The following is a 144,179-nucleotide window of genomic DNA, read 5'->3' as shown; positions in this document are numbered from 1 at the left end:
GAGATACCGAAGCCATGTGCAAGCGGAGAGCGGAAGCTCCCGAGTTTCAAGCGAGTGAAGCCAAAGCCAAGCGCGAAAGGATTGCGACGAGCCCTGAGTCTAAAGCGGGGCCAGTCGAAGCAAAACACCGTTATGAAGAAAGCAATCGAGAGAAGAGGAATGAACCTAAGCGACTACGAAGGAACGCCGCCATAGGTCTCCGAGTGCTCGAAGTTTTTCAGTGCCGTCAGCGACGTTGAGAGAGCGTTTCATCGACATAAAACCACTCCTCCAATAGACCTGCTAGCTTTGAGAAGTTCTACGAAGCTTAGCCTTGCGATTAGGGAACGCCAGGCAGCTTCACTGTTAAGATCAGCGTTTGCGACGTTAAATCAGTGAAGCTGGGTTAACTTTTTTGGCCACCTTTCTTTTAGCTGTAAAGCATCGGGCATATGCTTCTTTTAAGAAATGAGGAAAAAGGGCTGAGCTTTGGAATGTTTTGGGTTTATTATCAAAGGCTCCGGCAAGCGGCTTCGTCACTGTTTTCGCACTCGCTGTGCTACCATATTAATTTTTAAGAATGGCAGCCACGCGTAACTTCTTCTACGTTGTTCCCGATTGAAGGAGTAGATGGTTTCCGGGACGTATCGCGAAAGTTCTTCGCCTGTTCTGAATTCAACGCGACCAAAAGCAGTGGTGATTCTGTTCTTCAAAGACCGCCGAGAACGCTTGTTGCTATAGCCAGAGCGGACTTGTGCAATTTTTTGTGGGCGCAGGTCAGCCCAGTAACGAGCTCGGTTGTGTGCCACGTTCAGTTGCTTCTCTATTATTCCACAGCGTTGTCACCACCATGTGACAACATACGTTTTGTCGTTCAGTTAGAATCCATGCTGACGCCACCTGCTCCCTTTCGAACAATCTTCAGAATAGCTTGGCTTCGTAATTAGTATAATCAATTAGTAATGTTTTGCCGTTAAGCCGTCATTATGTAATCTGAAGCAGTAACTAAACGCTATCCTATCTTTAGCGGGCCCCACAGGGCCATAGTTACAAGCTGCGTGCAGCAATGGCTGAACGGGTGAAATATCTAGTAGAGTACATTTTCGCTCAGATTCACTATTTATCGCTTCCTTCAACGTTCGATTAGTAATATTCTGAGAATATCAGCGGGCAGTTGAGAGGCCCATGGTCTTACGATTGTGGTTGTTGTAAGGAACTGTAATGACCATGCAGTTCCTGTAGTCAGTGTAGTGGTAGTAGGCAGTAAACCGTTGAGTTTGGTCTGAAAAAGAAAGAAGAAAAGAAATTTACCAGATTAGGTAAAACTAAAGCGACAGGGAAAGTATTTCATAATAATCATAATAATAATTGGTTTTTGGGGAAAGTAAATGGCGCAGTATCTGTCTCATATATCGTTGGACACCTGAACCACGCCATAAGGGAAGGTATAAAGGAGGGAGTGAAAGAAGAAAGAAAGAAAGAGGTGCCGTAGTGGAGGGGTCCGGAATTATTTAGACCACCTGGGGATCTTTAACGTGCACTGACATCGCGCAACACATCTGCTCTTAATTACAGATGCTTGAAGAAATGCGGAACAGTTTCGAGATAATTCTTTGTTATTAACTGAAACACCTTGCCCTTTATCTATGAGCGCTTTGTGTAATTAGAGCTGCACTGGCGGCAGTGGTTTGTGAAAGTATTTAAGCATCTATAATGAAGAACAGAGTAAAGTTATTACGCAAGCAAAATAAACCACAGAAAGTGGTAGCCTGTTCGCCTCATACGTGCACGCAGACGTCGAAAAGAAATTTAATATCAAGTACTGCAGCAAATTAATGTGGCGCTATGTTCGCTTATGCTGAGTAATTATCAGGCGCCTTTAAATTGCAAGTAAGGCAAGATAGCAGCAATAAATGCCGAATCTGATTATCATGAACGCGAGTACAGACATCTCACAAATGCGTCTCGTTTACGCTCCTAGCTTTTAATGACAATACGCGACTGGTATGTCCACGGATGGCTTTAGTGTACTGCAATATATTATGGCAGTGCCTAAATTATGACAGTAGTTCTTCTTGCAGGATCGCAGTTTGATTCAGAATGATATAGAATGCTCCCTACACATCGTTAAGATCATCATCATAATGTATACTTGTCTTTAGGTATTCCGTCTAAAAATTAGTGAAATTAGCAAATCCCGAAAATATATTATAACATACCGTTGTCGACGAAGTAGGTGACCTGGTCAGGAATGTCACTTCCCTCGATGTCGAAGGTGACGTTTCTCCTGGAAAAAAAAATCGGACGGACTATTTAGCGTGCTTAGGCCAGTAGCTATCACTCCGGGTTTCGTTTCGTGATTCGATTGTTAAGGTCAAGCTAACTTCAGACAAATATCGGCGAAATAGGCCACGTTTCGACGGACGCTAGCCGGAAAAGGCACCCGTGTGCTGCGCGATGTCAGTGCACGCTGAATATCCCCAGGTGGTCGAAATTATTCCGGGGTACATCCACTACGGCACCTCTTTCTTCCTTTCTTCTTTCACTCCCTTCTTTATCCCTTCCCTTGCGGCGACGTTATGGTGTTCACCGAAATGAGAGACATATACTGCGCCATTTTCTTTCTTCAAAAATCGATTTTTCAATTTCAAACAGGTGAGATGACGGGGACTTAAGTGACTTGAGGAAATACTTAAGTTGTGCCTTAAGGGTATGACGCGATACTAGTAACGCCTGAAGGGTATGCCCATTTATGCGGAATTGGTCATTCTCTTACTTATACTTGTAGATCGCTAATACTACCGTTGCGTAATGATAGGCCACACCTTCGTCGCCCTCAGTTGCTACTTTTTGTTGATTCCACAGCTCTTATTTCGAACAGAAGTCGTTGCCCACCGCCAAGGCTTAGTCTTTTGCTAATGTGGTCTTGAAAACTTCGGGCAATAAGGCTCGTCTAGATGACACTAAAGGGGGTTACACAGTCTGAATATGCTCATAGATTATCTTCAGATGAAAACATTGTGTCATTTTTTCACAAAAAAAATCTTAGAAGCAAGAACACTGCGCAAAAACAAAGTACACGTGGCGTCCCATCAAGTAATTTGTAGGAGATTCGTAAAACCGTGGCTTGCAACGTATTTCTGTACTTTTTTTGAAGAACGCTATTTCGTCGTCGAAATTACAACAGAAATAAAAAGAAAGCAGCACGGCAAGCCTTGTTAAGAATGCGAAAAGTCTCACGATTAAAACAGCTAACAAAAGACGAGCGAAAGAAAGGATAGATGCAGAAAAGAGCGGTGAATATTTCCCCACACATTCAGTGCACTGCGGCTGCGTGTGCCCGTTGTACGCACCAAGTTCAGAACAGCAAGCTCTCAACACCATTCAAGATGTGTTGTGCACGGTCGTCAAGCGAAGCGATGTCGTTTTCACTTCACCCGACTAATCAGCTACTTTGTGCACGCTGCGGGTGTCCTGAAATTTTAGTGTCTTATCATTTTTTAACGCAAAAGAGTTGCTAGTCACATTACATGAAATTCCGTCGGCAACTTTCGTTGAGGCCGAGAGATGGTCCCAAAAAGATGGCGTCGCAACCGCCATCGTCTAGTCGCCAAAATGGCGATTGCGACGACGACATGCACAACAGATACCAGGAGAAGCCATCTTCCCTCCCCCTCGCCTCCCACTATCGCTTGCGACGAGCCATTTGCTTTTAGGGAATAAGAGGTGCACACTCCATGTAGCGTCATTCATGTCGTGACATTTGTAATTAATAATAATTATTGGTTTTGCGGGAAAGGAAATGGCGCAGTATCTGAGTCATATATCGTTGGACACCTGAACCGCGCCGTAAGGGAAGGGATAAAGGAGGGAGTGAAAGAAAGGAAGAAGAGGTGCCGTAGTGGAGGGCTCCGGAATAATTTCGACCACCTGGGGAACGTTAACGTGCACTGACATCGCACAGCACACGGGCTCCTTAGCGTTTTTCCTCCATAAAAACGCAGCCGCCGCGGTCGGGTTCGAACCCGGGAACTCCGGATCAGTAGTAGAGCGCCATAACCACTGAGACACCGCGGCGGGGCTCACTCGTACCAAAATTGCGAATTCGTTTTTGAGGAAAAGAAATGACTCAGTAACTTCCTCACATATCTCGGTGGACACCCGAACCGCGCCGTGAGGAAGAGATAAAGGAGGGAGTGTAATTAGAAAGGAAGAAAGAGGTGCCGTAGTGTAGGGCTCCGGAATAATTTTGACGACCTGGAGATCTTTAACGTGCACTGATATTGCGCAGCACACGGGCGCCTTTTGTGTTTCGCCTCAATCGAAACGCAGCCTCCGCGGCCGGGTTCGATCCCAGGAACTCCGGCTCAATAGCCGTTTGCCTTAACCACAGAGCTACCGCGGCGCGTACCAAACTCATGACACAAACCGTTTTTCGTACAGCTTTCCAGGTGGTGTCATACAATTTCTCGTTGGTGGGTAATCAGATATTAGGCTAGCTCCCGAGGCATGATCCATATGGCTTCCTTCGTTTGATATTTCTGTTTAGTGTCTGTTTCAGAGCTTCTTATAAATGGAGCCCAAAAAAAACGCCTGGGCTGTTTTCAGTGCGTACTTTTTCTGGGCGGGGGAGGGGGGACATGTTCCTATTATTCAGTATTATTTTTTGCACATCGGTTCTATTTAAATAAGACCTGCGGTTCAAGTAGGAAAGGGCAACAGCTTGCGATTAATAGTCCAGCGTTGAAAGCTGTCTTATTGGTGCTTTCAAAATGAAGACTTCTTGCGCTGCTGCCAAAGATGAGTGATAATTACAGTGAGAATGGGTTTCTATTTGCGCTCTTTAAATCAACACACGGTGCGTTATAAGTCAAAATTCAAGGTTATTCCATTCTTCAAATGCGACTCAAGTGTGCATTCTACGTACAAAGACCGTGCTTAGCTTGCAAAGGCTACTGCTGCCTGTAACGCCTAATGACGTTTTATTTCCACTTTTTAAGGAGTGAGTCCTTGAATTCTTGGCGTGGAACAGCAAAAATTGCAACGCTCAAAGTTACTTTGCCGCTATGAAAGCGCCGCGGTTAACATGGTAGATTCTTATGGAAGAAATTCAAAATTTTGTTACAATTTACCATTGCTTCGTCGGCTCCAGGTGCCATTTGGCGACTGCTCTCCAAGCCGCCCGTGAATCGAAGCACTGTACACATTTGAGAATGCACGCGAGATGCCCACTAAGACTAAGCTATAGAATAAGAGCGCCGGAGCAACACTTACGCCGGCTTGTCACCACGCGCCTTCAGGTGCCAAACGTAGGTCGCCTTTTTCTCAAGTGGGTTGTAACGGGTCAGAGTAGCTGTCATACACTTGAATGACGTGTCGTTGGTTGAAGAGGAGATGGCGACCATACGGCGGAATGCGTTAAACATCTGCGGAAAAAAAAACAAAAGAGGTGACTGCTGAATGAAGGACGCGAAGTTGTGTAAAAGAACAGAAGACGCGTGAATTCACAAGGATTCAAATATGCCGTGCATTCTCACTGGCCGTCGTAAAACCAGGCGTCCACTATGGTGCACATTTTGCACCTTTAGGCGAAGGGATGACGGTTGCATGTCGCCCTGCGGCTGTTTCTGTTTGCCACCTCGTTGTTCCTTCCTACATGGCACCCCTCTTTACCAATTTTGTTTTTCAAAATATTTAATTCATGTGATAAATAACATCGTTCTAAACTATGTCTGCCCTGGAGTCTACTTTTCCGGCCACAGCATAGCTCTGACGACGACCATTCAGTGGGGCAGCACAATACCCGTGGCCATTCATTCTATTCAAGGCGAAAATCTTATATGGCTCATCAGTTCATATCCGATGCTGACCGGCGCTCAACGAAAAACGGCGAGAAATTCCACAAAACCTCATGATGTCATCGAGAGTGCCTAGATTATCACGAATTAAAAAAAAATTATCCAAAGTGGGTTTCGGACCGAGACCATGACATTGCATGTGACGTCACTATAGTGACGGTGCCGGAAGTGACGTCATCAGACCGCAAGTGTTAGCGTATCCTGAAGTGACGTGGTGGCTCAGCTAAATCGCCGCTTTATATGGAAGTGTATGCCATGTGGTGCTTACTAAAGGCCTTCACCCTAAGGTATTTGGCCTATACGCCTTCACTTTCTTTGGCCTATAGGCCTATAGGCCTTCTTTGGCCTATAGGCTTATAGGCCTTGCCGACATTAGTACTACTTACTAACTAGTACCAGCTAATAAAAAATATAATCAAGCAGTAGGCCAGGATGACACAGAAAAGCTTTAGCATTCACAGCACGCAGGTAGTCTTAAGTTCACTGTTATTCTTCCGTCCTATCAGAAGACTACCGCTACAGCTATTCAGAAAGGGAGCCCAACACACATCTCGCGTTTGCAGTCAAAGGAAAATAGAAAAATGTGTCATTGATTTTTGCGGCTCAGTGTATTAATTATGATACCAAAAAACTATATACAAAAATTGGAAAAAACAACTTCTTGTCAGTTCTACGATACCTTCGGTTTGAAACAGAAGCGCTGGGCTCTTACTCTTTCTGCACCTCAGCTTTTCTTTGCGAAGCATAATAGGGGCACTACTTAGCTCAACCATAGCCCAGCCTGGCGCGGCCGCGACCACCAAGGCTAACTCCCTCTCCTCCCGCTAGGGGCGCTGCAGCCGAGCACGTGGTCTGACGTCACGCCCGCTGAGGAGAGACGGGGCTCAACTCGCGCGGTCGCCGCGCAGCCGCGACCACCAAGGCTAACTCCCGCTCCTCCCGCTAAGGGCGCCGCAGCCGAGCACGTGGTCTGACGTCACGCCAACTGTGGAGAAACGGGGCTCAACTCGCGCGGTCGCCGCGCGGCCGCGACCACCAAGGCTAACTCCCGCTCCTCCAGGAGATTGCTAAACAATGAAGAGACTAGCCTGACTGGCAGGCGATACCGAATCCCTTTCACAAATCTATTATGCTTCGCATCCTAGGCTTAACCTTAGCTAAGCCAGGCCATTTTTTTTTTTAGTTTCGCACCGTGGTGGCTGAGTGGTTAACGCACTCGGCTGCTGAGACCTAAATCGTCGGTTTGATCCCGGCCGCGGCGACCGCATTTTGATGGAAGCCAAACGCAAGGCGTCCGTCGACTGTGCGGCGTCAGTGCAGGCATGTTAAAGACCGTCCGGTTGTGGAAATTCTTGCACAGCCGGCGTTGCTACGGCGTTCCTAGTAGTCACCTAGGGACGTGAAAATGTATTTAATATACTGCACCATATTTATTTAATACTTCCACGGTCAAAAACTGGTAGTGGTTGAGCGCTTCTAAACTCCTGAATTCAAATTGCGATTCTCGTAATGCCGAATTCCAATTAAGCGCTTGCTTAGCGTTGCTATCGGCCTGAAGTCAATGGCTACAAACCTTAGTATAATGTTGGGCAGAAATAAACGTGTAGGGAAGTGTGAGACAAAAATAGTGGCTAAATTAAAATAAACGCCTCAGGAGTCAACCATCAAGCCGTATTAAATGTACAAACTTGGGTGGAATCTTACCGTTGACGCTAGTAGTATTCGAGGAGAGATGTTGTCACGAGATTACCACCAGGAGGCAATAATCGACAAGCTACATCGTAAGACGTCAGCATTTTGGAGTAATTTTTTTTTCTCTTGCAACTATGGTTGCTTATTTTGTCAAAAACTGCGTTTCAAAGTGTTACGAATGAGGTTACTACTTAGATTTGCATAATACCTGCGCTTCAAATTCATTTATTGGACATGGCACAAAAGAATTCTAAATAAAATCTGTATAGAATGTTAGATGCCAAAGTACAGCTTTGAAGTAGTGAGACCAACAATTTGTTGAGCTGGGATCGGCCACTGCCACCGAACTCCCAGTTGATCATGATTTTCAACAAAGTTGAAGGTATTCATCCTCACTCTGGTATATATCACGCGACGTTGGGGCACGAAAGCCCTGGCAATTTACTAGAATTTGCCTCCACACAAGGCATGTATATTGTAGACTGTGCAATGCCAAGGCCCATCGCGTCATTTCTGTACAAGAGCCGCGTCCTCTAACGTGGATAACATGGCTGTGTAATGTTCACACATGGACACACAACGTTTTTCACTGAGTTCAGTCTGTGCGGTTCGGATTGCCGGAATTTCGACAAGACAAAGCTGCTTCCTTCTTTTCAATTACCGCTACCAGAATATTAAAGAACTCGTGCCCATGGCTCAAACCCTCGAAAAAAGGTGCGCCGACGAATGTTGTGCCGGAAATTCTGCAGCAAACCTTTGCAGTGCGACCTTATTATTTAGTTACTTAGAGCACTGTACTTCCTTCTCTAAGCTGCTCCCATTCACTACATATTCGTTGCTCTTCACGGGCTACCTTTGTTTTGAGCAACTTTTACTTTTGTGTACCACGCAAATGTGTTGGCAACTGCCGGAGAAAATATGCTGATATTTTTGCGCGACCGACAACTCTATAAAACGTTCTACGCCTTTATGGCGGAAATGAAAATATCCTTCCTCAGATCTACATGGTGTAGGATTACAATACCAATGAAACGATGAATAACAGCTTTATTCGGAACTGCAAATTGCAAAAAAAGAAACTGAAGCGGGCTTCTACGCTGGAACTTTGGTATTACAGTTGTCTCAACATGTGCCCGCATCTCAATAAAATATGCCGTCTTTCGTCATTGTTTGTTATAATTTACACGCTCTTGAATGCGTCCGCTCTTCGCCGATGGTCTACTTATAATGCTTGTACAATTTTTAGGGGAATCATTCAGAGGCGGAAGACATTTGTCATAAGCGAGTAATTATTAATTGGTTTAGTTTATGAGGTTTAAGCCGCAATCCGACTCAGGCTATAAGGAACGCCGTAGTGGAGGCCTTCGGGTAATGTCGGGTTGTTTAACGTGCCCTGACCTCGCACAGCTCACGGGTATCTAACATATCGTCTGCGTCGAAATAGCACTATCGCGGCCGGCATCAAAGCCGCGTCTATCGGGTCAGAATCTGAGAATCATAATGAAAGAGCCACCGCGACGGGGCCTAATTATTCGTTAGCAGCCGCCCATACGCTAAAAAGGAAAGCTATATTCAGTGAACATAAACCTCGTAGTTGAAGAGAAATTTTTCTTGTCCTGGGATGCTTCTAATCCTCGATGCTTTGATACATTACCGCGGTATTTTGCATTTGTTTGCCGAAAAGGTAGCTATGGCCCAGTAAAAATGCCAGTGACGAGGCGTCTGGCTTCGTAAAAGTGCATGGTTCGTCACTGTAGCCGGTAGGTTATCGCTATCGTACACGCCTATTTTCGTTTTCAGCATTGGTATTAAAAAACAAGCGGATCGAATGGTACTACAATTTAAAGTAAACATATTTTATTACGCGTTTGAGACGAGACGTATATGCCTCATATCTGGCACGGTCTTCGTTGGGGCACAAAAATTGGCTCCCTAAAATTTTACCGTCGGGACGTTTGAAAGCGCGCTTTGAAGAGAGTAAGCATGATGTCATGGAGATCAGGTGCGTTGTTTCAAAACAGACATTCGTTTCCGCTATATATATATATATATATATATATATATATATATATATATATATATATATATATATATATATATATATATATATATATATATATATATATATATATATATATATATGTATATAGCCAAAACGTCAAAATACATGGTTTCAAACATTGGTCTCTGTTTAGTCACTATTACAGGACGGTATTACAGGACGTGCTGCGTCCACCGCTATGGGCGAGGGTGGCTGTGCGAACACTCTCAAGGTTCGCTTACACGCAAAAACTTAAATATTCACGAAACCAGGAGATTGGACAGCCGTCGCCGCAGCTCAGTTGGTAGAGCACCGGATGCGATATTCGGAGGTCATGGATTCGGATACCACCAGCGGCATGGTTGTTTTTTCTGCTCCTTTATAAGTAACTTTCTTTAAGCGACAGGTTAATCAAGGTGTTATTCTCCCATTGATTGGCACTACAAATTAAAAAAAAACATTTCCTGGTTTCGGTAACTGTTTGCTTCCTTCACACACACACACACACACACACACACACACACACACACACACACACACACACACACACACACACACACACACATATATATATATATATATATATATATATATATATATATATATATATATATATATATATATATATATATATATATATGGGGGGGGGATGTTGCTGAAGGCGTGTTCACAAATGAGACCATGGTCATGTTGATAATCATATCTGGGCTATGTTCGTTATTCTCGTCACAATTAAAAATCTCGCCCTGTCAGGATCACTCATTGCTGCTTATTTTAGTCTAAAGCCAAATTTTATCGCGTTGTTCTTGTTCTTCGTTCAGATTTAAAGTAATCTTCAAAAATGGAGGCTTGACTGATACATTTACGGAGTGAAATATTGATTGCTTTGTTGATTAACTTTTACCCATCAAAGAAACAGTGTGTAAAATGGCGTACGCCGTAGGAGAGAGCATGAGATTAAAATACGCAACATGATGACTACTTAATGACCCGCCTGCAGAATAGCGGCACTCACCCTAAAACTGTCCGTTGGATCACGGCGACGGTGCCCTGCAATGTGAGCCGTGACTAATCCGGCAAGCAGCATGCACGCTGCGAGATTGAACCAGCCCATCTCGGCTTTGCAGGCTACGCCGGAGGTCTACGTCCTCTTACGGCGCTCGAGTGCTGCAGCTTTTACCGTCGCGTGACCGGGGTCTTGCGTGGCAAAACGAGGCGAGCGCGGCAGTAAACAGGCACCGGGTGGTCGTTGTTGAGCCAAACAGAGGAGGGTAGGGTGCTCCTATCTTTGGACCACGCGCTTTTCCGAAATGGATGTCCTGTTAAGGGGCACCCCTCCCAACCCCTCGTTTATCTTCTCTGGCTCTGAGTAAACGAGTGCCAGGAACATGCTGGTTCAGCCATATTTGCTGTTTTTCGGCGTTTTTGGCATTCGGGGGTCAAGGATGCAACATTCACTGAACTGAGCTCCGCCTAAAAGCGGGCACAGGAGCGCCGCGTTATCTGAACGCGTTATCTGAACGTTTCGGTTTCCGCTGAGCTCTGTGCTTACAATCGCTTATCTTGTGACCGACGTGCTTACTCAAACAGCATGTATGAGCAAACAGACTTTTCTTGCTCACCTGTGCCCTTTCGAGTGCAACCATAAGGAGCAGCCAATGTACACACGAAAACTAGCAAACACTAATGATAGCCTCGTGGAATCGATGCGAAATATCCTCTGGAAATTGAGTCATCTTCCTTCTTCCGTCAGGATGGGGCCCTTGTTACGCTGAGAAAGCGCCTGTGTCCGAATGCCGACCACAGTTGTGTTATCTGCTGACGGTGAAATGCCAATGCTGTGCCGCAGAAATAAGAGAGGCAGTTTTATGTAGACTTCAAATGGTAACCTGGTAGTATATCTGAGAGGATACTCAAGGCGGTCATAATGATGAGTGAAACATATTCATACAACAACGTTGTAGAGGTCCTATTGCTTTAAAGAGTAGTAGCAGGGCTTTTGAAGCACGCTGTATTGACGCAGCGTCACACCGCTGTCTAAATAGAGTTCACAAATTGAGGGTGCCGTACAATATCCAATGAAGCTTTCATTCTTCTGCGGAATGCAGTGAAATTAAGGCAGTGAATTAAGTAATCCAGTTTTTTCGCGCCTTCATTTTGTGCAGTAACTAATCTCCTCTGCATCGAGATGAATCCCGTGGAGGCAAAAACAATCACGCATATTATCTTGATTGACGCGACATGCGAAAAGATGTGAGCTCGGTGCGTTCCGTGCTGTCGTTCTGACGGTCCGAGCAGCACAACAGAGTTCCCTGCAAAGTTCGGCTGAGTAATTCCAACTTATTAAAAAAAAAAATTGGCGGTCGTTTACCTCCTTCTTCATCTTCGTCCCAGTTCACACGGCGCATGCGCACAAGTGTGGCAGCTCGGTTTCGCCGGCGCGCCGCGCCGCCGGCAGCAGCAGCTGCTCCGCACCACGTGGCTGGTCACGTTAACAATCAGGTGACGAACCACGGTGCCACGTTGCCGGTAGCTGCTCCGCACCACGAGACCAACCACGTGACAGCGTGACGGCGCTGCCACGCTGAAAGCTCGAAATGCTACCGTAATGTAGCTGTCGCTACAAAACTACAAGACTCATTTCATCGGTCTGGAAGTAAAGGATAGGAATAACATCAGAAACCCCACCATGCGCAACTCTAGCCGCGCCGGCAGCGTCGTCAATGCCTGTAAATCCGCAGTAAGTAGGGAACTGCTTCTCACAACACTGTGATCTAGTCCAGAGCCTTGAGTGAGTTGGTTGTTTATTTTGGTTACATTAGTAGGGCTTTGCGGCTACCACAAAGCCTGTCGGAAAATTGCTTATGAACATTGTAAAAGGGTGCGTACAACACTAAAACAGAAGCTTTCTATAGCGTGGAATTGAACAGATTTTTGCAGTTTTCGTGCATGGAAAGAGCAGAAGATGAAGGCCACGAGTTAGCCTGACAGAGACCCTGGCCTCTTGCACATGTTCAGCATCGAATGATGTCAAAATACGAAGCGCAAAAACACAGCTCTTAACTTGACACGTCATTTAAAACAAAAGCAGCATGCATACAGAAAATAATAACTATACAACTACTACCGCCCACATACAAGGTTGCAGTACGAAAGTTTCGGCTGAGTCAATTATGAATTCTGCGCCAAAAGTTAAATGCGATAGAAAAGAAACTTTTAAAATTATAATGTGAGTGCACACGAAGCAACAAGACTGTGCATTCGTAATTCCTGTATACAAGATAAAAACATCTTGATATCTGCGGTATACACTCAGTAATAAACCTGACTACGTAGCAACAAACTGTAGACTAATGCAACGCGTGTGGAAGCAAGCCCGTTAGTTGCCCATTTCTAAATTGCCTCTTTACATGCATTAACATCCGCTTTCATTGTTCTTTAATTCTCTATATTCAGTAATTAAATTTTCCATATCTCCAACTTCATTTATTAGCTTTCGTGCAAACAAGCAATTTGTTTCCCGTAATACATTCGCATTATCGCGATATATGAGGCTTTTTGTGTGTGTAAGACAATTCCAGCGCACCTATGTTAGGTAAAGACGTTTGTGCTTTCACCAAAGAGTACATGCGGGAGAAATAACCCCACAGAGCATTGTACGAGGAGCTGCCCGATATATTTAACGTAATGTCTTAATTTTACCACAGGCCAATCACATAGCTAACAAATTTTTCTCTGTTTGACAGACTTCATACGCAAAACGCGCCAGTGTACAGTTCAATGTCAGCGCACGATGGAAAACCCAAGATAGAGGAATTTCCCGCGGCTTCTCCGTTACAGCCTGTTTCACCGGTCATTTGCTGTTTTTGTACGTAATCCCCAACGTGCCGCAGCATAACACATCATACAATCTAATATCGTAGTACAACATACCATACCGTACCATACCTCATCACACCACAACGAACCATAGCATGCCACACCATACTGTTGTGAAGCCGCATGCGCTGCCGACACGTGCGGTGCTTATCTACTCCGGGCTCACCGGATAAGCTACGTTATCGCCCGAGGTATCGGCGACACCCCTAGCCAGGGGGGGTGGGGGGTGGGGGGGGGGGAGGGAGGGCTATAAAATTAACTAACATTTCAAGAAAACCAGCCCATTCTTCGCCAACCTCGTGTCGATTCACTTCAGGGGCGACGAGCGGCCCACCGCCGGGCAACGCCCTGCTTGATGGCGGCCCATGCTGGACCACCGGTTTTCGATGAAGCGGAATACAGTTGGGACGCCTGCCAGGTAAGTACGTACGTCTGGAGTCGTACTTTGATGTCGGCAACAGCCGGCATAATAACGGGGCGTTGCGCTCCGACCAAGATTCAGGAGCTTACCTACGAGAAGCTGGTTCAGCTATTAACGGAGCATTATGCGCAGAAGGGCAATAAAATAGCAGAGTCGTACAAGTTCTTCACCAGATATCAGCGTTCTCACGAAACGACAAAGGACTTTACTGTGGCGATCCAAAAGTTAGCCGGGAGTTGCAACATTGGCGAATCAAGGAACCGGATGTTACGAGACAGACTAGTTTGCGGTCTACGGGACACTGGAGTTCAGCGGAATCTTTTGTCAAGATCGTATCTAACACTAAAATAAGCATAGGATACAGCTTTGGCGGCAGAGATGGCGGCTGCCAACGTGAATCACATGGATAAGACTAGGGATCATGACAACATTCATGCTGTGGGAAGCAAGCTGCGGGGAACAGCGAATCACAAGATTCATCCGCATGCTTCATCCAGAGCAAGCGAGGATGCCGTTTGTCAGTGTTGCGGCAGCACTGCACATAAAGAGCGAAATGCAAGTTTCGCCGGCGGAATGTTTTTGCTGCCGACGTAAAGGGCACTTGGATAAAATGTGCAGCTTCAAACAACCATGAGTAGCACATTGCGAAAACTATTCTTCAGAGAGTGACAGCGAGCTGTGCTTGCTAAATGTGTACGCTGTGTCTACAAACTTGGTCAAGCCCATGGTTCGCACCGTACGCTGGAATGGAGTTCCTCTCAAGATGGAAGTAGACACCGGATCACCAGTCTCTATAATTACGTGGAAGACTTACTGCAAGCATCGTCATGCCTGGCCTGTGGTCCACGAGACGTCTTTGCAATTGTCCTGCTTTTTAGTCAAGCTTCCAGTGAAAGCTCAACTCGAGATTCGTGTCTCGTATGCGGGAAAAACTCTGGAAGCGACGTTAACCGTACTGCAGTGCGCCGGCCCGGACTTGTGCGGACACGATATCATCATCGCATTTAAACGCAACGGGAGGCCTGTCCTAAGCATTGCCGGACAGGCAACTGGAGGTGAGAAAATTTTTTCCCACCCACCTTCGTATAGCGCACTGCTAGAGGTGTTCAGCGATCTGTTTACCTCAGGTCTAGGACGCATTGCTTGCCCCGCAGTCCATTTGTGACTGCATGAAAATGTGACGCCACAATTTTGCAAAGCTCGTTCCGTGCCATACGCAAGAAGGGAGCAAGTGTCTGAAGAAATAGACCGACTTGTCAAATAAGGCATTCTCTTGCCTATCGATAACGTGGATTAGGCTACGCCTCTAGTGTCCGCTATCAAGAAAAACGGCTCCATTCGATTGTGTAGCGTTTTCAAGGTGTCCTCAAACAAGGCGTGTCACGGAGCAGTACCCATTGCCCAAAATAAGATATTTTCGCTGCACTGAGTGGAGGTGAGGTTTTCAGCACCATCGACTTGAAAGATGCTTACAATCAGTTGCCGCTTTTACGACGAAACTAGAAAGCTCTTGGTCGTAAACACGCATAAAGGCTTGTTTTGCTTTAATCGACTGCCTTTTGGTCTCGCCTCTGCTCCTGCTATTTTTCAGAGACCCCTGCCCTTTCAGAACCCCTGCTTCTATGATAGTCTCCTATGAACCACGTTGTTTGTTGCACAACGTCGTGTCATGACCCTTCCCCTCTGCAGGTTCGTGCAGCAGCGGAAAACCATTGCACAAAGAAATATTGGTCAAGAACTATGGTGCGGGCGACAAGTGGAAACCAGGCGTGATAGTCCACAGAAGACTCGCGCATGACAACGCTAAAGGCAGCAGACGGAGGGACACATCGCCGCCACCTCGACCAGCTAAAGATCAAAGAGAGCGAAGTGTGGAAAGAGTTGACGTTAAGCTCGAGGCAACCACGGAAACATCAACAGCAGAAGACGGCGGCAAAGCACAGGCAGAGTCGCAGCCTCAAGTTCACGACAATCGGGACGGAAAGGCTAAAGCTGACACGTGCATTGCACCGGCACCCGACGCGCAAGACGATGGCTGTACGAACGAGGAGCAAGTGACCGACGGCGCAGAGGTGACCTTGCGTAAGTCGAAACGTAAGCCCCGGCCCCCCCGACCACTTCGCTCCTGAAGGGGGAAGGATTGTTGTGAAGCCGCATGCGCTGCCGACACGCGCCGTGCTTATGTACTCCGGGCTCACCGGATAAGCTGCGTTATCGCCTGAGGTATCAGCGACACACCTAGCCGGGGGCTATAAAACCAACTAACATTACAGCAAAACCAGTCCATTCTTCGCCAACCTCGTGTCGATTCACTTCACATATCATACCGCATTGTACCATACCATAAATATTGTCACGAGCCGCCGCGGTGGCTGAGTGGTTATGGTGCTCGGCTGCCGGCCCAAAAGACGCGGGTTCGATCCCAGCCGCGGCGGTCGGATTTCGATGGAGGCGAAATTCTAGAGGCCCGTGTACTGTGCGATGTCAGTGCACGTTAAAGAACCCCAGGTGGTCGAAATTACCGGAGCCCTTCACTACGGCGTCTCTCATAGCCTGAGTTGCTTTGGTACGTTAAACCCCTATAAACCAAACCAATATTGTCACGAAGTGGTCCGTAGAGCAGAAAGGCTGCGAAAATAGTGTCTAAACAAGACTCTTTATTTGGGCTGCCTTGTGCCCACAATGGACTGAATCACTCGGCGGCGGCGTAGCAACAAGCGTCCTCGGCGGTCGTCGAACAGAATGCCCGCCGCTGTCGGCCGTGCTGAATTTAAAGCTGATAGCGAACTTTCGAGACAAAGCGTGCATAGATACTAGAACATTCCGGAACAGCGTAGAATCAGCTCTGCCTGGATGCGATCAATCGAGATAAATCTATAGACGCGTCTTGCGTCGCAAACAAAGTGGCGTGGCGCAAGATTTGAAGAAGGAACAAACGCTGCAAACATTTTCGGCAAAATCATTATCAGAACTACTTTTCTGAGCCTTGGTTTGCGTATACTGAGAAAGATTCAGGTACTGTCGGCACATAATAGGAAATTTTTTAAGTAGGATTCTTGCATGGTGTGAAACACAATGTCAACTTCACTCTGAATACCACATTAACTGTCTAAACTAGGCTAATTGAATAGTGATTTTGCTTTAGCATCTCTGCACACAATTGATGGAACAAAGCTGTATCGTGTTTCTTTTGTTTCACTATCGTGAACGGGAATGCAAAAACCGCACGCCTGGTACACTTTAGAAAAGAAAAAGTCGGAGACGAATAGTCGGGTTAAATACTGCCTTAAGCATGCATATTACTAGGCGGTAGCGTAGTATGAATACCTAGGACCTTGCTTCGCAAATTTTTAGTCCTGGCATCCAAGTAATAGCTTCACAGTTGGCAGGGCTTTGGTGTCTTGGCGTTGTTTACGACATAATGCCCCGGAATACACCGGAATTCGAATATGTTAAAAAATCAATCTCTGTGGTTATACACATCTACGTATCAAAACTTATGCGCTACCTAAAGAGGCAAATTGGCAAAAATGCAATATTTGGTACCAAAATACGAATTTTGTTGATCGATGAGCGAGAAACAATTAGCACTCCAGGATTAGAAGCAATTTTACGCGAAAGCAGCATAGTTTAAAGTCGGCCTCCGTACTGAGGCAAAAAACGTATGAGATCAATGCGGCAACCCGCACTGGAGGAATGCGAGAGCATTGACGCCTCACGACACTCTTTGCCATTCTTTGCCCTTCTAATTCTCTTTGCCTTATCAATCAGTTGTCAGTGGGTTCATTGCCTCTATTGATTGCGAGTTTCGATTTTACGTCATCTATTCCCGAATTGCTCTAATCAATTGCCTTAATTAATCACATTCACTCTGCATATATACTCCTTTCATTTCAATTGCCGACATTTGGTTTTCGAATTTGGTGCCATGGTTCGTTTTGAAATTTGGCACCATGGTTCGTTTCCGCCCACCTACTTGTTTTCGCAACCATTGGCTATGTTCACAACCATTTTCTGCATTGGCGACATTTTTGGTTGTAATTAATTAACTAATCATCCGATTTACATCAATTTTTTTGCGCGTCATCCTCGCATCACCCTCTATTGATTACAACCATTCGCTGAATGCTCTCTTTTCTGAGAACGTCCAACTTCTGCGGACATATTTTGCGGACACGCAACCGCCGACATAGCCTAGAAATTCTTTCGCACTACTAATGCAGCTTTCAGTGTGCGTAGCACGTCAACCATGCTGTGGGAGTTCGCGGGTTTCCCCTCGGCTGGTGATTTTTCGGATGCTTTCTTAATCCTCGACGCAATTAAATTTGTCTGTTTTTTATCTAAATACCTAGTGGGTGTGCGTAATCACCTAAATTAAGCACACCAATGTTCGTTTTAGTATAATGAGGAAGGGAGTCATCTGAAGGCAAAGCGGCACAAAAATAAGTTTATTACAAGCATCACGATGGCTAAACTCAAACGTGGAACCTGCGCTGTCAAGCCACTCGTGCGTTTTCTTCCGGTTCATCGTCGCTGCAGAGTTCATTGTCGAAGGTCGGAACCCTAACCTCGCACACGGCTTCATAGTTCTCGACACAGTCTTGTGGAATCGAGTGCACCACAGATCGTTTCACCCATAAAAGGCAATCTGAAAACAAGCGTTACAACGTCGAACACCACGCATGTTATGTCTACCGGTGGCTTCGTATGACCTCCGCCGCTGTTCACTCAGAACAAGGAGAAGTAAGAACTAGTGGTAGTCAGGTGACTTTTTATATCGGAATCAACCAGCCTTGGAACAACGGGCAGTTAAGGTGCAAACATGCATACATTAAAAGATGAATTCCACGGACCTTCTTGGTTCATTAAAAACGTTCAACTAACTAGATTGCAAGAGAGTACAAATATCATTAAAAATAACAGCCAAAGACTGGCAATTAGATGCATCGTGCACGCAAGGGTTATGACTGGCAGAGCGAGTTGACGGAACAACAGAAACGCGTATCTCAGAACGTCGTGGCTTACCGTGTAACTTCTGAAAGATTCAATATGCCTACAAATTACAAATGTAAATGGAGGCCTAATATTTCATTGAACTTATTTACCAGAGTAACATAAGGTTTCCGGAACTGTACCTTCAAACTTCCAGCAGAAACTATGCAGGGTGTCCCAGCTAACTTGGACCAAGATTTTGAAAAAAACCTAAGCGTTCTTCAGAAAAAAAGTTGCATAGATTTTGTTAAGGCTTATCTAAAGTTACAGTGCCATATTTTTTATCGTCCTACTGAAATAGTTAGTCGAGATATACTAGTTAAATTTTTAAACTTGAAACGTTAAGGCGTCAATACGAAATTTGTGGAGCTCCACAATTATTGTTCAACCCAGACATTTCCAATCAGGTAGACTTAGCGTGGCCGTTTTAATTCTGGAAAAACGAAAGCCCGTGGAGTTTAAAAAATACCACGTGACAGCGCGTTGAGCGCGCCCAAACGGAGCGCGATTACAGCGCTGTCATTCGTGCATTGTAAAAAACATCGCTCGCTTCGCGCCTTTCGTGCTGCACACGACACAGCTTCGCGTTGTGGTTGGTTCCAAGATAAGCGCCTGTGGGTTCGGGCGGCAGTTGAAAGAAAGCCGGCTCCCGTTTCTGCGGCGATAATTGCGCTCTCACGCAAGCAGATTGTAGAACGCGTCGCCAGCCGCCACCGGTAACGTCAGAGCCCAGCAAAGATAGAAGCCCTTTCTCGTAAGCGAAGAGAAAGCGTGGCGCTGGCGACGTTTTTTACAAAACACGAATGAGCGCGCTGTAATCGCGGCGCATTCTGGAGCACGGACCGCGCTGTGACGTGGATTTTTTTGAACTCCGCAGGCATTCGTTTTACCCGAACAAAAATGCCCACGCTAAGGCTATCTCGTTGGAAGTGCTTGGGTTGGGCATTATTTATGGAGCTGCACAACTTTCCTATTGAACCCTTAAGGTTTCAATCTACATTTAAAAAAATTAATTTATCTCGAATAATTATTCAAGTAAAACGAGCAAAACTTTTACTGAAACTTTAGCTAAACCCTAACACCATCCACGCGATTTAAGTTCCGAAGAACACTTTTTTTTTAATATCTTGGTCCAAGTTAGCTGGGACACCCTGTATATATCTGCACAGCCGACCACATGCGTCAAGGATGCAAATGCAAAAAAAAAGGATATCAATTTATATCTCTTCTCTTTAAGCTGCCAGCGACGCAATGCGGAACACAATGCCCATCGCACTGGTGAATGCAAATGATTTCGTGATATAGGCACCAAATTTAACTTTAAAGACAAGTTTTTTTACGAAAAAAATGCTGAAGAAATAACTTCTGCCTCCAGTTCACCGCTTCCCTGTTTAAAACTTCAAATAATATTTCCAGAAACATTTCGCTCCTATACTTGTTCAAGCAGGTTTAGTGTCAGCCTGTCGATTTCGGCCGGTGTCATGATTTATGATATTCGAAACTGGGCTTTTCTACGCCTCATCCATGTTAACTATTCAGTAACTTGTCAACAAAAATTAGACTCCAATTAACATGCTTATAATAATGAGCACTGCAGCAATGCTCACTCAGCAGTATTGTGAAATGAAGGTAGTTGCTTTTTAAACTCTTAAACCATTTCTCCCGAAGATATGACGCAAAATCTTTCCGCCTGCTTGAAGAAAAGAACATTTGACAGCGTGCTACAAAAGACCAGTGGGGCTCAGGTCATCTTACGATCGTGGTTGCGGTATCTGATGGTCATCACCATGCAGTTTCGGTAGTCTGTATAATGATGGTATCCAGTGTGGAGGCGAGTGTTATCTGGAAAGAGGAATCAGTCAAACACTATTAAAAAATATCACGTGACAAAAAATCCAGTTAATATAATATTCCAATTTGAAGATATCCATGGAGCAGGCAGGTTATCAACGTATAACGTCTGGTTTAGCAGATGGGATTACTCGAAATAATTAAGTTCACAAATTGTAGCTATCGGTTAGAAACCATTAAATAATGTGATGGCGGAGGTAAACAAATACGCCGTATGTATCGGTGTTCCATCATTATTCACGCTTTACATACAGGAAATTAGTTCTAGTTATACTCGAAAGCACCGGCGGATTTTCCCAGCATTTGCACAATGTTTCTCCTAATTCTCGAGTGGTAAGCATTAAGGGAGTTCGATCGCCAGAGCGTATGAGAATATTAAATGGGCACGGAGAAAATGATTTCGTAGGCGAATATGCATCTCATGTCGTTCCTAAGTGGTCCAAATATTTTGCAAAAACCGCCTTGTGGCTGCATGTCACGTACCGAATGGTGTTTTATATAGTTCAAGGTAAACTCTGAATGCTCTTGATAAAATTTATTTCAAAATGATCATTACTTTATATATTTGAAAACAAAATCGACCTTTATTATGGTAGCCAAAGGCGAAGTGCGTGATTAACCTCAAACAAATGTCGCGGTACATAGTTTTACTTACCACCATCCACATAATACGTGGTTTGGTCCGTAACATTTCCAGGTGTTATGTCAAAAGTAACATTCCTCCTGTAAAAACAAATGTACAATGAAATTTGCTGTATGCTAACGTCAGACACGCTAGGCTCTACTATAATGTAAATAATTATCCTGTTACATCACTGGCCATCAGCACGTTCGGTAGCCCTAACATAATACGGCGAGCCCTCCAGTGTAATGGGCGGCTCCTGAGTTTCATCCCCGGGTTTGCAGATTAGGCAACCGACAGTTAACGCCCCAGTCCACATTCGAACTCTTCTGGACAGGCTAGATCAGTTCGTCAGCTCAGGCGCCCAGCGGCGCAACATGCAAATGGTCTTGAAACACCTGGAGGTGAGGGTTCACCTCTCTTGGATAAAAAGAAGAAAAAGACGCGCACAGAAATTTTTATGCCTAATAAAACAACTTCATATCAAAGGATGCCTTCCCTTAACCTGGTTCGGCGTGTTTAGCTGCACGGGCTCCAGTTCGAACCCGTAATAAGAACATGTGAACAATCAGTAATAAGTCATTGACTCGTGTAACACGTCACGCTTAACCCGTGTACAAAGGCAAAATGCCCCCTCCTACAACAAGGTAATAAAAACAGGGAAAGGGAGAACAAAGGATTCAAAAGAAGCAAGAAAAGAGCCGGTGGACTAACTGATCAGCAAATGTGTTCACAGTAAGGCGGCATGCTGAGCTGACCAGCAAATCGTCTTTTGTTAGGAATAACGGGCGGATTTACGGGAAAATTTTGATGGGTACGATTTCAAGAAAAAATGGCATCCTAGCAGATGGTATCTTTTAACTTTACTATTCGAAGGCAAGGAGGCAATATGGGCATTAGAACTGAGTAATTCTCTCTAAAGGAAGATAACCGGGGCTCTCTCGTAAGCATTAAACGCGCCAGTGAGGAACACCTGTTTATTTCTTACTCCTGTGAACACTGTTGATTGGTGATGATGTACTTACCAGTTATCTGTCGTCGGAGATGGATGTCATAAGATAATTTATTTGTAACATCAACGCGAAACAGGTCATTTCGCTTGAACGAGACAGCCTTGTACGTAAGATCCATTGCACATAAGACAAGAAGCCGTGCTTAAAGGACAGAGCTCAGTAGACATATCCTGCCTTGGCTTACAAATGAGAAAATAACATCCATCCAGACGTGAAATACAATTTAGTATACTCTGCCTTTTGGTGCCTCTATGACCTTTCAGAGGCCATAAATAGCTGGCAGTCTTCGCTTGCATGTCGAAGCTCGTTCTGATTCCTACCAGACACTTGAAGTCTGAGTCGTTTGTTGAAGTGTAGATAGCGACGACTCGAGGGAATGCAGCCAGCATCTGTGACGCAAATCAAATAGAAGTGATAGCTCGGTACATGAGCGGTCTAACGCTTCCAGTATATTATACAGATGACTGGTGAGAATGGGAAATTAGACGGCTTATTGTTAAATATGTGACTGAGAATATTGATGATGCTGATGAATTTTCTTAGCGCCATCATTGCCACAACACTATGATCGCCGAAGGCTGCCTGCGAGTATTTGAGCTGTAAGTCGCTGATGTGCACCTGTACTAAGTGGCCCGTCCAGCGTAGGCTTGGATAGCCTTTAGCTTGCGGCCAAGGAGTATAAACGTAATCGCTGTCCACGACAAGAATCAAACGTTCGAGACTGGCATAATGCGCCTCCCGTGGATTTGTTTTTTTGCTGAAGCTTATCTTACAGGAGTATAGACGCCTAACTTCTGGGTGAGAGTTTTCCTCTTTGTAATGATGCGTAGGGCATTATTAACATGGATTACCATATAGTACTATTCTACGACCACTAAATAATTTATAGTCGAATTCCTTTCTCGTGCTATTTCGGTTTCGGTTTCAGAAGCCGAACGGTGACTTCGACGACACAACGATGCTATACGGTCACGTCAGACATGAAAAAACTGTAATATAATCGTTGTTTCTACATTGGTTGTCATTCCAGCTCTTGAAGAGGGCTGGATTTAGCGCTGTAGCGAATTAAAACGATGAAGCCGCTATTATATCGCAGTGTTTCTGTGCCTCACGTGACATGTGACTACACTTTGACGTCACAGACATCGCTTGGCTCTTGAAACCGAGGTAGCACGCAGGAGAAATTTGACTATAAGTTATTTAGCAGTCGTAGGCGAATACCACATCGTGATTCATGCAGACTATATTTGTCGACCTCATTGCTGAGAAGAAAACATGGCATCAAAATCAGGTGTCTGTACTACTTTAAGAGCATATTGAGATTTTCCGAGGCCTTTGAAGAGAATTTGGGAGGGAAGTGAATCATTGGTAATGGTTTTCGTACAAGCGTCATAAAAACAATTAGCAGGGAGAACTTACCCTAAAGCTGTCCAATGGCTCCCGACGATGATGCGCTACGGGAGTGGCCACTGCCAACCCGAGTAGGAGCAGCCCTGCACCAGCCTTCATCCAATATAGATGCATGTTACTAGAATGCTTCGCGTTCAGTTTGTTCATTGGAATGAATAGGCGCAGATCCTGCGTTTTTATGTACGCACCCACAAGTACAGATTGGCGTAAAAGGAAAGAGCGCAGAGAGAAAGAGAGAGATCAAAGGTAACAAAGTGCACTCGACTCGGCAACTATAGTTGTGGTTTATACTCCATATAAGTGCATTTTGAGGGCTTCTGCTGCCCTGGTTTCCTATCTCCAGACTTGCGGGGTTAATCGAAGCAGTAGTGTCGGCATATTAAGTGTGCGGTATGGAAAAGGAATGTTACGCCAAGACAGCGACTTTAAAGACAGGTGCAGTGACTTTGCGTTATCTTCTTGACACTTATGCGGACAACAGCCTCTTTGCTCCCGCTCAAAGTGTCTTCTCAGAGCATCTTGCGGGACTGTCAAAGGAGTAGCAGTGATAAATAAGGATTCCATGCATTGCCAACAATGCGTCCCACCAGTGTGTCTGAAGGAATGAACTTGCGATTCCTTTTTTCTTCGCCGTTACTAGCTAAGAGGAGCTTGGGCTGCATGGCGCAAATCGAGCTTTATATTAGAGTCCTTGTACAGCAATATTGTAGAGTTTTAGTTTCGAAAATCTTGTTCTTTAATGATGAGGCACTAACGCAGTGCTTTAATAAACACATTGGGCATTGCAGCCCAGGTCCAGTAGCGACTTCGCTGTTATGGACATGAAAAGTGTGACGCTGAATACTACTAGCGCCTTTAAACCTGCTAGTGAAGGAAATTTACAGCTACCACGTTGCCACTCAGGGAAGCTTGAAGTCACGGTACTTGCTTTAATGCGATTGTCCCCCCCCCCCCCCCCCATTGGGAGGGTTTCTCACATCAAATACGGTGAACACAGCGCGGACAGAGACGCAGTAACGATACGGACGTCACAGAGGTCTCATATAGAAATTTCATTATAGAAAAGTGCGAATTTACGTGTATCAAGGATTAACACACAGCGTACCCTAATGTGAAGCCAACTTACGGCAAGGAGAGCGTGAAAATAAAAAAAAAGCTGCCTGTTCTCTCTTAAAGCGTTTTTAAAACATTATCGCTTTAAGAAATCTGCTTTTCATGGCAAGGCGAAGCAGTCAGATAAATTTCAGCTCCAGTCTAACATAAGGCAAAGCACAAGGACTATGCGGCATTCAGCTACAATTTGTGTTGTTATTACCTTGGGAATGTCCTTCATTGAAAGGTACACGCTAGACATTTTCCTCGCGACGAGATGACCATGTGGACAACTAAGGCACCAGCATTGTTTTCTGAATAACGTTATAACCTTTTGCGTGTGTAGCGTAGTCACTTATTTTATTGTACCAGGTATTTCTGTGAATACTAAAACTGGTTGAAAATGGGCGCTGAAAATAAAAAAAAAAGGAATTAAACAATCCGTGGTGGTAGATGGCAGTCATTCAAAACATAATGATTGATCACCTGAACAACTCAGATGTACTAATAACTTCATAATTAGAAAAGTCTAGTGGTTGGAGCCAATGCCGAGTTCGCAGCCACAAATAACCCAATGCTGTATCGGGGAGGGTAGGGCTCGTTGTGACATAGATTTGAAGGAAGCCCTATTAAGAGATGCGAAGGCATGTAAGCATAGGGAAACATTTTTAAATGTGAAATTAATAGTGGAATCATATGTTTTACCTGAATGATGACTGGCTACGAAATAGACAAGAACACAACCGCATGCCGCCAGTGAGATCGGAAGCCATAACATCTCTATGTCGCGCCCGATGATGCACTATAAAGAGCAATGAGCACGGCTAATCTTTTACTTTCTATAGTATTCGGGTTGCTTGTAAGCTAACCTTGAGATTGTTCACCAACACCACCACGTCCATAGTCGCGGATGTACAACGTCCTGTGTTACCACTAGTGTCACGTGGAATGCAATCGAACGGTGTGGCAGCTGTGCGCAAAGCCGAGGATGGCGCCGGTGACCACTCACCAATTTAGTTCGCACGAGTATGCTCGAAAGTCGTAGATTGGACAACTGCTGTGGCTACGCATTTTGTAGAGGACCGTACTCGACACACGAAGGTCGTGGGTGTAGAACCCGCTCGTGATATGTCGTTGTTTTCCTTCTATTTTCTAAGCAATTATCCTTAAAGGTAAAAGCGAACACTCTGCTCAGTTAGAGTTTACAAACTGCACAAATTATAAGGGAATGTTCCTCCATGCAGCGTTGGGTTTAAAAACTGGCTTCTTGCTTCTTGGGCAGAAGAATCTGCAATCTGTAGAACCTGACGAACAACAAAAATTATCCGCAAACAACTCTTTTTTTCTCAAATATTCCGTCGTATGGACTATATACTAGAAGTTACGGTAAATACTGCATGGCCAGTTTACACGAAGCAGAAGCACCAGGAACAGCGGTGAAGCAATTCCAGGCATATATGCGTGCCCTTTCCGATGCAACTAACTAGAACGACACTTGTTGAAGCAATATCTACATGGTGGCTAGCATTCTTGTTCAACATCCATGCTTGCAGCTTGTAAAAAGCGTGGTAGCGTATTCAGTGCGATAAAAAGTCGCCCACCATTCAGCTCCGGCGATGGTTACGGAGCTTTGGCGGGCTGAGTTGTCACGCGTGCGTTGGTGTGAGAATCTTGGACCAACAAAGTGCTTGGTATACATGCATGAATATCAACGCGACAGCGTTAAGGAGCATGTGTCGCAGAAAATTCGGCGTCGTTGACCGTGAGTGAAAAAATTGACTAAAAATTCCCAGAGAAGAAACATAGGAGGCAGGCGGGCAACCTGGATCATGTGACCTTGCGGCGCAATAACAACCTGCCCTCTGTATGGTGAGCAAACTGAGCAACTTCGAAAGTGGACGTCAAATTAATTATTTGTCGCTCAGGAAGATCAACCTGATAGCACAAAGCCAACCAGTGACAGCACATGTCATCGCAGGGCAGTGGCGCACCGCTTAACCGCTGGGCCATTGCTCCAGGATTGCTATGAGGACCTTCAGGGATCTATGAATTTAGATAATTACCCATTCTGCATATAAAGAAATTGACCCACTACGCTAAACCGTCATACCATTAAGGCTCAGCTAAAGTGTCCCCTGAAACATTTCCACACAAAAGCAGGAAAGCCGCAAGGCGGACTCAAGGCAAGCCACCTGTCGCTCACTTATTTGCCACTCCGGAAACAAGCCACGTTGTTCGCGACGAGAAGCTTTTATGGCAGCTTTTAAGATTTAAAATATACGTTTAAATTTTCGTCTACACGGCCTAGCCGCTCAGCTTAAAGCTTTTAAGTTACCTACAGAGGTTCTTTGTGGGTGGTACAGCACTAACTAGACGACAGATAAAAGCTAGAAGACAAAACAGACGAGTGCTGACTTGGAACAAATTTTTTTATTCAGAAGAATAAACTTTTAGACATGATAATAACATGACACGAGAGAGCATCGAGCACTTCGACGAGCAAAATCAAGAAAGTACTGCTATCGCCCCTCACTTCTTGTGTGATGAAGTCCAATCAAAAGCTACCGCTTCCTCCCTTTCCACTACACCTGATTACCTCAGGCCAAAAAATCGTGAATTATCTATAAATGATACCTCTTTGTCAAAGAACAAGGAAGGCTGCCTGACACACTGTGACTGCTTCTTTCTGATGAAATAAGCTTCCAATATTTCCCTAGTAGTTTTATCCCGGCGGCGAAACAAAATATTCACTTTTGTAACGATGAGGCGGCACTTTTTCTTCCTCTTTTCTTCTTTCCCGCAATCACAGCAATGATATTTTAGGTGAGAATATCTGGAATCTAAGAGTGAATTGCGGTGTCCAGGCAAGCGAGTGTTAATGCATCGAATGATTTGACCTATGTGGACCTTATTGCAAGATAGTGGAAGTTCATAAACTACTGAGCAGGCGCAATTCACCAGCCATTAACTGTGGCAAATCTGGCATTTAAACGGGCTAGCTTCTATCACCTTTTCATGGCGGTTTCTAATGGCACGGAAGAACCCACTAAACTTATTTGGCGCTGAAAAAATGACGTCAACTTCAATCCGTCTCGCCAGATTTTTCAAATTATGCGCTACTTTGTGTTTGTATGGAGCAACCACCATTTTCTTATGTGCATTGCCCTTTTCGTATTCACAAAATTCGTTCTTACCATCCTCTATAGCTTTTGAGAAGTTGTCGAGATAACCGAATCCGGAAAACCTGCGGTTTTTAGCCTGCGCACCTGTAACAGTACACTATGTTGGATACAACGATGACACGAGTTCTGCAGGCTCGAGTGAAGGCAAGACATAGCAATAGCATTTTTTACAGTTTACAGTTTTTGAGTGTACACAAGAATAGTTGTTTTTTTTTAAATTTTGGCGAGTAAAGTGAACACAAGTGGTCGTTCTTGAAAATTAACTTAATGCTCTAAAACTGGAGTGATTCACTCAAAGAAACTTAAAGCGTAAACGACAACCCATTAGCACACGCTCGAAACAACTTGATCTCCATCATTCTCCTGTTGAAGTTGTCCTCTTTAGTCAGCACCAAAAAATCATCCACAAATCTTGAGAGCCTCAAAGCCATTCCATCACTATGCTTGCTAATTTGTCTGTCGATTTGACCCAAGAAAATATTGCTCACTGCAGGCGCCACTGAGTATCTGACCAATACTAGGCGATATGAAAAAACCAAAGCGGGCACACAATGTGGCTTAGGAGTTAAACGCAAGCGGTTGAGAGGAACTGCCGGAGTGGTCTGAAGCCAAGGAAGAAAATTTAGGCAACACTTCAGGCCCGTCTTGAAAGGTATGACGGGATAGCGTTAATGGGTTCCATCACATCCTCAATCCAAATCACTATATGAAAGACCACAAAACACGCATGCAAAGACCCTCTTTAAGCAAGCCGTACGAACACGCCAGCATGGCCTCGGGGTAACGTGTCTTACTCGCTCCGCGAGGGTAAAAGGTTCCATTCTGGACTAATTACCCCAATTTTATTGTAGCGAGAGCTACGTTACCCGCAGTCTCACCGCTTCGCTGTGGCTGTCGGTTGCCAGTTCTGCGCATGCGCGAGGAGCCGTGTGACGTTAGAGCCGCGCCGCTGGTTCGCGGCGCGCCGACCGCAGAACAGACGCCGCTCGCCTCCGGCCAAGGAAACTGCGCATGCGCGAGGAACTGAGTGACGGCCGCCTTCACCACATGTCTCGTCTTTAATGTCTAACACGTAGCCACGACGATAAGCAAAACCACTAGACGTAACCAGGGATATACCGTAGCTCTCGCTACGTATAACATGGCACATTTGAGCTAAGCCACTGCCAAATTTTCAGCCCAAATCGTTTACATTAGTTATCTATATGTCCTAATGATGATTGAGTTATGATGCGACCATCAAGTCATCAGTTTGTTCAATACGATAGCAAGGCGGGCGAGTTGCTGATACATATTTAAAAAATTACAGCGCGGAAAACGGGGACTTCAAGGGTAGAAAACACAGGACAAGCGCAGTTTGTTCAAGTTTTAATCACCCTGCAGATCCGCGTTTAACGTGTGGCGTTGCCACGCTGTCAACCTATCCGGAGTTTCGCGACACAACGCTGACGGACTACGCAATGCTTTCCATTGAACGGGGCCCTTATCGCTGCCGCGTAGACATCTTTGAATATCACCTGAGGCGATGACCTATTCAGTGAAGTGTGTGGCAGCATCAGAAACGAGTAAAGGTCATATTAAAGCTCTCTGTGCAGGCTCTATCGGCACTTGTCCGACTACTCTTAAGTGCGAAAGCACTACTTCACGAGATCAAACCCAACCATGAATCTTTCGGCGTCCCGGCCCTTGAGTGTGCAGAAACAGAGAACTATTGCCGCGATAGGGTTGCGAACTCGCGGTGACGCGAACACATGAGCTTTGCTGGCCACTGCATGAGAGCACTATGCTCTCGCCGAGCCGATCCAAACAGGAGAACAATTCACCAAATTTATCTCAAGCGGCTGATAGATAAAAATAGATGAATGTGGGAAGACAAATAACTAATTTTTAGGGATCATGAGGAAATCAGAATGAAGATCAAAGAAACAAAGAGGTGAGGGTTAAAATGCGACACTCTCTCGTGCTCTGCATTGCACATCGTCGTCTTCATCAACTTTCGTCTTGGGCGCGAACAAATGAGCGTAAACTCGATCATAGTTTAACCAGAGTCTAAATCGTTGCCAGATGTGCCGACGACAAAGCAAAACAAAACCATGAGTGAGGTTTGACGCATGCTTCCGCACGTCTACTCAGCTTATCCGGTTAAACCCTACCACTTTTTGACCCTCACACTTCGCGCTACAATTTTGCGGGATCTTCGTGATTAAATATCACGTTATGTACAACTTTCCCGAATTAGAGGGAGAACATAGTTTATCAGTCAATAAATTATTACTTCGTAATTATGTCTGATCAGCGCACTTTTCTTGTTCTAATAACATTTCCTCTTCAACTGTAATATTCAAAAGCCATAATTATCTTTGACAGAAAAATAACCTTCGCCTCTTGTGAAAAATTCTTGAAAAGGGTAGAGTTAATTACAAGAATATCATAGGAACATTTGCCCTGCAGTAAACTTTGTTAGTCTTATGATGATGACGAATCAGTATGACCAGGGTAAATATTGCCCTCCGTGTGTGTGTTCTTACAGAGATAATGGCGGCTAAATATATAATAGATGGGACATTTGATGAGCACTCATATGCCTGATGAGAACGCCTCTCTTAGATTAGCAATGCGGTCGGAAAAGTTAAACTGCTGATTTAAACATATTAGAGCAATATTAGTACACTTCGAGTCATTTCGAAACAGCCAAATTTTGGTGAAATACTGATCATTATTTATGAAAGATTGCAATGTGTTGGGCCAGGAACACAATATTTCTATGTATGAGCCCTTCTGAACAGCATAAATTGCTGTTTAGACTGTTTAACCAATATGCCCAACTTAGATACATTTCTAAGCAAGATATTTCGCTTGCGGGATACTATATATGCTATGATCAGAAAATGTTACTCTTGTCAAGAGCGTATTAACGACTACTAACGAGAGTATGAATAGGCGCGTCATTGAAAAATGCGCAGACATACAGGTTTAGTCGCACAACTTGAGCGAATGGTTTTAAAAAAGCGGCAAGTGGCAGCTGGGTGAAACCAACCATTTTTTGTCTGTCGTCGTGCAGGGCTCCTCACAGAATTTCTTTATATTCAACTATATTAGTTGATTACTGAATGAGTCGTGCACAATTTTTTAATTCTCTCATGAGGGGTGCGTTTTGGTAAGATTTAGAGAGGGTTCGGAAAGCAGTGATAAAACTTTTTGCGTCAACATGCCTCCAGCGTGGTCCTTTTTTCTGTCGTAAAGAAAGCCTGCGAAATCTAGAGAAAAAAACACCAAGTGACTTCTCTCATGCGCTCTCCTAATGCAGCGCTCGCCACCACGTTTTGAGCGTATGAAACCCCAGCTATGGAAGTGGGCGGCCGCCCCTCAGTTCGACACACGGATACAACAAAAGATGACACAAATGTACAAATAAAGAAATCGGAGGCTGCCGTGAAGTACGCAACTTCACTGCTTTCACTTCATTTTTCTTTCGTCTATGTGATGAATAAAAAAAGCTCCGTCTAAATTCCCTATCGGTGACCTGCCCATCACTTATTGCAGATTAGGGCGCGCGATTTGCATGTTCCCGATAATGCGCTGGCGCACTTTCAAGACTGCTGATAGCAGCATCGGCTGATCACTGCGAGACGATGAGTGCGCACTCTCCGTTCATTCAAACATTCAAAGCGTGCTTGAGAGTTCTACAACACATCTGCGCATGAGCGTGCTCACGTGGATTGTTTTATATTTCGCGCGGTTTCTTTAAATGCTGGAAAAACGGATCACATAGATTTGCAGACACAAAAACTTGATCCGCTGTTTCCTAACCCGGCCTATGAAACAACGGAAGGCCCTGTACCGAGAACTAAATATTGTAAAATTTTCTTCTTCCAAATGGCATTTAACCAATTAGGCGGAATTTAAAATATTCTGAAGTGCGCAGCATGACGGAGAACCACATTATGCTGTTGACCTCACGAAGCCGCGGTGCGCCGAAAGTTACAAAATTTCTTTTTAAAATAAAGTGAAACTTTCCTCTACATCGGAATAAAAGGGCGACAACCCTGTGATCAGTGCTGTGGCCGTTAATTACTGATACTCAAGGAGTACCGCCTATTTCAGAATGGAGAAATATTGCCTCTGCTTCAATGCGAGCAGAGCCTAGTAACGTATTATCTACCTCACAACAAAGCCTTAAACGTTACTGTTAAACATCTGCCTGTTCTTTGTGTGTAGACTAGTAGACTATAGTTGTTTGTAACTTAGGACAGCGTTCGTCCGCTCTCCTGAAAATGCGCGGATGAATGTGAAGTGTGATGTCCGTTCTGTTGTTCTTCAAGAAGGAAAGCTCCTGTCACCCACTGAAGGCGTGTCCAGTATGCTCACATGAATACCGCATGAAAATGTGTTGCTGTGTAGGAAATCTTGCACGCGCCGTGCGTAACGATGGGTGGTGCAGAACCAAGTAGCCTTCGACGCTGCTCTCCCACTCCCGTGCGAAGCTTCCATTTACAACTGCAAATAATCTGAGCTTGTTCATTCCACACCCTTTGTAGAAGCCACCTTCTTCAAGCGGTGCCAGAATCTTTGCATGCATCTCACTGTCGCTGCTTTGGTTGGTTTTCTTTTCTAGCTTGCTTATTGCTGCCCTTGTCTTCATTTTGCTCCAGACAACTTACAGTGATCATGCAAAATGTTTTACAGAGCCTAGCTATTCGAAAAAATCGCATCTCGTAGTGTACCGTCAACACAAGATTCAAGTCATAATCGATATCCACGTCGACAGCACTCTCACCAAAGTAGTTGAAACCTTCAACGTACCGTGTCTGTACATAAATAACAAGGGCAACAACTAACTCAAGCTCCAGAAATACAACCTTGCGAGCGAGCAAGTAGCCATGATGATAGCACGAATAAGGATCGGGAAAAGAAGGATGCCAGAAAAGGATACTCTCCGATTGGTACAGCCTTACGTCGTCAGCCGCGTCGTCTACTGAGCACCCTACACTCCAAACAGAAAGGAGTAAAAAAGGTGTAAGCCTATTTCCTTTTCACTCCAATATAGGCGTATTCGTGTTTAGAGTGTACAGTACTCACGGATTGAAATAGGACATTCGGAGCGCTAGCCTTGCAGTGCCACGCAGGCATGTGGTAAACCACAGGCCGGCTCATTGGCTACTGGAAGGAACAATTCTGCTTTGTAGATGTTCTCCCTCTCGCGCCATACCACAATGTACCACCTTGGTTCCATGAGCGTCTACGGGCGGCGCTCCATGAAGCGACGGCCACGCGCTCCGAATGTCCTATTTCAATCCGTGAGTACTGTACCTCCACCTTAACAAGTCAGACATCAAGAGCTAAACGTCATAAACAGTACGACCTTGAAAAAGGCCCTGGGCCGCCTCCCTGTTGCGACATCGACGTATCAGCTTTTCCAACTAGACGTCCATGTTACAAGAGGCAAGCTGGTCGTTACAGATCTCATGGCGCCGGCGTTCGGGCTCTCTTAATCCGAGAGGCCGACGAGTTCTCAAAGACTTACACATCAACAGCCCAATACAGCGAGAGAGCAAAAACGACATCCCAGCCTCATGTAGAGGAAACTTCAAGGCAACTCCACTACCGAAGAATAGGAAAGCATATTTTCACCAAGCAACACCACAGGCAAGAGCCGGAGTTATCACAACGCACTTCGGCTGGCGCGAGGACGCGTTCTACGCCGATTGTGTGGGCTCCGTGCAGGAATGGCTGCCATCTGCCTCAATAGTGCACCAAAATCGAACACTGGACGGACTAATATTGGCGAGCCAGGACGCACTGGAAGAAGAAAACGCAAAGGAAGAGGAAAACGAAGACGTTCTTCAAGCTACTGTCGCCTTAGTCAACCTTCAGCCTTTTTTAGTGCTACCTGGTCTCGATTTCATACCCCGCAGATATGTTACGTGCAGTCCCTCCTTGATCGTATATATATTCATTTCACAGATGTCCGCCAAATATATAACAACTCCTCATCTGTCCACATTGAATTCGATGACATTTTCCCATCGAATGCTAAGCTGCAGCCCTTTCCGCTTCTTCAGGGTCTATTGCAGGACCACCTAAGGTCCTTTCCCTCTCATGTTCTTATTGCTACCGATGCCTCGCAGGATCGCGAAATGGCAGGTGAGGAAATTTTTTCGCCTTCACTGGATTGGTCTTTTTTCTCCGTCTTCCTGACTTCACTCCAATTTTTCTGGCTGAATTATTAGCAGTAATCTTAGCCTTACGAAAATTAGAATCTACCGTTTCTCGGGTCGTGGTTATGACAGACTCTGTGTCCATTTGCTCTTCCTTATCCTCACCCACTGACTCTCGGCCATTACGCCTCTTTAAGTTCCTGATTCCGCTCCATCTAAATTTGGTAAGGTTGCTTTGGGTACCAGGTCACATGGGCTTTCACTTAAATGAGGTTGCAGATTCCTTAGCAAGAGCCTCTCTCCGCGGCCCAATTGTTGCTGTCCTGCCATCGTGTGCATATACAGCTGCGGTGAGGTTTTGCAGCTACACAATATTTCAGGAATTTGATGCCTCGGCTCTTACATCATCTCCCGAATATCAGCATCTTCTGCATCCTTGGAGTAGCAAAGACTGGCGCTCACGCAGACTAGAGGTCTCTTTCACGTGCTGGCGTTGCCGGGTTCCCCTTCTAAATTTCTACCTTCACAGATCTGGCCTGGCAGCTTCCCCACTGTGCCCTTCTTGTGCCGAACCTGAGACAATACATCACTTCCTGCTGTTCTGCCGCCGCTTTTCTCATTTGAGGAAGCGTCTTTTGCAAATTTCATTTCATCAACTGGGCTTGCCTGTGTCTTCCGCGGTTGTTCTTTCCATTGGCGCTTCTTTGCTTGGACGAAGCGACAGGAGTGTGCGCTCTGCTGTGCAAAATTTTCTTCAAGAAACGCAGCGACTCCCATTCTAATTTCTTTTCTCGCTCTCAGTCAGTACGACATTGCAACATTACAGGCATTGTGTACTATTATGCACATTAAGCCATTGTCCCGTCTTCTATCTCCAAGTTAACAGGACCCCTGTCCTTCCCTCTTCCAATCTATTAGACTACATGCTATTGCCACTCCTTTTCCCGTCAAAACTTTCCTGTATCCAGTAATTAACCGCCTGTGTCTTGGCCACTCCCCCGTAGTGGGTATGTGCCAGCAACGTCTGAGGCCTTCCTTCCTTCCTTCCTTCGCCTCAGCTCTGTTTCTTTACCTAATGTTGCCTAAATTACATAGTTTTATTTGAGTATTCGAGGACGGCAGCATCTTGAAGACGGTACTGCCCCTATGGGGAAGAGCACGGCTGCTCCGGCGCCGGCAAGCCTAAAGGAACCACGCCAAACTAAGGAGGCTGGCTCGAAAGAGGCGGCCATGGCTTCCCAGGTCGTGGAGCGACCGGAACATGGCGATGACCATCCGTCCAGCGAGACCTCATCGTTCAGTGGGGATGAGTCAACGACCGTGGACGGTGACGAGTCAGTGGCCGATATGGCTGACGTCGACAACGAGGGCTTCAAGTTGCAAGTTGGTGATTCATCGCAAGCAACGAACGGTCGGGACTCCGGTAGTGGTTGAGCCCACAGAGAAAGGGGCTGATTTAAGAGAGAGGAATCCCATCTTACTTTTCGAGGCCACTCAATCACTGCTGGCATCAGCTCCGATTTGTAGTCGGTTCACCATGCACGAGGCTCTTCAGCTAGATGTCTCTACGGAAGAACAGGTTGACAAGCTCCTGCAGTGCTCTCAAAATGGTGACATCAAAATTAACATGCGGTTGCCCCGTTTCTACATAAAGAACACCTGTGTTATTATGGGTGTACCAAAGTGGTATTCAGAACGCGACCTACTTGATTATCTGAAACCACAAGGTGTACTGCACGTGAAACGACTTGTGCGTCGTGTGGAGTCTCCAGAAAAAGAATGGGCTGCGAAACCTACCAACTCTATCGTGTTGACATTCGCTCCCAACTCAGAGCGCCCCGAAAAAATGGATCTGAGATTCAAAAAACATGCAGTTGCCGATTTCACTGAAGCTCCTCCGTGGTGGTCTAGATGCCAACGGTTTGGGCACGTAACCAAAGTTTGCACAAAGGATCGACGCTCTAAGCGGAGCGGAGGCGACCACGACTTTAAAACCTGCAAGGCTGATTTTGCTTGTGCCAATTGCGGTGGTGGTCATCTAGCGTATTTCGGAGGCTGCCCCTTCCGTGTGAGTGGTCTGCACCATCGAATATCTTTTATTGCTAGTCCCAGAGCCCAACCGACCGAGACGCCTGTCTCAGGATTCGACGAGTTCCCAGTGTTGGAGTCTGATGTTGTTGCGTTACCCCACAACGTCCCTAAGAGACCTGAGTCCAGCAAGACGCCAAGTTCTGTTGCGTGCGAGTCGGTTGTTCGACCTCCAGCAAAAGGGTCCATGTTCCTAAGCGACCGGATCACAGCCAGAATTGACGGCAAGAGGAACTCTCATATGCACAAGTGGCAAAAAACCAGCTGCTGTGGCCAAGAGTGTGTCCCCAACGGCATCTTTTGTCGATGTTGTGAGTGCGTTGTGCGAAATAAGGAGCTCAAAAATCAAGGTGTGTCTGACCTTCTTCATGTTTTGTTTGAGGCCCTGCGTTCACATGTTCCAGCGATGGCGCCTGGTAACCTGAAGAACTTCCTACAGCTGGTGCTTTCTTTCGAGTCCCTAATTTCCACCTTCGCAGCAAACTTCCTTGCGAACTAAAATGAATGGGGCTAAACCTCGTGGATCTAATATTCACCGAAAAGTGCCGCTTATATTGAATGGAACTGCGTTGGAATTTCTGAGTCGGTTAGCATAACAAAAACTATTCTTGAAAGAAACTTGTGTTCCAGTATTGGCCCTGTCAAAAGCTGGCCTGCCAGTCGGGAGATGTTTGACTGGATATGTCACCAATAAAAACTGCAGCGTAAAGTTATTTCTTGCAGGAAGTGCCGCGCTTTACATAAGAGAAATTCCACATTTTTCTCTAAGCGTTGCCGATCTTTGCAGAGGTGACATTGAGGTAGCCGCTGTGAGAATACAGCTCGGCTCTCGAACCCTTTTCATTGCATCCGTGTACGTGTCCCCAAGGAAGAAGGTAGCCTTCTATTTGTTTCTACAGCAGCTCTGCGACCGCTGCACAGCTCCTCGAATCATCTGCGCTGATTTCAACGCCCATCATGCCATCTGGGGTGATAGGAACACGGATTCCCGTGGACGCAAACTAGCTAGAGACTAGCTTTCAGAATCAAGCCCAGAGACCTGCACGCACACCCCTTATTCTAGTTTATTTTTATAGTCGTCCTGGCTCCGCATCTCCCAATCTGGGATGGGTTCGTTTTCTACGTTCTACCAACTCGGGTATCCCTATTCTAATTGGTGGTGACTTCAACGGCGCACACACTGTGTGGGGTTACCCATCGGATTCCTCAAGGGGTTCACACATCCAAGGGAGCTTTTCGGATCATTCCTTTCAACTTTTAAACCACCCGAATACTTCTACCCGCCCACGAGGTGGCCCGTATTCACCTGATTTGACTTGGTGGTTAGGCCCCGGTAACCCTCGTTGGGCTGTTGATTCTGATACTTGGGGTAGCGATCACAGCCCTATTTTTATCTCCCTCACGCCTACGCGTCTACGGAAAATACGCCGCACTGTACGAATAACATCATGGGATTCTGTACGCGCAGACAATCATTTATCTACATTCAACCCCTCTTCAGCATTGTCAACTCTATCTGCTGTTCTCGCTACTCACGCTATTACCACTACTGTAAATGAAGACGACCCAAACCCGGACATACATCTCTTGAATCTGTGGGCTCTTAGTCGCCAGGCGGATCTTTACGCTACTCGTCACCCCGATGACCCTTCGGCTCTTCCTGCTCTTCACCGCGCTACCGCACGGGCGCGGCGCTATGCAAAGCGGCTAGGCAGGCAACGCTGGGCTGCATGGTGTGCCCGCCTGTCCTCTACGCACGGCAATCGACATCTTTGGAGAGTGTTTCACGCCAATAAGTGCCATTCTGAGGTTGCAGATTACACAGAGAGCATTCGCCTCGCGCTAAATGTGGATGAGGACACATTTGCACAACAAGCGGCCCGTCAATTTTTTCCAAACCATGACTGCACCGCTTCGTGTCCACCTGACTTATCGGTAACAGAGCCCCCCGATGGGATTACTTCTGTCCTCACCATGGCAGAGCTGCTAGCCTCCATTGGCCGTTTAAATACTACTACTACTCCCGGGCACGACGGCATACCTAACTCCTTATTCCGTAACTTGGAAGGGAGGGCTTTGGAAACCCTATTTGATACTTTTAACGAAGTGTGGCTTTCTGGCGTCATGCCGGGAGACTGGAAGCATTCTATTGTGGTTCCAATACCCAAGTCAGGTCAGCCTCTAGTATCTCTCTCGGCTCTCCGTCCAATTTCCCTTACCCCTACCATCTGCAAGCTTTATGAAAACATTCTAGCCGCACGCTTATCATGGTGGCTGGAATCCCATGATTGTTACCCAGATTCCCAAATTGGTTTCCGCCCACAAATTGGAACGGAGGACGGCCTTGCTACTTTGGCTGCTGACGTGCTTGACCACTCTCCACAGAGTCACCTTTTACGAACCGTAATCGCTACAGACATAACAAAGGCATATGATAACATCCTTCACTCTGCCATTCTTGCCTCCCTTCAAACTCTTTGTCTCCCTCACCGGTTCCTCCTCTCCATTTACGCCTTTTTAGCAAATCGAACCTTCAGCGTGCGTGTCCACGGAAAGCCCTTTGGTAATTTCACTTCCAATAGAGGAGTGCCGCAGGGCTCCGTTCTCGCCCCCACATTATTTAATGTGGCTTTAATTCCTCTTGTTCGAGCCCTAGAGACCATCCCTTCTATCCGCGTGCTTGCATATGTCGATGATTTCACCTTGTGGTGCTGTTATCCAGATGCGTCTATTCATCAGTCTGCCCTTCAACACGCGCTGGATGTATTGACATCTCGCCTCCCACCTCTGGGTCTAACACTCTCTCCTACTAAATCATGTTTCATTCGAATTGGAATTAAAGCCGCCTTACGGAAAGCTCCCCCTTTAAATTTTACGGTACGTAATTCTCTGATTCCTCAGGTAGAAACTGTTCGTATTCTTGGTCTTCTCCTCCATACATCTGGGACTGGCACCCCGTGGCTGACAGCCACCCGTAAATCGGCTCACGCTATACTCTAGGTCTGATTCGTCGCATAGCTATGCGCTCTGGTGGCGCACGTGCTCATACGGCCCGCCAGCTTGTGCGCTCTATCCTTCAGCCACGGATAGTATATCAGGCTCAATTTCAACGTCTCACCCGCAGACAGTGGGACTCCCTTGAAGCTATCAATCGTGAGGCTATGCGCGTCATAACATATCTGCCTCGTTTAACACCCATACCTGTGCTACAGGAGTTCGCCCAAGTTAATACACTCAGTAAAATCATCGACCAACGGGTGGCAAATACAGCTCGAAAACAGTCTCCCAAACTTCATCGTTTAAAGACACTTCCACCGTGGTCCTATTGCCAGCTCACTGACAATCGCCCCACTGTTTCCCCGTCGGTATCAGCAGCGTATCTGCCTGAAAGGTGCATATTATACACGGATGCATCTCATTCTGCAGAGAGGGGAGTTACTGCTGTGTATAGTCCATCTCATCCGCATCTCAACTCTCGCGCGACGTATACTGCGGATACGTGCACTCCCCTAGCATTGGAACTCCAAGCCATTTACAATGCCATTGCTTCCCTTCCGCTCGTTCCAACAATCAATACAGTTCACATTTACACCGACTCCCGCGCCGCCCTTAAACAGCTTAAGGCTGTTCGACGAACGTTCCAGATTTCACAATCTATTCATGTGCTCTGCGCAAAGTATCCATGTCCTGTGCGCATACACTGGATTCGCGGCCATGCCCAGGATCCACATAACATTCAAGCGGATTCTATGACTCATCTTCATACATTAGACTATCCGCCACCTTCCCCTCTTCCCCCAGATCCGTTCCTGTCCCACGTTTCCGATTCCGAAGTTCTGTGCCAGCGAACACGCGCTCTAATTCCTCCGTGTTCGCACCCTCTCCCCCGTAGTCTTACTCGGCAGGAGGAGGTATCCGTGCGCTGGATTCGGGCAGGGGCGGCTCTGCCACCATCTGTCCGTCATCGGTGGCGTGCCAAAGATCTGCCACTACCTGACAGGTGCCCTCACTGTAGCGCTGCACCGGACATATGTGATGTGCGGCACTTGTTGTGGACGTGCCCAGCGACGGCTGCTATCAGAAAACGGCTCCTCAGGGAGGTGGGCCTGCGGTGGAACCGCGAAAGTGACTTCGTGAAGTGAAAAATGGACAACCGTTTCATTAACAACCTCTGCGACTACCTCAGCGCAACGGTTCTTCACTCCTTCTTTTAACTTTCAATCCCGTGCATTCCTTCCCCCCCTTTCCTTTTTCAACTTATGCCTCATGGCACACTTCTCGAATTAAAAAAAAAAAGCCCAGAGAATTCTTCATTCCGGAAACCCGGCATTTACTCTCCCCTCAATAGTCGAGGAAATGCCAAATGTCACGCAAAGAAACAAGCGCACTAATAAATAGCCCTGCTAGGAAAATGAAAGATTCCTGTCTGTGTCAACATTATTGTGTTGCATTGCATTACAAGCGCACTTCGTCGAATGAGAGACATCGGAAGAAAAAAATTCACCGTCATACCCTACATTCACCAGGTTTTCCACAATTTAAAAAGAACTAGGAAAGGGCAAGAGTTGATGTCTTTTCCGCTCCTCAGTGCCTGTCCAGACTGTGTGGACGCGTCAACAAACCAGTAGAACGAAGGAAAGAATGCACAATAAGGCATAAAGAGCCGTAAGTCTTATGAGCCACAGGTGTCGTCTATATTCTATTCCTCTTTCCTTCGGCAAAGAATACGTTCGACAGAGGGGTCGCTGCGTGAACAAGACTCGAGGAGCTTAACTTAACACCAGAGATAAAAAAAATCCAGCAACTTGGCCAACCACTGTCCTGACTGCTCACCCTCCAAGCGCCGCCCTCCAAACTCCGCGCACACCACAATCATGGCAAAAAAAAAACACCTCACTCGGGAAATAGTTAAAGCAGCCATCATTACCAACTTTAGCAGGCTACGTTACCGTACCTTCCATAGTCCTGCTGGAAAAAAATCTCATGCCTGTCTGGTTCGACATGATTGAATTGCATTACAAGCCACCTCCAACCCTTTCCATACGTGTTCCAGTTCTCATTTTCTCACTTTTTGGCGTGTTAGTTGTTCCCTCACGTCAACATTTTAGCCGCTTTAATCGCCTCATTGAAGTTTTGGCTGCGTTGATTGTCGGCCGACATTCCTTTCGTCTCTTTTTACCGCTTCATGAATTTTTTTTATGTTAATTGTTGCCTCATGCATGGCACCCTTTCACATGATCTTATCCCTCATTTTTTAACCCTGTTATCGTGTTTGCTGTGTTCGCCGTTGGAATTTGTTGACACAGCCTTGGCGAATTTTTGTTGCGATTGCTTTTATGCAGGTTTTCTTCTGTCCGTCAGGCTGAAGCACTCGTGTAGGTCTTACCACAAGTGGCTACTACAGATCGCCCCCGTTCATGTCTGTGCTGCAAGTGTGCTTGCGCGTCAATGTTCTGTAAAATATAAGGCGCGGATCAAAACAGGTCAAAAATAAAGTTTCCAATTCAACGCAGTTGCGTGTGTCATCGTTGTGTCCTCGTCTGCAAACGCTGTGGTTTCATAAATGCCAATATATTCCCCACAGTGTTCATCGTTTGGACACCTGGTCATGCCTCCCTTCCCGTCAAAGACAGCGCCCAAGCGCTCGCCCGAGCAGCAGCCTTCCGGGCGCTATCGGCGGAAGTGTGGAGGAGAAAGCAGACACAGAGGGCATCTTCGCGGATCTGCACACTTACATTCACATCGTAGAATAGTACCGCACATAAAGAAGAACAATGCTATCACCGAACCCAGCATTAACCAAGTCCGATCACAGACACTTGTTCGTCCCTACCCTGTAGGCAGACAAATAACCCGAGCTGCTAAGAACACCGACCTCCACTTTGTTATTCCGTTTGTACCTGCACAACACCACCCGGCGGCGTCTCAGTCATAACCGTGCCCATCATTTCCTCTTGGGACGATCACCTATCGAGCACGGAGCCGACCGACCAGCTCCGGCTAATCGAGCATGCCGAGAAGATAGCGGTGGCAAGCGAGACATGAACCCGCATTACCAGCGAAAGCTGCTCTGGTGGGCCTGGGGAATCGCGGCGGAAAATGGAGTCTTCGGCTGAGAACTTTACTCAAGAAGACAAGCACACTAGAGTGTTATAATAAATGTCTTTACCCCTCCTCAACTTGCAAGTAATCTCATTCGCACGCCAGGACTCACCTTCGGGGACATCATGGAATTGATTCGCAGAGCTCCTCCTTACTTGCACGAATTTTCTGGAAATTTTTATTTTCTTTCTCGATACAGGTACTTTTCTCTGGCGATATTGCTTTAATTTGATGATTTATAACTAGCGGAGATGCATTTGGTCCTGGAAAGATCAGGTGGGCATGGAGTCCTCTTCTGTCGGTTCTTCGACCATGATGTCATCAATCGCAGTGACGCCTTGTGAGCCCTTCCCAATCGCAGCCTTGGCAGCAGTTACATTCGCCCTTTGCAGGGCGGCTAGGACATGCAAGAGAAAAACACAGAAATCAGGTTCGGTGCAGAAAATAATTCCTCAGTACAAGCACTCATTTTAGGGCAAAGAACTCTCCCAGCGGTCCACACACTCTCTCCTACGCAAACAGCTCAACTATGCTATTCCTGAAATACTCAAACAACGTCTCCACTTGATGAGATCCTGCAAATACCAGATAAATTCTTTTTATGGCGCCAGTTATGTCTCCTTAGAAAGCATGAATGCTCACATTTAATATTGTCAGGATTTCCTTTTTTGTCAGGATAAGGCAACATTTTCAATGACCCTATGAAGTGGTATCTAGTATGGCACAATTAGTAACCCGTAGCATTATCCGATGGTACTCGTACCGCCCATTTCAGTACCGCCCTTCGCACGTCAGTACCTTTGAGTAGCTCTTTTTTGCCTTTATAATCAAGTGAGTAGAGCCAGAAACGCATTCGTTTCCACTAGCACCGCACCATGCCGCTTACAAATATATATATATATATATATATATATATATATATATATATATATATATATATATATATATATATATATATATATATATATATTACGATCGTAGGTTGCGTTGGCTCCGCAGAATAAAGATTTAAGAGAAGTGGGCACTTCTACAAAGACACTTTTATTTACTACAGTCCTGAAGAAGACCGCACCGCGGTCGAAACGTTGATAAATAAGTGTCTTTGTAGAAGTGCCCACTTCTCTTAAATATATATATATATTTATATATATATATATATATATATATATATATATATATATATATATATATATATATATATATATATATATATTTATATGCACATATAGTATAGAAGGATAAACGTATTTGGTTGCTAGAGGCAAAATTCAAAGTTGACAACCGCTTCATTTAGCCATAGATTTATTTCGAGTCGACGTTTCGGACAGCGCCTGTCCTTTCTCAAGACTCCAGTTACAACGATCTCCTTCCTCTTCTTAAGGAGTTGGCATTGGCGCACATGTACCGTGCACACATGTACGTCTATATGTGTGCCAATGCCAACTCCTTAAGAAGAGGAAGAAGATCGCTGTAACTGCAGTCTTGAGAAAGGACAGGCTCTGTCCGAAACGTCGACTCAAAATAATGGCTAAAAACGTTTAATAACTTTATATATATATATATATATATATATATATATATATATATATATATATATATATATATATATATATATATATATATATATATATATATATATATATATATATATATATATATATATATATATATATATATATATATATATATGGTTACTAGAGGTAAAATGCAAAGTTGAGAAACGCTTCATTTAGACAGAAATTTATTTTGAGTTGCCCCGCCGCGCTCGACTACTGATCCGGAGTTCCCGGGTTCGAACCCGACCGCGACGGCTGCGTTTTTATGGAGGAAAAACGCTAAGGCGCCCGTGTGCTGTGCGATGTTAGCGCACGTTAAAGATCCCCAGGTGGTCGAAATTATTCCGGAGCCCTCCACTACGCCGCCACTTTCTTCCTTTCTTCTTTCACTCCCTCCTTTATCCCTTCCCTTTCGGCGCGGTTCAGGTGTCCAACGATATATGAGACAGATAACTCGCCATTTCCTTTCCCCAAAAACCAATTATTATTATTAATTTTATTATTTTTTTTAAGTCGACATTTCGGACAGAGCCAGTCCTTTCTCAAGACTGAATTCACAGGGATCTTCTTCCCCTTCTTAAGGAGTTGCCTTAAGAAAGGGAAGCAGATCGCTGTAGACAGTTGGAAACAATGAACCGAGAGGTCATGTCAGTTTTCAATGGCCTTCCTCGCTTGACCCCTATTAACACACTACAAGCGGTAGCCCAGCTGAATACCATTGATGAGCTCATGGAGCAGCGCCATAATGCGCGCAGCGCGAAAGTATCAGCAACCCCTGTGGTATCTGCCCTAGCAAATTAGTTTCATCTTACTTATCCGCTTCTTCACGCAACGCTTTTGAAACCCCTTCCTTGGCAGCATCACCAGGTCACCGACAAAAGACCACTACGTGCCATGTGCAACGCTCACCATTCAGTGAGAGAAACAGAGCGTCTTCTCCCAGTAGACTCCATAGGAACACTTCAAGCTTGCGTGAACGCAAGCACAAAAAATTTCAACAAAAGATTTCGGTACTGACGTGCGAAGGGCGGTACTGAAATGGAAGTTGCACACCAGTCTCCTCTGTCCCGTTCTACCTAATGCACACTAGACATATTCCTACATGATCGATGCGCCACTTCCCTCTGTGATAGCAGAGCTCTCTGTTATTCCTTACCACTTGTCCACTTTAAACGATATGTATCCTACCACCGAACCACCTTCTTCTATATACCGACTCAACACAAGTAGCAGGGGCTCTACCGCGCATAGCCTCTCCCCTGGGCATTGTTGTCGATGTGTGCACCATCGTGAAATCGTATCCCAGCGATGTCCGAGTTGTGTGGACTCGACGTAATACACACCATCTTAAGGAAGCGGACAGTGTGTCCCATCCACTGCAAGTGCCATACCCGCTTCCTGTACTAAAATTCTCCACGAAAGACACCGTACTGCCTGAAAAGGAATTTCTCCACCGCTCCACGCGTGCTTTAATTACACCCTGTGGATAGAACCATCCCTGTGATTTAACTCTCCCTAAAGAGGTGCCGTTGAGGAGAATCCGGGTGGATGCTGCGCTGATGCCTTCGGCCAGGGCATCCTGGACATCACATATCCCGCTTCTGAGCGGCGCCTTCTGCCCAGCTTCTGCTACAGAGGCGACATTACCTCACGTTATGCTAACTTATAATAAACTGCACATCTCCAACCAAAAACTAATTTTAACCCAACGTTTCGAAGCCGACTCGGCTCCTTCATCAGGGGTGACTGAGGGCAATAGCTAGCGTCTTTAAGTATGAAGGGGAAGAGGAGGTGAAAGGAACGGAAGCTGTGATGCGAAATCCTAGCACATCCAAACCGCCCCGAACAACATTAACTGCACAAAAGGAAACCTGCCCCCTGTATATGCCCAGGGACTTCGCTCTTCAACTCAAAGAAAAATAGTCGCCATTGACCGCCTCCTAACAGTGCGACAGCGTGACTAACAACTTTAACCCCCCTTCCTCCCCCTCCCCGATGCCTTTCACATAGTTTTCGCTCCTTTGACCCCCTCCTCCTCTACATACTTAAAGACGCTAGCTACTGCCCTCAGTCACCCCTGATGAAGGAGCCGAGTCGGCTTAGAAACGTTCGGTTAAAATTAAAGTTTTTGGTTGAAGATGTGCAGTTTATTATAAGTCTTCAAACCCAACAAGACAGGGAAATCTGTCAAAATGTTTAGTTTTCAGTTTATGCTAACTTGCCCCGGACTTCGGGAAGCACGCAAGCGACACCTCGGCATTCACGATTACCCCAGCAGCCGACCCCCAAACACACGAATCTGGACCCACGGGCCCCAAAACCGGATCTTGTTGGCACTTGTAGCCGGCACCAGCCTGCACATGTACACATAGTGTAGAAGCTTAGGCAAGTTGGTGCGACATTGTTTTTTCAGCAGCGCAGGGGACAAAAAACGAGACAAGTTCACAGACACGGCGCTATCAGCGCCGTGTCTGTGAACTTGTCTCGTCCTTTGTCCCCTGCGCTGCTGAAAAACAATGTACATATAGCCCTCTTATGCCGTAAGGCATCTTTTCGCAATCAAAAAACAACAGCCGTGTTGACGCGCTTCTGCAGATCAACAATGTCCTCCTTCTACCTAGCGAACTTTTCGCTGGTTTGCTTTCCTCGGGCAAAGAGAAGTTGCTTCGCGCAGAGATTTCGCGGTCGAAGACACCCATAAAGCTTCTGTGAAATTCGGAACGTTGTGATGTCGGCTTCATAGTTATGAAATCCTAGGTTGCCAGCGTACTTGAGGCAAAAGATGTCATTGCTGAACTTAACGAAATTCTCCCACGTGTGCTATCTGCTGCTAAGCCCGTAGTAGGTCATACAGTCGTCAACGTCATTGCCGTCGGAGCTACTGAAGAGAGGGTTACGCCGCCCTCATAAACCAGACCGGAGGAGGGTTGGAGAGATCGGTGCTGGTGACTGGCTTTTACAATCTCCTACTGTGGCTTGGCACGGTAACGTGTAGCCTGGATTTCCAGGATGGCAGGCGCCTCCGCCTCTCATGTTGGGATTATCCTGCTGAAGCGCTGAGTGGACGGCCATACCCAGCAATTCTGGACAAAAGCTTTATGAGCGCGAAACCATTTATGCACGCGATTTTTCATATAACGTAAGATTTCACTATAAAAATCAACATATTCGCAGATCACCCGACGGCAGTCTTGCATTTTTTTTCTATTAACGTTTTTGCTGTCGTCAAAAGCGTTCCCCGTTGGTTTTCTATGGACGCGTAACTGTTCGATGCAACCGATGGAAACATTTTAAAAGAAATATTTTGTTACATGTCAGAATAATAGACCATTACCTTCAATATTACCATAAAAGTATCATACAATTTTTCAATGCTCAACATTTTTAAACCAAAATTGCTGGACAAGCTCTGTCGCAATCCCCTGAGTCCTCGCTTGACCTACAACTCGTCTTCGTCTTTTGTGTCATGGCGTGCTATCTGGCGCCTGTCTGCCCCCTTCCTACGAGCAGTATATCTGTGTGTAAGCTGTAGAATGCATACTTCCGCAGGGAACATAAACATGCATATTGGCTGCAAAAAGGCAGCCGGACGAAAAGACGGGCAGGAAGAAACAACACGAAGGAGCGCTGACTCCCAAGTACATTTTTTATTCAGAAAACCACATATTTATAGCAACAATTAACAACCCAACAACCCCCGGGCACATGTGCAGTATACAATCTGTAAAAACCGCATCAGTCCATGGCACAAATATAACAACAAATAACTAACAAAACACCCCAAAAACAGCACATGGTGCATCGTCAAGGAAGGCCACTAAAAGCAAGGATGCTGATTAACCCACTCTTCTTTTGTTTTCTGATTAAAATATGCTTCCGTTAACAATCTTACTAATTTCCATGACAAAACAAAATGCTTGTGAGTGACAAATGGTCTGCACACTCTTGCTTCTACCTCCGCAGTCCTAACATTGCTCCTTCGAGCAGGAAAAATTTGATTCAGAGAGTGACCTAAGGTATTTTCAATTCCGAATATTGATACATCGGCCTGTCGGTCCTAAGTAAGTTTTTTTTTTAGATGATAGAGAGCTCATATATGAAAGGAGCATGTTCAGTGGTCTATGGGCTCCGTCTTTTATATAAAATGGTTTATACGGGACAGATCCGCCGATATTCTGCTGAAGGAAGGCATTAGGTCACTCTCATAAAAAAATTTTACCGCCAGAAAGAGCACTATCGGGATTACAAAGAAAATAAAATGGCTCGCTTTTTATCATAGCAAAGAGCGAAGTAAAGTGGGAAAGCACACTTTTCTTCAGGTGGACACCACAACAGGGTACCTAACATCGCTATAGACGTGGCAATTGATCCAGAGAGCCAGTTGTGCGCCTTTGATTTCTTCAAAATCAACGCAATCTTCAAGGTTGTCAACGCCAACGCCAATTAACCCAATGAACCCCTGCTGCCTATTGCTCCACTGCCGCGTTTCTGGAACAACGGTGTCAGCGCTAATGCATGCAACAACACACTATCTCTTTCCACACCGCCATGTGTCTGAAAGCGCGATTGAGCTATCCAATAACGGAAAAAGCCAGTTATGCGCGTTTCTTTTCCTTTCGTTATTATCTCAGACACTTAACGTCCATCTGTGCATTTGGCGGGAAATGAGGCTAATGGAGGGTGGAAGTTGAAGACGACGACGTGCAATGCAGAACGCGAGTGTGGGAATTAAAAACGAGGGACTCGGTTCAATCAATCAATCAATCAATCAATCAATAATTTTTATTTCTTCCTCACAAAAAGATTAGTGGAGGACGAGGAGGGCTCGAAGAAAAAGTGGAAGTTTCCACTTGACGAGCTTCGAGCCCCTTATTTACAAGGCATATACAGTGGAAGATTAAGAAACATACATCTTTATACATTAGAAAGTTTAAAAGTCAGTACGTATAATATGCAATACAAAAATAATATACTCATTTTTGAGCCACAAATAAAGGTCAGTATGTACAAGGAAGGCAGCCACGGTAGCACACTAATTCTACAAGAGAATTTCTAAAATACATAAAACAATTTCATACACGCTCACTGTCGCGTTACAAAGGACTTAAGCATATTGTTGGTAATGGTGCTTATGTTAATTCCTTGACAATGAAGGTGGTTTAGTAGGGTCGGTAGGGCATGACGGAGCATTTGTTCAGATAGTCTTAAGCGTGAGTAAGGAATTTTCCAAATTAGATTAGTGCGTGTATTGTAGCGTCGTGTTTGAGGGGTCAAGTTAGCAAGTGTACGGAGAATTTCAAGCGAGTCATGCTTATATCACTTTGCAAGGTAGAATGAGTACATATGATGGATGGAAAGAATGTCAAATTTAGTGAAAAGTTCGGATGTATGTTCACGATAATGAACATTTGCTATGCTGTGGATCGCTCTTTTCTGTAGGACATGTATGCGATTAAAATTACGAAGTGTTGTTTTACCCCACACTAAGAGACAGTAGTTAACATGTGAAAGGAAAAGTGAATTGTAAATGTGTAATTTAACGGCCGTCGGTAAGTACGATTTATATTTAGTTATGACCACAGCAGCCTTTGCTATCTGTGTGGTAACGTAGTCAACGTGCGTGTCCCAGGACATATTTTTGTGAAAGTGGACGCCAAGACATTTGACAGAATCTACGATTTCTACATCTGCGTCGCCTAAAGTGAACGTCATCTCTGGAGCGCTGGCTGCTTGTCTGGTAGTGAAAATAATTGCCTTTGTTTTATTAGCATTAATCTGTAAAGAGTTTATTTCGCTCCAGGTGGTCAGTTTTTCCAGAGTGTTGTTTATTTCGGATTGAAGAGAATGATAGGAACGACTGCGAAAAAATATTGTCGTGTCGTCTGCATAAGTTACGTATTCTGCGTTGCTACTAATGCGCGTAATATCATTTATGTACAAGTTAAATAATAGGGGACCAAGTATGCTGCCTTGGGGGACACCTGCTTTTATTGGCTGGCAAGTGGATAGAATTTCCTGTATGGAAACGCACTGCATTCTGTTTTCGAGGTAAGACTTTAAGAGGTCGAGAGGTATTCCACGTATTCCATATACTTCCAGTTTTTTTAACAAAGTAACGTGGTTTATTCTATCGAATGCCTTCGAAAAGTCTATATATACACCTGCAATTACATATTTTTCTTCGATTTCTTTCAAAATTATTTCTTTTTGAGCCAAAAGAGCATATTCTGTGGACATTCCTTTTCTAAAGCCAAACTGAGTGGGATTAATTAAATTATGTTTAGTTGCAAACTTGGTAATTCGTATGTGGATGAGTTTTTCTAGACCTTTCGAGAAGACTGGCAGGATGGAAATTGGCCGATAGTTTGTCAGATTATTTTTGTCCCCTTTTTTAAATATAGCGACTACCTTAGCGATTTGCATCTTCCTGGGGAAAGTGCCTGTTGAGATGCAAATATTGTACAAGTATGTGAGCGGCGACAAAATGAGGTCTAGTGCATATTTTACTGGTTTGACCTGGATATTATCAATATCACAAGCAAAGCTGTTTTTCAGTGAATGGTACACAGCCCAGACCTCAGTCTCGCTTGTAGGGTCAATCTAAAGACTTTGTGGATTTCTAATCATTCCATTTATTGCCTCCGAGGAAGGTGTGCTGGTGACCAAGTTTACAAAAAAGGTATTAAATTCCTCTGCTAGCATCGCTCCCTTAATGACTTTATTGTTTAATATGATTTCATTAATATTTTCCTTTACGGGAACTCTATTTAGCAGCACATTAATTTTTTTCCATATATGTTCAGCTTTTGGGGCATTACCAACTTCAAAGTAGCTGCATAAATAAAGCTGTTTTGCCTTTCGCAGCTTAGCATTAGTTTTGTTTCTATGCCTTTTAAAAATTTTCCAGTCTTTCAGATTGCGACTGTTTAAGAACCTAGTAAATAGCCTTTCTTTTTTTCTTATTAGTTTCAAACAATCGTTATCGATCCAAGGTTTTCGAATTTTTCTTCTTTTTTTGCATGTTTTCATTGGAAATGTACTTGAGTATGCATCAATAAACATATACAATCTCAAAAATAGTAAATAAGCACCATCGGCGCTCGGGGAGCTATACACTGGTTCCCAGTTTACCGCAGAAAGGTTTGTGCGAAATGTGTTCAAAGTTCGTGGCTGCTGCTGCTTCGTCACCACCTGCCTGCTTCGTTTCCTGGTGGCGCCGGGCGTTTCTTTCGGTGTGGCCGTTCCACGTTCGTGGGGGTTTTGCCAGGGTTCAGGGTAGCTTTCCTGACTCGGGTGATGTAAGGTTGTCGGCGCGCTGTGTGTAGGCATGTCTTTCACCTCCCCAGGAGGAGACTCGGCAGCCTGGTTCGCCAGCCTGATGGCCGAAAGCTTCCCTTTGAACACATTTCTAAAACAAAATGGTGTCAATTCAATTTCCGTGGCGCTTGTACCAATTGGAGATGGAATTCTCATAATGAAGAATCCGAAAACAATACAGCACCACCTAAAAAGTCTAACCAGTAACTATCTCGACATCTCTGAAGTGCAACCTTTCGGGAGGTGTGGCATTGTTTGTAAGTCGGCAAACAATGAGTGTGTGTCTGATCTGCTCCGGTGTAATACCTTCACTTCTCTGACGGTTAAAGCCTTCATTCCTGAGCAGCTTGCGTGCACTAAGGGCATTGTACGTGGAGTGGACCCATCATCTTCAATTGAAGAAATTGTGGAGGAGTTCTAGGAACCCGGGGCGGGAATTATTTCTGTATACCGCTGGTCTCGCGAGTTGGCTGGAGTGCGCGTTGCAACGGAGTCAGTTATAACTTTTGCTGGTCCCACATGCCCCTCGGAGTTGAAAATTTGGCCAATTGTCTACCGCGTGGACCCGCTGCATCCTCGACCCCTGCAATGTACCTACTGTTGGAGATTTGGACATAGTGGTATAGCTTATAAATCGGCGACCAGATGCCGGGTGTGTGGCGAAGGTCACTCTTCCGACAGCTGCACTGCTGAACAACCAAGTTGTTCTATATGCAGTAACATTCACAGCGCCGATGATTCCACTTGTGAATGTCGGTCCCAGGAGCAAAGTTTATTAAAATTAATTGAACAGAATCGCTGCTCACGGGCAGACGCTTATGCACTCCTTAACCGCGAAAAACATTCATATGCCAGCCTTGTGCGTTCCTCTACTCCTGACCTCGAGGCAACATTGTCTGCCCCAATAATGTCAACCGTCGAAAAAGCACTCTCAGTTTGTGGGGACCTGCCCTGCAGCCCCCTGAGTTTGCTTTCCCGCGAGGCACCGTGCAGCAGCAGTCTCACCCCGAGAATGAACGCGTTCCCTCGCCAGTTACATTAACTGGCAAGAGAGGGCGCCAGCGTCGCTGCGCGGGGGACTGCTGAAGCCCGCCCGCGGGAGATGGGCTCTCTTCGGCCGGGATAATGAGCCTGAGCGGACGCGTCGCTCGGGGCTCCGCTCTTCGCCGACGGGGCGAAGAAGCGACGGGGAGACAGGCTCCCGTACTCGTCCCGTCCGGCCTGCGGAGTTTATATCCCTTGCCCTAGCGCGGGCGAACATTCGCTCGGAATCTTGCTGGTGAGTCGGACGCCCTCGATTCATTAGCGTACCTTGTTGCTAGCTGGCGTTATTGTTTCTGTAGCAATAAATGCCTGTTTGTGTCAGCCAATGCGTCGTTCCTTTGTTCCCCCAGAGCAAGGCCCGCCGTGGTCGGCGAGCGCTCGGTAGCGTACGCGATCACGGGGTGGGGTGCGGGCGGCTTTGAACCGTGTCAGCCGCGATTGAGTGGGGAGAAAGTACTTATCTCCCCAATTCAACCCCACATCTGGCAGCCCAACGTGGGGCCTGCTCTCTTCGGCCGGGATAATGAGCCTGAGCGGACGCGTCGCTCGGGGCTCCGCTCTTCGCCGACGGGGCGAAGAAGCGACGGGGAGACAGGCTCCCGTACTCGTCCCGTCCGGCCTGCGGAGTTTATATCCCTTGCCCTAGCGCGGGCGAACATTCGCTCGGAACCTTGCTGGTGAGTCGGACGCCCTCGATTCATTAGCGTACCTTGTTGCTAGCTGGCGTTATTGTTTCTGTAGCAATAAATGCCTGTTTGTGTCAGCCAATGTGTCGTTCCTTTGTTCCCCCAGAGCAAGGCCCGCCGTGGTCGGCGAGCGCTCGGTAGCGTACGCGATCACGGGGTGGGGTCCGGGCGGCTTTGAACCGTGTCAGCCGCGATTGAGTGGGGAGAAAGTACTTATCTCCCCATGTCAAACCGGGGCCTGCTCTTGGAACATTGGACGACTGTCGGTTCGGTTCGAGGAACGCTCTTTGTCCGGACTTGACAAGTGCTAGGCCTAGAGTGAATTTTGATCGCTAGGACCTGCGGCATGCTTTCTTGAGTGCGAGGTGTATTGCGCTGCAGCATGTTTGAACTTTTCGACATGATCAGCACATTTTTTTTCCCTGGAGTTTCTTCGTGAGAATGACTTGGTCCGCATCGAGGGAGTTCGAGGCCTAGCGCCCGCGGAGTCGCCGAGCCCGAAGCGAGTGAGTACGGAAGCCGCGTGGGTGGTCCGAGTTTCTGTATATATTTTCTCTACTATCTCTTTTTCGACTCTGGGAGTCGCGGCTCCGGGAGCCGGGTGGCCTGGGGCCACGGGTGCCGCTACGAGCTCGCTGGTATTGCAGCTCGGCACCGGGCGCTCCGACACCGTCCGATACGGTGGGCGCCGACCGCTCAGAAGCTGCTTTGTGCAGTGAGCGGGGTAGGACCACCCCACAAAGCTGATGTCTCCTCGCGGCTGCGCGCACAAAACCCGTTTCGGGTCTTGGTTGTGGTCACGGTCGTTGTCGGAGTGGTCGTTAGGCCTGAGGCTTTTCGGAGCTGCCTGCACCACATTAAAAGAGACATGACCACCGGACCGTGACGTTGAGAGGGGGCGCACTTTGCTGCCCGTCCGTTTTTTTTGTAACCTCGCACGAACTGAGCAGTCTCGTTCAACTCAAGAAAGGGCTTTATTCACTCGAACTTTGCGTTTGCACAGCCGCCGACACGTTTTGTTAGCGAGTTAGGCATTGTGCCACGAGGCCCTTGCGGATGCCGTTTCCCCTCCCGTGACCTACGTTAAAGGCACGCCGAGAGCGTTTCGACAATTTTGCAGATCCGGTGGTGCCACCCAGGCTTGCTGACCGGTGCACATCGTCTCGCTGCCACCTGCTGCGACGGAGCGGCCTGTATCCTGTTCGCCGCATCCATCCGGGGCAGCTGTGGCGAGACCAGTCAGCAGTCACCTCCGGCTGCTGCTGCCCTGGCGACTACTGCAGGATCCTGGCCTGCAGTTTTCCCACCGGCCTTCGATTCGCGGGCCTGCGGACACGGTAGTCCGCGGGCCATACGAGTCGTCCCAGCGGAGACCTTCACGCCGCCTTCGGAATACCGCGGAAGTCTGCGTGGACGCTGTCGGCGTGACCTCAGCTGCAAGACGTGCCTCAAGGACATGAAGACAAGGAGACTCCTCCATAGCATGTACTTTCAGGCGTGTGGGTCTATTTAAGGTTGGGGGGATGTGGGGACCTGCCCTGCAGCCCCCTGAGTTTGCTTTCCCGCGAGGCACCGTGCAGCAGCAGTCTCACCCCGAGGATGAACGCGTTCCCTCGCCAGTTACATTAACTGGCAAGAGAGGGCGCCAGCGTCGCTGCGCGGGGGACTGCTGAAGCCCGCCCGCGGGAGATGGGCTCTCTTCGGCCGGGATAATGAGCCTGAGCGGACGCGTCGCTCGGGGCTCCGCTCTTCGCCGACGGGGCGAAGAAGCGACGGGGAGACAGGCTCCCGTACTCGTCCCGTCCGGCCTGCGGAGTTTATATCCCTTGCCCTAGCGCGGGCGAACATTCGCTCGGAATCTTGCTGGTGAGTCGGACGCCCTCGATTCATTAGCGTACCTTGTTGCTAGCTGGCGTTATTGTTTCTGTAGCAATAAATGCCTGTTTGTGTCAGCCAATGCGTCGTTCCTTTGTTCCCCCAGAGCAAGGCCCGCCGTGGTCGGCGAGCGCTCGGTAGCGTACGCGATCACGGGGTGGGGTCCGGGCGGCATTGAACCGTGTCAGCCGCGATTGAGTGGGGAGAAAGTACTTATCTCCCCAATTCAACCCCACAAGTTGTGGTCGACCGCATGCTCAGCAGCTTCACGCAGGCGTTGTCTGATATTGGTGCAAATCAGGCTATTTCTCAACCCCAGCTTGCAGTTCCTCCAGCATCAACATCACAGCAAGCCTGTGCTCAAAGTTTCGTTGCCACGTCATCACCCAAGGTGCCGTCTCACGTGCCGCCTCTCGACAGCGTCCCTGTAAGTCTTTCTCTCAACACTGTTTGCAGTAATCATGTAGAAATGGCTTGTCCTACGCAGAAGCATCGTGCTTCAACCTCTCCTCCTAATTCCTCCGTTCCCCAGCTCAAGACTAAAAAAAAGGGCCTTCTAGAGTGTCTTCCAAGTAGGATACGCTACAAGAAGCTGTTTCAGCCTCAATTCTCCAATAAGCATCATGGCAGGTGTAAAGGTTCTCCAATGGAATTGCCGCTCTATTGCATCTTTTCTTCCTAATTGAAAACTTGTATCTTCTCATAACCCAGATATTGTGCTCTTGCAAGAAACTTGGCTTCCCCTGTTAAGTCATTTTCCTTAAACAGGTTTCGTGTTTTCCGTGCAGCCACATAAATTGTAGGGGCGGCGGGTTGGTGACCCTGATTTCGTCAAAATTGTTGTCGCCGGGCATTAATAACTAAACAAGTAATGGATTCTGATTACGAGATTCTAGCTATAGATCTCACTTTGCGGCAATGCGCTACTGCCACAGTCGCCAACGTATAATTTCCAAATGGAGTATGCAGAACAGACCACCTAGACAGCTTACTTGCAAACTGTAGCAGGGTAATCATTGCAGGGGACTTCAACTCACGTCACGTCGTCTGGGGTTCCTATACTGATTCACATGGACATATGTTATGGGCATGGATGCCAGCAAATGGTGTGCGGTGTTGCAATTCTCGGGTCATAACCTTCATCCGCCGACATTCGCGCTCAGTTCTAGATTTGTCCTTGGCAGCAAGAGGACTAGGTATAGGGGCATGGTCCACAATTGACTGCGGCACATCTAGTGACCACCTGCCAATTACTTTCACCATATTGGTGAGCCCCCTCCGAGATCATGGTTCTGCCCGAAAATTAGTTAATCTTGCAGCCTACAAATCATCTTTGCGCGCCTCCCTTACATCTGATCCTTGTCCATGTAGGACCGACAGGACGCAGCAAGTGTTTTCTTCAATTTTGAAGGCTACCGAGAGCTCCCAGTTTACTGTGCGTTCTGCTGTTTGCAATAAATCACCATCCCCATGGAGGAATGACGCGTGTGAGACAGTTTTCCGTCGTAAGAAAGCAGCGTGGAAGAACCTTTCGCATATTCATAGCCCGGCAAATACAAATTTGTTCGGCCTCGTTTAAACGAACCATAGAAAAGGCAAAAGATGACTACAATCAAAATTTGAACACATATTTGTCACACCCAAAAATAGGAAGGCTTTGTATCGTTTTATGGAACAGAATGTGAACTCCTAAGCCATGCAGTTAACCAACTCGGTGGTGCTCTCTCCACATGAGGCGAAAGATGAGTTCGAGCGAATTGTTCAAGGGAATGCTTCACGTTTTCAGGAGCAGCGTAGAGTCCCTCTGTTCGCCCCCTACCCCTGATCAGACTATGTTGTGGTTGACAAATCAGAGTTAACAGCAGCAGTTTCTCTAATGCAATCCTCAGCTCCGGGTTGGGATGGTGTTACGGTCGGTATGTTGAAAAACTTAGCGCAAGACTTCACTCATTACCTCCTCGATCTGGTCAATACATCATTGGAAACTGCATGGTTGCCGCACTCTTGGAAGGTGGCGAAAAAATGTTGCTCTTAAAAGATACAAAGAAAGGCTTCCATATTGATAACGTTCGCCTGATAGCTCTAACATCCTATTTGGTAAAGCTCATAGAAAGAATTGTGCACAGCCGCCTATCAGCGCATGTTTCAGAAGTCAACGCATTGAGCTCTGCCCAGATTGGCTTTCACCGCGGATGCTCCATTTCGTCTGCCCATGTCAATTTAGAGAGCAGAGTCTGCCTTTCTATGCGCAAGAAAGAAGTATCAGTATTAGTGACGCTTGACATTGCTAAAGCGTATGGTAGAGTTGAATATTCCATCCTTCTCTCTAAATTGGCGCTATTACAACCACCGTATTACATTTATGCATGGATCCGCGAATTTTTAACAGCACGGCAGTTCTTTTGCTCTGACGGTTCCTTCACCTTAGACACGTACGTCCAGACCAGAGGCGTGCCGCAAGGTTCTGTACTTTCGCCACTTCTATTCAATCTGCTGATGTGCGACATTACAGTACACACTCATGTTACAGTATATGTTTGTGCAGACGACATAGCCTTCTTTGCTTCTGCAGCAGACATTCATGCCCTATATCGTTCTCTCCAGGATTACCTCAATGCGCTCGAGGTTTGGCTTTATACATTAAATTTTGTATTAAATGTGCACAAAAGCAGCGTGGTAGTTTTTAAAAACAACATTCCTCTTTATATATATATATATATATATATATATATATATATATATATATATATATATATATATATATATATATATATTGCTACGTAATGGCTCTGACAGCATACCGCAGGTAGAATCGTTGAGGCATCTAGGCGTCATTTATGATGCCAGTATGGATTGGCGGCCCCCCATCAAGACTAACGTTGAAAAGGTGAGCGTGCACTAAGTAGGCTACTACGAATATGTAATAAGAAATTTGGCATGAGCCGGGACACGCTTGTACTTCTGTACAAAGCCTATGTCAGACCCATTTTGGAATTTGGCTGCATACTCTTTACTGGCTCCCCTAAATATAAACTTCATCCCTTCCTGTTAGAAAGGCTCGCACTGCACCTCTGCCTAGATCTCCCTCTATCAGTTTCCGCCGCAGTTCTGTACCTGGAGGCTCGTATTCCCTACCTTAACTCCCGTTTTCACCTTTTAACTGTCAGGAATTTTTTTCGGGCATTTGAGTCGGCTTCTGGTGTGACTACAGCTATTTTCTCCTCGCACCCAGCCCTCTTTCTCACTCCTCATTGGCCAAGGTTCGGCTTCCGTCAAGTTGTCTTTACTCAGAACCTTTTATCCAACATTGGTGTGGATCTAAATTTTGTATGCAGAGTTGGTTGGACAGCGTCGACTGTGATACTGCTTTTGATTATATTTTCCAACTTAATGCGAAGCATCTGCTTGGAAGGCTATTAACTGGACTCCTCCTTGATCACATTGCCCATTACCCGCAACATACTGTGATTGCTACAGATGCATGAGGGGCCGGCCGGAAGGCAGCGGTTGGTATTTTTTCAGTCTCTCTCGTGGAGCTTTTCGATTAGAGTCCCGTATTACACAATCATATTTCTAGGAGAGCTTATGGCTCTTGTTTTGCCTGCTTTGAAAATTCCCACAACTGTTTCTAAGGTAATATTCCTCTCAGATTTCTCTCTGTTTTGTTGGCGCTGGAGTCCACACGAAACGCTTTTGTGAGACGCTCACTAAAGTTTTTTTTTTTTATTACTGGATGGATGAAAGAGGTGCGCTTCGTTTGGATACCACGCCACTGCGGTATTTTACAAAATGAAGCAGCAGAATTTTTGGCAAAACCAGCTCTAAATGCACCTGTCGCCTGCAGCGTGCCTAGTCTTGTTCTTCTCGGTATGACTCGATTTCAGCGTTTTCAGCTTATAACCGCCACGTGCAACGATCCCTTACTGTCTACTGTTGACTACCAACATCTCATGTGCCCATGGAAGGCTCGTGCTTGTAAAACCCGGCAGTGTGAGGTAGCGATGACACTCATGCGGTGCAGGATTCCCCTTTTAAATTTTACTTATGTAGATGCGGCTCACTCCCCCAAACCTTTGTGCGGCTTGTGGTGAAGTCGAGACATTGGAGCATTTCCTGCCCTCTTGTCGGAGGTTTGCACATCAGAGGAGAGCACACCTAGAAATTCCAATTACAAAGTTGGGTCTCACTTTGTCGGTTCCTCTCCTCCTCTATTTCGGTGCGTGCGCCAGAGGTCTTGCATTGCATCAGGTTTGCGAATGCCTCCACAATTATATAACAGCTACCGGCAGATTCCCTTGCAAATTGTTTCCAAAATTTCCGCATTTAAAAGAGCGTTTGGGTATTTTCATATATTTAATTATTTAATTCTCAGATATTCTCTCCCGCTATTTTATTTCTTCCTTCTCTTCTAAATTACTCTGAAATTTCACCCAAGGCACAATCATTAGCTTGACGCCAGTTTACCATATTTTATGGGGTCTCTCCACTGAACCCTGGCCAATCCCCCGTCGTGGGTATGTGCCATGTGACCAAGGCAACAACAACAACAACAAAGACGAGGGGTGATCAGCTGCGGCGATATAGTGCTCTTGTGCAGTGGTCAACGAAGATGATCTGTTTGCGTCACCAAAGGCTCGATGCCCAGCCATGGCAGTATACTATTTTGGCATGTATCAAAGAGTCTTCACGTCCACCTTTGGATTTTGCACGGTAAAAGTTTGGAGCGATAGCTACATTACGGTAGCATTTTGAGCCCTCAGCGTGACGGTCGCACGCGTTGGTGGCGGCGCAGCCACGGTGTGGCGGCGCCGCCACCGCCACGTGGTCATGTGGTTGCGCACTGTGAGGTGCACAAAAGATTCCCGGAGGTTTTGTGAACGCGGTGCGTCCACAGTGGTGCGTCGGACAGCGGAGCGCTGCGCGTGCCAGAACAGCGTTGCGCGTGTGCGCGTGCGAAGGGTGTGTGCGAGGAGATGGCGACAAAGAGCTTAGCGAGCACGAGGAGCGGAGAGCTGTCGTGTCAGAAAATCGAGGTGTGAAGGGAGACAGCGCAGCGGAGGTCGTGTCATTCAAGCGTGGAGGTGGCAGCCGTCGGACGTTGGGTCCGTGCTGCCGTGACCTCCCTTGGATCACCGACGCAAGCCTCCTGCGTGCTTTGCAAGTGTGGAGGTGGCAGCCGATTTATTGAGGGTCCCTACTGCCTAAAGGCACCCTTGGATAGCCTGCTTTGAGCCTCTGGCGTTTCGAGACGCCGTCGACTGGATCTGCCTGATTTTCCTGCTACTGCCAAGTTCTTCGGACTCTTGACGGGAGACCACAGGCGTCTCCCCGTGTTCCTCTCCGCTGCTACTACCACCTGGCTCCATTCCGCCGCTTCCTTCTGCGCTTCGCCAGCGATGCGTCGCACTACATCGACCCGCATTCGCCCTGTCTGCAAGCCATCCCCGCTTCACCTGGGGCGCTCAGTACCTGGTGAACCATTTCCTTTATTCTGTAGTGTTTTACGCGTGTTGAGTGTGTGTTCTTGTTTTCGTGTCGTATCGGCTCTTTTCCTTTAAATTATAAATATGTTTTCGTTTTGCTTTCTTTGATCTCTTTGTTCTCTTGTTCGAACCTGCATGCGATAGCGTTCCCCTTCGGAAAGTCGGGGACGCGCTACCAATTCGCGACAGTCACGTGACCAGCCACATGGTGCGGAGCAGCTGCTGTTGCCGGCGGCGCGGCGCGCCGGCGAAATCGAGCTGCAACAGCTGTGATCATGCGCCGTGTCAAGTTTGACGAAGATGAAGAAGGAACGCCCAGCGAAACAGAGCGCCGAAAGACTGACTTTGCAATTCAACTGAGCGAGTTCCACTCGGCCAGCTGTATCTATCGCGTCACTCCAGGTTTAACCAGAGCTAAACCACAACCAGCAATATATTTCTAACTAAAACAAGAACGTGTGCAGCTGGTTAGTCACCCACAGAAGAATATTATTTTGTCACACAAATAAAGAGCGCAGAACTTAATAGAATGTTATTTTATTCGAAAAAAGTGTTTTAGTGAGCCATCTTTACTTTAGTAAGCAATGTAGTTTTCTTTGATCATAAGTTTTTTTTCGGTGTTGCCAGGGTTCTTTGTGGTAAAGTTTGTGCCGTCGACTGATGACGTGGTTTTTTTTTCAGATTGTACTCTTATCATGTGCGCCGGATTTGTTTGGTCTTGTTGATTGTTGCTATAAATATGTGGTTTATGAATAAAAATTGCAGTTGCGAGTCATCGCTCGTCTGTGTTTCCTTCTGTCTGCCGTTTCGTACGGCGGCGCTGTTCCACCAAGTATGTATCTACGCCAGCTCGTCCAAGTTTGCCTCCTACAACGGTGCGTGAACTTGTACAGAACCACATCGCTCTATTCGGTGGTGCCAGACAGACGCTCAGCGACTCGCCAGCACAACGTTGTGTAAGATTGCAATTGGTCGGAAAAGGTCTTTCCATTTCGGTTAGCCTTCGAAAGTAAATAAGTACGACACCGTATTTCTCGTAACGGAATCTCATGTGTCTTAGTGCCCAGCCTCCTGAGTAGGAAGTGTCATATTAAATGGTGAATCCCGCAGTTTATTCTCTAGCCAGTGGCGGAAGAGCTTCCATGATTCGGAGATAATTCAGAGGTTTCTATTGATTATGTATTGCAAACAATAGAAAGGAAGCGCAGCAATTAATTCCATCTTGTCTATACAAGTTCTTGCAGCGTAATGATGACAAGAACCACCGTTGCATTTTGCGAGGTATTGCAGCAAAATTTTGATGAAGATTAGTGGCGGTATTTAGCGCAAATTCCTTTCCATAGAATATCAGTGGCACCCATTGAGGATTTTTTTAACCTATGCGTAGGATATGATATTTAGGTCTAGGAACGAATTTTCTTGGAGAGTTTCAGAGTCATGATGGTTTATGGGTGTCAGCATCACGTGCAGCTAAGGCCAGTTTTGAAAGAACCCGTTCAAGGTGTGTGCACGGTAGCAACGAAAATTTACAGACGATCGTTCGAGTTCATGCGCCAATGCTGCGACAGCCCCAATTGTCTCTACGCTTCGACCTCTTAACTTTCGAAGTTGGGCGTACTCTTCCCATTTTCTCCATTCGGCGCTGCCTATGTTTAGAGAAGGGTGGTGTTCACTTGACGCTTCCTTCTAAGTTTTGCCTCCGCTTTTCGGTACTCGGCGCTCTATCGGCGTTTTCGCCTTATTTCTTCGACCTCGGCTTTTATAAACTTGACAACGTCTTCCGCCTTTCGCGTCTTTACTTCATCGTCTGCTGTTCGCCCATGTTAAGCAGGATGCCCAACTGACTGCTGACGCTGTTTCCTAGGCCACTAATGTTCGGTCTGCGAGCGCATCGGCGCTGCTATTGTAGTTACCAGTACTTAAATTTCTTACCTTTGTCGCTGACAGATCAGGCGCTGCTTGCTTACACGCCTTCCCGTGCTGTCCCGGAGTTTATTGCGGTCGCTTATCGAGTGGTAGCGGACACATCCGCTCCTGTACAAAGCGAGCGGAGAACTGCGCTCTGGTGCGTGCCGCCCGTGACCAGGCTTAGAGGATGTGACCGAGTGACGGAATGCGGACGAATAATCCCGGCGTGGCGTGTGGCGGCGACGGGCTGTCGACGCGATGACGTCTGGTACCTCTCCACTCCGTGTGAGATTCTTCCTCCATTTCTTTCACCGAAGCTGGCTTCAGTTAGCAGCGCCATGGGGATTTTCGCCCAGTGATACTTTTTTTACAGCTGTTGCAGTAAAACAAGTAAAGGATACTTGTCGACGGTCGCGATTCGACCCCATGCCTTCCACACGGCGAAGAAAATTTTCTGTACCCAGACGTGTGGAAAATCATGGTAGTATTAGAGGTTTCGAATATATTACACTATCGGTAAGGCGCACAGGGGAGAGAGAGGAAACTTTATTGTCAGGAAGATGGTGATCTTCTTGGGTTACTTCAGCCGCTCCAGGTGACCGGCAGTTTAAGACTGTCGGCGACTTCCAGCGCTCTTGCCGTGGCCCGGGACTGAGCGTCCGGGTCCTGGCTGGCGAGAACAGCTTCCCATTTTTCAATAGTGGGAGATGTTACTAGATCTGCCGGAGGCGGACCCTCCGTGCAGTCCCAGATTATGTGGTCTAAGGTGGCAGGCTCACAGCAACTGACAATACAGACTTACCAAATCAGGAAAGAGATTGGAATACGTCCACGGGTTTGTTTGTGACCGCGTTTGCAGCCGCCTCCACGCGGTAGCCTGTTCGCGGCTGAGCGAAGCGTGCGGAGGAGGCAGGCTCGCTCTAAACTCCCTGTAATAATTGGTTACGGCCTGATATGTAATTAGTATCTCGCCCCTGCGGACATCCGGGTCCGATACGCCTTCACCGGCTCGACTGAAAAAACCTCGAGCATACTGGTGAGCGGCCTCGTTCCCTGGAACGCCCGTGTGGGCTGGGACGCCCACCAGGTCTACTTCTTTCCTATCTTTTGGCATCGCAGGAATAGTTGTGTATGCAGTGGCGGAGATACGTTTTGGAATCTCTGAGAATTATGCTGGTGCCTTCCTGAACGATCCCTAGTGCTATTGCCGCCTCTTCGGCCTCTTCCACTCGGTCCGTGACCACCATAGCAGCTGCCCTGCGGGAGATGCTCACTGCGCTCACAGCCAAAGCGTCTTTGCCTGTAATGTTATAACGTGCCGCATCAACATGCATGGCACTATCGTCCCCTCGATACTGTTTGCTTAACATCTTCACCCTGGCCCTTCTCCGGTTTTCGTGACGGTCCGCTTGCGTGTTCTTGGGGACAGGTTTGACCCGAATGCATTCGCGCATCTCTGTCGGTACAGTCACCTGGCCTGAAGGGTTCTCTCCCTGTAGTCCTAAGCTTCGAAAAATGCAGAGCCCCGTATCTGTCTGCCTGAGCCGCCGCTCCTGCGATATCAGTTGTATCTAAATGAGCTCTTCAAAGGTGTTGTGGACCATCAGAGACAGACGTCTCGCGGTGGACGTGTTTCTGAGGAGGCCGAGAGCCGCCTTGTACGCCTGCCGGCAGTTCAGCTTTTCACTCTCTGCTCTCTTGAGATCCAGGTACGGGGCGGCGTACACGAGCGAACTGAGGACAAAAGCCTGAACAAGCCATGTTCGCGCTCTCTCATGCCGTGTCGCCGAGCCGCCACGCGCTTAATGAGCCTTATGGTTTGCTGGACCGCGGTCATCAGCCTGTCCAGCATCACTTTGTTGCATTTGTCTGATTGTATAAGCATTCCAAGATCCCGTATAATGTCTACTTCCGGAATTTCGTTGCTTTGGATTTTCAGTTCCATCCTATTCGGTTCAGTTTTACAGCCCCATCTGTTATTACGAACGACCAGCATTTCTGACTTTTGTGGGTAGCAATCCAGTCCTGCCCACCAGACATGGGCGTCTACGACGTCCGCCGCCTCTTGCAGGGCCGTCTCGATCTGCCCGTCCGATCCGGGATTCATCCAAATCGTGACGTCATAAGCTTATAGGGTATATCAAATACCCTCTATGCTGTCAAGTTTTCTAGGGAGCGTGATCAGCGCAGTGTTGAATAAAAAGTTCGATAAAACTGACCCCTTATTTTCAAGTCGTATGTCTTCTGATTTTAGTTTCGTTATGCTTAGCTGCGCTGTCCTGTTAGACAAAAAATCTCTTATGCACACGTGTGTCGCCCTACGTTTAGTTTTGAGAAGTTGGTGAGCATCGCCTCGTGCGAGACGTTATCAAACGCTTTCTTTAAATCCAACCCTAGGATGGCCCGCCTACTGTGGCTGTTGCCCTGGTCTACGATTTCCCTAAACAGTTGCAGCATTACGTCCGGCGTGGACAAGCGTGGCCTAAATCCGATAATCGTGTGCGGCATGAGGCGATGGATCTCTACGCAGCTCTGCAATGGTGTGAGAAACACGTGCTCCATGAGCTTATCCAGGCACCACGTCAGGTAGATAGGTCGAAGGTTCTCGATTTTCAGCTTTTTGCCGGGTTTCAGTATGAACGTGACTTTTGCATGTTTTCATGCTGGTGGGAGGCTTCCTCCTTTCCAGCACTTGTTCATATTGTTACGGGGATGTTACGGCGGTAAGTCTAAATTGGCGGCTGCTCTGAGATGGCCAGCACTCAGCTCAGAACCGAGCGCCCAGCTACCAACTGTCAACGTCGTCGTCGTTCAGTGCACCGCCACTTCTTCGTTCATGATTCGTCCACTTGTAACACTATCCCCCTCGGCTGAAGGCAACGTCCCGGTGCGTGTTAGGCGTGCGATGTCGATGGTGGGTGATAGGGCTTGAGGCGAGCTACATGAACGACTTCGGACTTTAGTGGTGCGGACTTCGACTTTGGGTGCAGCGGCGTGATTTCATACGTTACGTCGGTCACTGCCCGTAATACACGATAAGGACCTGTGTAGCGCGGCAGAAGTTTTTCACATAACCCCACACGACGGGATGGGAGCCACAGCAAGACGAGAGATCCGGCAGGGTATCGCACATCACGGTGCAGGCCATCGTAGCGGTGTTTTTGAGCCTCTTGGGAGGCGGAGAGCTTGTGTCGAGCAACCTGGCGGGCGGCGTCTCCTCGGGCGATAGCGTCACGCGCATATGTAGTGACAGGGCCAGCTGTGGGCAGCAGAGTGTCGAAGGGCAGTAAGGGGTCTCGTCCAAAGAGAAGATAGAAGGGCGAGTAACCAGCGGTATCATGGCGCGAAGACTTGTAGGCGAAGGTGACAAAAGGCAAGCTTATGTCCCAGTCCCGGTGGTCGTCGGATACGTACATGGCGAGCATGTCTGTCAGCGTGCGGTTGAGACGCTCCGTTAGGCCGTTTGTCTGAGGATGATAAGCAGTGGTGAACTTGTGACGAACGGAGCACGAACGAAGGATTTCGTCAACAACTCGGGAAAGGAAGCAGCGGCCATGGTCGGTAAGGAGTTGACGGGGAGCGCCATGGTGTAATATGACGTCGTGCAGAAGGAAGTCAGCGACGTCAGTGGCGCAGCTGGTTGGAATGGCGCGAGTGATCACGTACCGCGTGGCATAATCGGTGGCGACGGCAATCCACTTGTTCCCCGTGGAGGACTCCGGGAAGGACCCAAGTAAATCTAGCCCAACACGAGAAAACGGGTCGGTCGGGATGGGGATCGGCTGCAGGTGTCCAGACGGCAGGACAGCGGGCTTCTTTCGGCGCTGACAGACGTCGCAAGCGGCGACGTAGCGTTGGACGGAGCGGTACAGACCAGGCCGGAAGAAACGCCGGCGCACGCGGTCGTACGTACGGGAGACACCAAGATGACCAGCCGTAGGTGCGTCATGCAGTTGTTCGAGGATAGTGGACCGTAGGTGGCGGGGAACAACGAGCAAGTGCTCAGCGCCATCAGGTCGCATGTTGCGGCGGTACAGCGTGTTCCCGTCCAGCAAAAACCGGGCCAGAGAAGTGTCGCGGCGGTCGGTGCTGAGGCGGTCGATGAGAGAGGTGAGGGTGGGATCCAAGCGCTGTTCGTCGGCAATGTGGGAGAGGTCGGAGATGGAGAGGACACAGGCATCCGACTCACAGTCTGTAGAAGGAGGATCGACGGGATAGCGGGACAGGCAGTCTGCATCTTGATGGAGGCGACCGGACTTGTGAACCACGGAAAAGGTGTATTCTTGCAATCGCAATGCCCACCGGCCAAGACGGCCAGTAGGGCCCTTGAGAGATGAGAGCCAACACAGGGCGTGGTGGTCGGTTATAACAGTGAATGGGCGGCCGAACAAGTATGTGCAGAATTTTCCAATGGCCCAAACAAGAGCCAGGCACTCGCGTTCTGTGATGGAGTAATTCTTCTCGGCGGAAGAAAGAAGACGGCTGGCGTACGCAATCACGCAGTGCTGGCCGCGTTGTCGCTGAGCAAGGATGGCGCCAATTCCGTGACCACTGGCATCGGTGCGAAGTTCAGTCGGGGCAGACGGGTTGAAATGGGCCAATACAGGAGGGTTGGTGAGGACGGCGATAAGGCTGGAGAATGCAGTAGCCTGCTCGGGGCCCCAGGAAAAAGGAACGCCTTTCTGCAACAGATTGGTGAGAGGGCGAGCGACGGCTGCGAAGTTCGGGACGAACCGGCGAAAGTAGGAACAGAGACCGATGAAGCTGCGGACATCACTGGGCGAGCGGGGACAGGGAAAAGCACTGACGGCACGAACGTTATCAGGGTCAGGTTGTATGCCACTCGCATTTACCAAATGGCCGAGTACTTTGAGTTCGCGGCGGCCGAAAGTACATTATTTTGAGTTGAGTTGAAGACCTGCGCGGCGGAAAAGTGCCAAGATGGACGAAAGGCGAAGCAGGTGGGTTTCAAAAGAGGGCGAGAAAACAATTACATCATCTAAGTAACAAAGGCAGGTCGTCCACTTGAAGCCCCGGAGTAACGAGTCCATCATCCGTTCAAATGTGGCAGGGGCGTTACAAAGGCCGAAGGGCATGACCTTAAAATGGTAAAGGCCATCAGGGGTGACGAAAGCTGTTTTCTCGCGGTCTCTTGCGTCAACAGAGATATGCCAATACCCGCTACGAAGGTCGATGGAAGAAAAGTAGCGGGCGCCATGTAAACAGTCCAGGGCATCATCTGTGCGCGGAAGGGGATAGACGTCTTTCTTCGTGACCTTGTTGAGATGACGATAGTCGACGCAAAACCGCCAAGTTTGGTCTTTCTTTTTCACGAGCACGACAGGAGATGCCCAAGGGCTGTTTGAAGGCTCGATGATATCGTTGGCCAACATCTTGTCCACCTCCCGCTGGATGATCTGGCGCTCTGGTAGCGACACACGATAAGGCCTCCGGTGTATAGGTCTGGCATCGCCGGTGTCAATGCGGTGAGTAACTACCGATGTGTGACCCAGAGGAGCAGAAGCGAAGTCAAAAATGTCGGAGTAGGACACCAAAAGGTTGTGAAAATCCTGTGCATGCTCGGGGCTCAGGTCAGGAGCAATCATCGCAGAAATGGATTGCGGAACGTTGGCCGGGATGTCGGCCGCTTGAGAGACAGTAGAAGGCGGTCCAGGTGAGAGAGCAGTGACGGTACAGTCGGTGAGAGAAGACAAAGTAGCAAGCGATATGCCTGCAGGAAGAACTTGTGGTGACAAGCTGAAGTTGAGGACAGGAAGGGAGGTGCTATTCTTGGTGACGGTCACGATGAGGTGCGGAAGAACAACATTGCGGGAGAGAACGACATCGGCGAGTGGACAGGCAAGATAATCCCCATCAGGAACCGCAGGAAATGGGGACATAGGCAGATAAACGGCAGAGTCGGGGGGCAGGCGAGCGTACTCGGTGGAGCGGAGGCGGGGCGTGGAGCTTGAGGGTGTGTCGGCTGAGCTGAGAGGCAGGTCAAATCGTAGAAGGCCGCTGGAGCAGTCGATAAGGGCAGAGTGAGCGGTTAGAAAGTCTAGACCAAGGATCACATTGTGAGGGCAGTGTTCGAGGACGGTGAACAAAACTGGGATGTGACGATCGGCAAGAGTGACGCGGGCAGTGCACAGGCCAGTGACGGCAGCAGTGCTGCCATCGGCAACGCGAACGGTGGGCGAAGCGGCAGGGGTCTGAACTTTTTTGAGGCGACGGCAAAAGGATGAGTTAAGAACCGAGACTTGGGCACCAGTGTCAATGAGGGCAGAAACAGGAACACCGTCCACAAAAACGTTTGCAGATTACAGGGCGAAGGCTGGGTCAGTAGAGGATTTTCAGGTCGGGGCACCAATGCAGCATCACCTCCGGGAGCTGCACTGGCTAGTTTCCCGCGAAGCGGCCTGCAGAGGACGGTGAGTAACTGCGGTGCGGAAGAGGTGAGTGGGAACGGTGGGCTGTTGGGGAGGGAGAGCGGCTGGTTCTACGAGGAGGCGGTGTGGACTCGGCGCTGGGTGGGTCATTCCGAGGCGTGAAGCGACGGGGTCCATAGTCATAACGGCGGTCGACGTAGGGCAAAGGTCGGGGAGGTGCGGACCAACGGCTGCGGCAGTGGCGGGAGATGTGGCCTACGCGCGAGCACGTAAAGCAGATCGGCCGGTCGTCAGGGGTACGCCACTCATCCGGATTGCGATACCTTGTGTAACGGGGGACGAAGGTGTTGCGGGCCGTAGCAGTAGCGACCACGGGAGAGATGGGGCTCGCACTCCGAGGTTCGACGGGACGATGGCTGGAGGGCATGCCCAAGTTGGCGACCTCCTGGCGGACGACAGCTTGAATAAGGGATATTGTGGCCAGGGTGTTGTCCGACAAGGGCGCGTTGGGCGTAACAGGAGCCAGCGCCTCCAGTTTACGGCGCACGATGCGAGTCACGTTGTCGGGGTTGGAAGGCTGCCTTAGTGTCGGCAGATCCTCGCACGTGGAACTGGCAGCTGTGTTAGGCAGGCGGTCGAAGCGGTGTGCAATGCGCCGGTGCTTGGCCTGCTCGAAGCGTCGACACACCTGCAGAACGGAGTCAACCGTAGAGCAGTCCCGGCATAGAAGAAGGTGGAAGGCATCGTCGGCAATGCCTTTAAGAATGTGGCCGACCTTATCGTCTTCGATCATGTTGGGATCGACCTTTCGGCACAGTGCCAAGACGTCTTGAATGTATGTAATATATGATTCAGTGGTCGTTTGGGCGCGAGCTGCAAGTTCTTTTTTGGCAGCAAGCTGACGGCCAACTGGTTTCCCAAACAGGTCGCGGAGCTTTTGCTTGCAGGCATCCCACGTGGCAATCTCTTCTTCGTGGGTTTCGAACCAGACGCGTGCGGTGCCGGCGAGATAAAATATTACATTGGCCAGCATCAGCGTGGCGTCCCACCTGTTGTGCTGGCTAACACGCTCATAAAGCGAGAGCCTGTCCTCGACGTCCACGCCATCTGTACCGCAGAATGTGCCCGGGTCGCGGGGGTGGGCTACGACGACAGTTGGCGTGGCAGGCGCAGACGGAGGGGCCGGGTCGGTAGACATCTCGCCGGTTCGGCCCGTCGTCTCGTCGGCTCGTCGGGTCGTCGGCATGTCGGCTCGAACCCGCGACCTCCGCCAAAAGATGTTACGGGGATGTTGCGGCGGTAAGTCTAAATTGGCGGCTGCTCTGAGATGGCCAGCACTCAGCTCAGAACCGAGCGCCCAGCTACCAACTGTCAACGTCGTCGTCGTTCAGCGCACCGCCACTTCTTCGTTCATGATTCGTCCACATAGTCTGTCAGCGCCTCAACCGAGTCGTCATCCAGATTTCTGAGGATTTTATTAGTTACTCCGTCCGGCCCCGCGGCTGAGGACGTCCGAAGTCTCCCCATCGCAGCCATCAGTTCTGTGGCAGTGATGTCCGTGTCTAGTGCCACATTCTCCGTCCAAGTATACACCGCGGCTGCGTTCCTACACTGTGTCGTGTTGAGGTACTTATCCTTCAAGTCGTTCAGTACTTCATCGTCCGTGCAATGGTACTGATGTACAACCTATGTCCGTTAAGTTTCGAGACCGAGTCCATAAAAAGATGCGATTAACATTGAAATCATTTGTGCAGCACCCCTTTGAAATAGTCTCCATTGCAGTCTATACATAGCTTCCAGCGCTTCTTGAGGTCTTAGAAACAGTTGAAAAATGCTCCTTTTGGCATTGATGTCAGCTGATTTGTCATGGCGTCTTAAATGGCCTCCACACTCCCCATCCACTGACCTTTTAGGGCTCTCTTCAGATGCGGAAACAGGAAAAAATCGCATGGGAAGAAGTCAGGTGAGTATGGCAAATGGGGAAGCACAGCAATGCTGTGCTTGGCGAGAAAATTTGTCACGCTCTGAGCAGTCTACCGCCTTACGTTATTGTGGAGAAGGCTCCATTGTCCAGATTCCGATAAGTCAGGATGGCATCGCAGTGCATCACACATGTGTCGGAGCACGCGGATATAAAACTCCTGATTCACAGTCTGCCCTTGTGGGACGAAATCGTGGTGTATGAAACCTCTGGCATCGAAAAAAAAACTATGAGCATCGTCTTTGTTTTGGTGTTCTGTCGCCGCACATTTCTCGACGCCGGAGAGCTTGTGGACCACAATTCAGCGCTCTGCCTCTTTTTTGAGGATCGTATTGAAAACACCATGTTTCGTCTTCAGCAAGGATGCTGTCGACGAATGCAGCGTCCTTCTCTGCCTCGGAGAGCAAATCAGCGCTCACTGATGCCCGCGTGTCTTTCTGGTCCTGTGTGAGGAAGTGCGGCAGAATTCCAGCATTCATCTTTCGTTTCACCAAGTTCTCACGCAAAATTTATCCGCATGTTGTCTTACTAATGTGGAGAGCATCTGATAGCATGCGGTCTGCAATGGTGCGGTCTTGCTGTACAATTTCCATGATCCGAGCCGCATTGTTTTCATTCCGTGAGCTTGAAGGGCTCCCCTGCCTTGTGTCGTCTTCCACCGACGTTCTCCCCGAAACGGACCTCTTGTGCCACTGGAAAACTCGCGCCTGCAATAATGTCTCGTTGCTGTAAGAGTCACGAAGGAGCTCATAAGTCTGTGTGGCTGTCTCACCAAGCTTCACACAGAGGTTTATGTTTACACGCTGCTCAAGGTGGACGTCCATCTCTCCACATTCTCTCACAATAGCATGCGCAGACGAGTCAAAACGTGGATGGTTGGAAGGTAGGAGCCTCCCCTTTGAAACGGGGCAGTGGTTGTCGCCACTATGCTCAGTTTTTTTCCTTTATTTTTGTTTACTCTGCTGTAAGTTGTTAATACAATTCGCAATTTCCTTTAAAAAAACGTCTTCCTACACTTTAAAACTTATGTCACCTCTCTGCTTTTGTGCCACCAATCCTCCAATCGCTTTTTGCTAATTTCCACTGCACATTTATTTACATGACTATTGTTGTCTCTAAACCCTAAGGCCTCAGGAAGAGTGACTGTGCCTGCATCGACGTCGGGATGGATACGATCGCATTTTAGGATGAGGTGTTCTATTCGTTCTACAGATTTACCACACACAGCACATGTGTCATCTTCTTCGTTAAATTTTTCTGTAGCTGCGCGTTCTAAGACACCCTGACATAGCTTCAAATAGGAGGGCACTTCCTCTTGAGTTATCATAAAACGTTTCCTTCCTGATCTGCCTTTTCCAGCATTGATATAGTTCTACACTATGCTCCTATTCTATTGAATCTATCCAATTTTTAACGTCGACGTTTTTAACCTGTCGTTTAATGCTCTTTCTTTCTCCTTCCTCGTCTCTGGAAAACTTACTGGCCAGCTTTCTAGTTCGTTTCCGCCACTGTGTGTCAACGCTCTTTCTGTACAGGTATTTAAATGACTTAGCTGCCCACCTGTTATCATCCAATTTCCTCAGGCGTTCTTCGTATAGTACTTTATTCTGAGCTTCCCGTGCTTCGAACGTTGCCCAGCCTATATCCCCCTGTACTGCCTCGTTTGTGGTTTTCCCGTGGGCACCTAGTGCTAATCTTCCGACAGTTCTCTGATTTCCTTCTAATCGCGACTGAACTTAAGCCCTTAAGCATAGAACTGCATTCCCGAAAGTAAGCCCCGGCCCCATTATTCCTTTCCAAATACCCCTGAGGACTTCATACCTGTTGTACCCCCACAATGCCCTATGTTTCATTATCCCGGCACCTCTTCGCCCTTTTGCTATGAGAGACTGTTCGTGCTTTTCCGTGTACATATGCCCGCTGTTTGCCCATACCCCGAGATATTTGTATTCCGTCACTCGGGGTATTTCATGGCCTTGTATTGTAAGCTCCTGATCAGTTGTGCCGTTGAAAACCATCACACCTGACTTAGTTGCGCTAAAACTGAAACCTAGACTGTCTCCTTCGTTTTTTCTCTATATGTAGTGCCGTCTAGCGGCTGCAACTGCAATTAACATAAATAGCTGAGTTTAGCCCGAAAAGATGGTGCTACACATACGCACCAGCGTTTGTTTCGAGGAATCATTTCTAGAGAAGAAAATAAATCAGTCTCGAAACTTTACGGACAGAGGTTGTAATATCTCGTTCAGGCGCGTCCGAGCCGCGGACTTAGTCTGAGTCGGGCCTAGGAGGTGCCGCAGCAGAAGCCACGATTTCCTATTTCCTACTTGTCCGTTTAATCCGTGACATATCTGCCACCACTGTAGCCTGTTGAGCTCAATGACATGATCTTAAATCTCCATTTCCAAGATGAAAATGTGGAGTCTAAGCCTTCTATTATGCTTGCCCGACTTCCACCTGCCCAATAGGGTTGCGTGCGCCTGCCACATATGCATGAGCCTTTTGTCTGCCGCAGGGTGTTCTTCGGTGGTGCCCAACTGTCCGGTGGAGCGCTCTATGTCTCGTTTGAGATCGCTTACCCAGATCGGTGATTCTACCACCTGCCCGCGTCTCTCTGATGGTGCGGAATCTATCCAAATCGGTAATTTTTACCGGGGTCGTTCTGCGTTTGTGTTGCGCCGTGTCGAAGGTAACAGAGACCACATAGTGGTCGCTGCCCTAATGGCACTCTAGTATTGAGCCACTCAGCCCTCTGAACGCTCCTTCCTCGTCAACGTGAGGTCCGGGCTCGTATCTTTAACGCTATTGCCTATACGGGTTGGTTGTTGCGGGTAGTTCAAGATGATTAAGCCCAGGTCTTCAATGATTTCCCAGCTTCGCGCCCTTCAGGTCGCCGTTAAGACATCCCCACGCCGGATGGCGCGCGTTGAAGTCCCTAGAGACGACAAGCTGCGCCCTATCCGCAAGCTTTACCGCACGCCTGAGGAGGCCAGGGACGCCCGAGCTCCTGTCCTTAGAGGAGCTGTATACGTTAAGGATGAAGACATTTGGTTCCGATTTTTTTCTACGAGCCACCTCTACTAGCGTGTAATCCGCTTTGGCGCCTTCTATCTCATGCTGGATCGCTGTGATATTCATGTAACTAGAATGGTGGTGAGTAAATCCCGCTTCTTTGCCACGCCTAATTGATGATGTGCTTTATAATAGGCTAGAGAAACTAGCCCCCTGTTTCCTTGGAGTGCTATAATATCAGGTTTCATCTCGACATTTTGAAAGTGCAGGTGCAGGTGGCCCTTCTTTCCAAACCCCCTGCTGTTCCATTGCTACACCCCAATTTCTTGTGGGCGTTTGTTCTGACAAATGAGCTTATCAAATCTTCCGTTCATGTACACAACTCAGTGCTCCAGTTTAGTCTCCACGGCGGTGATCCTGGATTCTAGCCGATTTTCGAGAGCATTTATTTTACCGCCGTCTTGAGCGTCCATGCGCTCTTTCAGCTGCGTCAAGAGGTCTGAACTAGTCTAGAAAGTGGTCCTGTTCTCCTCCGAGGGAACCTGCCTCCTCTTCGGCTCGTTCTGCTGAACCTCTTGTTTATCGAGAGAGGCCTGCCCTGTGTTCACTGCTTCGGTGTCCATCGCATCGTGGGCGTTGCGTTCTTAGTCGCTTTTGGTGCCTGTACTGGCACGTCTGCCACCGCTTTTGCGCCCGATTTTTGTTTTCGCTTGTTGCGTTCCTTAATCTGGGACTGCAGATCTAGTATGATATTAGACATATCCCGCACTTCTTTACGAAGAGCTGCTATTTCCTCCTCCTGTTTCCACCCGACCGACTTGCGGCCGACAGATGGGGTTCTCTCCCGGCTGGATCTTTTCTTTCTCCGGGTGTTGCGGCCTCTTGACGAGGACCCTCCACGGTCATCTTTCAGAGGCGGGAAGGAGGATGAACGACTCCTGTACCCGTTCTCCGGCTGGTGCTTGTCCCGGGGTCCAGGCCTGCCTCGCTCATCCGCTCGATTATCCGTCCCTTGCTTCACATCGGTGTCAACGCTACTCCAGTACTTGCGCTTGATGAAACGTTACTTGCAGTTTCTGCTACCGGTGGTGTGGCCCCCGGTGCATATGATGCACTTAGCTACGTCCCTTCCGGCGGGAGTAGATGCTCCCCGCCACAACGGTGACACAGGTTCGGGCGAGTAACGGGCACACATCTGTCCGAAACCCCATTTTCCGGCAGTTATAACATTGTAACATATAATAAGGAGTCTAAAATAAAATTATGAAGGAAAGAGGAGTGAAGAAGATGACGTGGATTAACCGGAGAATAAACAAGATGAAGAAGAAGCATTCGGTGAGGGGGAGAGAGATGATTGGTGGAGAAGCATTCGGTGAGGTGGACTGAGATGATTGGTGGAGAAGGAGAAGACGACGACAAGGCTTACGTGGACTAACGCCAAGGCTATAAAAGGGCGAGGGAGAGTGAGGCACGGAGGGAAAGAACAGTGAAGCGGAGGCTCCGGTGGGTGAGGGACGCTAAAGCTGGAAGAGAGCGACGCCGGCTACTGCTCCGGTGAGCTCGCGTTCTACGGCTTCGCATCGTGGACTTCCTGCCATGCCTGAGATCGTTCTGAAGAGTCAGCGGAGGAAGATACCACCTGCTACGCCCAGGGGTGTCTCCAGCGTTGTTGCCACACATCCGGGTGGTGCCCCAACGCCAACAATACCGGTATCACCTCCACGAGAGCTTGGACCGGGAGCTTATATTACGTAGCCACCGACGGCTCCAGCGACGCCAGCCCAAGCACGTCGAACGCCGCCTCGACGCCGGCTACTAGATTCATACAACGCCAAAGCCGCACCGAACCAACCGTGAGCACGAACGCCGACCGATACCAGTTGAACGCTAGTAGTAGACTCTGGTAGCAGTGTGCCCGGGTCGTGTGTATTTATAGTCTGTGTTTTGTGTTAGTTTTTTGTGACGATTTCCCAAGGCAGCAGACGCCAAGGACACCGCAGGCGCCTTCTCAGCGGCACCCAGCTGCACGGGGGAAAGGGAAAAGATAATAAACGCTCCCCCGCTTTTCAAGGAGAGGGGGCAGTCTGACTCCCGCCAGCAACGTGTACTGTCGTTTTACGGGGCGCTCTTCCCCCGCCCTCGTTAGGGAACGTCGGTGACCCGTTGCGGCATTCGCTTCTATGCTCACCCCCTTACAATACTATAACAGTTTTGTTATTTTTGTGTTCCAGTGTGTGTGACACGTATGGTGTATTAAATGTGTGTTTGTGTGGGTACACCTGTCGCCTAGTTCATTCTTTCGGTCCGAATGTTCTCCGGGGAGATACGTGACAAAGATAAGTGGCGAGCCTGTGCCAGGATTCATTTCTCCTTGTTTCTTTTTTGCTTCGTCTCGGATCTTTCCGATCTTTCGACGGCAGAAAGTATGGATTTGGCAAAAACGTTAGAACTGGCGCTCAAGCTAGGGTTAAGCAAGGAAGAGGCGATGCGTCCCTATTACGAGGAGGGAAAGAGGAAGAAAGAGCCAGATAGGCAGAGAGAGGAAAGGGCGCAAGCACGCGCAGACACTCGCGAAGCAGAAGAGCGTTAAGATAAAGAACACGCGAGGCAGGAGAGCGAGAGCCTAGGAGGCCTCGCGAAGCAGAACAGGAAAAAAGAAAGATAGAACGGGAGAAGGAGTTTCTTGTGTGGAAACAGGCGCATTTCGCGGCAGGATATCAGGACATCACGGACAGTGATCAGCGTTCCTTAGCGGGTGGAGAATCTCCTAGACCGGCCAGAATGTGTACAAGGAAGCTGGAAGGGAATGCATATTTAGTTCAGGAAGGCGGGTACCACAGCTGGTTTTATCGAAAGATATACGAGAGACCGTGCTACGCTTAGGACATGACGCCATTATGGCCGGACACCAGGGGATTCAAAAAATGGTGTCTAGGATCACCGAGTTCTTTTGGCCGGGTGTTCAGAGTGACGTTAAGCGCTTTATTCGCTCATGTGACGTGCGCCGGCGCACATTTCCGAAGGGAAGACTTGGTCCCGTACCTTTGGGCAAGATGCCAGCCATCGACCTACCGTTTCAGCGAGTGGCTATTGTCATTGTGGGGCCAGTCTCTCCAGTATTCGCCAAAGGCAATAGATATGTGCTGACTCTGGTTGACTTGGCCACTCGTTATCCTGACGCGATTCCACTGAGAAATATTGACAGTATCCAAGTGGCGGAGCGTCTTGTGGAAATGTCTTCGCGTTATTGGTTCCCGAGGGAAGTTTTGAGTAACTGGGTGTCGAACTTCACATCGGAACTAATGAAGGAGGTTAACCGCCTTTTGTCAGTAAGACAGTTACTGACCACGCCTTACCATCCCATGTGTAATGGGCTTGTAGAGCGGTTCAACGGCACCCTCAAAAACATGATCAAGAAAATGTGCCAGGAGAGACCCACTGATTGGGATAGATATCTCCCAGCTTTTTTGTTCGCATACCGCGAAGTACCGCAAACGAGTCTTGGTTTCTCGCCCTTTGAGATGTTGTATAGGAGAACCGTTAGAGGTCCACTTACAATACTCAAGGAGCTGTGGGCTAATAAGGAGATTGCATCGGATTTCAAGACAACATACACATACGTTCTTGAGTTGCGAGACAAGCTGGAAGAAACATGCAGGCTTGCACATCAAGGCCTGGAAAAGGCGCGTGAACGCCATAAGGGATATTATGAAAAGAAAGCCATTCACAGGAATCTGAATCCGGGCGACAGGGTTCTCGTCCTGCTACCCACGGATCATAATAAGTTACTGATGCAATGGAAGGGCCCGTACCTTGTGACGCGTAAGAAAAAGGACATGGATTATGAGTTATGGATAGTTGACACTAAGAAGGATTTCCATGCAAATATGTTCAAGAACTAAGAAGAAAGGGGTGCCGTACAGTGCGCCCCCAAGGTAGCATGCTCGTTAGTAGCCGAGGAGACATGTTGTCGAGTTGGACACATGCAGTGGGAAGAAAACTGTAGGATAGGATAAGGTGCTAATAAACCCCAGTGTGAATGAAGACCGAAGGTCACAGATAAAGGCCCTACTCCAAAGCAAAGGGGGTGTGTTTTCGGATGTGCCGGGCAAAACGGATGCCATATGTTAGAGACTAGATCTCTCTACAGATAGACCAATCAGCGTGAAGCAATACCCACTACCTTTGGCATTTCAAGAATCAATTGAAAATGAGGAGAGGGATATGTTGGAGCTTGGTGTGATTGAGAGGTCGGGGTCAGCATACAATGCGCCTCTCGTAGTTGTAAAAAACCCGATGGTACTAACCGACTGTGTGTAGATTTTCGTCTGTGGAGCAGTTGGCGCACTCTTTGATACAGTTTGGAAATTTTAAAAAAATCCAGACTTGGACAGCAATCCCAATCTGACATATGAGCGCTGGGGGGGCAACCCTTCATAGCCACAGCCCCCTCTACCAGAAATCGCTGGTTGAGAGGGGCCGCATTATGATGGCGACCAATGGGTTCGGCTACTGAACCCACCCAGTATTTATCTTCTTAACGAATGTTTTTCTTCCTCCGAACGAACGAACGAACGAACGAACGCGCAGCAAGCCGCAAGCTTCGTGGTGAACACGCCTTGGATGCGCGCTGCGTTGTTCGCCGCTCACCACGTGATTCCTGCGTCCCCACACGGCCCCACTGCGCCCGAACGATACGAGCGGGAGGCGCTGCAGTCGCACGCTATCTGTTGGGGCAGTGACGTACATTGCGAGGAGGAGGAGGAGGAGTGGGTTTAGTGGGCGCCGCCTCATGGCGTTACGTGCGCGCCAAGCAAAGAGGAAAAATAGCGGGAACATACTTTCCTGCTGCTTAACTGCGACTTCTGTAATTTCCATGCTCATAAATACTAATATACACCACAGTACATGTCTCTAAAGCAGCCCTTCTAAAACAACACTGTATTCACTGGACGAGTCTTTGTTCATTCCAAAACATCGGGCTGGCGTTGCAGAGAGCAATAAAGAAATAAAAGCTGGCGTGGAAGAGTGGTTAGCGTGCTCGTCTCGCACTCCGCAGGCCCTGGTTCGATACCCCAACTCTACCGATTTCCCACAAGGTTTTTATTTGAAAATTAGTATTTGCTGACGGAAATGGCGCAGTATCTGTCTCATATATCGGCGGACACCTCAACCGCGGCGTAAGGGAAGGGATAAAGGAAGGAGTGAAAGGGTAAAGGAAGAAAGAGGTGCAGTACTGGAAGGCTCCGGAGTAATTTCAACCGCCTGGGGATTTTAAAGTGCACTTCCCAGCACACGGTCGCCTTAGCGTTTCGCCTCCATCGAAACACGGCCGCCGCGGTCGGGGTCGAACCCGGAATCTCCGTATCAGTAGCCGAGGGCCCTTAGCACTGAGCCACCGCGGCGGGTATTATTTATCAATGCTTCTCGAATTTTTCGATCACCGCCAACACCGCCGACGCCCGACGGCGACACCGGCTTTTCTACGACACGGCGTCATAACGCTGTCGTGTTGAAATGAATGTGGATTAGCTCACCTAATCTATTGAAAGCGAAAGCTGTTGGCGTTCATTGTGTGCATTGACGTTGGCGTTGACAACGTACAAGACGCCGATGATTATGAAGAAAGGAAGGGCACATAGAATACCCGCCGCGGTGGATGGATGGATGTAAAAACTTTTAGCAAAAGCATTCTAGGCCCGCAGCCCTCCTGGGTCTCCGCACGACCCCACTCGCAGCCTAAACGTTCATGTGGCGGTGCCTCAGTGGTGAAGGCGCTCGGCTACTGATCGGGAGTACACGGGTGGGAACCCGGCCGCGGCGGCCGCGTTTCGATGGAGGCGAAACGCTAAGGCATCTGACTGTTGTACAATGTCAGAGCGCGTTAGAGATCCCCAGGTGGTCGAAATTATTCCCGAGCCCTCCACTATGGCACCTCTTTCTTCCTTTCACTCCCTCTTTTATTCCTCCCCTTACGGGGCGTGGGGTTTAGGTGTCCGCTGATATGTGAGACAGATACTGCGCAATTTCCTTTCCCCAAAAACCAATTTTAAATTTCAAGGGCTCATAACGCTCCCTGGGTCAATGGACGCCTCAATCGCGCTTTGAGGTACGTGGCGATAGTGCGAAAGAGAGGGGGAGATGTGGGTGGCATGCATTAGCGCTTGCCAACGTTGTGGCCGACACGTGGCGCTGCAGCAATCGGCTGCAGCGTTCATTGGTTGACCAACCTTTCGCGATCAACCATTAACTGCTACCTGCCAGAGTGGCAGAGTGGGCGGGCTGAAAATTTAAAATTGATTTTGAGGAAATGAAATGCCGCAGTAAATGACTCACCTATCGCAGTGGACACACTAACCGCGCCGTAAGGAAAGAATAAGAATGGATAAAGGAGGGAGTGAGAGAACGAAGGCAGGAAGAGCTACCGCAGTAGAGGTCTCAGGAATAATTTCGGCCACCTGGGGATCTTTAACGTGCACTGACGTCACACAGGACACGGACGCCTTTTGCGTTTCGCCTCCATCGAAATGCGGCCGCCGCGGTCGGTTTCGAACCCTGGTACTCCGGATCAGCAGCCCAGCGCTCTAACCAATGAGCCACCGCTGCGGGTACACAAGCCCGAAGCTTCTTAGCGTCTTCAGACCTGAACTCACCTTTCGGCCTTTCCTTGGGACATACGCAGTAGTAAGGCCACCTCCCTGCCCCAAAGGAGCCCTGGCCGACAGGAACGCAGTTGCAGCCACGCTCGATAGCCTCCCTCGGCACACCGCGTCTCAACTCAGGTTTCTTCACTGCCCTGCTCTCTGCGGAACGAAGGGAGCCAAGTTTACTCCAATATGCGCTGCCATTCGGCTAAGCACTGCCCTCAGCACTTTCCAAAGCATTCAACTGTCTTGGTGCTGGATTACAAACTGTGCTACAGTATCTATTCCACGCGCACATGAGCGCAGACGAGCGCGCCAGCATCTATTTAACTGTGCGGCTCCGGCAAGAAGCTTGTGTGCGCATTGGTTAGATGCATAAGAAACATTGGCTTACTGGGAGCAGAATGTTATAAGCAGCGACGTGGCAGAGCGGCCTGGCTGCGACATTTAGGGCAATGACAAAAGAACGAATGCGGCTCACCTTACAGATTACAACCTGGCACACAGCTCACAGATGGACCAGGAATATTTATAAAACGCATACGTTTATTCCTCATCGCCGTGGTGTGTACATGCAGACCGCATTCATTGCTGTCTTTCTCACGCTTTCCGGCAACGTACGTCCTTTCACTTCTATTACATCATCAGTCTTCAAAACTTTATAAGTCGAGCGGGCGCTGGCACGGGCGTGAAACGAAAGAGGAGGAATGTGCATTATGTCAAATAAAAAGCAGTTGAAATGCTTTTCGGACCTTAGCATGTTGTCTTGCATCGTCGTTAATGACATATATTTCTCGGGTCTGAGTGTTATCCTTAAGCCGCACGGAAAAAGCTTGCAGCCTTAAAGATGCCCTGAAAGGGGCTGTCAGTTTAAGGGCTGTATTTCTGGAATGTTAAAGATGCCGATTCACGAATATCCTCCAGCAAAAATTTTTTATTGTGTTTTGTAGGAGATATAATTTGTAGTAATAATATGGAGCTCAGCGTTTACGCGCCGTCAGCTTTCATCTCGTCGCTTTTTGCACGCTCAAAGGTCGTCGCTCATCCGCCGGCCTCACTGCGGGACTTCCCCGATGGGCGGAGCTTCCTGGCCCACCCGAGTGACGCTGCTTACTGGCAACGGTCATGGTAGCTGCGTAACGCCTCAAAGAATCTAACAAATAGCCACGTCTTAATAGAACTGCCCAGGAGCTTGCGACGGAGGAGGGCGCGAGCATGACAAACTCGCTGGAGAGGACAAGAATTGCGCGTGCGATTTTGCGTTCTGTCCTGCGTGTGAAAGTGTATTATTTGGCTCAAGGTTCCTGAGGAGTGAACGTAGTCATTAAAGTTTACGTACTCTCGTCACAAGGTGTTTCAGAGCCTTTTTAGATCTAAGGACCTTTTCCCTGTGGCCTTGCGACGTGCACCCTGCCACCTTAAAAATATGCAGCCTTCTCTAATGGATCTAGTTACCTAATTACACGCCTATGTCATTGTCAATACGTATTAAAATGAAAAATTACCAATAATACTATGCTCATGCGCGCAAAACCAAGAAAATGTTTCGTTCTTTGCAGTAGGATGCTAATTTATACAAAGCACCCAATTAGGTAAGCTGATCAGAGCACCGCTACTGGTACGCAGTCCTTAAAAATTTAATTACGTGGGAGCACACGAGCACTCCGACTCCCAATTTGAATTTAAGCACGTAGGAAGCCACGCCGGGTTTTCAGATGCAACTGCTATATTTAAGCCATTTCCACTTAGTACCGGAGCTATATCTTTTCGGGATTCAGAGGGTGACATGACGCGCTGACGCTGCGATCGTGCATTTGCCACCAATGCATGTGAACCATGCGTGAAAACGATGCCACGAATTCAATGACTGCTGTGAACGCGAACTTAACCCGAGCTCTCAGCGCTGAACTTTTATGTATTTAATATTTATTTATTTTGCGTGAAAGGGACGAAACGCCTCAAACACGATTGCAACCTACGACACGATTGCAACCTACGAAGTGGGTATACTGTCCCACGAGCAAGTGATAACACAATAGCGGAAACTAATTCCGAAGGATCTGTCGTATTTTATTTAGTCACCCAAAAACCTCGCGGAGTTTAACCACCTGAAAATTTTACCGCGGTTACCGTGTAGAATGCGACTGAAAATGCGTTACAAAATGAGCTCTATTGTTTTTATCGGTACTAGCTAGAGTTGGTTTTTGAGGATAGGAAATTTCGCGTTAATTGTCTCATATATGTAGGTGCACACCCGAACCGCGCCTTAAGGGAAGGGAGAAAGAAGGGAGTGAAAGAGAGAAAGAGGTGCCGTAGTGCAGGGCCCCGAGATAATTTCGACCACTTGGGGATCTTTCGCGTGCATTGACATGCACAGCACACAGGCGCCATTTGCGTTTCGCCTCCATAGAAACGCGGCCGCCGCGGTCGGGTTCGGACCCGGGTACTCCGTCTCAGTAGACAAGCGCCTTAACCACTCAGCCACCGCGGCGGGTATCGCGGACTCTGCCTGTGGGAAATCTGAAGCGCGTTTCTGAATTGTGGCATGCAGAAGCAAATTTATGTGATGCGCCACTCACCCAGCGTGCGGAGAAATGCGACAACCGTGACTGAGGCCAAGCACACGCAGATGAAGAAGGCCACCGTCGTAAAGATGGACTTCCGGTCCCAGGGTGTCGGCCTGTAGGCGCCGGCGGCAGGACAAGTAATACAATGATATGTACAGCATGGAAGTTTTTCAAAGTTCTATGTTTTTCGTTCTCGAAGTAATATTTTATAGCCGGAAACTTCACGTTACGCTGACGACTGAATGTGATTCAAATCAGCGATGTCATTAGTGACATGGTCGCCAAATATCATTTCTCGTGGTGTGTCCGGCCATGAACGTCGCGGGCTAATCAATCTCTACGAAGTCTGAAGACGGAAAGGACGCCCTGGCGACGGCTAATGTATCTCCTCGGTGGAAGGTACCAAGAGTCATGGTGTTGGAGGAGTGGTAAGAAGGTTCGCATTAATAAGTGCCCGGCGTCACTCTTTCCCCGCTAAAGATGGTGAAAGAGCTTGGATGGTAATGATACTGGCGCGGCTGAATTCGATTCCGCTGCGTTAGGCTCAGTTCCCAAACATCATATCCACGAAGCGACCGCGGGGTCTACTTTATGTACATATTTCTATTGTCTACTTTATGGAGCGTATTGTGTAGAGCTGTTAATTGATTACATGAATAATGGCCTCACGTACAGTTGTAATGTAAATTTTTCCAACCTGCTATTCTCTTAGTGCGATATAGTAATTTACCACTAAAATGCGGCAAATCTCAATACTTATTTCGTTCACCGCACGTGGTGAGCACACGCGAACGAATGCCTTGTATGAAATTGCAGAACATGGGCGACAAAGAATCCAGCCCAGGCTTTCGCAGCCAAGACAGTGTCTGTGCCGACACTGGGTTCAACCCCACCATGCCACTCCGGCTCCATGGCTGCTACCTGAGCAGCATGGATACCATCGTTTAGGCTTCCTATTCCCTGACCTTTGAGTGCCGTCGCGACAATAACAATTTGATTCTGCCTAAAAAGAACTGTTGACCCAAGTTCCACCGCAGTGCTTATAGAGAACTTAGCCATAATCATTCCTGCGCGGCCTCTGCAGCTGTGCACCGAAGCCTCCCCCACCCTCTCATATCCTGAGCGAATATTTCCCCTCAGATTATAACTGATAAAGAGCCGATATACTTACACTGTTATTATCTCTAGAAAAGTGTGAAAAAGTGAGATTCATTAGGAAGTTTAACACCTTCGAAAGAAATACCTCTAGACGGGTAACAATACGTTACATAGAAATCCTCTTGTGGAAACTGTGACGAAGTGTTTGAGTTTATAACAAGCCTATTTATCGAAGCATTAATCTGTCAACATTCACTTGTAAAAGAGTTCCTAAATCAGGCGAAGCCGTACACTAAACCAGCACAATCGAGAAAGGAGTGTCACTATATGGTGTTTAATATATTAGCAACACGGCCACTTTCAGAAAAGCCTACTTATGCTGAGCAGTACATAGGCAGGCCATCCCCGATGACCAACGAGAAGTCTCCTGAGGCGTTGCAGACACTCACTGCAGTGGCTAAATACTGGTGACGTTCTGTTTCTTGCCTTAACTCTGTGATCATAAGCAGAAGGCCAGCAGCCGCCAGTGCAATTCGAGGCAATCGAATCAAGCAGGAACACGATCCCAATGAGTTAGGCGAAGCCCATGGGCTGCTCAAATAATATTTGGGCTCCTGAAACATTATTATGGGCTGCTGAAACATTTATTTATTGCTGATCACAAAACATGCTTAGCGAGAAACGTTTTCGCATCTCCTCATCCCCCTATCCCCCTCTTTCTGGAGTGATGCTTTCGCCTGTAAAAGAAGTGCGCTTCCGTTATTCTGCTCGTTCGTCGTCCTCCTTCAGATAATCCCACTTGCCTATGTAGGGTCCTTGTTTCTAATGAGTGCCTCTTGTTGATGCCTGAACTCTCACCACCGAGCTGGTTTTCCCAAAATCCAACTTCCACAAATTCCCTAAATTCCCTCTTTCGTCATCCTGGGCCCCCTTCAATTCGACGTTTATCTCTCAATATTGTGTTTCATGCCCATTCCTTAAGCCCCTAGCTTCGTGAACATAGCAACTGGGTCTTGTCAAGCGTATCTTCGCTTCTTTGTTTTGCCCCTTAACTGCCCCGTACTCATTTCCTTTGTACGCAATCCATGCTGGTCACTCCTCGTACCCCTCTCAGTATACTCACCTCAGTCACATTAACCTTTTGTGATTCTTCTAATGCTCGAACAAACAGCTGCCATGGAGAGCCACTGTAGTCGAAGCAAAAGCGAAATTTCGTTTCTAAGTTTCAGGCGCGCGCCTGTCTGAAGCGAATCGTTTTTGTATTGGCTGGCACGGCCCAGTCACGCAGACGAAAGCTAAGTATGGTTTCGAAAGAGCACTGACGCCTCAGCTTCTTGATAAGCTGGGAACTGGCGGCCTAATGAAAGCAATGCGCACCCTGATGAAGCTTTTTCATCCAGTCTGAGAGCGGTGTGTTTAAGCGCTGAAACAAGCACGAAAATCGTTAGCACAGGCTCTCGGCATTCAGTCGGTGAGAACGATTCACCGCCGACCACAGTATGGCAGCCATACAGTCCAGCCAGAATGGAAATTTATAACATGGTGTAGATGGGCGTTTACACATTGTCTACTGAGCCTGCTATAAACGTTAAACCCACTGAAAATAAAATGATTGTACGCACTTCGTCCGTTCTCCTCCGACGAGAGGCTTCCTTGAAACATCGTCATTTTCTTCGCACCCGACCGCTGCTGAATTAGGAACTTCTTCACTTTGTAGTCATCACTGGGGAATAAAAACATAATACATGTACTTCTGGCGGCTCAGTTTTGCTTTATATCTAAAAAACCTATTTTAAAAAGGATACGAAGCCGGAAAGAACGAAAAGCTGTTTTAAGAAGCTCACACGCAATGGCCTATATGTTTAGTCCCGTCATTAGCCGAGCCGATCTTGCCTTTCCGCACAACCTGTTCGTCAAAGAGTGCTGTTTTAACGAGAAGGGACGGACGTTGCCGTAGCCGATAAAGGCTCTCTTCATAAATTAGCATCAGTTGCGGCAGCGACAAAGCCGCCGAGTCCTCGTGTCCGCGTTTCAAGGATAACCACCACACAGCCTCCGCGGGAGGCTAGTATATATTTCCTTGTCTTCGTTTCGGGACACTCTCTCGTGATCCCTTGTCCAGCACCCCCTAGGACCGAATTTGATAGGAAAAGACAACCTTGGGGAGCAGGAGCAAACACGGCTGCTACTGGCCCATTTGCAGTAAATAGGAACATATGCGCTCGTCGATGGCTTGCGGCCGGCTTCAAACCCAATGTTCCTAGAACCTTCTTCTCAGGTAGATGTGTAGTGACACAGAAGGGCGGCTGACTGCGCTAAAACGCCTGTTCCCTTCGGCTGCAAAATTGCGCAGTGACCATGTAAACGCCTAGCGACACTTAGCGATAGTGCTGTAGTGTCGCAGCTGCTCTCTGCCATTCATGATGGGTGAACAGCGCAACAAAGGCGGGACAAAGGCAAGACAAGCACTGTCCCGTCTTTGTTGCGCTGTTCACCCACCACGAATGCTTACCAACTCGCCCAAATTTCAGCTTTGCTCTCTGCCAGTTTACTACTACACTCGTTGTAGTAGTTTATTTTCTGAATTTATTACGTTGTATTCTCTTTCGTGAACTCATTTCAAAGTCCTTGCGTGCAAAGAAGGTAGCGTGTCCTCACCAGCTCTTGGAGGTCGCAGCGGCGGCCATTGTCGAGGTGTCCGCTGCTGTATGGTGCAGGCCTCTCCCAGCTAGTGTGAAGCCTTATCCTGTGATGCCACTCTGTGCAGGAGCCGGTGTTTCGCCTTTGCTGCTGGGCGTTTCTTCCCCTGCAGCCCGCCGGCTTATGCCGACCATTGTGCAAAAAGTTCAGCGGCACAAACGGTACCACTGCTCGACCCCTCCCGCACAAACACACGCACATTCCTACACGTTGCGCTCCTTTCTGCAGCTGTTGTGTGGCTTTTAATCATCGCCAATCCAGGCGTCCGCCTGCTGGCCGTCACACCTCTGTGCGCCGCTCCACAGTGTCTCTTTTTAGTAAACGCAGGAGATAGATGGACGCGCACAGCAGCCTGCCATGGGACCTCCGAGTGACGGCAGTTCATTGTAACCGAACGCAATAGCTGCATGCAACACCTTCACCGTGGCAAACGTGGAATGTCGGGCCAATCGCAGTCGACAACCGCGGTTAAGCGGGCTCATGCGCGTGAAAGAAACCGTTGCCAACGGCTGGGCCAGCCATACGTGACGCAGAACGCGAAGGCTTCGTGACCGCAGTAGCTGCGGCGTCATTCTAAGGTTGCTTGCAAATTCAGGAGGGAGACTTAAGCCCGAGTCGTAGTCCGGACTATCGCCTTTGCAGGGAAAGCTTTTCGGTGAGTTTTGCGCTTCAAGTAAAAGCTTAGCCGTTGCTTTTAGTGCGGTAGCTCTACTAGGCGCATTTTCCGATTTCAGGCATTCTTATACGTACGCACAGCACGCATGTCCCTGAATCCTGCTTTATGGCAAGCGTCCCACCCACCCACTTACCCACCCAATTGCCTATCAACCAGGCTGTGGGCAGCCGGCAAGGTTTGTGTACACCTGGCAGGCCTTCACCTGGGTGAAGGTTTTTCATTCAGGGGTTTACCCAGGTGTTTACCCAAAGCCCTTCTGCGTAAAGCCTCATGGTAGAGGCTTTTACGGGGAATGCCTTTATGACAAATGCCTTCCGGGACCTGCCAGGTATGTACACCTAGTAGGCATGCACCTGCGTGCAGGATTTTACAACCTTATTCAAGTCTTTTCACAGTCTTTTAGGATGCAGCCCTTCATGGCAAATTATTTTCTGTGGAAACCCGTATCGGTAGACTATCTTTAGGCCACAGGCGTTTATGTTAATTGCCTTTAGGTCAAATGCCTTTTGCACGTAAGGCTCTTAAGTGCCAATCGTAACTAGTGCTGCTGCACGATATTCTGTGCTTAGCCATACCAAATAGTCACCTATTTTTCATCGTGCGAGTCTCCTCAGAGTCATCACTGCGCAATCACCTGTGCCGTAAATATCTTATCGATACCTTCATCTGCAACTTATGCACCAGTGACTTACCGGTTGGGCAACTGTTTAAGCTACATTGAGCTATACAGTTCGTGTTACCTCGTGTAAACAAGTGGAGGGTGGGGATTAAGTTATGATTTGTGGGCGCTGCACTCGTCTGTCCGAGAATCAACCAATCACGTTATACCCAGCATCGACGCTTTCAGGAATAGTCGAAAAACCGTAAACTTCTTCAAAATCATTGCATCATATAAGAATGAATGGAGAAATATTGGCAACAAAACGGTTCATACTAGCGTTTATTTGCTAGAAAAATGCAAAAGGGATTTTCCGCCTCAGTTGGAGACTACCGCATAAACTTGTATCGTATGCTCTTCGGATACGTGGAGCGAAGTAGTCCACGTGGTGCGAATGAAGCCGTATTACTCCCGTTAGCCCCTTTCCACGAAGATACTCGTGTCGTTAACTTTCCGCCTTACGTATGTATATTCCCCTTCCGAGTCGATGCCTCTTGGAAGGAAGGGGGCAATGCCACACTGCTGACATTCTGCCGGCGCCACCTGGTAACTGAGCCGGTCTCCCAGCGCGTGGATGAACGTCTTCTTTTGTCTTCAATGAGCGCGGCAGTTCGGCAAGCCTTTCCCCTGTAAACAGCTGTACTTCCCGCGTCCTGCTATGTTTGTCGGTGACAATATATATTCTCTTCTCCGTATTGATGATGCTCTGCAAGGCCTACGAGTAGCGGAACTCCTTTCTCTCGATCCATTTCGGTATTCGTAATGCTCTTGCTACTTTCAACAGCATGATGGACATCATTCTGCGCTGCTTTAAATGAAAGTCGCGCCTCTGTTATCTCGACAACGTATTCTACCACCAGCAGCACCTCGCTACCTGTTGTGAACTGGTGTTCTCTTGCTAGCCTTTTGAACATTATTTTGGTTTCTCGCATGTTAATTTTTAGATCCACCGTAATATTTATATCCACCTAACTCATTGATCATGCTTTCCAGTTCATCTCCTGAGTGACGCAGCAAGGCAATGTCATCAGCGAATCGCAGGTTGTTAAGGTATTCTCTATTAACTCTTATCCCCAACTGTTCTCAACTGAGGCCTCGGAATACCTCTTGTAAACAGGCGGTGAATAGCATTAGCGAGATCGTGTTTTCCTGGCTAACGCCCGTTTACATTGCAATTTTATTGCTGATTTATGGAGGACTATGGCAGCTTTGCAGCTGCTATAGATATCTCAATATTTTCACATGAGACTATTTCGCACCCTGATTCCGCAAAGCCTGCATGACTGCTCAAGTTTCCAATGAGTCAAATGCTTTTTCGTAATCAATGAAGGCTATATATAGCGGTTGGTTATATTCTTAGGATTTCATTATCACTTGATTTATAGTGCGAATAAGAACAATTGTAGAATATCCTTTGTAAAAGCCTGCCTGATCATTTGGTTGATTGAAGACTAAGATTTACCACTCTATTATAGATTACCTTAATAAATACTTTGTAGGCAAATGGACAGTAAGCTGATCGGTCTAATTTTAAAGTCCGTGACTTCTCCTTTCGTATGAATTAAGATAACCTTAGCGTGTTTACAAGATTCTGGTACAGTGGAGTCATAAGGCATTGCGTATGCATGGTGGCTAGTTTTTCTAGCACGATCTTCCCACCATCCTTCAACAGGTCTCTTGGTGCCTGATCCTCTCCAGCTGCTTTTCCCTTTTTCGTTGCTTCTAAGGCTTTATTCACTTCCTCTTTTGCTACTCACGTGATGACGCATTGCTGCGCGCTACTGTCTTTCTCCTTAACGTACTGATTACATGGGCTACTGTATATATGTGTGTCAAACTATTCGGCTACTTTAACTATCTTATCCATATTGCTAATGACATTTCCCTCCTTGTCTCTGAACGCATACATTTGGATTTTACCCATGCCTAGTTTCGTCTTCACCGCTTATAGGCTACCTCCGTTCTTTAGAGCATTCTCGATTATCTCTATATTAAACTTCTTTATGTTGGCTACCCCTTGCGCGTATTTATTAACTTGAACAGCTGCACTAGTTCTATTCTGCCTGTAGAGTTAGACGCCTTCATGCTTTGGTGTTTCTTAATCAGATCTTTCGTCTCCTGAGAGAGCCTGCCGGTATCCTGTCGAATCATCCTACGGCCTACTTCTGCGGCGCGCTCCGTAATGATTGCAGTGAGATTATCGTTCATTGTTTCAACGTCAAGATCGTCTTCCTCAGTTAAAGCCGAATATCTGCTCTGTACCGAAATCCTGAACTAATCTACTTTCCCTCTTACCTCCAACTCGTTAATGACCTTCCGTTTAACCAGATTTTTTTTATTCCCTTTTTAAAGATACACTGATTCGAGGCCTTACCATTCTTTAGTCGCAATAACATTCTGTGGCGGCTCGAATCTCGGTGCCGCGCAGTTCCCCACCGGGTTTATAAAGAAAAAAAAACACTCCGCGTGCTGACTGAATTGCATAACCAGACCATGGGTGCAGCCCGATCTCGGTAACCAGAACCGGCAACGCGCGACCTCACCAGAACTCGATTGGGCTGCCCTGATGTAGTACTTGGCCACAACCTTCTACGAACATTCTTTCCACGCCGACCCGCAATGCGGCCACGTGGGAGTACTCAAGACGCACACTCGCAAATGTCTCCGGTACTACTTCCGCGGCATGTATAACTTCATCCTCAAGTACGCCCGCTCCTGCCCGTCCTGCCAACGCAGTAAGCAACTGCCTCATCCCACTGCTGGAGAGCTGTAGCCGCTATATTTTCCACCTCTCCCCTTCGGTCGTGTTGGCATAGATTTATACAGCCCTCTGCCGGATACCGCTGCTGGCAACCGCTGGGTCATTGTTGCCATTGATCACCTGACCAGATACGCCGAAACCGCCGCGCTCCCGGCTGCTACAGCTCGCAATGTGGCGTCCTTCAATTTGCAGCGATTCCTACTACGCTATGGTGCTTCTCGTAAACTCCTCAGTGACAGAGGACGCGTCTTGTCTGACGTCCTTAAAGCTTACTCCCCGAGTGCGATATAATTAATCGGACTTTTACAGCCTATTACCCGCAAACCAAATGGGCTAACCGACCGATGTAATCGCACTCTGGGCGTCATGCTGGCTATGTACGTTGCGGCCAACCACATGAACTAGGACCTCGTTCTACCGTGTGTTACGTACGCCTACAATAGTGCTACACAATCTACCACCGGCTTCACTCCATTTTTTTTTTGCTTTATGGCTGGCATCGATCCGCTCCCATCGACACAGTTCTCCCATACCGCCCAGCCTCATCTGAGTGCACAACTGTTTCTGAACTGCCTAGTACACATGACTGCCGCCAGAATGTGCGGTCGCTCACGGCAGACACTCAGGGACACTCAGACCAGAGACTGTTTCGCCGCACAAACGCTGACCTAAGCCCCCATTCATCACCGGCATCAGCCTGACTACGCCCACTGCAGGGCAATAGTCTCTTCCATGCCACTCCAATTAGCCCTCTCTTTTGCCAGCTGCGCCCACCGTATGCCCGCAAACTTCTTAATCTCATCCGCCCACCTGACTTTCTGCCGTCCCCTACTACACTTCCCTTCTCTTGGAGGCGCTGGAAGTGGTAAAGGAATACGCCTACTTAGGGCAAGTAGTGACCGCTGATCCGGATCATGAGTGGAAAATACCTAGAAGAATAAGAATGGGGTGGAGCGCGTATGGCACGTTCTCTATGATCATGAATGGCAATTTACCAATATCCCTCAAGAGAAAGGTATACAGCACTTGTATCTTACCGCTACTCACGTATGTGCCAGAAACGTGGAGGCTAACGGAAAGGTTTCAACTAAGGACAATGCAGCGAGCTATGGAAAGAAAAATCGCATATATGACGTTAGAGACCGAAAGCGGGCGGAGTGGGCGGGGGAACATACCTGGGTTGTTGACATCTTAGTCGAAATGAAGAGAAAGAAATGTGCTTGTGCAGAGCATGTATTGCGAAGCCCTCGTTACAACACGATTATTTAAATAGACAGCACAAGAGCGCCATGGTACCAAAAAGATTCGGTAAGCGCGGGTTGTGGCGAACAAGGTGAAACCTGTGCGCTAACGTTCGAGTTATGTGCACTGAAGAGTTTTGTGCAGGTGTCGACAAAAATTTTTAGGAACACTAAACTCTCAGAACAATATAGATTCCTTTGCATTGTGAACACCCGGCTGCAAATTGAAGGATGTAACCCGCAGATCCTTGCGCAGCCTGCACAATGCAAACATCATTGTCAAGCATCCCCACCTAAAAGCGAAGAAATTAAACTTTAAATGCTCATGCTTTCGGAAGACTAAATGGGGCACATAAATACCTTTTTAAGCATATACGGAATTCAAAATGTCCTTGAAGGGGCCAACCATGGGATCGTTTGCTAAAATTTCGTTCAGATCGCATTTAGTCGTCTAGCTAACGAAGATGTTTTGTGGCGGGCTCTCTGCCAGCAACATTTCAGCTTCTTAGTACGCCGCTAAGAAGGATAGATTCATCGTGAAAGGCACTAATGAGGGCTGAAAACTGCCTTTCGGCTTCACGGTATTAAGTGCTCCATAACACTCATTAGACAACCTGGTCTTAAGGGCGCAACCATTCGATTCTATTACATATTGCACAGATATTAAAGAAAAGCACAAAGCGCGAGTATGTACAAGAGAGAGCAGGATAGCTGAGATATCTCTCACCCTTGCTTCTCACGAAAGTCATATAGGGACAATATAAAGATATTGTCGCTCTGTGCACGTGAACATTAAGCCCGCCTTTACTCATCAAGGAGAAAGCACGAGACATCTCTTAAATATAACCGATGTTTTCTGACTCCCGAACGGAACTTGCCTGCTTTGTGTTAATACTGCACGTATGAAATTCGAGGAAAGGTGCTGGGCAAGTACAAGGAGAGTCAGAAGAAGAAGCTCATGGGTTGCTGGCGTTCTCAAGAAGGCTGAAGTGAACACAACTGCCTGAAATGCACGATGATCTAGGCTGACATGTACGCTCCATTTGCTGTCAGCAATGCCAAGCGAGTAGCTCTCCAATAACCGCCACAATTAACTAATTCCCCGCAAAAATGGATATCATAAACGTGTTTTGTTGAGGAATGTTGCCACGAAACTTGTAACGCTTAACATTGCTGTAAAAATGGAATGGTTTTCCACTGAGCTCTCAATCTAAACGCATGGTTAATGGCATAGTTATACGAATAGTTAATGGCAGGCCTCGGCAAAGCCTATCTAGAAAGCGATAAACTTCCATTCAGTAGTGAAGTTAATTGCTTTTTGTACAATTTAACAGGTACCCACAGAAATGGCCTCCTTTCATACGATAAGTAAGTAATTCTATGCTTCATTCAGCAGGGTAGAGAGCAGAAGTCCAAGGACTAAATAAATAAAGAACAAACAAAGTCATGCACACGCTCAATTCATGCCCCAAAGTCGGTTGTGACACAAAAGAGTCAGTGAAAATATCGAGACAGATATACTTAATCGCAAAATACACTCGACACAAGTAAAAAAAGAAAGCTGTATTATGAAATAACCTCATGCGGTTTTATCACACATTTAACAGAGGAGTGACATGCAAGTGTCCTTCATTTTTGCAAATTCATGCATTTGCTCATAGATGTCATTCAATATCAATCAAATTGTATGACAATTGCAAGAGATAATATGACAATTATATGAGATAGCCTGTATCAGGTTATTGTATCATACAGCTTTTTTCAGTAGGGATAGAGGCGTAAGAGCGGCCTTTTGCGGTTAATTTTGTGTCCCTAGCGTTAGTCGCTAACTGGTTTAGAGCAAAACTCTGTTGAAAAAACATTGAGGTCCTTTTGTGAATTTTCTCTTTGATGACTGGTAGCGACGGGCCGTTGGTGTGAGAAATTTTCTGCTTCCCTGGAAGTTGCGAAGTCATTTCTCACCAAGGCCGCGATATATGAGTTCGCAGTTGAACCAGACTCAAAGTCAAGTGCTGCCTAGGCGGAGATGTTCGGGCAGTCCAGAGTAGGGTCGACGACGAGGATCGAGACCGACGCTTCACTGCAAGCCAGTTCCCCCCGTGCGGGCGTGTTCCATTTTGTGAGGGTAACAACAACAACAACAACAACAACAAGAGTTTGTACAGCTGCGACGATAACGTCTGAGCAACGGAACAGCCATCAGTGTATGCGCCGAAGCCCGGCACCCATGGCTGGAAAATTTATTTCTTGATTTATTGTAGGGGTGAGTGTAACCACCCTACATCCAATATTTTAGTGGCAAAGCAGTAATCCAGACGTACCAACCTCTCGCAAGAAAGCTGCCTTGAGCGAAGGAGGGCGTCCCGCCACCTTGGTAACGTAATTTAGTAGCGTCATCACAACCTGTCCAATAGAATGTGAGCAAACAGACCACCTTGGCAGGTGGCAGTTAAATCAATGAGTGCTTGGCAGAGGTTGCTATAGGAATAGCTCAATACCTACCAGTGGCGGTAATAGTCACAGCCGCATGGCAGTGCAGTGGCGTATCGCTTAACCACTGCGCTTGTAATGGCATGAGGACTCGCCGCGATCTGTGAATGTTAAGTAGACAATGGCCAGTTTTGCATATATGGACATTGACCCCCTAAAGCTATCTCGTCATACCGCTTAGGTGGTGCTTAGTGCCCCGTTGAATTTTAGAATGAATAAATGTTTTCGCATGTCTGCTCTGTTTATCTACGGTAAATCTCAACCACTTTTTTGGGCATGTTAATGCCCACTTTCTCAGCAAATACTGCGCATAGCTCTCTGTGTTTAAATTCTGCGTTTTCTTTTATATCGCCATTGAACTGAACTAGATTGATTATTTTACTTGGAAAATTGGCACTTTTGTTTTAGAACCAGTTTTCTTGCTGCTTTCAAAGACTGAAGCTCTTCTAGAACAATGTTTATGATAAATCTAAGTATAGTTCTTGTTAAATAGCTTCACATGTTAATGTAATAAAGCTGGAAGAATAGCAGCATTTTATTTTGTTTATAGCTTTTCTCTGTCTATAAAACGCTTAGAGTCGGTCAATCAATCTTAATCAAGTCAATACCGATTGAAGGGGTACCTAGGTTTAAGGCACTATATATTGCCTTTCAAGTGAATCTCCCCTGGGACGCGTACATGGTTGCCAAAAAGCTTTCTGAAATAATAGTACTTGTTCACTTCCATCGATACGCACTGCCGCAAAAGACCACGATGCTGATTTATAATACCTTATTATATTCTAGAATTAATTAGTGCCATTTAGTTTGGGGATCCACAACCCAAGAAAGCCTTCAAAATATTTTTTTATTAAAAAAGGTTTTTAACAATTGTCAGGAATGTGCCAAATTCCTCCGACATCCATGAACTGTTCCTTAGATAACAAGTAATTCCAGTCGCAAGGCAACAAAACTAGCGTATTTGGTGGACACTGAAACAAGACTGAAATATCGAATATGGTTTTTTGGCATCACTAGCCAATTAGTAGCCCCTTTTCAAGCAAGTCGATATAGGAAACCATAGCGAGCCAACAGCGAACCATGGACAACAAATGATTGAAAACAGACTGTGAAGGTTACCTGACTGGCTTCATAGCCCAAACATTTACCTTAATGCAGTTAGCTACAAAACAACACCCGCTGTTATTAGCAACTACTGCTTCAGTTAGATTGAAAGATCGTATGCTGCTTTCTTCCGTTTCTTTTTGAACTGCGTTCTGTGCATTCTCTCTTAACTATTTATGTGTTTTTTCCGTTCAGTAATTTAGCCCCTTTCGCCTCTTTGTTTACACCTCACTCTGTTGAGCGACCTATAATTCATGCATGCGGACGACCCACTTACTCGGTTGACAAAACATCGAGCCATGTTGTGGGCCGCCTCGTTTCCCGGATTCCCCGAGTGAGCCGGCGACCATATCACTTCAGTTTGTTTGTAACGTTGTCTGGTCAGTTTCGGTAGATGTTGTGCCGCATTCGAGCTGCTGCCCCCCGCAGCTTTACTACACGGACGGCTAATTTGGAATCCGAGAATATTGTATCCCCATCAGTGCTAGCTAGGGCTAGTGCCACAGCTGCCTCTTCCACTGTTTGTGAACATTTTGTGACCAGTGGCCCCGAGGTCCGCAGCCGCTGGCGCACGTCCACCACCGCCAGTGCGAACGCTCCGCTTGATGTGTATTCTCCCGCACCTTCATAGAGAGCTCCTTAGTCCGTTCCATATTTTTTGTGTAGAGCTATTGCCCTAGCTTTCCTCCTTCCGTCATGGTGTGAAGAGTGCATATTCCTTGGCAGTGGTTTGATCCGTAGTCCCTTCCTAATGAGACTGGGTATCTGAGTTTTTGTGTCTGCGGGTGGAAGTTCTACGCCTATCCCTAGGCGCTCCAGTGTGGCTCTGCCAGCTTTTGTGCGCTTAAGCCGTTCTGTTTGCATCGTGATGTGAGCCTCCTTGGGTTCCAACAGTGTGTTTAGTATTCCCAGTCGCAGGAGTCTTTCTATCCACGTGAAATTCGGCAGACCCAAGGCTGCTTTGTATGCTTTCCTAATTATCGCATCGACTCTGCCTTTCTCCGCAGCATCTGGCTTGAGCTATGGCAGTGCATACACTATCCTGCAGAGGTATCTTTCTTGTACCCGCTCCTGCGGTTGGTCATTCTTTTAATTAGCCTAATTGACATATTAATTGATGTCTCCGCTTTTCCAGGGTGTTACGCTCGACGCCTGCCGCAAGGTCGCCTGACGATCGGAAATAAACGGTTTCCTCGAGCCAGCATGGGTACACTAGAAGATTGTTCCCCCTCGGGTACGGCCGGTCAGCAGAGGACGTGGCGGCGAGACCGATGGGCTCGTGCGAGCAGTGATCAGCCATATGCACGTGGTGGCGGCAAGTGTACAGCGGCGAGTCGTCACCGGAGCAGAAAGGGATTAGAGCTTGTGTCGCGCCGTTCAGTAACCCCCAATCCCCCCGTGTGCCGGGCGGGGACCCGGATCGCAACTTCATGCGTGAAGGCCGCTGGCTTGAGTGTGCTACTCCATGTTGGCGCCGTGCGGCGAGTTCAGTGGAGTCAACAGCACAGACGTCTTTGCGCAGGTGCGATACGCTAATGTTCGCGCCCGACCTTGGTGGAGAGGGCAACAGGGCCGCCGGCGATGACGCAGCGACGGCAAGAGATTCTTGCAAGAATTGGAGGACGACCAGCACGTGAGGCCCAGCTTTGCGGTGCTGTCACCTGAGCAGCGAGGGTGTGTGTGCGCAATGGTGACTCGCGGCGATCTCCACGGGAAAAAAGGAACACTGCCGGCGGGCGGTGCCGCCCCGGGGCTGAACCTCGGACACGAGAGGTGCTCTTTGTTTTGTAACGCTATTCAATCGTGTGCTTGAGAGGGACTTGGGAATTCGGACGATGATGTAGAAAAATAAATCTCAACTTGTAACTTGATGCTTGTTTTGCGAAGCTTCTTCTATGTGCCGACCGGTAGAAGGAACCTATGAAGAAATATAACAGGGTTTCTTTATTTGCCCTGATAGCTTGAAGATAGAGTCCCAAGATCCATATGGTCAACGCCTCCTTGATAGGGTGTCCCACCATATGCACGCTAAAGGGGGGGGGGGGGGTAATACTACTTATGAACGAAGTGCACAAAACTTTAGACAATCCATGTACACGAGAGAAACTCAAGAACAAACACAAGGAAGCTCTCACACCACCTTGCGAGAGTGGCAAGCAGGCATGGAGTCCCTGTGGCGTTTTGTGCGCCGAACAAGCTTTCCAAGCTGTGCTCCCGCATGTGCGGTGATGGTGGGCATGGCTGCCAAATCAGGCATGGGACATCCTTCGTCCCTTGCACCACTGGAGTTGTGTATGCATTCCCACTCTTGTGTGAAAATAATTATATCGGGCAAACAAGGTGTTCTATAAAAGAGCGACTCAGGGAGCATGCTCTAAATGTAAGGAATAAAATTGACAAAGGTGCACATTTAGTGTCGCGCAATAATTATTGCAGCCATTGTGCACCATGATTCGAAGAGACGGTTATTTTGGGTAGAAGGAGAAATAAGCATGCGCGGCTGGCTCTCGAAGCATTTCATACGAATAAAAATGCTGAAGGATGCATCAGTGATACCTCCCTATCTCTCTACTCAGCCGAGTTTAGTTTCTGTGCTGGCATGACTTGATGTTGTGACTTGATATATATGTATATATACATTATTCTGTGGCTGCTTTTCTGCTGCTTTATAAAGTAATTTTCTTTAAGCGATAGATTAATCTTAGTATCATTATCCCACTAATTAGCACAACACATTATAGAAAAAAAATTAAACATTCCCCTATGCACCTTGGTTTCGGTGACTGTTGGCTCCCTTCATAAGTTTGTCAAAACGAGTCCCTCATTTCCTTACGTTATCTGCTAATTGCTTAACGAGGGTCTCGGTTCTGGCAGTCTTGATGCCATAGGTAGCATAAGAGGGCTCTCGCACAGTTTCCGCCCTCGCCGTTAGATGATGTTCTACGTCACACTCGCGGCATGTCCCTTACCTTATCTGCTATATATATATATATATATATATATATATATATATAGACAGAGACAGAGAGAGATACAAGTTGGTTTAAGAAGAAATTAGTTGTTAGTGCTGCGCCTTTCCTTGCGTTTCTCTCTTGTAGTGCTAAAGAAGGGCTGGATCGTCAAGGCAGAGGTCGTCATTTATAATTCGTGCTTTATTGGATTCTTCACGACAGTGTCTCACTTCGATCGTATCTTGAACTCCTCGCCAACATCTTATCAGTCTTTCGTGTGGACACTTAATGACAGGCTTCCAGTTTCAACTATGGGTTCTTCTACGGCACGGCCAATCCAAAAAGTAAGTCGGTCACGCTTTCATTTTCTTTTGGAATGACACCTTGAATTTAGATGCTTGTCTACCGAGAACAGTATTCTCAATAAGCCATCCGGCGTCGAAGATCTAGATTTTCATATTTATCTGCAAGGCGTTTTCTTCTGTTGCGAGATGTGTGTTCTTATTTTTTCTTCTCAGTTTTCAAGATTCTTATATCCAGTTTTCGCTTTAACTCCTCGATAGTTGGGCGAAGAAATTGTGCATATTCCTTTTTTTCATTTTTCAAACCCTGTGTTTCACTCTGCATAGCCGTCTTTTGTGACTCGCGAAAGGCGTAATGTTCTTGCCTTATTTCCTCTGCGAACTGAAAAAGGTCGGCCTCCCTCACACTGACATGTGGCATGCGACCGATGCAGTGAACGAAAAGGGCAAAAATTCAACTTTTATGCTTTGTAGCGGCGACGAACCAGCACTAAACATACAGAGCCCACCCAAAAAAGCGTATTTTTCAGTATAACCTGCATTGGAAAGCTGCTTCACACTGCTTTTTACTGAGTTGGATCATCACCACTACCAATTGAAGCAGGCGACACCAGAGGGGCTATTTTTTGCAGCCGCGCGATTGTGACGTAGATTCCCACGTGGAATAGGATGTAGTACGGCACAGACATTGAACACACATCTCGGTGCAGGGGCGGCTTGCGGTGTTTGATGCTTGGGTATGGCTCAAGCAACAACTATCACTGCGCAACAGAGTGACAAGTGAAGAAAAACAGACTTCAGTCAGAGGTGTGCTTGGATGTCCGTCGCCACATTATGATAGAGACGCGTACCGGTCACGGAATGGAACCACCGTACCATATCGATTATTGCCCTCTACACGCCACCTCGAAAGCCTGAGGTAACTGTCCAGTGTTCTTGTAAAATCATGCTCCTTCTCTCCTTTTCGGAAAAGGGCGCTATGTAGGGCGACCGGCGCAGCGGAACACGCGCGCTCCTCTGTTTTGTCCAAACCAGGGGATGCAGACGCGGCCAGCCAACAGGAATTTTTCGTTGGAAAACACTTTTGCGGCAAAACTGACAATTGACAGGGAAGACAAGAGCACATCCAGTAAAGAATAACAACACACGAGACAGCGCCGGAATATGACTTAACATAGACTGCGTGACAGGGAAACACATGCATCTCATGTTAGTCCGTGGTCTTAGTCAAGCGGCCAAAACTTTCAACTCACACAACGCAGTTCTGAACCATGCAGCGATTGCTTTGCCTTTGGTCGTTTCTAAAGTTGCTTAAGAAGGCGTTGGAGAAAGAAGACTCGAACAGAATTATTTTACATTCAGGCGCCGCTGTTATGTAGGCGCCCTCTGGCAGAGGGAAGAGGTTACCCCACCAGAATGAAGCGCCTTTTATGTGGTTGTGAGAGACTCACGCCAGATGGGTGTGCTCTCAGAGGCGCTCTCAGAGGCGTTAAGTTGTATTTCAAAATCGGTGGTTATCTCACACCCAGAAATCAGGCAAGGGCAACTGTGTCAGTGATATGTGAATGCAGCCCAGCGACAAAGAAAAAACATCCTTGAAAGCCAGCATAGCTAAGCCATATATGATTACAAGACTCATCGTCTTCGGGCCGCAACAGCGCGGAGTCGTTAGTCAGTGGATTTTTGAAAGCCTTTCAAACAATAATTACTAGTTGGTGCTTCCAGCTCATCTTAGTGGCCTTGCATTATGCTAGGAGTTACCAATTGTTTCGTTGGCGCCTGCAGATTTTTTTTGTTTCAAAACGCATCAGATGTTGGGCAAGTTCTAAATCCTCTCGTGCTGTCCTAAAAATTAGCGTCATTTAAAGAAGGCGCGAACATTAGCGCGAGAGAGTCAAAATTAAGGCTGTTTATTGTCCGCATTCCTCCCTGCCTTAAAGAAACCAACTGACGCAGCGCGTCATTTGAAGGAAACAGCTCTATGGCGAGGGTTAGCCCGAGACGTAGAAATCCCGACCCGGTCGCTTTGCAGAATCTTTTGGCGTTCAAATTCTGTACTTAGAACAACAGTTCAAACTACCCTACTTCTCCTAACAAAACCGTCTGCATTAAAACGCCTCCGGTAGCCGTCAGGAAAATGTTCCGCGCGTTCCAAACTATCTTGAGGGGAGTAATATTCATGGCTTATCTGTTTTGAGTAATAAATTCCAAGTGCTTCCATGTGCTGACGATTTTGCTTTTTTTTCTGAATGGACAAGCACAGCATTGATAAAGCTGTATCCACAATAGACCAGTTTGGCATCATCTCCCGCGCTCAGGTAAATCGCTGCAAAGGTTCTGGTCTGTGGTTCGCTTCATGGAGCTCAGTACTGGTATTTTGTGCTGGAATAGAACGGTCATGTGTGCCGCATAATTATCCTGACGTCCAACTTCGTGCATTTAAGTGAAGTGAACTTTACTGGAAGTAGTTGATTCCGGTTGTCAAGCGTTGTACTCAGAGTTTTGTCCCACATCGGCTTTAGATTTTCCGTGCTGCTCAGGCCTGCAGCAGCTTTCTGACAACAAAAATTTCTTACCTACTCCAGGTCTTGAACTGCGCTAGACATTGCATTTATCATTTTCATCGAATATATGCGACATTTATTTGGGCACCAAATTTCGAATCGCTGAGATGTAATAATCATTTGAGGCCTCTTTTTGTGCGGAGGATTGGGCTTAGTTCACCTGAATGTGAGACAGTTAGTTACCCGTTTCTTATTTTTTCATGTTTGTTCCTCTCCGGTTATTGGAGCATTCTTGCAGATTAATTTAATGACCCTGTTTCCAAAGTTTTCCAAACCTAGTGGTTTCTTCAAATTTTAATGGGCGCCCCTGTTTACTGCGCGTTACGCACGACGTTCGTGCTTCTGTGCAGTTTTTGACAGTTCCATTTTCTAACCAGTACTTATTTTGTGTTTCGCGTAAAATTCTGTACAGGGATTCGATAACGATGCTCTTTCCGCCGCCATTGCATCGTTCTGTTTGCTTTGACATCAAGGGCCATGATGTTTGGTTTATGGCTTATGGGGGTTTAACGTCCCAAAATGACTCAGGCTATGAGGGACGCCGTAGTGTAGGGCTCCGGAAATTTCGACCACATGGGGCTCTTTAACGTGCACTGACGTCGCACAGTACAGGAGCCTCTGGAATTTCGCCGTCATCGAAATTCAAGTGCCTCAGCCGGGATCGAACCCGCGTCTTTCGGGTCAGCAGCCGAGCGCCATAAGCACTGAGCCACCGCGGCGGCTGAAGGGTCATGATGTGTTAACGCTAGTGTACAAGATGCCGATACCTCCTTGCACCAAAACGTTTTTTTTATAAATACAAACCGAAGCTGTACCTATTAGCACCTGGCTGCATAGGAGGAACATTTTTGTGCCTTGTGTTAACTGCCATCTGTGCAATGTACCTAAAAGCATTGAATGGTGTTTTATTACCCTGCAAGGGTGCAGTCTTGTTTTGGGGTGCGTTGCAATGGACAATAAAGAAACTCTGAAATTCCTACAGTGCTCGTTACCTTGCGGCTACTCGACCTGCTTACGATCCATGTGACATGTTTTCTCTCATGGGAATTCATAGCCTGTGAAAAACGCGCGTGCTGGACCGCAACGTTGACGCTCTTGTTTTAGCTGGATCCTATTTCATTCGAATGAAACTCTAACTCAGGGACATTTACGATGAAAAGGACTTTCTACCGGACTGGTTTCCGCTTTTTATGCATTGTCTACATATCTTTGCCGTTCTTTTAGCTGTGTTGTGTTCTGTCAAGCTAATGCAGTGCATTCACTAGCTGCGTGCATTTTAAGTAATCTGTATATATCCCCTTTCTGCTCGTACATAACCTCGTGTAGTAAATACCATGTTGAAAAAAAATACGGCGATAGCCTAGTGCTTTCGCGCAGCGACCTGCGAAGCTGATCTGTACGCGCACGCGTGGTTTCGACTCCCTGCCTTGTATATTCATTTCATTTCTTGTTTTACCTTAACGTGGTGTCGCTGTTCCTAGGCGACGAAACAGGATACAAAGATGACAAGATTGATGGTCGGCGTTGGTAAGCGTACGGCTCTTTTTGCGCTCATACGCGTGTCCATGGATGAAATTGGATGTCCATGGAGGAATGTGAGTTCGAGTGGAACTCGCGCGTCTAACATAATGGAAGAAGATGGTTTGGTTTAGTTTCGCTTATGGGGTTTAACGTCCCATAGGTACTCGGGTTATGAGAGACGCTGTAGTGAAGGGCTCCGGAAATTTCGACCAGCTGGGGTTCTTTAGCGTGCACTGACAACGCAGAGTACACGGGCCTCTAGAATTTTGCCTCGATCGAAAATCGTTTACCGCAGCTGGGATCGTACCCGCGTCTTTCGTGTCAGCAAAATGGCATTTTTTGTGTGCCAGTTGGTATGAATCCATGATTTCGGCCAGCAGTGTGTTCCGTGTTCCATGTGTCTCTCTTCGTTTGTGTCCCAAAGTTCATGCTGGCCCAAATCATGGTTTCGTGTCAGCAGCCGAGCGGCATAACCAGTGAGCCACCTCGGCGGCTTAAAATGCCAGAGCAGCAGAAACCAAGATGTAGACGCATTGAGTAAAACCTACAGCATGTATCTTCTCCTTGCTCTTCAGGTGGTAAACAGTGAGGTGCACTTAAGAAAATTCACAGATTTATTTTTGTAGTGACAGCTCCATTACGGTAGCATTTCGGGCTTTTAGCGTGGCGGCGCGCCACCCTGTGGCTGCGCCGCCACGTGTCACGTGGTGCGTAGCAGCTGCCGGCAGCGCGGCACCGTGGCTGATCACGTGGTTGGTCACGTGACCAAGTTCCACTCAGCCAGCTGTAGCTATCGCGTCACTCCAGGTTTAACCAGAGCTAAACCACCGCCAATTTTTTTTTTCCTTGCGACATCATTGTTATTTTACCTTTAAAGTGAGCGTGAGGGCACGCTTAATCGAACTCAAGCGTTCCCGCTAACCGTTCTCACTCTCCAAAATGACAGAAAAACATAGGCCACAGAATAATGTTTGGGCGATTTTAGGATTATACCGGATGTTACAACGACTGTTCCCAGGAATTTTCAAAAAAGGGCTTCTTGGGGTAAAACTATGGCTGCAGGACACGAGAAATCCTGTTAATCGTCTTAGGTAGTCAGTCGGTTAAGTAACATTTAATAATTAGGTTTTTAACTAACAGAGTTAGGCGCCTAGCATCAATTAGAAATTTGTAATCGGTCGTTTGTAATAGCGATATCAGGTTTCAAAATTTCGAAAACGCGATTGCCTTTGGCGCTGCGGCTCGAAAACATTTGACTTTTTCGACTAGCTACGTGCACTGGAGCGTTGCTTTGTATGCATGCTTTGGTAAGCGCATGTATTTTCGCACGATGCAGCCAAATTTTGTCGAGCCAGAGCGACGAGGGTAATCGCGTTTTCGAAATTCTAAAAACTGATTTGGCTACTAATAAGGACCGCCTACAAATATCTAATTACACCCAATTGCCTATTTCTGTAGTTAGTGAGTTATCAGCAATTAGTTAACCAGCTTACCACTTAAGACAATTCATCGTCTTTTCGGCATACGCCAACACTGCTAATACTATGCCGCATAAGTCATTTTTGCCAGAAAAACCCTATTTTTGAAACTTTTTGCAAGTGTTCACTGAAGCAGCCGGTATGTTGGTCCAAAGCCAAGATACTATATTTTTTCCTATTTTTCAGTTGGCCCTGTGACTTGACCCAAAAAATAAGTTCTAGCAAATACGTCGATGCAATCATCAGCAGTAGACAAAACATAGGGGTTTCAGTGCCAGTCTTCGCAACAGAGCGAATCGCTGCCATACGCTCTTTAGAGAAATTTTGTGCATCGGTTCGCAGATGGTGGGCTTCTATTTGTGCACTACTCAACTTGAACGTCCGTGACCAGCACCATCATACCAAAATTAAAAAGAATTATCTGAAAGCTATTTCTTAAACACCAGTCATGATTACGTGCAAAGTTGCTTCTTTCTTTTCGTGCTTCAGACTTCCCCAGCTGTTTCACGCTATCAAAGGAGAACTTAGAAACCTCATTCTTAATTAATAGTATCGACCTTCAAACTTTTTGTGATCGTGAAGCCGTTTTTAATAGGCACTGTTCGAGAAGTTCGTGTTATCCCGGTGAATTTCAAACTAAGAGGTTATGTAAGCTCCAAAATTATGTCCACAGCAAACAAAAAGCAAATGCTAGACAGAAAATTTTCTCATCGTGTTGGCTTGAGCACCTGGTGAACATGACGCTGAATTGCACTAAAAAAAATCTGAGTTTGAGCATTGTTCATCTTTTGATACCAAAGGAATTTCAAAATTTTAAAAATAGGTGGATAGCTGAATATGGACACTTCACAGCAGAATAAGAGTGCATTAGAATTTAGTCAACCAAAGTAACGTGCTAGTATTCGGTAAGGCCAATATTCAATATGACGCATTCGGGACATCAATCTGGTTATATGCAAATATGAAGAATGTAATATTCAGCTCTATCAATCTAGTCTTAAGGCTTGGTTTGAAAAATTACATTTTCTTAACTCAGCACATAACTAACGAACTGGCGTATGCAGAAGGGCGTAGTATGCGATGTGAAAGGGATGTCATTTTTAAAAATAGGATTTCACATCTACGGGAGCACTGTTATATAAAACAATGTTTTTCTAACTCTGGTACTGAAAAGAATTAGGTTCCTGATCCACTTCTGTTTTTAACTGCGGTGAGTTTTGCTGTCATGATATTGCTCGAAAATAGTTATTCCTCATTTGCTCATTGACTTCGTGCATGTGACTTATAGAGCAATGCTGCATGCGCTCGCTCTATATCTGTCGCGTAAAGAAACACAATTATTCGTCAGGCCAACACAGCACCCGCCGTTTGAGCTCCGTGCAAGCGGGAAATATCAGGCCGAAAAAAATGGTTGGGGTTCAATGTGCCTTGAACCTAATCATCGGAGCGATACCTCTGTTAAGAATGGTCTCCATCGTCTTAAACCAAACGGCAAGGTTTAGATCTATAGCCACGTCATCATATGACGTGGTTATAGTCATATGATCACATGGTAATACCATCATAGCTTGGTTCATACCACCACGCATTTAAGTTCTTCGAATCTGTAGGCAATGAGCTCCGCTACGGCACCTCTTTCTTCATTTCTTTTTTCACTCCCTTCTTTATCCCTTCCCTTATGGCGCGGTTCAGGTGTCCGCCGACATGTGAGACGGATACTGCGACATTTCCTTTCTTTAAAAAATTTAAAAAATTGGTCTGGTTTACCTACTGCTGAACCTGGTTAGAGATCGAAAGCTCTAGTGTATCGGGCAAGTAGACGCGTCTTGATGTCTGTAAGGTTAAAAGCGTTCCGCACACTGGGTAGGCTGAGTGCCCACCCTGCCACCCTTGTAGGTGGCAGCGGCTTGGCGGCTGTAAGATTGAGCGTGTTCCGGACATTGGATAGGTGCCCGCCGCAGTGGATCAGTGGTTAAGGCTCTCGTCTACTGGTCCGGATGAGAAGGATGGAAACAACTTTATTAGACAAAAAAAAGAAATCTTCCAGGGTGGTCCCCTACTGCTCCAGGAGTCTACGGGATTGAGCTTCACATAAAAGACGATCCACCAGCCCTTCCTGGCCGGCCGGCTCAGTGGTCCGTAAAGCAGCCTCCCAAGAAGAATGACGGGGATTAGGGATGGGGGACTACTGCCTGTGGGGAAGGGCATTCCCGCTTGTAGAAATGAAAATGAAAGTTGTCTTTCGGGGAAAAGAAATCGCGCAGTATCTGTCTCACATATCGGCGGACACCTGAACCGCGCCGTAAGGGAAGAGATAAAGGAGGGACTGAAAGAAGAAAGGAAGAAAGAGAAGCCTTTTTGGAGGGCTCCGGCATAATTTCGACCACCTGGGGATCTTTAACCTGCACTGACATCGCACAGCACACGGGCGCATTTTTCGCCAAGAGCTCGGTCATCGAAGGGCCGCGTTAGGTGGCCGTTAGTCCATGACTGTTGCCGACCTGGTTGGCCCACTCGACGGCCCGGACCTTGATCTTCGTGTCAGAGCTGGCCAGCACAGCCTCCCACCGCTCGATAGAAGTTATCTGTACTAGCTCCGCCGTAGGCGGTTCTTCCTTACAATCCCATATGACGTGGTCGTAAATGGCGTGTTCGCCACACCGGAAACATTGGAAAAGTTTAGATTTGGGCACGTAACAGGTAATGAGGTGCCAAGCTGGGGCGAAAACATGAGAGACGGTAGGGTGAAATGAAGCAGCCCGTCTGTAATTTCACCATGTGGCACTGGATAAGGACGATAAGGTGCTGTGGGGTGGTGTCAATGTCTTGCGGCTGACTTTGTAGAATGTGATGATTTGATGATATGTAGGAAGGCCCTATGTGACCTCTTGAGCAGGGTTGGGAGCCTGGTCGTCCGGGGTCCGGGAGGAGAGTTCACGGGCCAGCGCATGAACGCGCTCATTATTGAGGATCTAGTCATGTCCAGGGATCTATGCCAGAGTAACCGTTCGGTCCAGAGAGGTAGCGGTGGCAATAATACTGTCACGAAAACAGGGGTTTCAAATGGAAGACGCAGAGTCGCCAGCGGCTTTTACTGCATGGCACAGGTTGTTGTTGTTCGCCTATCAAAAGATGGCACATACCCACACTGGGGGATCGGCCAAGAATCGGGTGGCTATTCATCTGAACGCAGTTAACAAAAAGGAAAAGCACGTGGGAGCACACCACCGGTGAATTTTTCGTCATGAACAGAAAAGGGATGAGTATTTCGATTTTAAAAATTTTCAGAATAATAATAAAGAGAGTGAATAAATATTATTGATTTAGTCAAAATGTAATAATTGAGAGAAAAGAAAAGGTTGAAACACTTAGCAAGGCAGTCGGTGAGATTCTATCAGGAAATTTTGAACAGCGGTGCAAACAGATCTGTGGCTGAACCCAAACGTGGTGGCGCCAAATGATAGCAAGAGCGGGCTGCTCAAACTAAGGCCGAGATGCTGCAAGGGCTCCTCCAGCAACCTTTTTCTCAGTGAGTTGAATCGGCGACAATACAGCCAAAAATGTTCAATAGATTCTGGCTCACGGCAAAATGCACAAAGGGGAGAGAGCGCCAAACCCGACTTGTGTAAATAGAAATTTAGAGGGGGGATGCGGCAGCGTAGCCTCGTCAGTGATACTTCAAGCTGCCGAGAGCAACAAATTTTCCTGTTCCAATAATATTTAAGGTGCTCATAATCCGCCGATGTTAAAAGTGATGTGTCTTGCGTGCTTAAAAACGCACGTCGCCGAAATCTAGATGCTGTAATGTAGGCTGTAGCCGGGATGATTGGCAACACGCGGCCGCTGAGGGAAGCCTTTGCGAGATTATCAGCAATCTCATTTACTGTCACACTGCTGTGGCCGGGAACCCATACTAAATGAACAAGGCTCAAATGCGGAGGAAGTAGGGATAAGAAAGTTGATAAAATGGGACCGTCAACCTGTGCAGCGAGGGACGAACACAAAGATAAAGAATCAGTAATTACTGCAACTGCTGTAATAGAGGGGTCTAGCTTGCGTAGAGCAAGTACAACTGCTTGAAACTCTGCTTGAAAAATATGGGTGAAATCTGCAAGGCGCAGAGAAAAGGACCAGTCCAAATGGGAGCAAAATATTCCCACACCTGCTTTTTCATTGCATTGCGATGCATCAGTGGCTATTGCTATATCGGTTGGTAGGGTCCTCAGATGATCTTCTAGAAGGCCATTTAGAATACTCGGTGGCAAAAGTTTTGCATTTTTTGGGAATATGTCGTCGAAAACAATGTGTATAGTGGGCCCATTCTGAAGCACAGGAAGGATATCATAAATGTTTACATCTAAAGGCTGAAGTTATCTTTGCACAAACACTACCTGAGGGGAATTGAAACGAGACCAGGGGACACCAAAAAAGGAGGTCTGTTGAGAACAGAAAATGCTTTGGGAACGGTGGAAATGGGATTCATAGATCCTGAGGTAAGTTTGCACAGTTAAAAATTGAAGTCGTGATAAGAGAGACGGAATGCGGGCTTCAAGTTACAGCACATTGATAGCCACAAATTTTGGAAGGCCGAGGCACATGCGAAGTGCTTCCCTCTCTAAAAGGACGAGAGGGCGAAGTTTATATGTAGCCGAGCCTGAAAACAACACTGATCCAAATTCTAAAATTGGCCTGACATACATTATGTAGATCATTAATAGCGCATCTCTGCACATGCCGTACCGGTGATGACATAATCTCCGTAACATGCCCACGGCACGAGCCCCTTTCGCCGCGACGTGGTCAATGTGAGGTCGCCAGGTGAGTTTGTTGTCATAAATGACCCCTAGGTATTTTAGGGATTGAACCTGAGGTATTATTTTTAACTGGCAAGTGAGAGAGACCACTACAGGAGTGAATAGAGGGAAAACAAGAGTAGCGCACTTGCCAACATTTAACTTCAGGTGTAATGAACTCAACCAGTGCTCAAGTGTATTCAAATATGACTGCAACAGACCATACAGATAATGTATATCCGGCGCAGCAGCAAAAAACGCAATGTCGTCCGCATAGACCTAAGTGCGTACATGGCGGTGGAGAGGAATTGAGCTTAACAGAATATTAAAGAGCACAGGAGAAAAAACAGCTCCTTGCGGTACACCTCGCGTTTGTCTATACCTCTCTGAATGAACACCATTATGGACGCAAAAGAATTCCCTGTTATGAAGAAATGCAGATATTCATGCAACTATATAATCTGGAAATTGAAGAGACTGTAGCCTACGTATCAGGATGGAGTGTTCTACACTGTCGTAAGCTTTGGCGACATCTAACGTAACCAAAGCCGCGACCAGGCGTTGACGACGAGCAAGGAGAATTCTGCTCTCAAGATCAGCCTGTACATTCCATATCGAACACCGTGGCCGGAAACCGAGTTGGCACGGGCTGAGTATACTTTTGCGGTCCACAATGGCTGACACCCGAATTAGTAACAACCTTTCTATCAACTTTACCACGTTTGATGTTAAAGAAATTGGCCTAATATTATCCAATTCATAGCCTCCACCCTGATTTTTAAGTAAAGGGATCACCTTGGACAGCTTCCACTCAGAAGGTATCCAAGCGTGTTTGAGAGAGTAGTTTATTAGGTGCAATAAGGAGTTGGGAGACTCTTCCAATAGAATCTTGAGCATCTTTGTGGTAACACCATCAGGGCCAGGAGCAGCAGCTGGCAATCTCTGGACAACTTGTGAAAGCTCTGATAGATTGACTTGTGAGGCATTATCATTTGGTACGACTGGTGCAAACAACAATGGTCGCATAGGTAGTAAAGACGAGAACCGCTTTTGCAGGCCTGTGGCTATTAATTCAACCGCCTGGATAGCTTCTACAGGTGACATAACTAATGACTGAAAATTATGAGAGGACATGAGCTGTTTCCTAGACCGTAGAAAACCGAATAGTGCACGTCGGTTGCCCGCCTTTGAAAGATAATCTAAGTGTTCTGAGTCATATTTTTCCTTTGCGCGAGAAACTGTGCGTTTAAAGGTGGCTGCAATAAATTTATAATCACTCCAGTTATTCGGACATTGGTTATGAAGAAGCTTTTTCCATGCTGCCTTCCTCCGCCTGTAATCTCTTGTACAGTCCGCATTCCACCAGTTAGAAGAAATCCCTTTTATTGGCCTCACGAGGAACTCCGACTTTTTACGGCTTTCCTCAATAGCCAGACATAGGCTTGCTGACTGGTGGACCTCGGCGATGTTAGACACTGGAGCAAGGGCAGAGCGCAACGCCGTCTGAAATCTGTCATAATTTACATGTGACCGCAACTGAGAAGACGCCGGAGTAACACGACATATGATATCAAAATGAATAGGTATATGATCACTTGAAGTGCCGCTATCAACTGTCGACCAATTCGTTACGCCAATTCCAGGACTAATGAACGTGAGATCCAAAACAGATTGAGTGTGTGAGCGAAGATAAGTGGCCGATCCTGAATTTAAGCACATCAGGTTGTGATCAGAAACCCAGTCCCAAAGGCGCTTGCCGCATGAATTAGTCCTAAAACCCCAAGACACATGGTCAGAATTGAAGTCCCCAGCCACGAGAACTGGGTTTTTACAGTTTACGAGTAAAAAATCCAGAGGTCTAACATCCTGGACTTCATTGGGGAAATAACAATTTGCTATTGAAAATGGAGAGCACCCAGGAAGTACAAAGTCTATTGCCAAAATCTCACAGTGAGGAGACATTTGTTGAAAAGATACCACAGCCCTGTGGCAAAATTTTGAAGAGACTAAAGTTAGTAAACCCCCGCCTCTTGACTGGCGGTCTAGGCGAAATGACCGATAATTTTTTATATGAAAATGTTTGTCGGTTGAAAGCCACGTTTCTTGCAGAATTATGACATCCGGATTAAGCTGAGTAGAAAGGCAGTGTAAATCTGTGGAAGCGGAAAGAATAGAGCGACAGTTTCACTGCAGAACTCGCAACGACGCTATGGTTGCGAAAGTCTAGCAGCAGCAACTGCCTGCTCCAAAATGGTATCCTTGGGTTTAGTGCCAAGCTGCTTCTTCTTTGATTTGGGCTGGGTGCCCTGAGAAGACAACGAATGAGACATGGGGGACCCACTGCGCTTAAGAAGCCGCGCATCAGGCTCCACCATCTCGGAATCATACATTATATCAACATCCCTCGAAGAACCCGAGGTAGGTACAGCGGAAGTGACAGAAGTTTGTTCCTGGGGTTGTGATGCTACTGGAATTTGAGACCGGATAAGAGGAGAGGGAATTGTTGTCGAAAGAGGTGCCAAACTAGCCTGCACGGCATGTGTAATCTGAGTCGCTAGAACATTTGTAAAGCACTCCTACACACTTGCGACAATCTTTTCTACCATTTTAGACATCGAAGCCTCCACAGCAGCCGCAATTGCCTGGGACAGCGTTGAGTCTAGCATGACACCTTGCCGGTCGGTCACACCGGCATAACCGCGGGCACGTTCTTTGACCTCTGAAATAGCGTCACGGCGCGAACAGCGTTTCCTGTCAATTATTTCCAGAATTTGAATTTCCTGAGCTCGAGAGGGACAATTTCAGTAGTTTGCAGAGTGCGCACCACCGCAAAGGCAACACTTCTCATTCTTCTCAGTGCAGGTGCTTGTTGCATGACCATCCCCACAGTTGCAACACCTCAAGTTGGATTTGCAACCGCCAGCGCTATGTCCATAACGCCAGCAGTTGTTACACTGCAGAGGCCGAGATGATAATGGGTCTACCCGAAAAATTAGAGGCCATGCCTTGATTTCAGAGGGGCAGGAAGTGCCGGCAAAGGTAGCAATCACTGATTCAGTGGGCATCCGCACGTTGTTTACATCCCGGCTACAGCGGTGCACAGCAACAACACCTGCAGCCGACAGAAGCTCAAGAGTCTCTGCCGGAGACAGGGAAGAGTCTACACCTCGTACAATACCTTTCGTGCACGCCAGATGAGAAGGGATGAAAGAACTTACCCGAAGGGAGGCAAAGGATGAGGAGTTTAGTAAATCTCTTACACAGGCAAGGTCTGGCGATCTGCACAGAATCCCACCGCGTCCAAACTGGCGAACCTCTGAGATTGACTCATAATGAGAAGTCGTCGACTGGAGAGCAGCCCGAACAGCACCCGGGTTGTTCATCCTGATAGCACCACCATCCTTAGGCACCAGCGCGACAGGGATACTGCCGACACCACTGCGCAAAAAAGCTTCCAACGGTAGGAGATCAGTTGACAGAGAAGCCGACCAGAGGGAACTCCCCTGGCCGGGAGACTGGGTGGACACAGTCCGGGCTTACTGCCTTACCGCGCAAAGACGCAGAGAGAAAATGCCACAATCAGCCACCCGAAACTTAGCCGATCGTTCCCAGCAGAGCAGAGCCGTCGGGGCAACGATGAACAGGACGAACGCCACTGGGTCGAACGATGTCCTCCTAACAGAGCCAAGCTGGCGAGAGTCTTTACCTTCATCGTCTTTCAGGGGCCACCTGAAACCACCACATGGCATTATCCCACCTCTCAAAAATGAAAAAAAGCAAATGTCCCCAGAAAGTAATGTTCCGGATGTGAAGCAATCTCTTCAGCGAGTGAAGTAGGGCTTCATTCGAAGTACATGCTATAAGTCACACGGACGCTGACGACTGGAACTCAGCACGGTATCGTCTGGAGTAACCTCGTAGGTAACATCTGATATGCGGCGCAACAATCGGTAGGGACCAAAGTAGCGGTTCACAAGTTCTTCGGATAAGCCTGAACGGCGGACCGGTGTCCACACCCAGACTTGGTCACCGGGCTGGAACGCGACGTAGCGGTGCCGGGCGCCATCTTGTCGTGAATCTGTGGCTTGCTGTTGAGTAATGTGGGTACAGGCAAGTTGGCGAGCTTCCTCGGCGCAGCTGGCAAATGCTTCTGCATTAGGTGTAAGCACCTGGTCGTCAGCCGCACAGGGTAGCATGGCGTCGAGCATGGTTCGCACATCGCGTCCGTATACTAGGCGAAAAGGAGTGAATTGAGTCGTTTGCTGGACGGCCGTACTCTATGCGAATGTGACATAAGGCAGAATGCCGTACCGCGTTTATGCCGCACGTCTACGTGCATGGCGAGCATGTCTGCTATTGTTTTGCTTAGGCGCTCGGTAAGGCCAGTACACTGAGGATGTTAGGCGGGTCTTGCGGTGACGTGTCTGGCTTAGCTGGAAAACTTCTTCAAGAAGCCGCGCTGTGAATGCCTTGCCACAATCAGTGATCACTTATGAAGGAGCGCCATGCTGTAGAACAATCTGGTTCATCAAGAATTGCGGCGTCTCTGTGGACGTTGCACGCGGCACCGCCATGGTTTCGGCGTAACCTATCAGATAGTCAGTGGCCACAATAATCCTCTTATTGCCAGTTGAAGATAGAAGAAAAGGGCCCAGAAAGTCCATACTGATTTGCTCAAATGGTACTAACGGGGGTGGGATAGTCTGGAGGAAACCCGCTGGCTTGAATGGGGATGTCATCCGTCGCTGTCACTCGAGGCACACTCTAACATATCGATGGACGGCGCCAACAAGTTTGGGGCCTGTAGTATACGCCTGGCGCACTCTGTGTAGAGTGCGTGCAAAGCCCAGGAAACCAAAAGTGGGCTCATCGTGGCAAACCAGAAGGATTTCGTCGTGGAAATCGGCAGGGACGACCAGAAGATAAGCTCGGTCACTGTTGTCGGCGCTTTTCTTGTAGAGTGTGCCGTCACGCGTACAGAAGGAGGAGATGTTGTTAGGGAAAAGGCAGGGCACGGTAGAATCGAGGCCCTCCAGACGCTCCATCACAGGCTTGAGGTGTGCATCAGCACGTTGCCGGGCCTTTAAATCACAGGTACTGATGATGCCAAGAAAATGGCTGTCATCGTCCGTGCTGATATGCGCCGACTCCACAGGTGCACGCGACAGTGTGTCAGCGCCTTCGTGTTTCTGGCCATATTTATAAACGATAGAGTAATCAAATTCTTGCATACGGAGGCTGCACCGCGCAAGACGTCCTGATGGGTGGCGGAGACTAGCCAGCCAACACAACGAATGGTCGTCCGTGACAACTTTAAATGCTCGGCCGTAGAGGTAGGGCCGAAATTTTATCGTTGCCCAAACGACTGCGAGGCACTCCTTTTCGAAAGTTGAGTAGTTCTCTTCAGCCCGAGAAAGAGTAAGGCTTCCATCAGCGATGACTCTTTCCACGCCTTGCTGGATTTGGACGAGAACAGCACCGAGCCCGAGGTTGCTGGCGTCGGTGTGAATTTCGGTGGCGGCGTCTTCATCACAGTGCGCAAGAGCAGAGGGGTTGTGCAGACGTTGGCACAGCTCGGTGAATGCCTCTTGCTGCTCTGCAGACCAGACTAACGGGACGTCATGACGAGTCAGATGCGTCCGGGGTGCAGCAAGCTTGGAAAAATCCGTAGTGAAACGGCGATAGTAGGCGCAAAGGCCAAACAAACGTCGGACTGCTTTCTTCGTGGTAGGAATGGGGAAGCTGGCTACAGTGGCGGTCTTATCAGGATCGGCGCTGACAATGGGGCCGAGAAATTTCAGCTGCTCTTAACCAAAGTGGCATTTCTCGGGCTTGAGTGCCAAATCAGCTGAACGGAGAGCATCCAATACGTTTCGCAGCCGATCACGATGCTGGTCAAATGTTTCTGAAAACACGATGGCGTCGTCCAAATATACCAAACAGGTTTGCCATTTCAGGCCGGCAAGTACGGAGTCCGTCATTCGCTGAAACGTTGCAGGCGCTGAACACCGACCGAAAGGCAACACCTTAAATTCATATAAACCATCGGGCGGGACGAAGGCAGTTTTCTCCCGGCCTCGCTCATCGGCCTCGATCTACCAGTAACCGCCTTTTAAATCGATACAGAAAAAGAGCCTGGCGTTACGAAGTCGGTCGAGTGAGTCTTCAATACGGGGTAGTGGATATGCATGAAAACTATGAAGTGAGAGATGAGTAAGATGCTTAAATAAATGAAAAAAGGTTGGCTGATTTGATGAAATCAAGAAGTGAACGATGAAATGGACCCTGTGTCCAGGCAATATAGCAATCCGGATTGTCCGGTGAGAGTCCCACTGCAGCCAGGTGCCGAATTTTCTTTCGGCTTCAGCGCCGGGCAGTAACACAACAGGTGGTGGATATCCGCCTCACAGTCTCTGTTATTGCAGACTGGACACACGGGGCGGGGAAATAAATCTTTGAAATGCGGCCACTTGCGTGTCACAGCTGGAGTTAAGGCAACCGCGACCCGTATCCACCGAAGAGCAAGCTCCTCTGCACGGGTAAGATCACGGGGGAGGGTTGCAGCACACGGAGGGATTAGAGCACGTGTGCTGCGCCGGGGGCATTCTTACACCGTGGCCGGGGGTGTTCCTTTCTAGTTAAAAGGAGGGTGGTGTCATCCAGAGTGAGGACTCGAGGAAAAGACGAGGTTGGGGTCGAAAGGCGGGTGGCACAATCTGCGTGGCTTTGTGCGCTCAGGAGGTCACGCGGGACTAATTGGCGGACTAATTGGTTGGTGTGTTGAGCCTCTATTGATTCGACCACGGTATTGTGGGTACCAGTAATTTGGGTGCCTGTTGTGTTTGGCGCTGAAAGATTACGTGGTACGTAATGCGGCTAATGATTAATGCATTGGTCATATTGAGGGTCTCGCGTTCAGACAACCCATGATCGCGTACTGCCACCGGCTTGATTAGTGCAGCCACCTGTTTGGTCTGTCTTTGCAAGTGCTGAAAGGTGGCGGTAGCATCGAGTGTGTCGTTAATAAAAAGGCCGAGAATCTTCACCTGTGACACAATGGGCCCGTACCGGGCTGGAACCCGACCGCGGAGGCCCTGTTTCGATGGAGGAATGCGAAGGCATGTGTTTTGAGAAAAGGAAACGTTTTTGACGAAAGGAAAGTGCGCAGTAGCTCTCAGATTTCGATCATCTCGGTGGACACGTTAAACTCGCGAATCCATGACCTCTGGCTCTGGGAAGGTTAAATTTAGCGACACGCGAAGAGCGGCTTTACCTAGCGTAGTGAAGGTTTAGCTTCAAAATCCAATTTTGTGAAGCATTGAAGATCATTGCATCATTCACATCGAAATCGAAAGTCGTATTTGAAGGAGTAGAGCTTAAGCTCTAATAAGATGCACACTGAAGAAGGCTAGGCTTTCGTGACAAAAGGGACAGGTAGAATGCAAGGGGAGGGAAAGAAAGTGGGGAGAAATAACAAGAAAGGATAGACGTAAGGCATCAACGTACACTAAATACAAATAAAGAATACAAATAATATATATATATATATATATATATATATATATATATATATATATATATATATATATATATATATATATATATATATATATATATATATAGATCTCTACGTGACTGAAAATGTCATATGCGGAGAAACGGCATAGATGCAGTTCTCACGAAAACGCGACTGCGATGGAGCTTTATCTCGAATGGTACGTGCGGCACCAGTCGTAAAATTTTGAGCTGACGACTGCTTCACTTTGAAAAGTGATCGCGAAAGCGTGGCACAAGAGACAAAAAAACGGCCTGTTCTTCTTTGTGCTTATTTTTTTTTCGTGTTTTCATCAGATGTTAGGTCCCGCCCCTATACTGTTCTTTTCAAGATATGAAAATCTCCAATTTCATAGCACCACGTCGTACCATGAGCACGCATACTCGTCGAGTTTTTTCAGGCCATCAACACAAAGGCATTTTCAATCCTGTAAAACGAAATGCTGCGCGGGATTCACTGTGATTACTCACTTTAACCCCAATGTTTTTGGGTTTCAAAACGAAGTTGCTTCTTAAAAAGATTCTTATCGCTTTCTTCTTTAAAAAAATCAAGCCATCCATAAAAAAAATGCGGTCCATAGTAGAAGTCTGTTTCTAGGAAAGTCATTCGCTCTCTGGAGCAGAAGTGGAGGTCAAGTCTTTTGCTCAATCTACGCTCAAGCAACCGTTGCGTTCTTCTCAGTTTCATAAAAAAGGTATTGCTTAGTTAGAGGACGGCCAAATATTAAGAATATTAACCCGTGAGTTTTATTTCATACTGTCAGCCAGTATAGAACAAGAATCGAAATATTATTCGGTCATCGAAGAACGCCCTTGAAGCAGTCATCTGCAGTCCGCCCGAAAAGTGGTACGTTTCTCCACTTATCCTTTATCAACGCCTACATGCCCGTCATAATCCTACAATCCCCTGAACCTTCAACCATTCTTGCCGTGTTGATGCGAATTGTGGAAAGAACCCAGGCCAGCGTCGGAATAGAAAAGCCTACAGGGACTTTTCGTTTATAAGCGATGCAGCCACCGCGGTGGCTCAGTTGCTATGGTGCTCGGTTGCTAACCCGAAAGAAGCGGGTTCAATTCCGGCCGCGGCGGTCGAATTTCAATTTAGGCGAAATTCTAGAGGTGCGTGTGCTGTGCGATGTCACTGCACGTTAAATGACCTCACTTGGTCGAAATTTCCGGAGCCCTTCACTACGGCGTCCCTGATAGCCTCAGTCGCTTTGGGACGTTAAACACCCATAAACCATAAACCAATTCACTACGGCGTCCCTGATAGCCTCAGTCGCTTTGGGACGTTAAACACCCATAAACCATAAACCAATTACTCGCGAGATTGACATCCTTAACTCGTTACTAAAGAATTGTTCTTTAATTCACCTGACATCTTTTTGTTTTGCGCTTGAAATTTACCACAAGCAGAGCCATTGTAACTTAAAATGAGCAGTGGGAGACATGTTGGCTATCGTACACTGTACTTAGCGAAATCAAAGTATGATTTTTACCTCCCGCGATAATGACATGGCATAAACAGGGATGCCGCCTTCATTTCTCCCAAACCATGAAAGCACGATCTCCTAGGCACACAAAATCTTGTATGGAAACACCACATGATCACTCCTAGATCATTCCAGAAAGTGCCTCCCCTGACCGACCTGAATTAGTTTCGCAGAATAGCCTTATACAATTCAAGAACGAATCTCCTAAGAGGAGCCCCTACAGCTAGTACTGTCTACTAGTTTTCATTACGCCGCGGTTAATCCGATCACGCCGTGGTTTCTTCCTTCATATCTGCCACCTATTGCGATGCCGCACTAGCAAGTACAAGGAAATTAGCCCTGACGTGATGAGAATCGGCCGATGCCATTTTCTGCAAGGCCTGCTATGACGAGCATTGGTTCTTATTGGCTGATAACAAAATCTGGCAGTGAATGTTAACCGACGTTTTGCATTTACCTGGTATTTTTATATCTTAGTGCCTTATTACTGGAAAAGAAGTCCTCTCCAAGAGTGTTTGTCCGGGGAAGTACCTCAAGCCGAAAAAATATTCTTCACGAAGAGCTCGACTCCAACGCTTAGTAGAGTTTTCCTCTCGGACATATTGCTGCCAAATAAGGGCAAATATATTGCAGGGATATGGACAAAAATTTATACATAACACTTATGGAAGGCGCCCCCACTTGTTTTAGGTCATTGCTTCATTATATTTTTTCTAAACAATCGCAAACTGATGGACGGTACGTTTTTCGTAAATTTCAAGGCCAGATATTGGGCGCAGCTAGACGCTTCTCATGTCCGCCTTAAAAGGCTTCCTAGACTCGAAGTGAACTTAACTGTCCCCCAAATTTTCTTATAAATTCATTATTTTGATTTGAAATAATTTTAATTACATATGTACACATGCCAAGGTTACCAGATACATTGGCATTCACAAGTAGACGCTAAGCATGCAAGGCGAGTCAATTAAAGAGGTACCGTAAGCATCTTTGAGCAACTAACAGGAATTGCTTGTGAGCCATTTAAGACGGGATTGCACACCTTTTCACAGAAGAAAGAAAGAGCAATAACCTGACACGGAATATAAAGGTGGACCTTAGCGCCAGTTTGGTCTAAAGACCAGAACAAGACGATCTTTGTTAAGAGAAATGAATGGGCACGACCACTGCAGGAGGAACTCTTCCTCTCCTAAGAAAAAGAGTTCCTCTGACAAGATACTGATCAGCTGCCTTCGAAGACGGCAGAGTATTGGCCACACAGCGCGGCGTCGAAAGCCACCAGCGACCGCGGTGCATCGATTGCGCCATAAACTAAAAAGACCCGCAACAATTAACTGGCGAGCAAAACGGCCGCTGGGGAAGCGGCCGCGGGAGACAAAGCTCGAAATGTCCTGCCCACGGAATCCCGCGTGAACCGCGCGCCTTTTAAAGACACGCGCCACCACGCAGGTGACTGTAGCGTGGCGATTAGATTCCGGAAGCGGGCAATTCGGACAGGTACTGGAGCGTAAAACACCCCACCGCTCTAGCAGATCAAAAGTAGGCAGCACTGCCCAAGGAAGTTTCCAAACAAAGTCGCGTATAGATAGTCTGCGAGAGGTGTCGACGCTATGCGCGCCCATTGAACGCGGCGCACCGGTGAGCGCCGAGCCGCCGGCACAACAGGCAGCAACAGCGAACCCATAATGTCCACCACACGGTCTGCAACGATGTTGACATCAGCTGCTACTGCGCTTGCATGTCTGAAAAAGGCCACTGACGTAGCATAGAAAGCGGTAGGCTGCTCTGATTGAGGTCCATGATTAAGAGGGGCCGAGTGATTCAAAAAGAGCAAAGAAGGGCCCAAAGAGTACCGCGCTAGAGTTCGCGCCGGAGACGCGTCCCCCAGCAGGATACGCAAAATGCACTTCAAAGCTAACAACGTGGACGTGATGGACAAAGTTGGAAAGAAAAAACCGCCTCTCTCCCGTGGTTGTACAAGAACAGCGCGAGCCACAAGCTCGGTTCCGCTTGACCAAAACAAAAGAGAAAGAACTGTAGTCTGCACCCGCCTTATGACGCGAAGCGGTGGTTTAACAATGTTGCAAAGGTACCAGAAGGCACCCATCACGACCGACTGAGCCAGGTAGCGCCTCTCAAGCAGAGGCAGGCCAAATGTCTGCGCCCTCCGCACACGAGCTGTAGTGCCCTCTACGACCGAAGACCTCATACCATCCCATATTCCAGCACAGTCGTAGGTCACGCCTAAAATGCGCATCTGCGCACACCACTGCAACGGTATCGAATTTGTAATACGTCTCTGAGGGGGACCTCTAAAAAAAATAATGACTCTTCCAATAATTAAGAGCAGCCCCCGACAAGGAGGCGTGCTCACGAAAACCGTTTAAAGCAGGATGCGTTCATTAGCTAAGTAGAGTGTGATGTCATCTGCATAAACAGTGACGCGTACTGCCTCAAAGCCTGGCAACGCCAGACCTCTAATAAGAGAGTGGTGATTGACTGCCAGAAGTAAAGACTATAATGCTAAGACAAACCAAATGGGGAGAGTGGGCAATCTTGACGGACGCCGCGGCCAACATCAAATGTGGTACTTTCCCAGCCACCGAGGAACAGAGTGCTTGAAATGTCTCTGTACATCTCTTTAATGAGAAGAACGAAAGAAGGTGGGAAACCGAAATCATCCAGTGTACCGTAAATATACTCATGCTCTAAAAAGTCGAACGCCTTCTCTTGATGGAGAGAAACAAGAAGGCCGTGTGCGCGCCGCCGTATAGTATACTCTATAATATCTCGCGTTACGGAAGACAAAATTTGTATTTCACAACCCGGAACGGAGCAGACCTGGTGGCAGGAAATGAAGGGCGGCACAAGAGACCGTAGACAGCGAACAAGTAATTTTGCTAATACTTTATAATGCGAATTTAGTAAGGTGAAAGGGCGCCAATCTGCCGGACATGTCGAGAAAGGAGACTTTTTAGGAATCAGGACAATGCGGCCTGTTTTAAATGAAACGGGAAAGACATGCCGAGTGAGACAGAGTTTTAACACTTGCGTGAAAATTGGGCCTACAATATGCCAGAATTGTAAATAGAACTCCGCAGGAAGACCATCTGGCTCAGGCACTGAGCCTCGTTTCATGAAATCTAACGCCTCCTTGATTTCACCTGGTGTTGACGGAGCCATAAGGCCATCATGAAGTTCAGCGGCAACCTGCGGCAAGCCTGCATAAAATGGGTGTGAGGAAACGTTATCGCGATCAACCAGAAGGAGCGACTGAGAAATATCCCGGAAATTGACGAAAAACGCACTGAAATTCCTGCCAACTGGGCCACAGCCCTGGCGGATGATGTAAAAGCAGGGGCACCTTGAGGGCACAACAGCTGCTGGCGTGCAAACCGAAGCACCTCAGGATGACCAGTTGGACTATGTCGAACGGGCCATACCACCGCTGTCGAAAAGGATGATCGTCAAAAACGCTGGAAACGCTCCGAACGCTCCTCTTTCCATGCGCACATAAGCGACGATGGCGACGGAGTGCGCTGCTATGCGCAGCTTCGCCGTCACTACACGCACCTCAGCTGAGACTCGGGCCCTAAGAGCTCGACCAAAAGCGGCGCAATGGTGACGCCACTGCTCCTTCAGACGGTCCCAGTCACCAGGCACGGCCCCAACAACCGCAAAACGAAAGGCCCGCGTTAGTCCTTCTCTCGTGCTGGCGTTGTGAAGGATGCGCACGTCCAAACGGCGTGGTCTGTGAGGAGACACTGCAGCCGCCGCAACCCCGAGTGACAGAAGAAAGGGGCGATGGTCTGATATGTATACCGGCGAGGGTGGCAGCTTCATTACGTTAGCAGCACACACTGTCCTCGAAACGCCCGTCGGTACATACGCCCTGTCTAATCTGCTCGATGATAATCCGCGACGCCAAGTCCACACAAAGACACCGCCATACAGGAGCTCATAAGCGTCTGTGAGCATAAACTGGTTGACTAGGCGGCGCAACTCGCGCATTCCAGCCCGGCCTGCCCCTACCAGGGCCCTGCACATCAGCGACCGTGTCGAGCAGGCAGTTTAAATCGCCCAACATCACAATGTTACGTCCTACAAGAAATTCCGCATCTAGATCTTTAAAGAATGAGTTTGCCAGATTAGAATGCGCAGGGGCATAGATGCAAAAAATTCTCAGGCGAAGTGCGTAAAACGTGCAGTCGAACGCCAGCATGCCTTCAATCGCATCTTAGGTAACATGATGGTCTCGCAGGAAGATGCGGTTATTCCAACGCCAATAGAACGCGTGGTGGCGTACGAAAAGAAAGCATCGATGCCAAATCTACGCTTAAATTCCAACACGTCACTCAGGCGAAAAAAAAAATGGTTTCTTGCAGCCAGCGGATATCGCAGCCCGATGAACGAACGAAAGCGACCACCTCGGCCTGCTTCATAACATTGCGGAACCCTTGCACGTTAAGAGTAATGATGTCATTTTGGAAATTAAAAATAAGACTAGGAGCTGTGATGTCTATGCATTACAATGTGCGCCGCGAACGGCGCCAAACCACCTCACTTTTCCGTAGGGTCGGACCACAGGAGGCACGAGGCCTCCTTGGCCGACCAGCAGAAATGTCCGAGTTCGCAGTCGACGCATGCGGACGCTTTAAGCTCGAACTCAAAGCGACCATCTCAACAACCGAAGACAGGGTACTAGAAGTGCTGGCGGTAATTTTCGATGTAGAATAGAACGGCGACTGCCCAGGTTCCGCGGCAGGAGATGGCCTTGGCTTTTGCCGAGGCGAAATATTCATGCCGACACTAAACCTCGATGACGAAGGAGAGGACGGCGGCGGCCTTGGCTCTTGCCGAGGCGAAATATTTATGCCTACACTAAACCTCGATGACGAAGGAGGGGACGGCGGCGGCCTCGCCTCCTGCCCAAGCACGATGACAGTCTCGTCAATGACGAGGTTGACTGAAGAAGACAAGGACGACAAGCTGCTCTCGTCACCATCGGTCTCAGATATGTTGGCGTTGTTGCTCAAAACCGCAACGCTGGCTGCTGGCTGCCGCGCAGGCTCCCAGAGCAGCTTGTCCCCAGCATCAGAAACTTGCAGAGGCGCAATGGGCTCCGTAGTGGCAGGTACACTCGGAGAGACTGGGGCTGACAGAGCAGGCATATTTACTGTCGGCTTGCTAGGTGCATGACTGGACGCCTCAGCTGCAGGCACCGGTTCTTCCACACAGACGCTCTGAGGCGCAGAGGAACCGCCCGTATCAGCATCGGTGTCGGAAACTCCGGGCTCCTTGATGGTTTCATCGGCTGCCTGTGCGTCCGGCGGACGTGCAGGTCGGGCCGCAGCCTCAGAGTACGAGGGCTTGATCGCGCATGCCACGGTAGCGTGTGGATCGCCACAATGACGACACGGCAGCACACAACATTGGCCTTTGTTCCCAAAGACCCCGCAGCGGGCGCAGAAAGGAGCCCTGCACTGTGGTCTGAAGTGTGCAGTAGACCCGCAACGCCGACAAACACGCTGCATGCCTTTTTAATCGCGTGTACCGCGGTGGCCAGCGACCTTGATGTAGTTAGGCACGGGCGACTCGGGCTTCATTTCAATTCGGACGTACCGCGTCCCGGTGATGACAGTGGTACGCGACCTCATGGTGCCGCAACTTATGTGCAGCACCTTGCCAAAAGGGGAAAGAGCCTTGGCAAAAGCATCACTTGGTACTCGGGCGGGCAGAAAAAGAACAGTCACCTGAGTCACCTGCGGGCTCAGGGGAACGATTGCGACGCTTTCCTTGCCCATGATGAGGCACGACGCATCAACGATTGCAGCCATGGCGGCTTCACTCTTCACGGTTACTTGGTAATTGCGTGCACCGAAGTGCTGGACACAGTAAACTTCTTCCAATCCAACTACGGAGGCTGTCGCATTGACGACCTCCAACGGACTAGCCCCCTCAGGGACAACGACATCAAAGGCAAGAACCTTTGTAGGTGGCTTGCTCACCATTTGAGGCGCCCGCCAGCCGAAGGACACTCAAACAGAAGATCACGACCAGAGGTTGAAAGCCGGCTGCCGACGCAAGCCGGCGGCCGGAACACGCTTCGATCTTAGCCAAAAGTTCAGAGTTCGAGAGTTAGAACAAACATATCTTGTAGACATTCTAGAACTCATTGATATATCTTTCAGATACGGAAATGTTTTTGCTCGAATTTTAGGTTTTTTTTTACTCTTAAAGTGTGACCATAAGAAATTTTGGTCCTTACTTTCGACGTCTTCATCTTAGAAAGACTGAGTCTAACGATGTCTAGTTTCCGCTGCATTAAAAAATGTTTTATCAAGTTAACATTGTTCAGGTTTCTTTTTCATGCAGTGCGCATTAAAAGATGCTCATTGTTTTTTTTTCTTCCCACAGTAAAAGCGCGGCATACAGTTTAACAGGAGGCCTGCCGGCAGCGCAAAACGTGTTGCCAGGAATGTGATGGGAGGGGCTTGCAACCGCCGCAAGCGTCAACCACTAGGCGCGAGTTTCGCAATAATCGTGCAAGGTGCTAAAACCTTGTATCTTGTCCAAGGTAGTTCGTTGTCTTGTGTGTAGAACGGCAGAATATGAATTTGGGATGTCGGCATATGTATTCAGTTAAATGAAGCCTCGTTTGTGCATTTTGGTAGTACATTAAATTATCGCACCAATTAAGCTGGCTAGAGATAATTGCTGCTATTTTATTTGCCTCTTAACTGCTCCTGTGTATAAAACGGCCAGCGTTTCATATATGTCCCCATATCGGGTATGTTCACGGTACAATGTGCGCCAAACCTTGTAGTAGGGTCCCACAGGCATGCTACACCTGACAGATGTATTATGCAAAATGTTTATAATGTTTATGAATATGCGTAAAGAGAATGCATGCCAGAAAATGAGATCAATAAAGTTTATTTGTTTAATTATTTTTAAATATTTTTTATTTAATTCCACATACCATCGCTCCTAATTAGTACCCAGATAGGGGTGGACATTGAAACAAACGACATGGTAAAATGTATGGAAATGTGTACATCTGACTTAGAAGTGCTAGCATGAGGAAAACGCAATCAGTACGCACGCACACACAATTTATAACGACGGCAGGAGTTACACAATGCCAAAAAGAGGAATATCGGTTTGGTTTATGGTTTATGGGAGTTTGACGTCCCAAAGCAACTCAGGCTATGAGAGACGCCGTAGTGAAGGACTCCGGGAATTTCGACCACCTGGGGTTCTTTAACATGCACTGACATCGCACAGCACACGGGCCTCTAGAATTTCGCCTCCATCGAAATTCGACAGCCGCAGCCGGGATCGAACCCGCGTCTTTCAGGCCAGCAGCCGAGCGCCATAACCACTCAACGACCGCGGCGGCAAAAAAGAACCGCAACATTATTCGCTCGTATATTTATATACTTCTTCAAGACATGATTGAAAGTGCTCGCGCTTTGGGGATGTGAAAACATTTTCTGGAAGTCTATCTGAGTGTTGCGCTGCAGACAAAAAAAAAATGTCCGAAGCAGTCCTTCGAAAATTTCCCTTCTGTCACACGTCTGCTATGCTTATGACGAGTTGTTCGAGATGGATCATGTAATGTCGTTTGCCGACGTGTACCAAGCCGTTCATTATTTCGTAGAATAGGTGCAGCCGCTTCTGTTTTCTTCTGAGGTCAAGGAGAGACAAGTCTGCTCGTGCATAAATCGGGGAAACAGCTTCTTACCTGCGGTAGCATGAATACACGAAACGCAAAGCGCGCCGCTGGACTTGTTCAAGCTTCAGAATTACACCTTTGGTATGCGGATGCCGTTGCTTCATACGCGTATTCCATTGCAGGGTAGACGAAAACGTTATAGGCGCATAACTTTGTCCGCGGGGAAGCGTGCTTAGGCGCTCGCATAATATATTCTACTGTTTGATTAGCATTACCTACCACTGAATTTACGTGTGTTCTCCACGTGAGGTTTGAGGTTACTGTGAGGCCAAAGTACGTTTACCCCGCAACTCTGTTTAACGGTCATCTGTGAATGTTGTATGGAAAATCTGAGGGTAGGTAGTTTTGTGTTACGGACGTTACTACTGTTTTGCCGGGGCTTAAAGACATTTTCCATTGCGAGCTCATTCATCACTGCCGGAGAGACATTGGCTTAACATTACTTGATCGTCTGCAAACTTGACTTCTTTATAAATGACACAGTCATCCGCGTATAACCTCGCTCTAACGGGAGTGTCCGATCATGTCAATGATATAAATTAAAAATAAAAGTGGCCCCAGGACAGAACCCCAGGGCACTCCTGAAATGGCGTCTTGCGTTACTGACTGCTGACGTTCCATATTCACAAACTGCTGGCGGTTTCTTAAGAATGCGGCTACCCAACCAACGTTATTATTGTCTCCTAGGAAGGACTTTAATTTAAAGAGTAATTTTGTGTGACACACATTATGGACTTGCTTAGCGAGATCAAGAAATATATCTATTTGCCCCCTGTGATCTAAAATCTGGCTCAGATCATGCGTGATTTCTACCAGTTGCGTGACCGTTGAAAGACCCTGTCGGAACCCATGTTGGAAGTCTCTGAGAAATCTCTTCCTCGATAATAGCCATCGGGTATATTTACAGTCAATATGTTCTATAATTTTACACGCGCTAGATGTAAGTGCAATTAGTCTCTAATTAGAAACTCACTTTGTATCCCCACATTTTAGTATCGGAATTTTCTTGCTAATTCGCCAGTCTTCAGGGCCTTCATTCGCTGTAGGAGATTTCTCGAAAATTAGGAAAAGATACTTTCCTGCCCATTCCGCGTACCTTCTTAAGAAGGAATTTGGAATTTCGTCAGAACCCATAGCCTTGTATGGTTTTAACTCGACGAGCAGGGCAAGAATTCCCTCAACAGAGAGACAACTCCTGTATTTGCCGTATTTATTTGCAGACATTTTTGTAAGATATTTCCAGTTACTTGCAACCAGTTCCTTTTGCTAATATCTTCGGCTCGCCACAGCACGTGGCTGAGGGACCAAAGTGGCTTCGTCACATTGGTCTCGCCACCTAATGGAAAGAGACGGGCCTGTTCCCGTCTTCACAAAAGCCTCCCATTGAAATCGCGGTTACTCTTCCCAACTTTTACCCTTCTGTATATGTGCACATGAATGCGAAACACGTAAAAATGACAAATATAAAATAAACACATTAATAAAAGTATAATGAAGCGAAAAATATGCTTTCTACAAACCTGCATATTCCTTTTCAGACGTCGGCGCCTGTTGCCAGGAGAGGCAATGTTCAGGACCCCTCAAAAGATGGAGATGTGGCAAATACTTCCTTAAGGAACAGCTGATGGCATGCACTCAACGCCTTTGAACCAAAGCTCCATCAGACGACCAGTGAACATTTGCTGGGCCACATACCAATCATAAGTTTATACTGTTCTGGAACTTCTGTTTCACTTGCTTTGCCTTACATGTTGAACTTGCAAAACCTCTTTTGGGTAGTACACCTGTGCCGCTGCATCGCGTCTGCAATCCCAAATATCTCTTTATATCTCTTTATAAATCCACAATTCAAAGCACGATATATAATGGTGCACAGGAAAAAGCAGTGCACTTGGGCTTATAAAATGGTCGTGTGAATAGTAGTAGTGGGTGTCATGTATCTCTTCATAGGAATGCATCGCAGCCTTAAGCTGATTTAGGTTGTTTGCGATGAACATTTTTGAGACAGATATAATAGTGACCTTTTCCAGTAGTCTGAAGGCTATTCAGCGCTTCTTTATGAAAAAAGTGCAGTCAAGTGTCCCAAACTTTATCTGAGAGCAACGAGTTCTCCGCTATGTACAACTTTGGCTCAGAGAACTTTTTGCACTGAAAGAATATTTTCTCGCAACTTTTCCTCGTAACCGGAGCGCCAGTTGATACTTTCCGGCCGCTAAGTTCTTAATAAAGGTAAACCTCATCTGGCAGCGCTCACCATAAATGCGGCAAAACAACTCCACCTAAAAGAATGCACGTGAGCACCTCTAAGGCTGAGCGTCGAGCTATGAGGTGTCTATTACTAGCTGTCCTCTTGCAGGTCAAAGTTCCAGGTTTAGCCCATAGCGGTGGTGACGGGGCGACCATTGGACCCCGCATGTCAAGCGAAGCCGCCTCTACATTTCTGGATGAGTGGGTCGGGCCAAACGACGCGGTGGCCTTTCTCTCTTGTTCGAAGCAACTGGAGACTTTCGACGATGCTCTATTGCGCGCCTTCCCAGCAAAGGTGACACGGTGGTCCCCCTACGAAAAAGAATTCGCGAAGGCACTCGTCCAGAATAGACGAATCAACATGCGAACAGTGGTGGTAATTGTTGGTAGCTTGCCAACAAAGGCTCAATGTATCCGCCACTTCTTAGGTCAATACGGCGCAGCGTATTTCACAGAATGGATCGCATTTCATGATGACTTCTATCTGCTGCAGGCTGAAGAGTTATCCGCACTCAATACCAGCTTCGCTATGTGCGGAGGAGGCTCCCTGTTCTTCAGCTCTGCAAACTCGGAAGAAAGCCTTGCGTCTATTCGCAGGGTGTCCGTCTTTTCTCGAATGTGTTCTCTCAAGGACGGCACAAGGGAGTCACAATTTGCGTTGCCGCCTGAAGGCAAAGAAATTGTGTTGGCCTGTTATTTTGATAAACGAGAAGATGGCCACGCTAAAATTAAATGTCGCAATTCCGAGTACGACATAATATACGCGGCATTTCGGGCTCAGAACACGACGCTCAAGTTTAAGACGTATCCAGATATGCATTCTGCACTCGTTGGCATATTGCGCGGCGAAGCTGAAGTTCTCATGGCGCCTATAGAAGCTGATTTATATGCTTTCCGTTTGGTTCACATCACCCCGGTGTTCGAGTACGGGCGAAATACTTTCTACACTTGGAGGCATTCTGTCCCTTCCCAAGTTTCCTTCTTTAGTGTCCTAACGAGCTCTTGGCGGGTGTATCTATATATTTTAATCACCATGCTTGTGACCTGCCTTGTCACAGAGAGCGGAAACAACTTCGCGTTCGGCCGGACTTCTCAGCGAGGAGACTTGCTGCTGTTCTTGATTGCATCGTTTCTCTCTACCTCCTCACCGTTGGGTAGTGCAAGAACAGGGCGACATCCTCGCCTCAGATGGCCTTGTGGCAAACTGTTGCTGCTGGCATGGCTGGTATGTATAATGCCTCTGTCAGTCTATCTTCGAGGAGAAGTGACCTCTCGACTAAGCGTCACAGTGCCGCCGAATTACATTGACACTCTGGGAGAGCTCGAGACAGCGCTGGATGATGGCGAGATGACTCCTTGTTTTGTCACAGACAGCCGCCTAGCATTGATTGCTCATGCCAAGATGACGATCGTTCGTCACGCTCTAGACGCGAAGCTGTTGCGCGCAATCTATACCGGGCCCAATGACACGAAGCTTGTCTTCGAGACATTGAAAGGCTGTTTTCAGTGCGCGCAGCGTCCGAGCTTTGCGTGTTTCGTGACGGGATTGAATGAATGCCAGGAAGCGTACTACAGGCGAGAGTTCGTCGAATCACGTGAGCGGGTCAATGCTGTCTTTGCAACGTTACCTGCGCGCAAAGATTACGCGCATGTGCAAGTGTACAGCATTATCTTGAACCGACTGCTAGAAACTGCGCTCTTTCCACGAACCAGTGAGTGGAGTAAGTGCGGGCCGGCAGCAGTCACTTTCGAGAACACTTCTGGTAATGACGAGAAACCAAAACTTCTGCGGCTTTTTGAGTTATCGGCGTTCTTCGCTTGCTTTAGTGTCCTTTTGCTATTCTCTTCCGTCGTGTTCTGTTTGGAGTTGGCCCTTGGCAAAAACAGGACTCCGTTATCTCAGAGAGGCTATTACTCGAAAATGCATACGGCATGTTCCCTAGCGGCAATGTAGACTGTTGTTCTAGGCGTCGTGCTCCGGCCAGAAGCCTCCACCACCGGCGCTGCTGTCAGCTCCGCTTGTGGCCAGTTTTGCGTCTCGAGTTGAGTAGCGGCCAACCGTAATACGTCTGCAAAAATTTTTCAAACTGGTTTTATGATTTCAAATTGCGCCTATGATGTCGCCCCTCCGAGAAGAAGAGCCGAGTACAGCCCAAAAATGAAAATTTGAAGCTATAAAACGTCATTTCAAAGGCGCGTTACATTTATACAACACTGCGATACATGTGCGTGAAAGTCACCCTGGTGTTGGGTACCGGATGGGAGCTCGAGACATAGCTAGAATCGCACGTGAACACTCTTTCTAAAATATTTTTCTCGTTTTGCGGATTGCCAATGGAGGCGGCCATTCGTTACAATTGCTGAGTGCTATGAAGAAGACTGTGGCCAACTACGCAACGTAATTTCTGAACTACACTTTTGAAATGTCGCGAATAATCGGTTTTGTGAAGCCGGACATACTCCTAGCAAGCGCTCTATCAGCGGATATTTCCCCGAATCTCAGGAATTTCTTACTTACTTTCAGGTGCGCTACGATTGAAACGAGACATCATAGGAAATTCTTTAAGAAAAGTAGCTCTGAACGGCATGAGAAGTGAATCTTAATAAGGTACAACTTGGGGCTTGTTGGTGCATCACTTTTGAAAAAGACAGCGCATGAAGACAGGACAGTGCAGAGAAAACACAGGACGAGCGCTAACTGACAAGTAGCGCATGAAGACAGGACAGTGCACTGTCCTGTCTTCATGCGCTATGTCATTTTCAAAAGGCATGAAAGTGCACGAAAGAAAAACGAGCACGGTTGCAGTCGACACCGCAGACGATAACCACTGCCGCCTCTGGCGCACGCTAGCGCACCTTATGTGGACGCCGCGGAGTTTCGGCCTGTCAATGCCTTTACATCCTTCTTTCGAGATGTAAACTTCACTAAAGGCATTTCTGAATGTGGCCAGGTTCAATGCGTGAGGTATCTAGAGAGATAAGATGAGGGCGATGTAGTGCGCCGTCTCTCACATGTCGATGACAAAAGATGCTGCTTAGTAGCTGCGTGCCTCTTCTGATTTAGAATGTGGTCGTTATTAATGCGAAAGGAACTGTGGAACCAAAAAGTGGAAGCAAGGAGCGTCGCATGATATCACGTCATCAGCTAGTGCATAGTGGTCATGAGTGAATGCGTATAACAGTTTATATATAAATAGTGTCAGATCACTGTCATGGTCATGTGAGTAATTGTAATTCAATCATGAGTACAGAGTCATGAGTTATGACCGAAATAATTATCTAATATATGGTAGGGTTTATTCGAAGAAGCTTCTTAACGGGAGCAAGGCCAACAGCAGCCCAAGGTAAGCTAGTCCATCCAGCTAGTACGGCCTGACCCCGCGAAACTTCGTGCCGTGACTGAATTTCCCAAACCTTACTCCACTAAATAACTTCGCAGCTTCCTAGGGCTCTGTTATTATTTTAGGCGTTTCATTCGCAACTTTTCCTCAATTGCTTTCCCTTTGACTCAGCTGCTCGGCACCAATGTCAATTTTTCGGCTTGGTCACCAGCATGCGACGATGCCTAAAACACCTTGCGTCGTCTCCTCACGGCACCTCCCATCTTGCGCCATTTCGACCCGGCGGCCCAGACTGAAGTTCACACGGATGCCAGTGCTATTGGCCTCGATGCAGAGCTCGCCCAGAGCAAATGTGAATTCGACCAATATGTCGTTGCCTATGCCAGTTGCACACTTACCAAGGCTTAGTCTCACTACTCCGTGACTGAAAAAGAGTGCTTCACAATTGTGTAGGCCTTAGGAAAGTTACGCCTTTACGTGTACGGCCGTCCTTTCGACGTCGTTCCGGATCATCACGGCCTTTTTTGGCTTTCTTCACTGTAAGATCCTTCCGGCCGCCTGGCGCGATGGGCGCTGCGTCTTCAAAAATATAACATCCGAGTCGTCTACCGGTTGGGCCGCAAGCATGAGGACACCGACGCCTTGTCTCGCTCCCCACCGAACTTGCCAGCCTCTGCGAAATCGAAGCCCATGCGCCGTCTCCCACCGTCAGCGACCTGCCTTCTGAACTGCGCAGGGATCCCTGGATTCGTGCTCTTCTCGACTTTCTCTCCGACCGAGCGGCGGTTACACCATCCTGCGCGCTGCACCGTGAAGCTTCTTAACGGGAGCAGCGCCAACAGCAGTTCGAGGTCAGCTAGTCCAGCGAGGAGCGTGCACCAGGCGATGGTCATGAGGCTCGCGCGTATGCTCGTCGTCTTCCTTACATTAGTATTGACCGGAGTCATTGTTTGAGGAAGGAATTGAGTCGGGTCATCAAACTCATGAGCCATGATTATAAGTCACATTCACAACATGGCTCACGAAGAGTTCAAAGTCATGGACCACAAAATATGTCAAAAAAGAGCCGAGTCATGGATCACAAAATGATCACAAAAACGTAAGCTGTGCACTAGCACAGCTGATCAAGGATATACAAAATGAAAGCTGTTGGCGTTCTTTGTGTTCATTGGCATTGGCGTTGACAGCGTTGTAGACTCCGATGATTTTGAGGAAAGGAAGGGCGCATAACTGGCTCCCTGGGTGATTGGACGACGGAGTCCAGGCGCGGCGACGGCGAAGACTGCACAGCGGCGCGGCGATGTCACGTGATGCGTTCCTATAGTAGCGGCTCAGCAAAGGCGCTGAAGGTCCCCACAGATGAGGCTTGGCGTCTGTAACGTTGAGCGCGTTCCGCACACGGGAGAGGCAGCGCTCCTACCCGGCCACCCTGGCAGGTGGCAGTTAAATTAATGGTTGATCACGAGAGATTGGTCACCCAATGAACGCTGCGGCGTCGAGTGGTAGCATCGGAGGTCGACGATTGGCCGTTATATCGTAAAAGAGTGGGTATGTAGTGTAGAAATGTGTAAATTAAAAGCAACCAAAGTCATCTAAGGAGTCAACAAAGTCGACTAGGAGCTACAAAATTGCACTAAGGAGCCCCCAAAGAGGACTAAGGACCACCAAAAAGCACTATTGAATTTGTCAAGTCGACTCGACTAGGAGCTATTACAGAACACTTAACAGTTACCAAAGTCCACTAATAGCAACCAACGTCGCAAGAAACGCGCATGCTTTCGCATTTCTTTAATGCAGTTTCTTGCAGTGCACGTTAAACAACCCCATTTGTAGAAATTATTTTCCGTGACTCGTAGTGCCCTGGTTTTAAGTGGAGCTATGCCACTTTCGTCGGATGTTTAGACTAGGGTGACGGGTTGTTTTTGAAGCATAATTTCAGTCTTCGTATCTAGAACCACAAATCCGAATCAATTTTTTAAAAACTTGGTTCGCTTGCAAGGTCGAAGGCCTCCTATTGGGTAATGTATTCTTCTATCATAAAAAATTAGATGTTCTTTCAGGTGCTCAGGGGAGTGCATACCAATGCCGATTTCTTTAACAATACCTTTTTTAAATCAACAGATTTTTTCTTAAATCTTTTGATTTAATTAAGTGTGCCTTCATGTATTCCACTAGTGTGCCTGCAGACTTTAGCCTGAACGGCTAATATATCGATATCATACTGCCACACTTGTCCTTCGACACAGTAGAATATAGGACTGTCAACTGCAATATTGAGGTTTCTGCGAGGGTATTTTGCCTTCTCCAGACTTTCATGCGAATAGCACCAGTTTCCAAGGAGTGACAATGTGCAATCACTGCAATGTGCGCGCTGCGTCAGCAAGAGAAAAATTAAAAAGAACTTCTATGTTGATGACTGTGCTCGTTTGTTTGAAACGTATATTAATTAAAATAAACTACTTGCACCCCCATTTCTGCCCAGTCTCTTGATTCAGTGCTGATTTTTTTTTATATTACCGCAGAAGTGATATACTTCCAACAAATTCTTTCAAAGGAAATGCCAAGATTTCCAGCGCAGTCGTCTCACTGGCAAAACTCCTCCCACGTCGCATTCCTTGCTTAAACTAGAATGAAAAAGACACGCACGACCAATTGTTGAGCCTCTTGCAAAAAAAGAAAGCAGCGCGTTTCGGCGGAGGTGGAACGCAAAGGTGCCCGTGTACTGTGAGAAGTAGTAGTTGTGGAAAACACTTATTCAAGGCTATTTACAGGAAAGAGTGGTGCCTGGCTTTAAGGGCCACCCTCTTACAAATTCTAGGAGAGGTCCCTAGCGACGAGGGCTATTTGGCAATCTAACGTAGAGCAGCCGAGAAGGTCAGCCTTCCAGCTCTCTCAGGTAGGTGAGAGGAAAGGGGGGTAAGCAGGGTTAGAGGGGCATTCCCACACCACGTGATACACGTCCGAGAACGCGCACCCACAATGCGGGCACTCCCCGCTAAAAGCCAGATTAAAATATTGCGGCACTCTCGGGCACAGTAAATATAATGCAACTGGTTTCACTTCCCTGTCTCTAATAGTTTAATTTTTAACCATTGACTCAAGTTGGCTGAGACACCTATTAAAAGTAGTTAAATTGAAAAATTGAATGAGTAAATTTGAACTGTGAACTCTGGGTGTCAATGTCCTTGGACGATTCATGCATGTGTATGTGTGCCTTAACGTTGAGTGAAGTATAATTCGGGAAAAATTAATTAGTATTATGGTGGTTAGTGATCAATAATGATTTAGTGCAAGTAATTTAATTGTATGTTGCTCAACGACGTCATGGGATGGCAGGCTTTTACCAGGGCATTCTGAAGGGAATTAGCGATTATTGCTCTTCTGACCAGTTTCGAATGAGCACTGTCATACAGCAACAGCCCTTTCTCAAAGACGCTGTACAAAGGGACATGGTAGGGGTCAGTGAACATCGGTTCCGTAAGAGGCGCGGAAGGGTTGTCCAAGTTTAGCCCAAGACAATACCTTGTTTCACGAGGCCAGAACTCGAGGGCGCTGACATGGGCTCCTTCCGTGATCCTTTTTTCATCTCCCCTTAAACATTACACATATTTTTCTTTTTGGTTTGCAGAAAATATACCTGAAATTCTAGCGCAGTTATGTTTCCTGGCTGTTCTGATATATGAAAGTTTTTCTTCCCGTACAAAACATCGTTTCTATGCAAGCGCTTAAGAAAGTGCACATTAAATAACAAATACCATCTTTACGGCGTTTGCGCCAATGATAGTGTGGGAATGGCAAAGGGATGTCTATTACAGCTGGAAGTTGCCATCCTTACACGTGAATAAGCAGCAATAGCGTACGAAGCTTCCAGAATTCGCTGCCCTACGGAAGTTGCCTGTCCTTAATTTAGCCATATCTAAACATAAAATCTTTGCACAGCGCGCTGATTTTCATTGGTATACCACTGCCTGAGAGCCTGAGAACCAGAGGCCAAACAACATAATGTGAAAGAGCACGTTATTTAAATCGGATTGAAAACATGGGATCATGAGAATTATGCATTCTCCACGGAAACTATTTCTGAGTCCATTTATAACGCTAAAGCGGCCGTGTCCTGTGCGATGTCAGTGCACGTTAAAGATCCCCAGCTTGTGGAAATTATTCCGGAGCCCTTCACTACGGCACATCTTTCTTGCTTTCTTCTCTTAGTCCCTCCTTTGTCCCTTCCCTTACGGCGCGGTTCAGGTGTCCGCCGAGATGTGAGACAGATACTGCGCCATTTCCTTTCCCCAAAAATTGATTTCTAATTTTCCAATTTCACATTTATCTGTGCAATAATAAAACACTTGTGGCTAGCAAAACATTTTCTCCACTGGAAAGGCTAACAGAAACCAGAAATGAAAAAGTCGTAGTCCTTCAGCGCAGTTATTAGTGCATAAACACTTGATGCTAGGCAGTGTTCCTTTCCGCCTGTATATTCCACCTTTGTGCCACTCTCAGGGATAATAGCTGTGTCGCGATGATTGGTAGCGCGTCCCCGACTTTCCGAAGGAGAACGCTATTGCGTGCAGATTCGAAGAACAAGACAATTAAGCTAAAAAAGAGAGATCAAAGAAAACAAAATGAAGCCGTATTTATAGTTTAGAGGGAAACGGGTCGATAAGAAACGAACACGAAAACAAGAAAAACGCTCTCAACGCGTGTACAACACTACAGAATAAAAGGAAAGAGTTCACCAGGTACTGAGCGCCCCAGGTTAAGCAAGGATGCCTTGGAGACAGGGCGGACGCTGGTGGTTGTAGTGCAATGTGTCGCTGGCGCTGCGTCGAAGGAACCAACGGAAGGGAGCCAGGTGGTATTAGGAGCGGAGAGGAACACAGGGAGACGCCAGTGGTCTCCGGTCAAGAGCCCGAAGAACTTGGCAGCAGCAGGAAAAACGTAGACAGGTTCCATCGACGGCGTCACGAAACGCCAGAAGCTTAAAGCAGGCTATACAAGGATGACTTTCGACAGCAAGGACTCTCAGTCTATCGGCTGCCACCTCCACACTTGCAAAGAATGCAGGAGGCTTCTATCGGTGATCCAATGGAGGTCCACGGCAGCACGGACCCAACGTCCGACGGCTGCCACCTCCACGCTTGAATGACCCGATCTCCGCTGCGCTGTGCTCCTTTACACCTCGGTTTTCTCACACGTCAGCTCTCCGCTCCTCGTGCTCGCCACGCTCTTTGTCGCCGTCGCCTCACACACACCCTTCGCACGCGCACACGCGCAACGCTGGGCTGGCACGTGCATGCAGCGCTCCGCTTTACGAGGCACCACTGTGGAAGCACCGCGTTCACAAATCCTCCGAGGATCTTGTGTGCACCTCACATATGCCTCCCCTTCAGAAAAGTTTATTCATATAGAAAAAACTGCCGTGGGTGCACACAACACTTATGCTCATGTGGTAAACAGACAAGTTAAACTCTGCCGATGTCACCGGAGGCAGTTTGCACAGTCACGCATGGCGGCACATAGAAACGGGCACAGAGGAACCATGGGGACAAACAATTTACATCTAGAAAAAAGGGAAAATTAAACCACAAAAAGCATCACACATACACTGTAAACACATCTGCATCATAAAGGTGAACATGTGCACACTGAACAACACATACCCGGATAACGAAATAAGAAAAACAACCCACAAACACTACACAACCCATGCGGTTGCACAGGTCACCAATGCAAGCACACCAGATAGTAGCACTGTACATTGGGCATAACCCTCCGGTAAGTTACAAACGACTCATGCAATCGGAGCCTACGTTTTCGGAGCCCTTGATGTACTCTACTCGAAAGGCATACTCTTGTAATGTTACGCTGTTAAAGTGCCAAGCATCTGTTAAATACTGTAAGGGTTGGTGGTCAGTCAGTGTCGTACAAACAGATGTGGAACTTCTCAACAGCCGAGACTAGTATCGCCAAACACCCACATTCAATCGCTGAGTAGCGATATTCGTGAGGTAACAACTCTCGACTCGCATATGACACCAGGTGGAGGATTCCATCATGCTCCTGCAGAACAGCGCCTACTCTGACCTCGGAAGCATCTGTGCAAAGCACAAACTGATTACTGAGAATTGGAGCTTTTAATACGGGCGTGGAAGTTAATGCGTTCTTGAGCTCGTCAAAAGCGGCTTGCCGCTGCTGTGTCTAAGAGACAAGGTTGGGTCTATTTTTGCGTGTTAACTCCACGAGCGGTTGAACTTTGTCGGCATAGCCAGGGATGAAATCGCGGTAGTATCCGGCAAGCCCTAAGAAGGAACGCACTTGCTTCTTCGTTTCTTAAACGGCACGTTGGCAAGCTTTTCCGCCACCGTTTCCAACGGTCCGATGGTCCCTGGTGTCCAAGAAAGAAGGTGTGAGGGGCTCCGATTTTACTCTTCTGTGGCTTGATCGTGAGGCCGGCCTCGCGCATCCTGCATGCTAAATAGCCTGTTTAAAGTCCAAAGATGTTCTTCCCAAGTAGAGGTCACTACGAGAACATCGTCGATGTAGTCAACGTCATTGTTTATGCCTTGTAACAGAATGCGCATCAGGCGCGTATACATAGCCGATGCTGTCTTAATGCCGAAGGGCATATAGACGAACTGATTGTGGCCGGATTTGGTAGAGAACGCTGTTTTCGGTCTCGATGCTTCCTCTAAGGGTACTTGCCAGTAGCCTTCAGCCAGGCCAAATTCTGAAAAGTACACCTTGGTTCTAACCTCGGTAAATATTACATCTGTTCTTGGAATGGGCTCTGCATCAGACATAAGAACATCATTGATGCATCGAAATTCGAGGCAAGTCCGATAGGTGTTGTCTTTCTTTTTAATCAGAATGGGGGGGGGGGGGATTGTATGGAGATTTTGAACGTTCAATGACCTTAATTTCATCATCTCGTCTATCTCCTTTTCGACCACGTCCTTCATGGCAAAAGGCATCGGGTACTGCGGGGTATTCACGACTTCAGAAGTCGAGAGCCTGAGTTGCACTCCACTAGATTAGACTTCCCGGGAATTTCGGAAACGATGTGTGCATACGTCTCAAGTTATCCCCGAATCTCTTGCTGCTTGTCTTCATCGAGCCTGGCGGAGATTTGCCAGCTTCAATCCCTTTGCCGTGGTCCGTGCTAAGGATACGCAGTTGTTCTTCTAAGTCATTTTCTTCGATTACGACGAACAATGAAGCCTGCACGGTCTCTTGGGATGCACGCTCTTAACGTTTGAGCATATTCAAGTGGAATAGCGTCACAGTGTGGTCCAAGTCGATCCAATAATCCACGTCGTTCTTTTTGCCAGAAGCCACGAATGGTCCTTTCCACTGCATCAGGAATTTATTATGATTACTCGGCAATAGAATGAGGGCGCCATCCCCAACCCTTAACTGCCGCTTCCTGCTGTTCTTGTCATAATATCTCTTCTTAGACTGTTGGGCACGCAACAATTTTTGATGTGCCGCTCTCCGTTTGCTCGAGACGTTCTCTTAAGTCGAGAACATAATCATATGTCGTCTTCGTGTCTCCTCCCAGCTCTTCTCTTGTCCAGAGCTCTCTGAGCACTGCGAGCGGTCCTCGCACATGTCGTCCAAATATCAACTCAAACGGAGAAAACCCCAGATTCGCCTGCGGCACCTCTTTCTATGCAAACAGACGCGGAGCGATATAATAGTCCCAAGTTTTGGGCTGCTCCTGACCGAGCTTCCGCAGCATCTGCTTGAGCGTGCCGTTAAATTTCTCCACCACCCCATTGCACACTGGGTGGTAAGGAGTCGTGCGGAGATGTTTACCACCAATAGATCCTTGAGCTCCCTCATCATTTCGGAAGTGAAACAGGAGCGCCGATCACAAAGAATATTTCTCGGAAAACCTATTCTTCAAAACATCTCCACCAAACCTTCTGCCACGGTTGCTGAATCTATCTTTGGCAGAGCCATGCGTCGGAAAACCGCGTGGCAAAATCCACGAGAACGAGAATATATCTATTCCCTTTCACCGATGTGGGCGACCGCGGACCGACAATATCGATAGCGACCCGATCAAATGAAGTGTCGTTAAGAGGCATGCATCAAAAAGGAGCTTTGCCTACTTTATCTTTCGGGCACGCCCTTTGGCACGAGTCGCACGACCTGACACACATCTTAATCTCCTCCTGCACTCCCGGCCAGTAGAATTCTTCCAGAACTCAATCTGTATTATTATTGCCCTGATGCCCCGCCAACAGGCTATCTTGGGCAAAGCTTAACACCTGTCATCTAACAAGATTTTAGAAGTGCTACCTGTCGAACCTCTCTGCCAGAGGCGAGTTGATAGAGCCGGTACAGCAATCCTTTTTCAACAGAATACGAGTGCGAAGTGCCGTGCTTGCCATGGAACACCTTTCCTACTTTCACCCAACACGCCTTCAATGACTCATCGTCTCTTTTCTCTGTTTCTAGCATTTCCTTCGCGAAACTCATGGCACCAACGCTTAAAGCAGTATCTTCCCTCCTTCGTCCAGGAACTTCCTTTCCAGCCAACTCCACTTTTGGGCCCTTGCCCTCACCATTTTGACTGGCGACCTCATCATTTACTATGTCAGGACATAATTTAGCAACGCCCTTCAATTTCTTCCAATTAATATCTGGATTTGATGGCTCACGGGCCTCTGGTATATTTCCAATTAGGACATCGTACAATGGTGTCTCCATGCACTTTACCAGGGCCGTGAAGGTTAAATAAGGGGTAGCGATATAGACTTATGCCTCGGGAACCTCCAGACTACTGCAATCAACAAGGAACACCGTAGATCTCGAGCTGGTGAGACCTGAGTCAGGAACTAGTGCTCTCCGCACGACTACAGTATTGCCCCCCGTGTCCCGCAAAACCCGTACAGTTAGGCCTCGGAGCTTGCTCTCTAGTGTAGGCATTTGTTGGGCGTCTCCAGGCTTTTCCCGGACAAGTCCGACCACCACCTTATCTTCAGCGGGTTCAAGCCTATCTGCTGTTGTGGATGCAGTTTCAGGCGCAACACTTTCTGACTGAATGCAACAGGACGATTGCTTCTGGTTTTCCTGCTTCATTGAGGAGGAACTTACATCATGCCTCGTTTTTCAGCAATAAACGCAATAAAGTTGTTTCGGCCTAGAGCGACAGTCGGCAGCCTAAGTGCCGGTCGGTTAAAAATGAGGCACCTTCCTGACTGTCTACTGGATGGTACATCATTCTCTCTCGGAATGCCCACTTCGATCGATTCCTTGAACGAAGACAAGTTTCTTTGCCGCTGGACCGCTAGAAAATTGTCTGCTGCCTCATGCCTCAGCCATTTTGTCCAGCGTCTTGCACTATCTTATCTTTCTCGAAGCAAAATCGCCAGACGACTATGGCAGTTCCTCATAAACTGTTCGGCCACCACCAAGTCACGTAAATCATTGTACGTTGGGGCCGTTCCCGACATCTCAACCGATCGATCGAAAAGACTGAGCAAGCGTGATTCGTATTGCTTGCCTGTTTCTTTAGCCATAGGCTTACTTTCATGAAACCTTTCGCGATAACCCTTTGCTGTGAACCGAAAATGTTGAAGCAGGGCTAATTTTGCCTTATCATAATCTATTGAATCTGCTCGGGACCGTCGACCGAACCCATGGAGAGCCTCTCTAGTCAAAGACATACAGAGATACTGAGTGCTGTAGCTCATTTTTCCTTGGGCCAGCTGTGCCCCTCTGCGATACGCTCAAAACGTTTCACGTATGCATCGAAGTCATCCCTGCGATCGTCGAAAGGCGGGATCAATTTGTGTGGGCTAACCGCTGCTGAGGTCCCCAGTGTGGGTTCTCGATTACCCCGCCAGCTTCTGCGAGCTTTAATTGGAGCTGCAATCTACACTCCCCAGCCTCTGATAGCGCTTTTTCATGCTCGCGTTGAGCCTCACATTCGGCTGCACGTGCTGCGCGTTCCTTCTCTTGCTCAGCAGCCACCCACGTGCGCAGCTTGGCGTCTTTCAACCCAAACTCTTTGCCTAATTCAATTAATTGCTTTAGCGTGCTCATCGTTTTTTTTTACGAACCCACGAAAGGGGAACAAAGACCACGACTTCGTCCTGTCGCGCGGACGCCAATTGTCGCGATGATTGGTAGCGCGTCCCCGACTTTCCGAAGGAGAACGCTATTGCGTGCAGATTCGAACAAGAAGACAAGAGAACAAAGATATCAAACAAGACAAAACGAAGCCGTATTTATAGTTTAGAGGAAAAGGGGCCGATCAGAAACGGACACGAAAACAAGAAAAACGCTCTCAGCGCGCGTACAACACTACAGAATAAAAGGAAAGAGTTCACCAGGTACCGAGCGCCCCAGGTGAAGCGGGGATGCCTTGGAGACAGGGCGGACGCTGGTGGTTGTAGTGCAATGTGTCGCTGGCGCTGCGTCGAAGGAAGCGGCGGAAGGGAGCCAGGTGGTAGTAGGAGCGTAGACGAACACAGGGAGACGCCGCTGGTCTCCCGTTAAGAGACCGAAAAACTTGGCAGCAGCAGGAAAAACGTAGCCAGGTCCCGTCGACGGCGTCACGAAACGCCAGAAGCTTAAATCAGACGATCGAAGGGTGCCTTTCCACAGCACGGACCCTCAGTTCATCGGCTGATACCTCCACACCTGCAAAGAACGCAGGAGGCTTGCGTCGGTGATCCAAAGGAGATCATGGCAGCACGGACCCCGCGTCCCACGGCTGCCACCTCCACGCTTGAATGACCCGAACTCCGATACGCTGCCTCCCTTAACCCCTCGGTTTTCTGACACGTCAGCTCTCCGCTCCTCGTGCTCGCCACGCTCTTTGTCGCCGTCGCCTCACACACACCCTTCGCACGCGCACACGCGCAACGCTGGGCTGGCACGCGCAGCGCTCCGCTGTCCGACGCACCACTGTCGACGCACCGCGTTCACAGATCCTCCGAGGATCTTTTGTGCACCTCACAAGCTGCAATAGTCCCGAAACAAAGAGCCACGAGCTAAGAGTGACTACGAAGTACAATAAGTAGAAACTTAATTTTTTATTGTTGAAAGCCAAATATATATACCTTCCACACTCGCACAACCACTCCGACAAGTGCAAAGGAAAGTAAGGTGTGTAAAAAAAATAAGGTCTTATGTATGATCCTTTAAGTTCTGAGCGGTAAATGCAAAGTAAAAAAAAAGTCACCTGTTTCCACCCAAAAATAGGACAAGTTTTGTGAGTTCTCACTTTCCTGCTCAAACCTCCTTGGCAAGCTCCTCATAACGATCTAAAGCAGGAAGATTCGTTTTTTTTTTCAAGCCATGCACCAGCATGAGTAGGAGATACTGCTAGATGGAAAGAGCATATGATCTCTTTATACATTCTCATTGTTAATGAGGTGCATGTGTTTGTGGAGTTTCCTGTCATTTACGTATACCATCGGGGACAGAAGTCTCTAAGACGCTATAATAGAAAACAACTCAAAAGCACAGCAGTTGTTAACACTAAGCCACGGTCCACGGCGTACTGTATCACTCCGCTAGCCACTCACAAAAGTAATTGAAATAAGTTTTCAATCTTTGACTTTAATAAACAAGCCAGGTATCAAAATTCTAGAGCTCATAACTTTTTCTCGTGATTACCTTCTTGTTTAGGTGACGAGATAAGTTTTAACAACGCACTACTTTTCTGTCCTGGAGGAATTCTGTGTGCCGGTCCTGAATGTGGGCGGAGCTTCCCTGCAGGCTTAAGTTGTGTCCGACTGTAGTAAAGACTTTAAACGCCATGTTTCTCAGTGATCAGGTCATTTTACTACCACATATTAAAAAACTTAAGACCGACTTTCATCTTCACAAGTGAGGTTTTGATCCGGCGGACAATAATAAAGCTGTGGGCTTCGTTCGTAGCTCATACGACGTAGCAACTTTTAGCCCCGGCAGTACTTACATGTGGCCGCATTAATGAAGGACGTTGAAAAGATAAAACATGATGCAACGTATTTTCTAGAATTGTTAGCAACTTGGCACCGCCTCAATGCCTGGCGCGACCACCCCAATGCCTGCCGCGACAACCCCAATGCCTGGGGCGCCGACACCCTACTTCACGCTCCAGAACCCGCGCATCCCGAGATCCTTCCACGGTTAAATCTTTGAGGACGTGGAAGACTGGTTGCAGCACTACGTGCGAGTTGCCGCATTCAACCAGTGGGACGACGCCGCCCACCTCAGAAACGTCTACTTCAGTCTAGACGACGGCGCTCGGACCTCGTTTGAAAACCGTGAAGATCAGTTATCCTCTTGGAGTTTGTTCCGGCGTCGTCTCCTAGAAACATGCGGAAGCTCGGATCGTCGCGAACGGGCAGAACGCGCTCCGCAATCTCGCGTTCAGCTTTCAAATGAAAACGTTGCAGCGTATGTAGAGGACATGACGCTTCTGTTCAGACGCGCGGACCCTGTAATGCTCGAGGACAAAAAGGTAAGCCATCTCATGCGTGGCGTCAAGGAGCAACTTTTTGCTGGCCTTGTCGGCAGCCCTCCGAAGACTGTCGCCGAATTTCTCACTGAGTCTTCCACGATTTAAACGGTTCTTCAGCAAAGAGCGTCCGCGTACGATCAACCCGTGTCCGCCGCCTCCGTTTC

At 47.6% G+C, this 144,179-nt stretch overlaps 3 protein-coding genes across 3 annotated transcripts in view; all 3 read right to left on the bottom strand.

Annotated features, from left to right (window-relative positions):
* Positions 1 to 10,876, bottom strand: part of LOC144134709 (uncharacterized) — a 13,558-nt gene extending 2,682 nt beyond the window's left edge. The window contains exons 1-4 of the mRNA XM_077667555.1: positions 10,586 to 10,876; positions 5,254 to 5,405; positions 2,199 to 2,266; positions 1,175 to 1,261 (exon numbers count right to left, since the gene is read on the bottom strand). Coding sequence (XP_077523681.1) covers positions 1,175 to 1,261; positions 2,199 to 2,266; positions 5,254 to 5,405; positions 10,586 to 10,684 — 406 coding nt within the window. The 5' untranslated portion in view covers positions 10,685 to 10,876. The remainder of the gene's footprint in view (positions 1 to 1,174; positions 1,262 to 2,198; positions 2,267 to 5,253; positions 5,406 to 10,585) is intronic.
* A 7,415-nt stretch (positions 10,877 to 18,291) lies between these two features.
* Positions 18,292 to 23,925, bottom strand: LOC144134707 (uncharacterized). Its single transcript, XM_077667554.1, has 5 exons — positions 23,768 to 23,925; positions 22,586 to 22,737; positions 21,369 to 21,436; positions 20,618 to 20,704; positions 18,292 to 18,518 (listed from the first exon to the last, which is right to left on the bottom strand). The coding sequence occupies exons 1-5, from the start codon at positions 23,903 to 23,905 to the stop codon at positions 18,367 to 18,369; spliced, it is 597 nt and encodes a 198-aa protein (XP_077523680.1). The 5' UTR covers positions 23,906 to 23,925; the 3' UTR covers positions 18,292 to 18,366.
* An 18,619-nt stretch (positions 23,926 to 42,544) lies between these two features.
* LOC144133624 (uncharacterized) lies at positions 42,545 to 86,627 on the bottom strand. Its single transcript, XM_077666804.1, has 6 exons — positions 86,599 to 86,627; positions 85,563 to 85,663; positions 84,014 to 84,026; positions 82,855 to 82,955; positions 80,285 to 80,434; positions 42,545 to 42,777 (listed from the first exon to the last, which is right to left on the bottom strand). The coding sequence occupies exons 1-6, from the start codon at positions 86,625 to 86,627 to the stop codon at positions 42,653 to 42,655; spliced, it is 519 nt and encodes a 172-aa protein (XP_077522930.1). The 3' UTR covers positions 42,545 to 42,652.
* Between the last annotated feature and the right edge of the window lie 57,552 nt (positions 86,628 to 144,179).

The sequence above is a fragment of the Amblyomma americanum genome, chromosome 5 (assembly GCF_052857255.1).
Source record: "Amblyomma americanum isolate KBUSLIRL-KWMA chromosome 5, ASM5285725v1, whole genome shotgun sequence".
Lineage (NCBI taxonomy): Eukaryota > Metazoa > Arthropoda > Arachnida > Ixodida > Ixodidae > Amblyomma > Amblyomma americanum.
The sequence above is the reverse complement of the archived record's forward strand: the minus strand, read 5'-3'. Positions and strand labels throughout refer to the sequence as shown.

Coding starts and splice junctions, on each gene's coding strand:
- LOC144134707 (XM_077667554.1), bottom strand. CDS start 23,905: ATGAACAAACTGAACGCGAAGCATTCTAGTAACATGCATCTATATTGG. Junction 22,738..23,767: donor AGCCATTGGACAGCTTTAGG/GTAAGTTCTCCC, acceptor TTTGCGTCACAG/ATGCTGGCTGCATTCCCTCG. Junction 20,705..21,368: donor CACGTATTATGTGGATGGTG/GTAAGTAAAACT, acceptor TCCTCTTTCCAG/ATAACACTCGCCTCCACACT.
- LOC144133624 (XM_077666804.1), bottom strand. CDS start 86,627: ATGGCCGCCGCTGCGACCTCCAAGAGCTG. Junction 80,435..82,854: donor CGCATTTCTCCGCACGCTGG/GTGAGTGGCGCA, acceptor TTCGTTCCGCAG/AGAGCAGGGCAGTGAAGAAA. Junction 42,778..80,284: donor TCCCAAGGAAAGGCCGAAAG/GTGAGTTCAGGT, acceptor TGCATGTCCTAG/CCGCCCTGCAAAGGGCGAAT.